Source organism: Macrotis lagotis, chromosome 5 (assembly GCF_037893015.1).
Source record: "Macrotis lagotis isolate mMagLag1 chromosome 5, bilby.v1.9.chrom.fasta, whole genome shotgun sequence".
NCBI classification, from domain to species: Eukaryota; Metazoa; Chordata; class Mammalia; order Peramelemorphia; family Peramelidae; genus Macrotis; species Macrotis lagotis.
This window is the reverse complement of record NC_133662.1, coordinates 229,882,945-230,022,672: the sequence shown is the minus strand read 5'-3', so window position 1 is coordinate 230,022,672 and position 139,728 is coordinate 229,882,945. Positions and strand designations below refer to the sequence as shown.

Sequence of the window (139,728 nt, the reverse complement as noted above, 5' to 3'; positions counted from 1 at the left end):
TGCTCATGATGAAGAGGAAAAATTGCCTACAAAGGAGAAAAATAAATACAGAAAATTGGGTCCTCGAGGAAAAAATTAGGCACCTGGACTTTCACATCATTTTTAAAAAATATTTTATTTAAGTTTTACAATTTTTTCCCCCATTCTTGCTTCCCCCCCCCCCACAGAAGCAGTCTTTACATTGGTTCCATGTTATACATTGATCTAAGTGGAATGTGATGAGAGAGAAAGCCTATTCTTAAGGAAGAAAAATAAAGTATGAGATAGTAAAATTACATACTAAGATAACGATTTTTTTTTTCTAATTTGACGGTCTTTGTTCAAACTCCACAATTCTCTCTCTCTGGATACAGATGGTATTCTCCATTGCAGACAGCCCAAAATTATCCCTGGGTGTTGCACTGAAGGGATGAGCATCCAGGTTGATCATCGCCCCCATGTTGCTGTTAGGGTGTACAATGTTTTACTGGTTCTGCTCATCTCACTGAGCATCAGTTCATGCAAATCCCTCCAGGCTTCCCTGAATTCCCGTCCCTCCTGGTTTCTAATAGAACAATAGTGTTCCCTCACATTCATATGCCACAGTTGGTTAAGCCATTCCCCAACTGAAACACATTGACTTAATTGCCAATTCTTTGCCACCACCAACAGGGCTGCTATGAACATGTTTGTACAAGTGATGTGTTTATCCTTTTTATCATCTCTTCAGGGTATAGACCCAGCAGTTTCACATCATTTTTAGCCAGCAACTATGGGGAGTAGGTTGATTCCTGGTCCACCTGAAGAGTAAGAATTGTCTATAAATGAATTTTTAAAAATCCATGAAATTTGGCTGTCGTGAAAGTTAGGGAAATCAGATTCTCCAGACCTGCAATCATGATCCCATTTGAGCAAAAAATGAGGTCTCTGGACTTTCACATCGTCTCCATCCTACACTCGTATTCCTTCACAGCACTTCTAATTTCAATTTCTACTATGGTTATGGCAACCACCACCTAGGTTTTTCTAGGACATTCTCAATTTCAAGAACAAAAATAGTATTTTAAATTTTAATTTTCATTTGATATTTAATTTTTAATTTAATATTTAATTTTAATTTAATATTTTAATAGTATTTTAAAAGAGATTTGTGGAAAAAGTGATATTCTTTACCAGATCATAGGTCACAAAATAGGATTGCTCTCAAACTAATGCATTCTTTTTTCTTTAATTTTTAAGCATTTTAATTTAGTTTTGTGTTCCAAATTCCCTCCTTCCCTCTCCTCACCCTTCCCTGGAATGGTAGGCAATCATACAGGTTATACATGTGCAATTATATAAAACAGTTCCACTTCAGTACATATTCAATCAATATCAATTTTTTCTCTGGAGGTGGATAGTCCTTTAGGATTATCTTGGATTACTGTATTGCTGAGAATAGCTAAATCATTAACAATTCTTCTTTGAACAATATTGTGAAAAAATATTCTCCTGGTTCTGTTCATTTTACCATGCTTGAGTTCATGTAAGACTTTCCAGGTTTTTCTGTAATCACAGTAATATTCTGGTTTGTTTAGCCATTCCTCAATTAACGAGCATCCCCTTGATTTCCAATTCTTAGCCACCACAAAAAGATCTGCTACAAATATCTTTGTGCAAATAAGTCTTTTTCCCTTTTTCTTGGATGTCTCAGATATAAACCTGGCAGTGGTATTGGTGGATCAAAGGGTATGCATAGGTTTGTAGCCCTTTGGCATAGTTCCAAATTGTGTAACACCATCTTTAAACTCATTCATGACTGATACTGAGTGAAGTGTACAGAACCAGGAGAACATTCTATATATCTTCATTGAGAGCAACATTATGAGATGGTCAACTATAGTGGAAGCAATTTCTCTCAGCAGTTCAGTGATCAAGGACAATACAGAAGGAACTGTTAAGGAAAATGTCATCCACATTCAGAAAAAAAACTACGGATTCTGAATGCAGAGCAAAGCATACTGTGTTCACGTTTTAAAATTTCTTTTATGTTTTTTCTTTTTACTCCTGGTTCCCTCTCCCCCCTTAGTTCTAATTCTTCTTTCATGACATAACTAATATGGAAAAAAATTAAACATGATTGTACATATGTCAAATTGCTGCCATGGGGAGGGGGAAGGAAGGTATAGATAGAAAAATGTGCAACTCAACAGCTTACAAAAGGATGAACGTAGAAAACTATCTTTTCATGTAATTGGAAAAATCAATTTTTTTTAAATGCAGAGGGGAAAACTCATTCAAGTTTGTAGGTTTTATCTTCATAACTACATTGTAAACTCTTTAGTCTGTCAATAAACATTTATTAAGCTTCTACTGTGTGTCAGATTAAATGTAGATTATTTAGAATAAATAGGAAATAATTGGGAGAAAACACTAAAATCAAGAAGGGATTAGGAAAATCTTCCTTCAAGAAGATGATATCTTAGTTGGAATTTACAGGAAAACAAGGAAAGGCTGGAGGTATGGTTAAGAAGGGAGAGTATTACAGGTCTGAGAAACCTCCAGAGAAAATGCCTGGGAGCTAATAATGGACTGTCTTGTGGAACTACTAGAAGACCAGTGTAAAAGATCAAAGAATATGTAGCTGAGAGTAAGGTAAAAGAAAACTGAAAAGGTAGAAGAGGGTTAGGTTATGAAGGGTTTTAAATAGTAATCAGAGGATTTTGAATTTGATCCTGGTGGTGATAGGAAGCCACTAGTGTCTCTTGAGTACTGAGGATGACATGGTCAGACATGTGCTTTCTCTCCTCTATCTCTTCTAAAGTCACTGAAATTCTGAATTCATCATTCAATTGAAATTGCTCTCCAAAGATACCAATAGTCCCTTAATTGTTGAATCTAATATCCTTCTCTCAATCCTTATTGTTTTGGACCTTTCCGCAAACTTTGAAATTGCTACTTATCTGTGCATTCTCTCCCCTTTTTCAGTTTTCAAGCATTGCTTAGTGATAACATTGGCTCTCCTATTTCTCTGACCACACCTACTCAGTCTCCTAGGTTGGTTCCTCCAGTTTATACCCCTAACTATGGGTGTTGCCCAAGGATCTAACCTTCAGTAAATGTCTGCTAATTGGTTAGTTGAAGTGAAAATGGAAGCAGCTTAGAGGATAGCACCCTTGGCTCTGTTTTTCTGTTTGCTCTACTCCTCCTTTCACTTTTCCCCTTTTTTGAACACATGAATATTTAACTTTCAGTTAGCTGAATAAGATCAATTGTTCTTTAGAGATTAGACAACCACTAAAGTCTATCTTGAAGGTTTATGTAGTGAGTATTTTATATATAAGAAAATGTTTGCTACCCCACAAGTAGTAATCCTATGGATGAAATCCCTCACACAACAATCCTTGAGGGATGTAAATGTGATACAGACTGAGTAAAACTTCTCAGGTGCTTTTTGAAGATAAAAATTCCAAAACCCCATCCCTTAGCCTGCTTATTTAATTTGCTATCTTTTAATTCTCCCTTACTGGGTTCAAAGTAAATTCATCAGACTTGAATGGGCCTTACCCCCCCCCAAAAAAATGCAAAATATCTCAGTCACCTTACTTTAAGAATATCAAAGAAGCTTCTTTTTGCATAAGCTTTGTGTCCTTTCTCAGTCTCAAACTCTGGTCTCATGGGCTTAGACAAGCATCAATAGTACTTGTTATGTGATGTATTAATAGTAACAAATAATATTTAGACATAGGTAAATATTTCAACAATGTTTCAGCTGTGAGAAAGGTCAAAACTGAAGTTCATCTTTTTTACTAATGGTGGCAACTTCTGACTTCTCCAAAACCCTGGAATCTTAATCCAACAATTCATTCCCTAAGGATAACAGTTAAAATCTTTCAGGAATTTTTGGGCTATCTTCTCCACAGGATAAGAAGTAAACTCAGTTATCTTAAAAATGTCTCTTCAGACCCCCCTCAAAGTTGACAGTTAACTCTCCAAGTCCCTTAGCTAACTAACTAAGGTCTTTCAGAATGGTTTACCATGTAGTTAATTTGACAATAAAATTGAATATTACAATAAGTGACAAAACTGATTTTTGACAGAACAATTTCATTAATTGGACTTTATCCTAAAAATAAGGGGCAGCTAAGGTGGCGAAGTGAATAAATAGAGCACCAGGCCTGGAATCAGGAGGACCTGAGTTCAAATGTGACCTGAGACACTTAATAATTACCTAGCTCTGTGGCCTTGGGCAAGTCACTTAACCCCACTGCCCTGCCAAAAAAAGAAACCTTAAAAATATAATAGGGGGATAGGGACCAGACCTATTATTCTATTGGCATAGTGAATTCCCTGGTGAAGAAGCTCTATTAATGAAGTCTTGTTATGAAAAAAAGGAGACATTTGCAGCTCATGCAAAAATTAACCAAATATCCATAAAAAGAAAAAAAGATATAGAACAAGGACAGACATTGAAGATACCTCAAGTTGATTTAGCTAAGGGAAAATGCCTTCACTTGAATTACCCATCATCATGCAGCAGCCTAGCATCCAAGAGCTTCTTGAAGGTGTTTTATATGCAATATTAACAGCCTAAGCCTTTAGTCACCTTTTTTAATAAAAAATATTAGCCTAATTTACATGAGGGAAGGAGTTAGAATATTGATCCATTGCAGTATAGTCTGAAAAGAAGATGGGGCAATCAATAAAACAAAAACAGTGGATAACAGGTGAAAGCACAAAGGCTTCAATGGGACCCATAGGTTATTAGAAGACTTAGAGGGAGATGTGCAGCATGTTGTGTGCTTCTTCTAAGGAGGCTTTATGGAAGGATATGGATAAGAAGATGTGGATGGCTTATTAAATGCACTATCGGAGGGAGGATCCACATTAACAAAATCACAGATCCATAGACAAATAATAATGCAATGTAATATTGTGGTGCCGTTGCAATTACTACAAAACATACAAGGAAATATGTAAATAAATCAAACCAATATGAAAGGCAAGATTATTGGAAGCAGAACTGCCCTCACATCAAGTAAAGCTATATTTGGGAAAAAATAAAGACAGTGAAACTTTAACCCAATTTGGAAAGAGATGCAAAGGAAACATTTTTGTTTATGTTCTTTCTTTTTTCTTTTTTAGGTTTTTGCAAAGCAATGGGGTTAAGTGGCTTGCCCAAGGTCACACAGCTAGGTAATTATTAAGTGTCTGAGACTGGATTTGAACCCAGGTACTCCTGACTCCAAGGTCGGTGCTTTATCCACAAAGCCACCTAGCCACTCCTTTGTTTATTTTCTATTAAGATATTTGGTTTTGTTTTATTAAGTACTAAAGATCTTAAGTAAGATTTACTCCTCAATCTATATATTTCCTTGATTAATTATTTGTCTTTGTTAATGACTATTAACTTCATAATAAAAATTATTTGTTTTGTCTACATATACCCTGGATCTGGTATTGGCCTACTCAAGATTCTCCACTATTCTCAGTTAAAACTTTCTTGAAAATTTATCTCAGCTCCCTGCTGTAATCTCTATTAGGAAAGGGATTCTCATCTAAACTTCACATCACCATTAGTTCCTCGCACAAAGATCTGCACATAGTTACTTAATAAATATCTATTTAATTTAAATAAAGATATATAAAGAATAGATACAAATGTATAAGAACAGGAACTATTCACCAAAAGATACATAGTCAAAGGATATAAACAAACAAGTCTTACTAGTTTACCATCAACCTGTCAAAAACGTTTTTTAACACAACAGTCTCTCCTTAGGACCTACAAGAAGGTATTTACATGTCCAAACAGTCATTCTTTCTGCCTAATTTTCAAAGTCTTCCATATAGTCTGATTTATGGCCTACATCTAAATATGATAATTAGGCTAATCCTCTCAGTACAGCATGGCACAATGGAAAGAGCAATGACCTGGATTTGAGAGTCAGTTCTGAAAGTGTTTGGGTAATGTTGGATAAGTCACTTCATCACCCAAGAACTCAGTTGGCTCATCACAAAAGTTGGTTTATCAATAAAATAGGAATATTACTATTTACAATCCTACTCCACAGGGTTGATATGAGTAAAGTGTCTTGTTAATATTAAAGTACTATATAAATGTAAGCCACCATCTTTATTCCTAGGTAGGGAATAGGGACTAGACCTATCATTTCATTGATATGGAGAATTCCCAAGTAAGAAAACTCAGTCTATCAATACAAGTTAACAGCTTCTTTGCAATTTGTAAGTCTATGCTGCCATCTGGAATATTGAGAGATTAATTGATGTGGGGTTGGCTGTTGGTCATATGTTGGTCATCTGCATGATCTGTTATGTTGTATGATGATGGCTATTGCCCTGATCATATGCATCACATCACATGCTCATTGTGTGTAATCAAGCACTGCTGACCTGTAAATCACACAACCATTACTTGTTGATCATATATGTCACAAGAATGGTGTAAGGGCATCATTCATTTTTCTATATTATGTATACATTATAAGTACCTTTGTATATGTCATAGCATCACAGGTCAAAGGAGTAATGTGTGCATATCACCTGTTGACCGAGTGTGTATCTTATGTTGATCAGTGCATGCCATGTGCATCACTCCTAGCTTGGTCTATCTTCTCTCTCTGGGAATGGGAGAGTCTAAAGTTGGGACAGAGCAATCACCTTGAGTCGCCTTGAGGAAGAAAAATGCTGTAAAAAATCAGAAATTGTAGTAATTCAGTCACTACCAATGTTACATAAATCCAAACAGTTCACAGGAGGACAAGAAGTTCTTTCCCATTACACACAAATATATGGATAAGGGTGGTTCCTCGACAAAAATGATCTGCAATGCACTCATCTTGTGATTTGAAACCTCAGTCTTGCAGTACACTTTGGAATTAAAAAGCACTTGGCTTAGTGATCTGGCTCAGAGAATAGCCCTGGCTCAGAAACACACTTAGTTGGATCTGTAAGGCAATCTACTTTGAGATGTACACTACTGTCCCTTGTTTTTGGAAGAACTTAACAAAACTCCTCCCTCTTACCCAATAAAAACTAAAAACATCAAGCACATCTCTTCCCCTAAACCCTGGATCTGGTATTGGGCCTACTCAAGATTCTCCACTATTCTTAGTTAAAATTTGCCGGAAAATTTATCTCAGCTCCCTACTTCTTCCTCCTTCTGCCTCCCTATCTCCTGGATGACCCAAAGAGGACTATCCATTGTGATCATGTGACTCCAGAATTCAGCAAACTTCAGATCCAGACTATAGTGGTGACAGTGCCCACATCAGTGATCTTTTGATTGGCACAGCAGTGATATGCAACAGGGACCAAGTCACTTGGACCAATTACACAATGACTACCATAATGCAGAGGATTTCAGAAATTCGATAGAACCAATGTACATTCATGATTTCACAATGTTTTGGTAGAGAGTTGATAAATAGGAGATGCAGAGAGGTATTTTTTTTTAGGTTTTTGCAATGCAAATGGCGTTAAGTAGCTTGTCTAAGGCCATACAGCTAGGTAATTATTAAGTGTCTGAGACCGGATTTGAACCCAGGTACTCCTGACTTCAGGGCCGGTGCTTTATCCACTGAGCCACCTAGCCACCCCTAGAGGTATTTTTTTTAAAGGTCTGTGAATTAATATGTTTAACTTGATTCTATATAATATATACAAAAGAGGACTTTTATTTAGGGGAGTGTGACTTAATAGTGCTAAAAAGGGTATTTTTTTTAATTGCACAGAAAAAACAAAAGGAAGTACAGAAGGGGCCTCAAACAAATAGAGCAATGTTCACCTAATGAGTTCACAGTTTTTTGTATGATATTCTTTCTTTTTGTATGTTGAAATGCTTGTATTGTTGATTACTGTTCAAACTTTATTTTTATATAACCAGTATAATGAGGGAAAATTTGAACAGTTGACTCTAAATGACAGGTTCTTCCAACCATTTGTTGATACTATATTAACATTAGTAACCACAGCAATAACTCCTTCTCCAAGAATTGCTGAAATCTCCATTGGGTAGGGAGAATAGAGAGGTGGCAGTAAGGATTCAGATCTTACTGCCCCATCTAGTTGCCATTCACCAACTGAGATTCCCTGCTATTTTTGTCATTTTAGTTGCCATGACCAACTGCCACCTTCACTTTTAAAAAGCCCCTCCTACCATTTCCCAACTGACAAATGGTCAAAGGATATGCAAAGGCAATTTATAGATGAGGAAATCAAAGCTATCCATAGTCATATGAAAAATCACTCTAAATCATTACTGATTAGAGAAACACAAATTAAAGCAGCTCTGAGGTACCACCTCATACCTCTTAGATTGGCCAATATAACCAGAAAGGACAATGTTCAATATTGAAAGGAATGTGGAAAATCTGGGATACTAAAACATTGTTGGTGGAGCTGTGAACTCATCCAACCTTTCTGGAGAGCAATTTGGAGTTATACCCAAAGGGCAATAAAAATGTGCATACCCTTTGATCCAACAATACCACTACTGGGTCTATATATACCCTGAAGAGATCATGAAAAAGGGTAAAAACATCTCTTATACAAAAATACTCATAACAGCCCTGTTGGTGGTAGAAAAGAATTGGAAATTGAGTGAATGTCCATCAATTGGGGAATGGCTGAACAAATTGTGATATATGGATATATGTATATATATATATATATATATTATATATTTGTGTGTGTGTGTGTGTTGTTAAAAACAACATTGTTCTGTTAAAAACCAAAAGGGATGGGATTTCAGAGAAGCCTGGAAAGATTTGCATTAACTGTACAGCCTACACCCTAACAACAACATGGGGGTGATGATCAACTTTAATGGACTTGCTCATTCCATCGATGCAATAATCAGGGACAATTTTAGAATACCTGCGATGGAGAATACCATCTGTTATCCAGAGAAATGACTGCGGAGTTTAAAGAAAAAGTGTCTTATGTACTACATAATTTTGCTATCTGTAATATTTTATTTTCTCCTCAAGGATATGATTTCTCTCTCAACACATTCAATTTCAATCAATGTATGGCATGGAAACAATGTAAAGATGATCAAACTGCCTCCTGTGGGGGATAGGGGGAGGGAAGGGAGGGGGAGGGAAAATTGTAAAATTCAAAACCTTACATAAATGATAGGTAGAAACTACTATTGTATATAATTAGAAAACAAATAAAATATATTTTTAAAAGTCCCTTCCAGTTGTGTTTACAACATATCCCCAATTTTTATTTTATCCTAAGAAGAGAAAGGAAAGAGAGAGAAGAAATGAGTACCCAGAAAAGAGCCCTGGGGCACATTCTCACTAATGTGAAGCAAATGGATGCTAATCCAACAAGTTGGAGAAGAAATAAATAAACAGAAAAATCAGAAGAGAACAGTGTCACACAAGGAAAAATTGCAAAAAAAGATCGAGGAGAGGGGCACTCAACAGTATCAAGAACAACAGAAAGATCAAGGAAGATAAGGATTAAGAAAAGCCATTGATTTAGAGATTAAGAGATCTTTTATAACTTGGAAGAGATTAGTTTCAGATCAGTGGTGGGATCAAAAGCTAAACTGCAAGGAGTTGAGGAAAGGAAAGGTAAAGAAGTGGAGGCATCCAATGTAGAAAATCATTTCTATGAGTTTGACAGTGAAAAAGAAAAATATTGGATAATAGATTGGCACTTTAGAAAGGTCAAGTGAAGGATTTTTTTTTTCACAAGGATGTAGCAGATTTGAATATGCTTGTAGGCATCAGGGAAAGAGCCAAAGGGGAGAAATTGAAGATGAAACAGAGAGAAGAAATGATTGATGGCATAAATTCCTGAAGGAGACACAATGAGGGGGAATTGAGTGCACAAGTCAAAATGGTGGTCTTAGCAAGAAGAATGGCTACCTCTTCCAGGAATAAAGGAGGAAAGAGTGAGTAAAAAGGAGCATAGAATGGTTAGTTTTTATTTTCTCAGGCAAGTAGAAGGAATGGGGTTGGGGAGAGAAACAGAGAGAAGGGGAGTATTAGGAGTTTGAGGAAAGAAGAGAAAGTTTGAAATAGTTCCTGAGAATGGAATAGAGAATCTGTTAGGATAGAATAAAAGTTTTTATTATGCAACAGAGAAGATCCCATTAAGATTAAAAACCATGAATTTGTAATGGATCCAGTTAGCCAGACAGGTTAATTTTCCCCTTCAGCAATTCCCTGCTCTTTAAAGGTAGGACTCTAATGGCTAGAGAGGTTAACTTTAGTAAATTCAATTCAATAAACATTTATTAAGCACCTTTTTACAAAGTCAGGTAGTGTACTAAATCAAAGCAAATAAGAACTAAAAAGACTGTGCCTGCCCTCAAGGAATTTACAATTTAATGGAAGGAGATTACATGCAAAAAGGAAGCTGAAGACTAGAGAGAGGACCTGGGTTGAGATGTTTTATGGAGTCAAAACCAAGCAGAGCAGCTGGTAATGAAAACTGGAGAATTGCCAGTAGCAGAGTTAGGATTCAAATCCACATTTTTTAAACTGGTCAAGACTGAAGTAAAGTCAGAGCAGGGATAATAGAGCAGGAGACCAGAGAGGGATGGAGGGTTTAAAAGTCATCTTGAGGACAAAAAAAAAATTTTTTAGGAGACTTAGAGACATGAAATGACCATCAAAAAGGGGGAATTTGAGAGGAGTTCTGAATCGTGGAAGAGGCTCATAGTAATCAGGAAATCTGAGGCAGGACCATTTCTTTGAATGGCTGAAGTAGAAAGAAATATTCCATTTTTTAATTTATTTATAGATTCACATAAAACATCTATTATTTTGCAGATATACACAGAGAGAGAAGTCATATCACAGTTACAGATTACGGAGAATCATATAACAAAATCGCATTTAAGTATCCACTTTGAGGTGATATGCATCATACATTGTAATTTCATATATAGTATGCATTGTGTGTGCTTGACTAGGGTAACTATCTATTAATGTGTATCTATTTGTACAGCCTGGCAGTCAGGTGGCTCAGGGGATAGAGTCCTAGGCCAGAAATCAAGAAGACCTGAGTTCAAATGTCACCTCACTCAAAAAAAAAAATATTACAGCTATCTTCCTTACTTCCACAGAAGGCTGCCTTGTAGCAAAGAAATGCAAGTCTGCCTTTACATATGGGAAAACAAATAGGAATAATGATTATCTGACACCATTTTCCTTTTTCTCACACAGACCACCTCTCATGAAAAGAGAAAGATAATGTATCAGCATCAGTCCTCTATTAAGATTAGGCATTACATTGATCTGAATTCTGGTATCTTTTAATGTTATCTTCATTTTGTTGTTCTTGTGCTGTTCTTTTTGTTATTTTTGGAGGCAATAATTGGAGAATAATTAAATAGTTTAATATAAAAAGATTAACTATGACTTCATAGATACCACTGATACTTCATATAATGTGACAGGAATCAAAGCATTCCTTCTATTGCTATGTTTCTAAATCCTTCAAAGACACTTCACCCTCCCATCACTGACTCTCTACTACTCTTGTTTTCTTGGCAATCAAGAAATCTAATTTCTGCCTCAGAGTCCATCCTATGGCATTTAGCCGGCTCAAGTACTCTCATTATCATAGGCTGAAATTATTACTGCAATTCTTCCTCCTGCACCTCCTTCAATATAATGTCCTCATTCAGCCCTTCCTATTTCCCACAATGCTAAGCAGACATCTCTCAAATAGACCAAGTTGTCTCCAAGTGTCACATGATAATAACAATAATAGCGATCTTCTATATAGCATGTAAAGACTAGCAAATTGTTTTACATAGGAATGAGCCTGAGATAAAGTATCCTTAGATTCCCTTAAGTACCTAAATGTTTTCTATTAGGTCTCAATAAAAGGGGTGTGGGAGGGAGACACAGAAAAGAACCTCCCTAACCTTGGCAGGAGAAAGGAAAAGCACTGGAAAGTCAACCATGACAACCCAGAAAGAAAGAAAGAAAGAAAGAAAGAAAGAAAGAAAGAAAGAAAGAAAGAAAGAAAGAAAGAAAGAAAGGAAGGAAGGAAGGAAGGAAGGAAGGAAGGAAGGAAGGAAGGAAGGAAGGAAGGAAGGAAGGAAGGAAGGAAGGAAGGAAGGAAGGAAGGAAGGAAGGAAGGTTGACTTTGAGGACAATATAGGACTGAGCAACCCAGAAGTCTTGGTGGAGTTTCTATCTTGAGCTAGAGGCAATACATCTAACTCCAGGGGATTGGAGCTGTGGAAATTCCATTCTTGCTGCCTTAGTGAGAGGGGGTAAGGGAGAGTTCTACTACAGGGAAGAAGGATTAATGGCAAGCTTCCAGGAAATCTGCAAATCTCTAGTTCCAGCTGTCAGAGAATGATGGAAACTGGAATGAATTTTCTCATTCAGCCTAAAAGTAATGGAGCAATCAAGGGATCAAGTTCCCTGCTCTAACTGGAGTGAGAGAAACAGCAAGGAGGCTTGGAGTAAATGAAGAGTCTAGGTGACTGGCAGCAGGAGATGCTTCCTGTAGCTATGAGGATGCTTCTCAGAAGACATCACCATCAGGGGGATGAATCCAAACCATGACCTGGTTTGTCAAAAGATATTAACCTAGAGAGAACTGTTCATTCTGGGCAGAGCCAAGGTGAAGGTGAAATGATTGTTCAATGGTTCTATAAAATGTTTCATGTTTTGATGTTTTATATATCAACCTCCTGGGAGACCATAATAGAACTTATGGGTTATTATTCCATGTTATCAATTTGTGTTTATGAGTTCTTAAGTGGGGTGAGGGGGTTGTCCCCCACAAGTAACATCAAGATGTAGGGCTCAAAGGAAGGCAAAATAGACATCTTCAAGGGAGACTTTAATTTCTCCCAAGAAAAGAAACAGGAGGGTAGGGATAAAAGCTTGTCCACTCTGCACTCCTTAGAGAGTGGGGGTCCAGGGCAAGATTTATATCTACATGTTCCCTTTAATATCATTAATCTAGGAATGTAGTTTTCAGATTCAATATACTTATAATTAGTTTCATTAAGGGGGGGGAGCAGCATCCCCAGATCTTGTATCCAAGACTTTACTCCCTTTCTATCCAATACCAGTTCCACAATGAACACATATACACTGGTTATCCAAGAAATTCATTTATCCAAGTCAATAGCAAGACAACAACCATAAAACCAACCCAGAAATCAGAGAAAAGTATCCTTATGATAATATATACCAAGGCAGCTAGGTGGCACAGTGAATAGAGCACCAGCCATGGAGTCAGGAGTACCTGAGTTCAAATCCAACCTCAGACAGTTAATAATTACCTAGCTGTGTGGCCTTGGGCAAGCCACTTAAACCCCATTTGCCTTGCAAAAACCTAAAAAAAAAATAATATATACCAGATAACTGAGAGTAAAGTAGATCGCCCATTAGAGGCATGATAATTTAGCTCAACCAAGAGTGACAGGCCTAGATCTTATCTAAGTGGTAGTTCCCTAAAGTCTCTAGTGTGGCAAGCTGAGGACAGGAACATCATGGAGATCACCAACTCCTTTCAGATAAGCTTTTTCCCAGAGTCTTTTCCTTGAGCAACTTGAATTGAGGCTGGCATTGTCCATCTTCACTCTTGAAGCTGGAAGTCAGAAGCACCTGAAATAATCATAAAACTCAGAGACTGTCAGGACTAAAAGAAATCTGAAGAGCTCTCTTCTTTCTTCAGTTCCAGTCTGACCTTCACACAGGTGCATGTTACTGATCTCCAGGAAGAGAGAGAGAATCCAATAACGATGAGCTTTGAACTTCTAGTCACATAAGCATTTCTTTTGTAGTGGAGAAAACAAATCTACTTTGTACACTGATTATTTTTCTAGAGAGGCTTTTTGGGGAGATGCTAGACTTGAGCCATACCTAATCTTAAAGTGATTTTCCCCTTATTCACCACCCCCCAGGTTCTTGGGTAGGTGCACAAAGAGACAATGACATATGATCTGATCTCTCTCTAGAGATCAAACTCTATCAGGCTTGAACCTGTTTCATAGAAACCTAGCTCTCCAGCCATGAATGAGAGAGGGATCAACAACAGCAAGTCTTTTGGCACTTGGAAGTTTATTTGGAATCTGAAGAACTAATTCCTATCAAATCAAGTGCTTAATCTCTCTCTTTTTAAGGATATCTACATTCTTGGGCTTTAACTGAGTTAGGTATCTGTTTTATTTAAACCTGCTCAATCTCTCTCTCTCTCTCTCTCTCTCTCTCTCTCTCTCTCTCTCTTTAAGGATCTCTACATTATTCTTGGGCTTTATCTGAGTTAGTTTTCTATTTTATCTAAACCTGCTAGTCCCCTATCATCAGGTGTGTTCAAACTTCCATTTTGGGGTTTTTCCTAAAAAGAATTATCAGGATCCCTTCTAGGTAGTTAGTATGATAAAATAGTCAAGTATAGGACAGCTCTTTGTTTAAACATGAAGTCATATGTTCAGAAGAGAGGAAAGCGTGAAAGTTACCTCTCCCTTTTTTTATTATGAATTTGATAGACGTCGATACACAAAAACATTTCCACATACAAAGAAGAAATAAAAGGGATTGTATGTGAAATCATGAATCTCTATTATTTTGGTCTTGTTTTTAAATGCATATTATAATTTAACATTATTAAATTTTGAATGATACTATTAATACTGTCCTGCTTGATTCTCCCTTTAAAGTCTATTGAGAGGGAGATTCTTCCTGCTTAGTGACTAATTTCTTTGACAGGAAGCCCTAGGATATGAAGAACAAGCAAAAATCTATGTGGGGACCAAGCAAAAGCCAAGAGATGTGCAAATCTTTTATCAGTGGGGTCACCAGAAATGGTCAGAGCAAATGCATCATTGGGAGGGGTCTAGCTAGGGACAGCACATTTGACCCTGAAAGTTATCCATCTCTAGATATGCTGCCAAGAGAGGACAGTACCCTAGCCAGAGTAGAGGGGGTAGGGAAAAATAATTGCAATGTTCTCATTACATAAATATCAAAGGAATAAATTCCCACTTTGTGGGAGAGTTGACATTTTTTGGGGGGAAAATATTTCATTTGTGAAGATTCATCCTCCAGACATAAAGAACATTAGCCTTGCAGGGATCAATATGAGGGTGTGTGTGTGTGTGTGTGTGTGTGTGTGTGTGTGTGTGTGTGTGGTTTATAATTTGACAACAGTTTAATTTTTTTCCAATTTTTGGCCCTTTTGCCACTTTAGATACTTAACTCAAGAAAACAGTATAAAATTGTTTAATATACCTTGTTGAACTACCACATTACTACCACAATCACCTCATAATTAAATAACTATGGCTCAGTAATGAGATCAGACCCTCATCAAGAACTCTTAATTTGGAAGGGGGATACTCAGAAAGTTTGATGTCAAAGATACTGAATAGACTTTAAGCCATACTGTTGATTCCTGGCTGGGGAACTGATCAGCTTCCATGGCAACAAGAAGAACAGTAGTGGTGGATATTTATCTAATAGTCATTATTAGATGTTCAAACAGATAACTACTGCCCACTTCTTGTTATTCAAATAAGCATAAGTATTACTCCCAGAAGGAAACTAGAAAGTGTTTCTAAAGATTACAAAATTTTAGGCAAGAAACTGAGGATCATAGAGGAACAGGTTGTGTTTTCCTCTCTGCTGTTGATTGATAGCAGTGGATATAGCAGAGAAAAACTGTTTTGGGAAATTAACAATTATCTCTATAGGGACAACAGATTCCTAGCCAGGGATGGAGTATACCTAAAAAAGAAAAAAAATTATTTTCTTACTATATGAGAAAGGGAGAAAAACTACATAGAGATATAGGTGTCTCTCTCTCTATATATATGCAAATATATGTGTATACATATACATATGAACATTTATATGTATATCCAGAAAGAGAAAAAAAGAGAGATTCTTTTTTTTTACTTGCTTTGTATCATTAAAATTCCACTCTGGTGGGTTTCTTCAAGTTTAGATTTGACTCAAGTGTAAGGTCTCCCCAAATGAGGGAGCAGAAGGGTAAAAGATATACAATGTAAATCAGGTATGGAATGCTAATTATTTCCTCTAAACAAAAGAAATGCTAAAGACAAGATGCTAAAGAAATGTTCTTGAAAGAAGGCCATGAAAAAAATTTAACAAGCAGCAAGCAATAACTATCTTTATAGTCTGGGGAGGTTGAAACTTGAACACTACAGCATGAAACAGATTTCAAGATTATGAATTAAGTATGGCCAGATTTCTCCTTATTTTGCAGTATTCTGGTAAATGTAGGTATCTTCTGGCAAGCCAATCAGAATTAAATTCATCTAATGTCTAGTTATCATCTTCTTCAAGATTAGAAATTTCCTCTGCCTCCAGTTAGCTCTTGTCAAGGGACCCGAAAAAAATCTCCATCCTCTCAATCTCAGAAAGTGGCTTCTGAGACAAGATGTTTTCATCTTGGGATCACTATTTGGCCATCTCTAGCCAAGAAAGGAAAAATACAGTAGAAAAGGTCTTCAGAGCCTGAAGGCCCAAATATAGTCAAATGACTGCTCTGGTCTCTATGTGAGGGCCATTCTGCTAGAAGGAAGAATTGCTCAACATTTATGACACAAGATAAGAAAGGTGATAGTAAAACTTGCCCTTAAAACACATTACAAGATTGCTAAATAGGCACCTGACTCAGATGAATTACATTCTCAGGTACTGAAAGAAATGCCACATGTAATTTGTGAGGTATTGTCAGTGATATTTGAAGAATTATAGGAAATCCAAGAAGTACCACAGGACTGGAGAAGGGAAAATGTCCTAAATTTCCCAAAAGGAAAGAGAACAGAGATTACAAACCAAAGGCCAATGAGCTTGACTGTAATTCCTGGGAAAATTCTACAGTAGGTAATTAAAGAGAAGCTAATGAATGTGTAGGAAAAGATGATCACAAAGAGCCAGTATGTCTTTAAGAAGTATAGAAGAATTTTTTTTTTAGTTTTTTGCAAGGCAATGAGGCTAAGTGGCTTGCCTGAGGCCACACAGCTAGGTAATTATTAAGTGTCTGAGGCTGGATTTGAACTCAGTTTCTCCTGACTCTAGGGCCAGTGCTCTCTATTCATTGTGTCACCTAGCTGCCCCTACATTTTTCATTTCTTGTCTGGGGAAAAAACTGACTTTGGAACGTTAATTCAAAACTGCATTTTAATTTTTTTTTTTTGGTTCAAGATTCCTATAAATGTTACCTAAAATTGTCCTGGGAAAAGAGAGTCATGGAGGTTTATATCAGTATAGAGATTTCAAAAAAGAAATAGCTTGGAAATAGACTAATATTAAATTCAATAAAAATTGTTTCTGGAAGCCTAAAATTCAGAGTAATTAGCATCATTTTTTTCTAATATAGGTCATTCCAGGCTAAACATATTTTGTTTTATTACAAAGCTATTAAAATGGAGATGTTATTTTAAGAAGGGCTCCATTTATTTCCTATGTTTTCCAGTGTTTCAAATTGGAAGGTGTTATATTTTGTGAAAAGGTTTTTCTGCATCTCTTTTTTTTTAAGATTTTATTTATTTTTGAGTTTTACAATTTTTCCTCTAATCTTACTCCCCCCCACCCCTAACAGAGGGCAATTTGTCATCAATTGGAGATGTTATTCAGTCATTTAGTCATGTCTGACTTTTCATGACTTTTCCACAGACCATATATGTCAGTATTGTCCATGGGATTTTCTTGGCAAAGATACTGGAGCAGTTTGCCATTTATTTCTCTAGTAGATTAAGGTAAACAGAAGTAGATTGCCTAGGGTCACACAGCTAGTAAGTGTCTAAGACTGGATTTGAATTCAGATTTTCCTGACTCCAGATCTATGGCTCTATCTATTGAGTCAATTTACTTTCATGCTGTATGAATAATTGCTAAGATATTATCAAAGTAACTGTTACAGAATATTTTACTGTTCTTATGGGGGGAAAATGAAAGCTGTGGACTAGAGGGTAATACAATTACATGTATTTCAAACTGATTGTCCAGGTTCAAAAGGCAGTCACTAATGATTCAATAAAATCTTGTTAGGAGGGTTCCAATAGAGTGTCCCAGGAATCTGTGTTTATCTTGTGCTGTTTAGCATGTTTGCCAATAACTTAGATAAAAATAGAGTAGTAGGCTCATAAAATCTGTAAATGACACAAAGCTAACAGGGTCATAAAGCATAGTCAAGGAATTCAATAAGGATAAATGTAAAATCCATACACGGTCCAAAAAACAATCAACTTTACAAGTTCAGAAGAAGGGAAACATGGTTAGGCAATAATTTGTCTGAAAAAGATGCTGGGAATTTTAGTGGACTACAGTCAAGTTCAATGTTGGTTAAGAGTATAATATGACAGCCAAAAAAATGTTAATGTGATCTCTGACATTAAGAAAGGCATAGCTTATGAGAATGAAGAGTTGATGATCACTCTCTGCTCTGCCCTGGTTAACCAACCTCTGGAGTATTAATTGTGTGCCATTCTGGCCACAAGAGTTTATGAGGAACATTGAGAAGATGAAAATCAGAGGTGGGTCCAGTGGCTTTGTCATATGGGGATAGATGGGTCCAGGGTTGAGACTTTGTCATATGGAATAGATTGAGTGAATTTGGCATGTTTAGCCCAGAGATGAGAAGACTCTAGGGGAACATGATAAGTGACTTCAATTAGAAGGAATTCTGCCACGTGGAAGTTAGATTTGTTCTGTTTGACCAGAGAAAGCAGAATGAGGAGCAATGTATGGAAAATGCAGAGGCAAACCCCTAAAAATAACCATAACAATCAGAGTCATTCAAAAATGGAATGGGTTACCAAGGAAGGTGGTATGGTGTCTTCTCCTTGGAGATATTCAGATGGAAGCTGTCATTATTTATTATTATTATTATTATTATTATTATTATTATTTTGTAAGGCATTCAGGATTAAGTGATTTGCCCAGGGTTACACAACTAGTAAGTGTCATTTGACAGGCTGGATTTGAACTAAGTTCCTCCTGACTGCAAGACAAGAGTTTTATCCATTGCATCACCTAGTTGCTCCACTGGCTGTATTACAATGGAAATTCCTTTGAGATAGAGATTGGACTAGGTGGCTGTTGAAATCTCTTCCACTTCTGAAATTCCCTAATTGTGTAATAGTTGCCTCCAGACATGAGACCACAAAAGAAACTGCATAGTACTCTTCTTTCTTTCTCTGTTTCTGTCTCTCTATCTCTGTCTTTCTCTGTTTCTCTATCAATTTTTCTTAAGCTACAGTTCTTAAAAATAAACAAAGAAATAAAGAGACAAGTAGATAAAGAAAGAAATAAAGAGATAAGTAGATAAATACTGAAATGAATAAATAAAAATTTAGGCATCTTCACAATTTTCCTTTAAAAGGTTTCCATTCTCGTTTCATGTCCTTTTAGCCCACTCACAAGGTTGGTACTTTTTTTGAAGATGAGAAAAGTCTATTCAGAATGCCTTTGACTGAAGCAACTATCTTCATAAATTATTTAGTGAAGAGTTTGCAGAATCCAGAAGTTGATTTTTTTTTTTGCTTAATATTCCAACTTCAGAGTTCCCAAGAAAACTGAGATCACCTACTCAGGGACTGATTCAGGAGCTAGACACAGTGCCTTTCAGCTATTTTAGATCTAGATGCAATGATACTAAGAAAACAAAACAATAGCAGCATCACCTAAGTGCCAGTACTATCTAGTAAGTTACCAAACAGACATATGATGCTCTGGGAGTGAATGGTGAAGTTACATATGCTGGACAATAAAGTGGATGTCCATGGATTGAGGAGCCAGTTATACAAATTATAAGATATGAACGTGGAAAAATATTATTATATCAAAAAGAATAATGATTATGAGGAATTCAGAGTCAAGTTGTAAAGACCTGTATGATTGGACACAGAGCAAAGTAAATAGAATCAAAAGAAAAATTTATGGGACAACACTGGTCCTGGAACTAGGAGGACCTGGGTTCAAATGTGACCTCAGACATTTACTAGCTGTGAGACTCTGGGAAAGTCAGCTAACCCCAACTGCCAAGAAAGAAAGAGAGGAAGGAAGGAAGGAAGGGAGGGAGGAAGGGAGGGAGGGAGGAAGGGAGGGAAAGAAAGAGAATTATGAAAAAAAGAAACTAAGAAAGAATTTTAAAAGGAAGGAAGATAGAAAGGAAAGGAGGAAGAGAGAAAGAGAATTATGAAAGAATTAAGAAAGGAAAGAAAAATTATGAAAAAAATTAATACAAAGTAAAAAAGAAGAAAGGAAGGAAAGCTGAAAGAAAGAAGGAAGGAAACCCATTTTTGATCAATGGTAGGTTTGAAATGGGTATTAAAAAATGATCTGCACATAAGAACACATAGGACAGAAAGTCTGTTCAAATTGTTTGGGGGATTTAGCTTAATCCTGAGGGATTTGCACAATATTAGAAAGCTAGTTTGTAATCTGGGATTCCTGAGTATAGAAAACTCAACCCTTGATTACTTCATCATTATCCACTCCTACTCACATGCTATTGAACCGTATTGTAGAAACCTTGTTAACTAGATCCACTACAAATGTGTGTTCTCTAATCTCAACTAAGCTTTCATACTGCCAGGCAATCCCTTTTCCCTTTTGTCATCAGGTCTCTGTCACATTCCCCACAGTGCCTATTCCAGATCTTTTCTTCTCGTTTCAATCCTCTCTCATCCTTGTAATTATGGCTCTGTGCCTGTTCTTTCATGGCTGTCCCCATAATTGTCATTTTCCAATTTTTTTGTCATCTGCCAATCTTAAGAGTGTGAGATGGAACCTTGTAGTTGTTTTGCTTTGAATTTCTCTTATAATTAGTGATATGGGCCTTTTTTCATATCGTTGTTAGCTTGAATTTCTTCTTTTGAGAACTGCTTTGTATACCCTTTGACTATTTTTCTGTTGGGAATCAAACACCACCTTTAATAGGTCTTTCCTGATTACCCTAGTTGTGGCCCACCCCAAACAGACATTACTTAGCAAATTGCCTGGCACATAGTAGACACTTAAATATATGCTTGTTGCCTTCTCCTTCCCTTCCCCCCAAATCTTTTGTATTTGTTTTGGATGTATCATACATGTAGCTTTATCTGTATACTTGTTTCCTTTAGTACAATGTAAATTCTTTGAGGGCAGAGTCTGTTTTTGTTTCTGTATCCCCAGAGTCCTAGAATGATGATTAAAAAAAAGATATATGGCATACAATAGAAACAACATAATTCTCAACTGTTTGAACAAGTAATTAAAATTTTTCAATGGGAAAGTCAATACTGACTGACCCATAAGTCCATTCTCCCACTATATATAAATCTTTTAAGAGCGCCTATACATGGGGTGGCTGGGTTGCACAATGGATAGAGCACAGACCCTGGAGTCAGGAGTACCTGAGTTCAAATCCAGTCTCAGACACTTAATAACTACCTAGCTGTGTGGCCTTGGGCAAGCCACTTTAACCCCATTGCCTTGCAAAAAAACTAAAAACTAAAAAAACTAAAAAAAGTGTTTATACATATACTAATTGAGTATATCCTTGACTTAAGGGAATAAGTATGCAACAAGCAGGATTTTTGCAAATAACAATGAGTCTCCTCTTTACTATTTCACAGTTAACTGGAAAATGAATGAAACAGAAGATTTCATCATGAATTGATTAAAAAAGACATTTATTCCAATAGAACAAGGCATCATCTTACAGGTGCTTTTAGGGCAAGGTGTCCCCACCTATAAAACAAAATCATTCACAATTCCTAGGAATATATAACAATAGAAATTAAGCCTGCTCAATGACCCTCTTGATAATAAACATCAGCTAAGTCATAAAACAGGGAGTCTTTTATTTGCCAAAGGTATTTATGGCTGAAATGGATGAGATCCAGCACAGGATCTTTTTCAAAGAGGGATGATGCCCTTGGATGGCAAGATCCTCCAGCTGCTCCTATTGGTAAGTGACAGTTTGCTGATGAAAATAAACCCCAGAAAACTAAAGAACTTCCTAGATGAGATTTTTTTTTTAGGTTTTTGCAAGGTAAACAGAGTTAAGTGGCTTGCCCAAGGCCACACAGCTAGGTAGTTATTAAGTGTCTGAGGACGGATTTGAACTCAGGTACTCCTGACTCCAGGGTCGTGCTCTATCCACTGCACCACCCAGCCACCCCTAGATGAGATCTTTAATCATTCAAAGAAGTCTTGCCTAATCCTATCACACATATACACCAAAGGGATGAAGAATGACTACCAACCAGACTTCAACATCCGTTTGAATGAATCGTCTCTAGAGTCTGTCCAGCATATGTATATCTGGGATAGACAGTATCAATGGGCAATGAATTGACACTATATTTGAAAAGGAGAGGGAAACAAGGTTATATTTTCAGGGTACCCAAAAGACTATGCAGTTTTAAGCTCTAATAACTTAAAAAAAGCTATAAACGTAAAAAAACAGCACTGGGGGTGGCTGGGTGGTGCAGTGGATAGAGCACGACCCTGGAGTCAGGAGTACCTGAGTTCAAATCCGGCCTCAGACAGTTAATAATTACCTAGCTGTGTGTCCTTGGGCAAGCCACTTAACCTCATTGCCTTGCAAGAAACCGTAAAAAAAAAACAAAACAAAACACTAGACAGGTTTAATTATTTACATTTTTAAAATATTGATATGTATCCCCCTCATTATTAGTTAATATCAATTAGCCAGAGTTGATTAGTTTTTAGAAATAGGTATTTTCTAAGGTGATATACGAATAATTGATCCAAAACATCCCCCAATCCTATTGTATGGAACATACTTTGCCATAAATAGAGTCAGGGGAAAATTGGACTCAAGCTTAGAAATCACATAAGATAGAGAGTAATTCCATAGCTCTTGGATGGTGGAAGTCCTTTTCTCACCTTCATGGAGTCCTAAGAAAGTTCCCATTAGATATAATGAAGCTTTTTGCTGATCTCCTTGTAGATCCTGAAGCTTCCTTTTTTTCACTGTCTAGTTTGTCCTAATTTGGGTTTCAGACACATATGTCTGCCAAAATCAAATACAAAATCTCGGAATCTTTTGAAGCTCAAATTGAGGAAATAAGGAAATGAGACAGGCAATCTTTACTCAACTCCATTCTCCTTGCTCCTGCCAATGGAAGGCTAGGTTCCAGACTGATTTGTCTCCCAGAAAGAAATTAATCTCAAGCAACAAGGCATTTTGATGGCATAGTAGAGTACTGGGTCTAGAGTCAGGCACATGAGTTCAAGTCTTGCCTGAGTGCCTGAGACACTTACTAGCTATATAACCTTGAGTAAGTCACTTCACCTGTCTGCCTCAGTTTTGTCAACCACAAAATGAGAATCATAATAGCATCAACCTCCCAGAGTTGTAAGAATAAATGAGATATTATTTATATTATTTATATATATTATTTATAAAGTGCCTACGCACATAGTAGGCACTTAATAAATTCTTGTTTTCCTCACTCTCAATCAATTCTGCTATATTTCCTATGTAGCATCATACATTTCATCCAATAATTTTCAATAATTTCATTCAAGATGAGCAGAACCAGAAAAATACTATATACCCTAACAGCAACATGGGTGTGATGTTCAACCTTGAAGGACTCGCTCATTCCATCAGTGCAACAATCAGGGACAATTTGGGGCTGTCTGCAATGGAGAATACCATCTGTATTCAGATAAAGAGTCGTGGGGTTTGAACAAAGTTCAAGGACCATTCCCTTTAATTTAGAAAAGAAAAACATATCTTATTGTCTGATCTTGTTATCTCTTATACTTTTTGTTTCTTCCTTAAGGATATGATTTCTCTCTCATCACACTCAATTTGGATCAATGTACAACATGGAAACAAAGTAAAGACTGACAGATTGCTTTCCGTGGGGGTGGGGTGGGGGGAGGGAAGTAAGATTGGGGTAAAAATTGTAAAACTCAAATAATATCTTTAATAAAAAAAATTCATCCAATAAAATTCAATAATTTTCAATAAGTTCCCTAAATTAAGTACTTTTCATAACCAGTTTGGTTGCCTTTGATTAATTGATTGATGCAGTAGGGGTGTTTTCATTTAATAAAGGTAATGTGTCTCTAACATCTTATTAGTTTCTTGAAATGGAGTAGGGCAGCTAGGTGGCACAGTGGATAGAGTAGTGGATACTTCTGGAGTCTGGAGAATCTAAGTTAAAATCTGACTTCAGATGTTTACTAGCTGTGTGAGACCTTGGGCAAGACATTTATCCCCATTGCCTCCAAACCAAAATAAAAAAATAAAGTGGGGTAGAGGTGATTAATTGAATCAGTCCTTTCCTTTATAATTGTTTGGAGTCGAATTGTTTAAAGTCAAAAGACCTGAATTAAAAACCCTACTCTTTAACTTCCTTGTTCTGTCATCTGTCACTTAGCCTCTCCTAAGCCTCAGTTTCTACATCTGTTCAATGAGAGAACTGAACTCAAAGCTCTCTAAGATCCCTTCTAATTCTAAAATTATGATCCTATGTCAAAATTATGAACTCAATAAAGTACAATATTAGGCTTAGCAACCAAAATGTTGGCCTTTTCCCCACTTCTGTTTGTGGGAGGTATATTTCCTAGCCTCAGCTATCATGTCCTCTATACTATTCCCAAGTGGTCCCAGGGTTGAATATATTTCCTTTTCTCCCTCTAGCCACAGCTGTTTTGAGTAAAGTGGATCCATATGTAGTAGTCATGAATTCTATCCCCAAACATCCTCTGGGAAAATTTCTGCCCCAGATAAACCTTACTATGAAGTGCTAGATCTGGAATTAGATGGATGAATTTCTGCCACTTGCCTTTCATGTGTCATTAGATAGGTCACTTTGGGGTCTCAATTTCCTCTGTAAATGAGGGGAGAAGCTAGATGTCCTCTAAGATTCCAATTGTAATTCTATGATCCTATGGGTTTTTTTGCAAGGCAATGGGGTTAAGTGGCTTGCCCAAGGACACACAGCTAGGTCATTGTTAAGTGTCTGAGGCCGGATTTGAACTCAGGTACTCCTGACTCCAGGGTCAGTGCTCTATCCACTGGACCACCTAGCCACCCAGACCCTATGTTTTTTATGAACTCTTGACTTTTTCTTTTGACAGTGACTGCATCTTCTCCCCCCCCACCTCCCCTTAGCCTTCTCTGGTCTTCTTTACAGATGACCAGGCCATCCATACCCCATGTCCAGAGACTTTTGCATTCCAAGTATGCATTCCAAGAGGAAGATGAAGAAGCAGGGAGAAGAACAAATCCAAGGCATCATGGAAGGCTGGCAGCTCTCACTAAGTTTATTTACTGTCAACACATATGTAGTAATATTTACAGATCTCACAAATGTTTGCAAATGAGGCAAAGCTGTGAGGAGGTCTGAAACAGAAGAAATGGTAGCTCTTAGTGACTACATGAGTCTTTACTTCCTGGGCAGTCAATGACTCAGGAGCCAATAAAGAGAACTTCCAGTTTTTAGATATGAGTTTGAAGTCAAGGCTCACCTATTTTCATCAGTTCTGTTATCTCCAACTTGCTCTACCAAAATCATACTTGGCAGAGGGGTAATTTCGGATCTTAAAGATTTTCAGGGAGAAGATTCTATCACTTCCTCATTCTCTTATTCCATGGTTTAATCTCTCTCAGAAAGCTTTGTATATTTATTCTCAGTTCCTCTTTTTGCAATTGAAACAGATACCAGCCTCAAGGCATCTTCCAAAGCATGAATATGTTCCATGTTATTGTTAGTTGGACATAATTTTCATACTTGTTTACATGTTGCATTGCAAGTATATGGCACTAACCTAGCCAAGATAACAAGACTCTAACCTGGGCTTGATCTTACTGCTTTCTGTTTTGTGAATACAAGTTAAATCCCTATCCCTGTCACAAACTGTGACATCCCTACCCAGTCACAACAGAAGCTATTGGTCACCAGCTTCCCTCAGAGCACAGTTCTGGGGCTCTTTTACAGGTGTTTTTTTCCCAATCTAGTCGGATAATCAACTAGCATTTATGACCCCTTGATGGCTCCAGTTGGGTTTATATCTCAAAATATATTGTATCAGTTTGAATTAGGTTAGGAATGGATTTTCAGTTTTTTGTTAAGGACTTCCAGGGTTCAAGTCTGACTTATTTAGGCCTAGCCTTAATTACCTACTATGTGCTAGGCACTGAGAATATGAAGAAAGGCAAAAGGAATCAGCTCTCAAGGAACTCAGCCTAATGGGGGATGGGGAAACAACATGCAAGCAAGCCTTAGCACAAATTGGGGTCATCTCAGAGGGAAGGCCCTGAGATTGAGTACAGAAAGTGGGATTTTAACTGAGATTTGAAGGAATCCAGGGAAACCAAAAAGTAGAGATAAGGAGGGAGAGAATTCCAAGCATGGGGAAAGCTCAGAGTTGAGATAAGAGAATGATGTGTGAGGAAAAGCAAGATCAGTGTCATTGGATCTCAGTTTACATGGAGGGCAATAATGTGTAAGAAGACTGGATTGGAGGAGGGGAAGAGATCTCAAAGGACTTTAAAAGCTAAAGAGAGATTTTTATATTTGATCTCAGAGATAATAGGGAGCCACTGGAATTTATCTACTAGGGGAATGTTATAGTCAGATCTGTACTTTAGGAATGTCACTCTGATCACTGAAGAGGATGGACTGGAGTGGAGATACTTGGAGCTGGAAGACTCCCCAGCAAGCTACTGTAATAGTCTAAGCATGAAGTGATGAGGGTCTGCACAGAGTGGTACCAGTGTCAGAGGAGAGCAGTAATTTTACACAAAGTTTTTATATGGAATCTATAATGTCACTCAAAATTCTCTTTTCTAGTACAAGTCATTTTCCTTGCAGTGCAAGTTTGTATTTAACCACTTATTCAGAACACTGTAATTTGTAAACATGTTCCTTTTATCATGATAGGTTAATTTTCAGTGGTATGCATTGTCCCAGATCTTAATATTCAAATAATTTAATTGTAACACCCAAATTTGACACAAGAGAGCAGAGATTTTAAAAAGGTAAACTCGACAAGCCTTGACAACAGATTGGTTGTGGGAAATGAGAGAAGAGAGGGAAGCAGAGAAGCACCTCTAAGTTGTGAGCTTGGGCCAGTGGGACAATGGATGCAAAAAAATGAAGCCATCTCTCTCTCCTCAGAGAGCTTACATTCTATTAGGGCAAATAACAGCAATGGGTTTGGAGTCTGAGGAGTTGACTTTGAGTTCCACTTGTTTTTCTTCATACTACCTGTATAACCTTGAGCAAATCATTTAACCTTTTGGGGAACCTCAGTTTCTTCTTCTGTAAAAGGGAATGGTTGAACTCAATTTCTTCTAAGGTCTTTTCCAAGATACATTAATGATCCCAATCTTTCTTAGTAGTGTTACCTCTGAATATGTTAAAATGTCAACTTGAATTAAGATAGGAATCAATTTTTTTGGTTTGTCATAAGATTCAAATTTGATTTATTTTAGACCTAGCCTTTGATTCCTTGTGACCCAAGAATTAATTTGAAAAATTTGATTTACTTTCTTGGTTAACTTCCTTTACCCTGAAGAGCTGAGTTCTGAGGCTTCCTTAAGAGAACACTCCCAGAACCTAGACACTGTCTAGAGGCTTCTGACTAATCCTCCCTCCCCAGCTACATCTCTACCCAAATGCCCAGGTGATGAACACCTGCCGCCCTCTAGTGGATACAATCTTGGGTAGAAAGAGCATCTCAACTACCAGAAAGCATGCTATTAAATAAGAAAAAGAAACTGAAGGGATAAACACAGGCAAAGAGAAATGGAAATTGTCATTATCTATAAATGATGTGATGGTTTGTTTAGAGAAACCTAGAGAGAAAACTAAAAAGTTAATTGATATAATTAGTAACTTCAGCAAAATTTCAGAATATAAAATAAGTCTGCACAAATTTTCAAAATTTCTATATATTACCAAAAAAATCCCTAAGAGAAACTCATAAAAACTCATAAAAAGAGAAACTCTATCTAAAATAACTACAGGATATATAAAATATTGAGAGTCTATCTACCAACACATACATGAGAACTAAGCATTCTATAGAAATAAAATCAGATCTAAAGAATGAAAAAATATGGATTGCTCATAGGTAGGCCAAGTCAATAAAATAAAAATGAATATACTACTTAAATTGATTCATTTATTCAGTGCTATGCCAATGAAACTATGAAGTATTATTTTATATAGGTTTTAAATAATTATTAAATTCATCTGGAAAAGATCAGGGAACTCAAGAGAAATATTGAAAAAAAGGGGGGGGGGGGAGAGGAAGGGAGCCAAAAAGTATCAGATCTCAAATTACATTACAGAGAAGCAATCATGAAAAATATTTAGCACAGGTTAAGAAACAGAAAGATCAATCAGTGGAACTGATTAGGTTCACAACATACAGAAGTAAATGAACACAGTAATTTTTTGTTTGATAAACCAGTGACTACAGTTACTGGGATAAGAATTCACTATTTGATAAAAACTATGGGAAAGCTTGAAAGCAGTCTAGCAGAAATTAGGTATAGACCAATAAACCATATACCAAGCTGATCTCTACATGGATACATGATTTAGACAGCAAGGATAATATCATAAACAAATTAGAGACCCAAGGAAGAAATCATCAGAAATCTATATTTTTACACAAACAAAACTAATGCAACTAAAATTAGAAGGGAAGCAGGTAACTAAAAAAATTCTTCACAATAATTTTCTGTGACAGAGCTATTTCCAAGCTATATAAAGAAGTGGTTCAAATTTATAAGATGAGTCATTCTCTATTTCATAAATGGTCATTGAGTAAGAATAGGTAATTTTTAAAGGAAAAGTACCAAGCTATCAATAACTATATGAAAAAAATGATCCAAATCATTATTAGAAAAGTTCAATTGAAAACTCTTAGGCTCTACCTCAAATTCATAAAATTGGCAAAAATGTTTTAAAAAAAGGAAAATAATGAGACCAGGAAAACAAACACATTTAATATAATTGACAGAGCTATGACTAACTGATGGAACTGAGTACTGGTACATTGCAGAAAACCTGAAAAATCACTAAGTTGTTTATACTCTTTGATTCAATTATATTAACACTAGGTTTGTATCACAAAGACATCAAAGAAAGAGGAAAAGGAAACATACATACAAAAATACAAAAGTTCTGTTTCTAGTCACAAAGAACTAGAAACTAAAGGGGCATATCAAGAGGGGAATTGCTAAACAAATTATGGTATGAGAAAGTAATGGAACATTATTGTGCCATAAGAAATTAAGAAAAACAAATGTTTGTATGGCCTAATACAGAATGAAAGAAGTTGAACCAATAGAATAACTTAAATAGTAATATTATAAACACAAACAACTTTGAAATACTTAGCAACTCTGATCAGCCCAATGATCAACCATGATTCCAGAGAACCTGCAATAAACCATTCTACCCACTTTCCTGACAGAGAGATGATAGACTCAAGGCAGAATGTGACATTTTTTAACTTGATTGGTGCTGGATTTTGTTTCAGTTATTTTTGTCTTTTTGCATATACAAATTTGTTGCAAGGGTTATAGTTTTCTTTTAAATTGGGGGGTTGAGGCAAGAAGGGGAGAAAATGAATGCTTACTAATTGAAAAATAAAATAACCTAAAATAACAAAAATAAAATAAATGCTATTTTAAAGAATATTTTGTAGGTGAATATGTCAGGGAAAACATTTAGAATATCACCTCTCTATTCCTAGAGACTAAACTTTTCTTGATTCAGCTCAAGATCACATTCAGAACTTAAAAAAATATAACCCAATGATTTTACGAACTTTTACTGAATTTTCAGTTCCAAAAAAAACCCACAGGTCTTTTTCAGATGAACTTCTGTCCCATTTAGTCCTTGAGAAGTTGGTTTCTGAAACTCAAGTGTAAAACAATTATTATTATTCCTATTAAATTTCATCTGAATACTGCTAGCTTGTAGTAAATCACCATAATGGTAAGGGAAAGCATGATAGGATGTTAGAAGACCTGGATTCTAGTCCAACCTAACACAAGCTACCAGTGTAGGCTTAAATAAATTATCTTTCTGGACCTCAACTTTCTTATCAGTAAAATGAAGAATTAAAAGAGATGGTCTCTAAGTTCATTTTTGTCCTGAAAGTCTATGAGTTGGATCCTAGGCAGACAAGCATCTGAGGATCAGTTGTATGGCATGAGATAGGTATGCTGGTGTTGATGTGGGTCTTACATGGGTCTTATTTGGCTCTCACAAGAGGTTAGGTTTTCTAAGCAGGCCCCTCATTCAGCCTTAATGCCCAAGAATTGGCCCTTCTAGGCTCCACTGGAATGTGTGTGTGTCAAGGGGTTTTGACAGGAAGAAGATGAAGACACTTTAGAAAAGAAGCAATAATGCTCGAACATTAAGTAGAATTCAGCTATCTTCTCAATCAAATATTTGTTCGACATGTTCTAGAAATTATAATGCTATAAGAAAAATATGCGACTCTCTTCCCATTTTCAAGGAGTTGATTATTTAACAGAAAAGGTGATTAATGGACATGAAACAATTCAATAATAATGCAAGCCACTTTGTAGCTAAAAGGTATAATACTTAATGAATTTAAGAGAGAGATTGGTATAGGCCAGATTAGTATGGAAAAGGCAGGAGCTGGCATATGAATGCTTATTCCCTCCCTCTTAAAGGATTTTCTGGAATTATCTTTGACTTTTTTCTCTCCTATCCTGTTAATCTACTCTAGCTTTCAAGCTCAGATGAATTGCAGAGACCATGTCTTAATTGTCTTTGTAACTCCCTTCAGCCCAGAGCACAGGGTTGAAGACATGATATTTAATAATTGTTTCTTAAATAAATGAGTGACCCTAAACAGTCACCAAGTCCAAGCCTTCTCTCAATTTTTTCTTCTTCAGAGTAAGTATTCCCAATAAATACAACGAAAGCAGTGTTCCTAGTTGGAAACATGTTTATCCACAGTGGGTTAGCATAAAAGAAAGGAGAAAGAACTAAGTGCCTACTATGTGTTAGGTGCCTTAAATTATTATCATCTTTGATCCTTACAATCACCTTTGGAGGAAGGTGCTATAATTATCCTTATTTAATTAAGGCAAATGGCCCAAGGACACACAGCCAGTAATTGGCTGAGGCTGGATTTGAACTCCAGTTTTTCTGACTCCAGACCCAGCATTCTATATATATTTTGCCACTCGGCTACAAGGAGCTAATTATCCTCTTAGCCTTCAGAGTCCTACAACCAGAGGATCTCCATTCTTAAAAGGTCCTAAAGAAGGTTCTCTTTGTGTCTTCAACCTTTTGTGGTAAAGTCTATGGTCCATTTTTAGGAATACTTTGAAATGCATAGAATAAAATACATAGAATTATAAAGGAAATCTATTATATCAAAATAGTTTTCAAATTTTTATAAACCAAGTTCATGGACTCTAAATTAAGAACCCCTGGCCTAAAAGAAAAGTCCTACTACATATATTTAGGAAGATGCAGGAAAGGTCTCATTAAAGAGCCTCCCAGAGGTGTTATAAGGAAATTACTTTGTAAACCTTAAAAGCTGTACAAAAATGAGTTATTGTTTGGGGAACATGCTGAGCTAACAATTTCTCAGGACTTTCTTTTAAGAAGCACTTTCCTGTCTTCTCTCTTGGTATAATGTTATGCCAAGAGATCTTGGAGGAGGGTAGATGAGGGATCTTGAGGGTCTCAAATTGGATTGTTCTAGAAATTGAGTAGAGAAGCCATGATAATTGGAACTAAGTCAGGGAAGGGAGGAAACCACTTCTCCAAGTGAATGCCAAAGTTCTCGATCTGCACATAAAACAAGAGACTAAAAGCCCAAGGCAAACATCTGCTATTGGATCAGTTGTAACAAGCTCAGTCCCAATACTCAGAAATGCTTAGCTCTGAAGATAGAGGAAGGAAGGAAGGAAGGAAGGAAGGAAGGAAGGAAGGAAGGAAGGAAGGAAGGAAGGAAGGAAGGAAGGAAGGAAGGAAGGAAGGAAGGAAGGAAGGAAGGAGAAAGGAAGAGAGGGAGGAAGAGAGGGAGGGAGAGAGGGAAGGAGAGAGGAAGGAAGGGAGGAAAGAAGGAAAAAAGACAGAAAGAGGAGGAGGGAGGAAGGAAGGAAGGAAGGAAGAGGGAAGAAGGGAAGAAGGAAGAAAGGAAGAAAAGAATAACACATTTGGTTAACTGATTAAAAAGACTGAGCTGTTAATTCCAATCCAAAGGAACTCTCCCTGTCTGCTCTTGTTTCCATAATCCATTCCAGAATCAACTTTAAGCAGCTTAATTCTTGGGATGACAGAGTTTTTTCCTAGTTAACTCTTCCAGTAATTTAGTTTAAAAAGGTCCAATTTAAACAGGATTGAAAGAAAATCACTCAATTCTTTTGTTAGCAAGTTTTATTCAATTTCTAACCTCTTTGGTTTTATACACACACACACACACACACACACACACACACACACACACACACACTCAGGTGTCCATGTCCCTGTTAACCCTTTTCATATCTGACATAGCCATGGTAGAGAATGAAGAAAATGAACAAATCATAGAAGGAAAAATGCAAGGTGTGCTGGAAGCAGCTTTGAACTAGCAATAGCTTTGTTAAATAAATTTTCATTGTGAATATTTACAACTTAGAAATTGGCAAACAGATAGAAATCAGGGTATGATTTATTGTTTTGTTATCTAAGCTTAAGAAATTGATAGAAAATGTTAATAATGCAGATTAAAACTCTAAAATGTACCAAAGTCCATTCCTCCCCACCCCCAGGGTTGGTTGTTAAACATTTACTAGTCCCCAGCAAAGAGGTCTCCCCAGTTTGTTTTCCCACGTTGGGGCTGAGCAGTGCAAGCTCCCAGGAGGTTGCTAATGAGCAATGCAAGTCTGGGCAGCTCTGACACCCAGCTTAAAGAAACAGGCTGATCCAGCAAAGGCTCCAGGGAAAAGGGCTTGATCCTCCCTCCACAAGATGTGAGAGCAACAGAGGAGTTGGCTCCAAAAGGACAAAACACAGGAAATAAATAGAGTATTCAGTCCAAGAACAGCTTACCTCACCATGTCCAACGTGGAGAACAGAGGACTCTCTTGATCTCATTTCCTTTTCTCCCTCCTTCCACCTCAAGTTGAAGTTTCCAAGACTCAGATGCCTTTCTACCAACCCTGGTGCCCTTTCCCTATGTCAATTTTTCCACTCTATAAAGAAGGGGCACCACACCTACATGGGGAAATAGAGAGGCTTGAGATTCTTAGCTGAAAGGGAACCCAGAGACTGTCCAGTTCAATCCCTAGATAAAGCATAAATCCCACCTTTTCATTTCTACATTAGGTTTTTCTTATTTCCTTAGTTGCCTTCTCTTGTTATAGTTCTCTCTGTGTGTGTGTGTGTGTGTGTATACACACATATAATATTAAATATTAATTTTATTATATGTGATAATGGTATTATTCAGTCATTTCATTGGTGTCTCACTCTATGATCCCATTTTGGACAAAGAATGAGTTGCCACTTTGTTCATCAGTTCATTTGTCAGATGAGGAAACTGAGGTAAACAGGGTTAAACGATTTGCCCAAGGTCATATGTATAGGGCCATGGATGCATATGGATGCATCCATATATAGTAGGGCAGCTAGGTGCCTGCAGGGGATAGAGTGTTAGAAGACTTCATCTCCCTAATTTTAAAATCTAGCCTCAGACTCCTAATAGTTATATGACCATAAAGCAAGTCACTTAACCCTGTGCTTGCCTGTTTCCACATCTGGAAAATGAACCAGAGAAGTCAATGGCAATCTACTCCAGTATCTTTGCTGAGAAAAGCCCAAGGGGGGGGGGCTCAAGAAGAGTCAGACACAACTGAAATGACTGAACAACCAACATGCATGCGTAACACATATTTATTCCATTCAAATTTTGTACATTCTTATATATAAACACAGGAGTGTTGCTATTTATGTCACCAGTGTAATGTTTGTAGACACACACATATATATATATATGTACATATATATATATATATATATATTCTTTTTCCATAGTCTAGATAAGTTCATTTGTCAGATGAGGAAACTGAGGCAAACAGGGTTAAATGATTTTCCCTAGGTCATATGTATGGGTCAAAGATGCATAGGGATGCTTACATATAGAATAGGGCAGGCTAGGTGGTTGCAGTGGATAGTTTCAGAAGACTTCATCTCCCTAATTTTAAAATCTATCCTCAGATACCTAATAGCTATATGACCATAGGACAAGTCACTTAACCCTGTGTTTGCCTCTGTTTCCTCATCTGAAAATGAGCTGGAGAAGTCAATGGCAAATTACTCCAGTATCTTTACCAAGAAAACCCCAAAGGGGTGTGCATGCATCACAATACATCATATCTATTCCATTCATATCTTGTACATTTTTATATATACATACAAGTGCATGCCTGTTGCTGTTTCTCTGTCACCAATATGTTGACCCTTTATATACATATATATATATGTATGTATATATGTATGCATATATATATATATATATATATTCATTTTCCATAGTCCAGAACAGAGTCAAGGGCTGTATTAGGTCTACAAAAATCATGTGGTATGGTGCCACCACAGACAGGACTCAAAATTCAACAGATCTAGGAGCTTTTTAGGAATGAAGTAGTTAAATGTTTGACCAAATGTAGCAGTCCAATTTTTAACTTGAGAATTTTGTATGGCACGCAAATGTTGTTTTATATCTAAATGGCCCTTGGCAGAGAAAAAAGGTTCCCCAGCCTCGGTCTGGATGGTGCATTTCACATATTTGTATATTTAGTGTTTCTGATTTTGAATTTAGCTGCCCAAAAAGCCACTAGGTGAGGCAGACATCTGCCTCCCTGCAGGGGGTGGGCAGGTGCTACCTCTATTGGGTTCATACAGTGCAAAGACTAATACTTTTATGCCTCCCCAATCATGGATCCCACCCCACATCATGTCACTGATTCCAGTGTGAGGCCTTTTTTTGACAGCAGAGTTCTTCTGGAGTCTCCCCCAACCCCTCATATTTGCTTTGTATGTATTTGCTCATCTGGATACACATTCCCCTCAGCTTCACTGATCTCCTAGTGAGAAAATATTCTTCCTTCTTCCAAACTTGCATATTATTTTCTAGCTCTTCCATTTGTGGTATGTCCTATTTTGTTGTTTAGTCATTTTTCATTTTTCAGTCATGTCTGATGCTTTGTGACCCCTTTTGAGTTTTTATTGGCAAAGATACTGGAGTGGTTTGACATTTTGTTTCCAGCTCATTTTGCAGATGAGGAAATGTTCCTCCCACCAGAAAAGAGTATGATCTGTGAGGACATGGACTTTCATTTTTGTTAAGCACATAGTAGGCTCTTCATAAATCCTTGTCAAATCAAAAGATCCAGTTTAAAATTAAAAAGAAGCCTTTCCTTTTTATAGCAGGATAGTCTTACCTCCACCCCTTTTGTCTCCTTCTAATGGGAAGCCTCCCTGGCACCCTAGTCTGGCTCCACCCTGCTGCTGCCCAGTTAATAATTCTGAGAACAAAAGACAAGAGATACGCAGATCTGCCAGAGGAAGGAGAAACTTGGTGGGTTAGCTCTAGAAGGAGAGAGGTTCCCCAGGGCAGAGGCACTCCTGGGTGGAATCAGATGGAAGAAAAGAGAAAGGAGAAGAAAAACAATGGGAGCTCAGAAGAAGGACCAGGCTGGGGTGGCATTTCAGGTTCCTCTGGTCCAGAAAAAATGAGTGTAGATTCAGCCGTGTCCCATCCAGCCCTGCAGCCACCTGCATCCCCAGCCAGAAAGAAAGAGTAGTTGCTAATTGAGTGATGGCCAGATAACCCAAATACTCTCTGGTAGGAACAGTCAGCAGTTCTAGAGCTTTTCATTTCTGGCAAGGTCTTGGCAGTTAGTTACTCACATACCCTGCGGTGCTAGTTGGTGGCTCTATCTGTAATCACAGCACCTTCATCTCCACCAGTTCCCTTTCCCAAGCCAGGAGACATTCAGGGACTCAGTCAAGGCCTCCACCAGACAAGGTCCCCTGCCAGAATTAGGAACCTCCCCCAAACCACCCTCCTGCCCCTCCTAAACTAGGACACAGGTTGCTAAATCTGAGCCCCCCCCCCTTCCCCCTGATTCTCTGAAAGCACTCAATCAAAGGAACCACAAAGCCTTTGGGGTCGAGGCGATGCAAATCATGCAGAAGAGAAAGGTCTGTCCCTCATAAGGATTCTCCATGTGAAAGCAGGGCCTCCTTCAGAAGACTAGAGAAGGAGGAATTTTTGTTTTTTCAACCAGCAGATAAAAACCAGACCAGAATCTCAGAGACACATTAATATAATTTATTCAATTCACCATATAAAGAGTATAGGCCAAAAACACATTTTAGAGCTAAGAAGGACTCTGGAAAAAGGCTAGTTCAGGCCCTTCACTTTATAGATGAGTTAACTGAAGCATGGAGCAACTTGCCCACAGTGGCGGAGCAGGTTCTGGGCAGGACTGGGCTTAGTACCCAGGCCTCTTCTACACAGACACAGATAAAACATAAGTCTTCTTCTGCCTGAGCCAGGCAGAGCTAAATGACTTAATAAGAGCCTTGCTTTTTGCTAATATTTTTTCTACAGGACTGTACTAGTCCCCCTTGATATTTTATCTCCATCACTCGAGGCTACAAGTCAAGGACTAAGAGGAGACGGGATCATTCAGAGGCAACATTTCGAGAAAGTCCCTGAGTAGAGGGGGAAGCAGGGAGAGGGAGATTCAAAGAACCACCAAATCCTTTCTCAAAGGGTCCTACTCATGAATTGTCTGTACAATCAATATACACTTCCTTTTCTGCCTGTTCCCCCCTCCCCCCACCTGTGGTCTGAATATATAAACACACATATAATTCCTTACCTGTTCTATAAATGAGGTAAGGAGAAAGAGGGGAGGGAAACACAGGGAGAGGAGAAAGATGAAAGACATACAAAAAGCTTTTCCCAGTTTCAAGCATCTCTATAGGTTCCAGAACTTTGGTATTAAAACAACCACAAGACATAACCAAAAACACCAATAACTTAGTAAAATAAATATTGGGGGAGGCACCGCTGCTTCTCTGGGACTGATACAATCTGGTAGAAAAACTTTCCTCCAGGCAGTGGGACCAGGAAGACTGGGGTGTTTCTTGGGCTGAATTTAAATGGGGGAAAAAAATAAAAAGAAAAGAAAAACAAACAAACAAAAACATTCCAAGGGTTTCTGGGAATTGTGGTAGAAAACAAAAGCAGCAAGGGCTAGGGCATAGCTGTCAGTGTCCCTAGGGACTCCTTCCTGCTACCAATCCATTCTTTGAATGTAGATTTTTCTGTCTCATCCTCCTCCCCAGAAAAACAGGGACTTAACCAAAGGTGAGATTCATCCTCATTGAAGTCAGACAGTCCCCAAGCTTGGTAGGTATCCCACCATCTTGGGAGGAGGGCCAAGTGTTTATGGGAGACGGAGAAGTAGGGAAATGGTGTGTTGCTAGGAGCTGAGCAACACTGGAGGAAGGAGGTTCAGTCCCTCGGGATGATAGCCAGTCCAAGTGGATATTTGTTCTCCATGTGTTATGGCTGAGGTGAGCCAGGGCACCCCATCCTGGTCCTGCCATGTAATCCTGGTTTTTTTCAGGGTAGCTCATCACCCACTTTCTGAAGGAAAATCTCCTCTCTAAAGAAGATCAGCAACAATCATGGTATTATGGGGGTCACCACTGGCTCCACCGTTGTCCTGGTCTCAGCAAAGAAGGGTTTCTGTTGTGCAGCTTCCTTCAAAGGGCTCCAGGTCTCCAGAAGAAGGCCCTCTCCCTCCTCTGCCTGCCCAGCATACAGAGGAAAGGAGCCAAGAATTAGGCACACAAACAGGAGGCCCTGGGGGCAGCCAAGGAGCAGTCAAGAAGTAAAAGTCTCTGATACAACAGGGGAGGTGGGTTTTCTCTTTAGGCCAATAAAGGTGGCAAACAGTAGTGTTGGATTTGCAGCTCAGGTTTCTACCACTCTGATGAGAGGTAAGGGCTTTGGGTTTGGAGGTCTGGAGATTCTAACACTGTAAAGAAAAAACAAGATGAGAAGGCTTTAATGTCTTAGTCCTGCTCCTTAGCTACAATGTCCCCTCCTCCATTGGCTGCACCCTCCTCTACTTCTAACTCTGTATCTGGTTTACTCCCTTTATGGGTAACTAGTCCTCTTTCCAAAAAATTCTATGCTGAGTTACGCAAGTTTTTTTTAAAACCCGAATTGCCAATCACCTCTCAGAAGCTTGGTGCCCTTTAGGGAAGTAGTGAGATAGATCTAATGACTTCAAGAGACCCTCTTCAGTCCTAGGAGGCTGAAGCTGTTCTTTATATCCACACTTGTTCGTCTTCTCCCATCATCCCATATAACATCTTCAACCTTGGCCAATAAATGATATTAGGGAAGAGGAAAGGAGAGGGCAATTTAGAAGTAGAAAGGTAGAGAAGGAAGATGGAATTTGCCAGGCTGACAGAAATTAGATCAAAATTGGGTTTAAAATAGGGGATTTTAATCTTCTGTTGTATCAAGGACCCTTCTAGGGAAGCCAATATTTTTTTTTAATTCATGAAATAAATTGCATAAGATTACAAAGGAAGCCAATTAAGTAGAATGATCAAAATATTACCAAAAAAAAATTCACAGGTCCACCTTAGTCTAATGGAAAAAAATTTGTTCTATAATTGAGTCCTCTAAGTGAGATAAAGAAAAGTCTTCCATGGCCAAGACTGTTCTTTCTTCCTTCTTTCCTTTTTCCTGGCACAGACCCCATACACATGTATATATACTCACTTTCCCAAGCTGTCACTCTTGGTTCGGGTTTGGGTGCTGAAATTGCCAGGACTGATCTGCTTTTCTATCAGATGTTCCATTCGGTCATGCATCTCTAAATTCTAGAATAATCATTCCAAGGTGAGAACATACACACACACACACACACACACACACACACACACACACACACACACACACACAGGCTTTTCTTTTTGCAGTGTTCTACCAGTGTTCTACCAATTGATTAATCCTCTGTTGTCCCTTCCCCCCAAGCCCCTTTGCAGATGTTGCCACTCCTTGAGTGCAATGCCTTCTCTCCTTTCCTGTCCACCACTCCTTGTCTACCCCTTCTCCAAGTTCTCTAGTCCCATCCAACAATGAGCATCCCTTTACAATGGCATCCCTTGGCCTCTTTGATATTCTGGTCCCTGTTGGATAAACTTGTCTAGGTGGTCTTATGCATCTGTGTACATATCACATGTACATAGGTACACCTGTCCAGGTTCCCAAACTAGATGGGAAGCAACCCCAGAGCAGAATTCTCTCTGTACCACCCACTCAAGTTTTCTACAGACAGTAGTTGTTCAATAATTATTAGTTACCCAAAAGACTGTAGGGGCCCTGAAGCAAAATTAGAAATTATCCAGTAAACACAACTAAGCTTTGCAGACCAAGGCTACCATTCTCAGTAATGAAACCTGAGGATCGACTAAATGTCCCGAAGCCTCGTTTCTTGAAGCCTTCTCCACCATTAGCCTCTACATCTTCTCAGGTCCCAAGAGCCCAGACTCCCCTCCAAGGCAACTCCCATGAGTCATACCTCAGCTTCCAAATAGGCAACCTTCTCTTTGAGCTCCTGGATGGTGGTGTCCTTTGACTGAATCACGGTTTTAGAATTCTGAAGCTGTGAGGGCAAACAATGGGTGACTTAAAAAAATGAACACAGGTCAAATGACTCACTTCTGGCTGCTAGAGAAGGTATGGAAATGTGAATTTTCACCTCTTTATGAGTTTGCTTTCAGATTGTTTTTTGATACAAAAGGCATTTAAATCAGTATAATAATCTGAGATGGAGCAGAAGGCTAAATAATTCCAAACAATGTATTCTGCTTGACCTTGGAATACATACATTCTATAGTGCAGCAGATGTATCTTCCTAATTATGTTTTGCTTAGGCTCATAGAAAAATAAGTCAGTATTTGCTGAACACACACTAACAGTGTAGCGAGGGAAGGACAGCCCTGAACCACGCCAGGTGAGTGTGTTGGGGAGAATCCAGTTTAAGATTTAAAATTTACTCTAGGTCACTCACAAAGACAAAGCAATGAAAGTTTACTCCTTTCTTTCCCTGGCCTCTAGGGATCACAGAGAAAGGGGGAGACAGTTGTGGCTCATTGTCTTCCCCTCCACCCCACACTCTGTGGAAGAGTCATATGATGGAAAGACCAAGATGGGAGAAAAAAACCAAACCAGGAGAATAAAGGATCCTGGATAATTTTGGATGACCCAAGAGTTAAGGATGACTCAAAAACTTCTGGATATCAAGAAAGTTCTCCTAGTCAACCTAAGGGATTTCCCCCTGGCCAGACTGACAGGTCAAAATAATTCCACAGGTCACTGAAGGCTGGGATGTTTTTAAGAGGTGAGAGTCAGAGGTGGGCAAGGTCTGGTCTTACCTGCTCTATCATCTGCCTGACTTTGCGCTGTTGGCTCTTCAGCATGTCATCTAGGTGATGGATCTTCTCCCGAAGGTTAGACACTTCTTTCTCCAGCTGAGCAGCTCTGGAGACAGAAAGGACCAGAGAATTGAGGGGAGAGAAGCAGAGACAGGGAGAAGGGGGGGGGGGAGAGAGAGATGGAAAGAGGGAGAGAGGGGCAGAGAGGGAGGGGGAGGGAGGGAGAGAGAGAGAGAGAAGAATGAGCGCATGTGTGAGCATCCTATCTGTCCAGTTACAAAACCAGTGCAAGAGAAAAGGCAGAATTTCCAGGACTGTTAAATTCTGTTTCCCTTTGTTCTGAGGGACATTCTATTTAATATTTGTTTTTGATATCATCTCTGGGAGCTACAAAATCATAAACTTCTGGTGCTAGAATTCCAGGTCAACAGGCATCTGTTGTGCCTACTATGTGCCAACCCAGGAGCAACCCAGACAAAACAAATCATCATCTCTACTACACTTATGCAATTAAGGAAATCTAAATCTGGAAAGAAGGCTTTGACCTTCCCTTAAAGGTTTCCATCATTATATTTTTCCATTGGCTACTGTTTGGTTTTGACTTCACATGCATCAAGTTCCCACTCTCCCTCCCCACCCCTGGGGTCCCCTCTGGTAGCATTCTTTTTAGTTTCCTTTTGTGCACCCTCTTCCCCCCCATTAGATTTATAAACTCCTTGAGGGCAAGAGCTGTTTTTTTTTCTTATTTGCATTCTCAGCACATAGAACAGAGCAAGAGTTTAATAAATGTGTATGAGTCACTGCTTATTGATTATATATTAAACCAAAGGGGTTATATTTTATACTAGAGACAGTAGAAGCCAGTTAAAATTGTTGAACAGGAGAGACATGCTCAGACCCCTGCTTCAGAAAGGTAATTTTAGCAGCTTGAACTGGGGAGAACTGAGAAACAGATTCCCGAATTTTATATGGGAAGAGATCTCAGAAGCCATCCATAGCCTAAAAGAATTCTCACTATAATCCACTACCAAGTGCCCATCTAGCCTTTACTAGAACACTTCCTTGCAAGCAGGAGGAATGCACCACCTCCTCCCAAGCAGAACATTTGATCTCTGGAAAGATCCAATTATGGGAAACCCTTTACTGATATCAAACCTAAATTTGCCTTCTTGCAAATTCCCCTAGTGCTGGCCTCTAGGGCCAAGAGAACCTGTGCATCAGAGTCTTCTCTTCCACAGGTTAAAAAATCCTAGTTCCTTCAATCTATCTTCACATGAAATGAACTTCAGGTCCTTCACCATCCCACTTGTCTTCCTCGAGACACTCTTCCAAACTTCTCAATGCTCTTCTTAAAACTATGGTGCCCAGAACTAAACATATTATTCTAGATGTAACAGTCGGGTACAGGACAGAGGAAAAATGGGGAAAATCTAGCTTATTTCTGTTAGCTTTGCCTCTCAATGCACCCCAAGATCTCGTTGGCTTCCCCCTTCCCTCCCCCTCTACATTAATTTTTATTGAGTTTATTGTTTACTAACAACCCCAGATATTTTTCAGATATTTTCAAATTACTTCTGAAATAATTTTTTGAGCCCAAGTATAAGACTTTACATTTATCCCTATTGAATTTCATCTTAGAAGGTCCAGATCAGGGCTCTAGCTTAAGACCATTCTGGATCCTGACTTGCCAAGTACTATTTTCTCTGGTTTTGGATCATCCGCAAATTTTATAAAAATGCTGCCTATGTTTAGAAACTTAAGTTGCTGGACATAAAATTAACCCACATAAATCATCAGAATTTCTATATATTACTAACAAAGCAGTAATTGAGAGGCACTTTTTATAGCTAGTACTTCTGATAATGGACTCATTTTTAAAATATATAGAGAACTATGTCAAATTTATTTCCATTTTATTAATGGTCAAAGGATATGTACAGGCAGTACTTGGATAAAGAAATTAAAGTGATCTCTAAATCATTACCGATTAGAGAAATATAAATTAAAAGTACGCTGAAGTACCACCTCACACCTTTCAGATTAGCCAATATGACAAAAGAAGGAAAATGATCAATGTTGGAAAGTAGGACATTCATGCATTATTGGTAGAGTTGTGTATTGATTCAACCTTTCTAGAGAGCAATTTGCAACTAGTCCAAAGGGCAATAAAATTGTGCATAACCTTTGATCCAGCAATATGACTACTAGATCTGTATTCCAAAGAAATCATAGTAAAGGCTAAAAAACCCCTAGTACGAAAATATTTATAGCAGCTCTTTTTTGTAGTGGCAAAGGAATTGGAAATGGAGGGACACGCATCAATTAGGGAATGACTGAAAAAACTGTGGTATATAAATGTGATGCAGAACTATTTGTATTGTAAGAAATCAGGAGGGATGGGACTTCAGAAAAGCCTGGAAAACTCTACATGAATTGATGCTGAATTAAGTGAGCAGAAGCAGAAGAACATTGTACACATTAAGTGCAACATTAGGTGTTCAACTATGATGGATTTGTTCATGTCAGCAGTACATTAGTCAAAGACAATTCTAAAGGACTTATGATGGAAAATACCATTCAAACCCAGAGAAGAAACTATAGAGTCTGAATGCAGACCAAAGTTTACTCTTTTCAAATTTTAAAATTGTTTATGTTTTATGATTTTCCCCCCTCATGGTTTTTCTCTTTTTTGTTTTGATTTTTTTTACAACATGATTAATATGGAAACATGTTTAACAAGGTTATACATGTAAAACCTAAATCAGATTGCTCTCTGTTAGGGGGAAGGGAAGGCAAAGGAAGGTAGAAACATGTGAAACTCAAAACCTTACCAAAAAAGAAAAGATTCTTGGCATGCTGTTGGAAAAATTATTATTTTTCTAAAAGAAAGAGAAAAAAAAGAATGCTTGTGCCTTTATCCAGATCACTGACAAAAATCTTATACAACACAGGGATAAGTACAAATCCCTTAGGTCCTCCACTGACAGTCTCCTGCCAATGTGACATTGAACCATTAATAACCTTCAACATAGCCATTGAACCTGTAAGGAATCCACTTAATTGCATTCTCCTTTAGTCCACATCTCTCCATCTTTTTCACAAGACCACCATAAGATCTATACTTCATTAAATGCTTCATCTGGTAATTTCCTATTCTGCTAGTTTTATAACCCCATCAAAAAAAAGATGGGTCAATCTGGCAACATCAGCCCTTAGTGGAGTCTCCTACTTTTAGATATCTGCCAACCATCTTTTTCATGAAATTTTCCCAGGAATTTTAGTCACATTCAGTGTCTATCGTTTGCAAATTCTATTTTCTTCTCTTTGTGAGAACTGGGAAATCTTCCCTTCTCCATTTGAGCAATAATTCCAGTCCAAAAGTGGCTCAAAAATCATATCCACCAGTTCTTTGAGTACTGAAGGACAGTTCATTTGGGCCAGATGACTTGAATTAATCAAGGTCACTTGAGTAACAAAGTACTCATTACTTATCTTGGGCATCAACTGCCTATCAGTTATGTTTATTTTTAAAAAAATTTTGATTCATAAAAAATTTTATTAATGCAGCTGTTTTAGATTTTCACAGTGACAAAATCAATCATAATATTTTCCTTTCTTATGTTTATTTTAAAAAAATTTTGATTCATAAAAAATTTTATTAATGCAGCTGTTTTAGATTTTCACAGTGACAAAATCAATCATAATGTTTTCCTTTCTCTTGGAATCTGCTCTAATACCTGAAATTTTTAATTTCTTGATTTTTATGTATGTTAAATCTTTTTCAAAATGTTGTTTTATGGGGCGGTTAGGTGGCACAGTGACAGAGCACCAGCCCTGGAGTCAGGAGTACTTGAGTTCAAATGTGGCCTCAGACACTTAATAATTACCTAGCTGTGTGGCCTTGGGCAAGCCACTTAACCCCACTGTCAAGAAAAAACTAAAAAAAAATGTTATTTTATTTTATTTTTTCAATACATGCAAAGATAAGTTTTCAACATTCATCTTTTTTGTAAGCTTTTGAGTTCCATTTTTTTGTGTATCATCATTTTTTGGTAGAAAATGCAAAAGTAAAAGCTGGGCACATTTATTTTCTATTTTTGCTCAGATATCTATCATCCCATCCACTCCAAGCATCAGTCTTTCTTTTTCTCTGATTCTCTTCCCCAGTAGAGTTTAAAAAAAAACCCTCAAAAACCTACCCCTTTTTAATTGTCCTTGACTTCTCTTACCAAATTCATCACATTCAATAAATATGAAAAGGCATCCTATGTGCCAGATGCAAGGGATACAAACAGGAAAAGCAAGATAGTCCATGTTCTCGAGAGGTTCATACTCTGAGTTTTAACTAAGATTCAGCATTCCTGATACCTGATAATTTTTGCAAGGTCATGAAAATGCTCTTAAAAATCCCTAATCCATTCCCTATCACTTGCATTTGCATTCCATTTTATATATACATAAGGCATAAATATATATATATGTCTATGTAGAAGGGGGGAAGGGGGAAGGGGAAGGGAAAAGGATCTGAATCTTAAAGATTCAGTGTGTGTGGCATTTTCCTATACAATCACATTGGTCTCTTCAAATGACTACATTTTTCCTCCTTTGTGTCTTTAGAATTTCATTCTTGAGGACATCCCATTCTTTTCTTGGCCTGACTTCTGTAGAATATTAGTCCAATCTACTTTTCCAAAATCTGGTGTATGTATATGTATGTGTATATATATATATATATATATATATATATATATATATATATATATATATATATATATATATATATATATATCAAACCATGCCAACTTCTTCTTTTATTTCCCTGTCACAAGTAGTCACACCCCTTCAAAAAAAATTTCCCCCCATTTCTACCCTAGCAACTGGATCCTACAAGTTAGCAAGAATTAAATTCATCCCAGAATTTTCCCTTTCTGATTCCTACACTTTTTAAAGTTTGAAATTATCTTTAAGACAAATAAACCATCAGTTACCCTGCGTTTTGAGACTTTGGCAGTTGTCTGGATTATTGAAATCCCTCACCACCTCTTTATCATTCTCAAATACCATACATGAGCTCTATTTTCCATAGTATATTCTGCTGACAAAGTTACACGAATTACACCCAGCTAAGCCTTGGCCTTAGATCACTCCTACAGATATATTGCTGAATGAAGGTAGAAAAATAAATCACTCAGCTGTTCTGACTGGGTCTACTACAACTTATGTTATATAACCTATAGAACCTCAACTGGGCCCTCACTACTTTCTGGCAATCCTTCTTCTAAACCTTCCCTTATCAACTCACTATCCTGCTCTCCACAGGGAGTCTTCCAAACCTTCTCATGCCTTCTCAACTCCCCTCCACCACAGCATCCCCTCCCCAACTTTCAGATGAGAATCTTGGTTCATATTTTATTTTATTTTATTTTTATTTTTATTTTTTAGGTTTTTGCAAGGCATTGGGGTTAAGTGGCTTGCCCATGGTCATACAGCTAGGTAATTATTAAGCGTCTGAGGCCAAATTTGAACTCAGGTACTCCTGACTCCAGGGTTGGTGCTCTATCTACTGCACCACCTAATTGAGGCCATTTGCTATAAATCCCCCTTTTTTTTAATATGATACCTTCTTCCATTCTCCTCATTCACTCATTTCACATGATGAGGTGTCCTCCCTCACATCCTTTTTACAAAGGTTAACCCCATTGATCAAGTGATCCCATTCTATCCTATCTTGCCTTCAGTCACATTTAACTCTATCACTTCTTTTCAGTCTCTTCCTCTCTACTGGCTCCCTCCCTCTCCCTTACAAATAGCTCTTGTCTACTACATTATGAAAAAACCCTCACTGGACCCACTCTTGTCTTATATCCCTTCTGCTCTTAGTAGCTAAAGTTCTTGAAAAGCCCATCTATACAAAGAATTGGAAAAATAAGGGCATGTCTGCCAGTTGGGGAAAGGCTGAATAAGTTGTGTTATGCGAATGTAATGAAATACTATTGCTCTATTCTTAGATATTCTTAGACTATCACTCTCCTGATTCTCCTACTTCCTATCTGTCCGCTTCTTCTCAATCTCCTTTGTTAGATCCTCTTCCAGATCATGCTCTCCTACCATTTGTGTCCCTCAGGGCTCTGACCTGGGTCCTCTTCTCTTCTCTTCCTATACTATTTCACCTAGTGATCTCATTAATTCCCATAGATTTAAAAGCCATCTCTATGGAGATAATTCTCAAATCTATCTAGCCTGCCCCAAACTCCCAACTCCAATTGCCTTTCAGACATTTCAAAGTGGATATCCAATAGACATCTTAAATTAAACACGTCCAAAACAGAATTCATTATCTTTCCTCCTAAACCTCCCCCATCCTACCTTTTTCATTACAGTAGAGGACAACACCATCTGTCCGGTCCCTCAGGCTCACAATCTATGAGTCATTCTGAATTCCTCACTTTCTCTCACCCTCCATGTTCATTCAATCTCTTGCCAAAACCTGCTGATTTCACCTACATGACTGACAGCTCTTGAATATACCCCCCTTCTCTCTTCTGACTACCCTACTCTACTGCAAATCCTTATCACCTCACTTCTGGACAACTGCAATAGTTTCTAGGTAAGTCTGTCTACCTCAAGTCTCTCTTTACTCCAACCAATCCTCCATTCAGTCACCAAAGTGATTATCCTAAAGCACAGATCTGTGTTGTCATACTACTCAGTAAGCTCTAGTGGTTTTCCATAACCTTCCAAGATCAAATACAAAATGCTCTATATGATTGTCAAATCTCTTCATAACTTGCCCCCTCCTGCCTTTCCAATCTTCTTTCGCCTCACTCTTTGACAAGCACTCTGTGATCCGCTGACGCTGGCCTCCCGGCTGTTCCATTAATAAGATATACATTTTCTCTGGCTATTTCCCATGTCTGGAATGCTTTGCCTCTTCTATTCAAACTACTGACCTCTCTGGATTCCTTTAAGTCTCAACTAAAATCCCATCTCTTACTGGAAGCCTTTCTCAATCTCTGAATTCTAGTGCCTTCTCTCCATTATTTCCTATTATTCTGTCTATAGTTTTGTATTTATAAAAAAGTCAAATTCCATTCTCAGATATCTTCTTAATCAGCCATTCAAAATCCTAAATCAATTAGCCTTCTTCATCCCTTGCCTTCAAGAAGGAGAAAAATACCATTCAGGGGCCCTGTGGTCTTCAGTTTCTTGACCAGGATGCTTCATAATCCTGGCAATATTTTTAGATTCCTTCTGGTAAGGTCATGTGTGACCAAATGAATCACAAGAACTGGTTGTAGTCATATTTTTTTCCTTTATTTATTTCATTGGCTAAAATGAATTTGTTTAAAGAATAAATTTTTATTGGCATCTTTTAAGTCAAGCATTTTCTTAATCTTTGGAAGGTTCTCTGTTATATCTTTTATACATATATACCCTAGAAGACAGCAGATCTATTATTATCATCAGGAAAGTCAACAAATGCCTCAGTACCACTTCTTCCTCTGATCCCTCCTTCTCACCTAATAACTACTGTGGTTCTATTATATTATCACTTGGAAACTCAGTAACGGTTTCTTCCTTGGAGGATTTAGCTCCCTTCCCTTCCTCATTTTTAGATAAGGAAAGTGAGTCCTAATAACAAGTGACTTAGTAAAGATCATAAATCTAATGAATGGTTCAGCCAAGACTGGATCTAAGGCTTCTAAATTCCAGGCCAGCAGTGATTCTACTGACTTATATGATATCTTCAAAGCAGAATCCCCAAAGCTAAAATCTCCAAAAGGTCAAGTCACTTGAGAAGAATGTTTCTTGAGGCTCAAGACTGCTGCTATCTTCCTATGCCTCAAAAGCACAAATGCTAGTGATAACCCCCGCTTTTTTAATAAGGTGGGGGAATCCAATCTTATGGGTAAAACAAACTAGAGGGATACCTAAAACAAGAAATCTAAGATTCCATCTCAAATACAAGATAAAGTCTGAGGTTTAAGTTCCAAGATTTCCTCTTTACCAACCTTAATTCTCTATTCTACTCATTCTCAATTTCTTTTATCTGGGGAAAAACATGCATTTTACATGGCTAATTGTTAAAATGGTTTAATTGCATATTAATATGAATAAAAAAGCATTATTAAACACATGTGCAGAGCATTGGTTTGAAAGATAATCCCTGCCCTTAAGGAGCTTACATTCTCAAAGGGAGACTATACTGGAAGGTATACTAGTCAGGGATGGGGCACCTTGTTCCAAAAGTTACTAAGATGATGAGTAGCCTCCTAAGGGAATAAAATGATATATCCCTGCTAGAGGGTAAAGTGGATTTGATTATGGTTCCTGAACTATACTGTGGGGGGGGGGGGAGTAAAGCAGAAGATGGCTGAGTAAGGAGTGAAGTGTGACTGCAGCCTGCCTGGGATATGCCTATTAAATCTATATGTTATAGATAAGATTTTATAGCAATTACATAGTCTGGTAATATAAATGGTTTTATGTGGGTAGGCAGCTAAATGGAGCAATGGAGGGGACACTAGCTTTAGAGAAGCCTAGCAAGAGGGCCACAGTAGTTGGATTATGAGTAAAGTAAAAGACTTTGAAAGGTTAGGAAGGGCTTGAAATGCCACAGAGAGGATTTTATATTTGATCTTGGAGATAATAGGGAGCCACTGGGACTTATTGATTGGGTAAGACATGAGTAGACTCATGTTGAGTCAAGGATGATTTGGAAAGGAAAAAAAAGGAAGGAAGACCAATTAGAATACTCCTCGGAGTTATGGATAGGGTGGGTATTCTTAACCAAACCAGGGACAGAGGCAATACAAAAGATAAAATAGATAATTTTAACTAAATTATACCAAAAAACTTCTGCACAGACAAAATTAATGCACCTAGGATAAGAAGAGGGGTTGAGAGGGGGGAAAAATCTGTATCAAGTTTTTCTGATAAAGATTTAACATCCAAGATAAATATAAACACACAAACCCCAAATGCCATTCCCCAATATAGATAAGTGGTCAAAGGGCATGAACAAACATTTCTCTAAAAGTATTCTCTGTAAAGGATTCACAACCACAAGAGAGAATGTTCCAAATGCAAATCAAAACAATTCTCAGAAATATGTAAAACACGGTTGTACATGTCTAACTTTTACCAGATTGCTGCTAAGGGGAGTAGGGAGGGAAGGGAGGATGGTAAAAAAATGTGGAACTCGTAAATCTGCAAATGGATGAATGTTGTAAACTACCTTTTCAGGTAATTGGAAAAAGAAAATTAAATTTAAATTTAAAAACAAAAACAATTCTAAGGTTTCACTTCACCTGAAAATTGGCAAAGACAACAACAGATAGTCATGATTGAAACTGTAGGGGTTGTGGAAAGATAGACTTTCTGGTGCACTACCAGTAGAGCTGTGAATCAGGACTACCATTTTGGAATTATGACATTATGTAAATAAAAGGACAAAAATATCCATATTTTTAGATACTGGCACAGAGTGAAGTTAGCAGAGCCAACAAAACAATATGTACAGTAACTACAATAATGTAAATGGAAAGAACTTCCTCTTTTCTCTCTTTCTCTTCCTTTTCCCCTTCCTTTTTTCCTATTTCCCTCTTTCTTCTTTCCCTCTAAAATCCCTTATAACCAAATAATTACATATAGATTTACACAGGCTTTTTTATTTCTTCCTCTTATGCTTCTATTCCTTCAAACTTCTAAAACAGAGGGAAAAGGAAGGGGGGGAACCCAAAATAACAAGTTACTCTTTAAGTTCTGACCTACTCTGGAAACAGACTAGGTCAGGGAAAGCAGATGACAAAGGCAAAGGTCTAAAATAAAATGTTTAGATTTTCCATGGCTGACCTAAATTTAAGATCCAGGGTCATGAGGACCAGGATAGAGGTTTCAATAGAGCTCTATACCCCCTCCTAGACTGTGATTGGAATTCTAATGCACAGGCCTAAAAACATTATCGTTGAGACATCAAACTGGATCAGCGATTCATCAGATTCATCAGTGTATTTCTTTTATTGCTTATAGCGTATAGCAGAAAGAGGTCTAGGGCTCAGAGTGGTCTAATTTGGTACCATTCTGAATACTTCAACTTTTTCTGCTCCTCCCCCCCAGCTCAGACCATAAGGAAAGAAGGTAGTTCATTTATTAGTATGTATTAATTATTAATTAAATTAGAGGTAATTTAAGTATACCTTCTTCCTCATCATTGTTCCCTTCATTTGTGTATCTGCTGGGATAAAAAGGCCTTTTCTAGCTCCTTCCCATAGGAGACCCTTACTAATCCCAACTTTTTGTTCCCTCTCCTTTTTCAAATGACTTTGTACGTGTAGAGACAGAGTCCACCATGCCAACCAGACCCCATGTGCTCAGCCCCCCTCTCCCTCACTTGCTAATGTAAACTCTTCAGGAAGTTTTGGTCTTTGCATTCCCAGATATCAAGTGATTTGCCCAAGATCTCATAGCTATTAAGCTTCTGAGCCAAGATAGCAATAAAGGCTCCCTTTTCTCATTATATCTCACTGCCTTGGTGGCCACCCATCTAATCTCCCTTGGAACCTTTCCAGTGACAGGGAGTTCTGTAAATAAATCTTTCTATTTCCATTCACATTCACCCTCCACATCCCTTTAATCTTTGGCCAAACTTCTTTTCCATTTGCAAAGATCTGGTCTTGCCACTTCATTAATCAAAATCCTTCAATGGATTCAACAAATTAAACTTCAAATCCTGAAGCCTGGTATTTAAGGTCTTGCCTTTGCTCTTGTTCAGTATTTCTCTTTTGTGGGACAGCTAGGTGGTGAAATGGATAGAGTACTGGGCCTGGATTCATCTTTCTGAGTTCAAATTCTGACCTCAGACTGTTCCCTAGCTGTGTGACCCTGGGGAAGTCACTTCTCCTTGTTTGCCTCAATTTCCTCCTCTGTCAAATGAGCTGGAGAAGGAAATGTCAAACCAGTCCAGGATTTTTGCCAAGAAAACCCCAAATGGGATTATGAAGAATCAGCCATGATTGAAAAATGACTTAACAAAATTAACTGCTTTTACACATTTTTCCCAGGATACTCCCTTTAGCTATGATTGGTCTGAACTGGACTTGTATCCCACACATGACTTGCACTTTATCTGCCCTCCAACCTTTTCTTGGTAAAATCTTTTGGTTTCCAAAGGGAGTAGAACCAAGAGAACATTGTATACATTAACAACATTGTGAGTTGTTCAACCTTGATGGATACTGTTCTCAGCAGTTCAGAGAGCTAGGACAACCCTGGGAGATCTGTTGTGGACAATGCTATCCCCATCCAGAGGAAGAAAAACAAAACAAAGCAAAGAGAAACCTACAGAATCTGAATAAACACTACACATTCGCTTTTAAAATTTTCTCTTATGTTTTTCTTTCCTATGTCATGGTTTTCTTTCTTTTCCCTTAGTCCTAATTCCTCATACAGAAAATGAATAATTGGCAAACCTGTGAAACACAAATGTATATGTTCAATGTTCACCAGACTCTTAGCCATTGAGGGGAAGGGGTTGGGAAGAAAGGAAAGGAAAGAAATTATGTAACTTATAAATATGCGTATGCATGTGGATGAATGTTGAAAAACTTGTAATTGGAAAAATAAAATAAAATAAAATGCTTTCATCTTTTAAAGCCAAATGCAAATGTCACTACCTCTAGGAAGCTGCCTTTGATTCTCCCCCTTCCCCCCCAGTCAGTGATGACCTCATTCATCCTATAAACTCTTTGGGGGTGGGTCTATCATATCAAATTGTGTATCTCTTCCAGCACCTGGCAGGATAATGTTGTACTCATTAGATATTTAATATCTGTTTCATTGATGGATTTGTTCCTTCTGCACCTCTCTTCCTATACATGATTCAGGTACCATTTTGTTCTATGACTGCTAGGTCCAAGTCCTAACTAAACTTCCAGGCAGTTAATCAATAACTCAACCTTGGCTCTGAACACCCAAAGCTTTCTTAGGAGATGACTACCAACCACGCTAACCACCTCCCCACAGATGGTTGGGGCTTCCAAGTGCAATGTCTTCTCCCTAGAACGAGGCCCCACCCTGAAGAAGCATGCGGATGAGTCAGGCCAGGAAGGTGTGACATCAGCAGCAGCTCCCACCCCAAATCTGGCCATTGTGAGAGCCACAGCCTCGAAACACCCCCGCCCCAGTGGCACAGTGAGCAAGCAGGCGCCCTTACTTTTCCTGTTCTGCAAGGCAGTCAGCACTCTGGGTCCGAAGCTCTTCCAGGGCCAAGTTCCCTTCCCTGACCTTCTCCAGTAAGTTCTGTTGTTCCTATGTAGGGACAGAGGAAGGCAAAATTGGGAAGAGGGGAAGTGGTCTGCCTCTCCCCATTGGTCTGATGAGAATCCTATGATAGGGCTTTGACCAGTTGCCAAAAAGTAGCAAGCAAGCCAAGTTAGTTTTATGGGGTGCCTTCTGCTGATAGGAAGAACTCTTTCCTCCCATCCTCCTCTAGTAACTGGGCTAGGAAACCTCCCGGCCTCGCCCTTCTGCCCTCTGGGAAAGCCCAGCCCTGATGAATCCAGGAGAGACTCATCTGCCAACTTTGGTTGCCATTCCCCCATCACCAAACACCATGTACAAGATGGAAATAAAGAGGCTTCTTCAGTAACAATGGAGGCTAAAATGAGAAGAGAGAAAGAACTTCCTAACATTCAAACAAGGAAGCATCTACACTAAGGGAGGTTGTAGAATGTCCTTTCTGAAGCCCTTTAAAAAGAAGGTAGTTCTCTCTGAAGGTGTAGGGCACCAAAAGTGCCCTAAGGCAGGGGGTAGACAAGGGTCATATCTTAAGGTGCCTCCTAGCCCTGAGGACCTGAAATCCAAAAAACTCAATAGTCACCTTCTCCATCCCCATCATGCACCTCTGAAGCTCAAGGATTTCCACATCTCTCTGCTCCAACTTGCTCTCCGCTCTTTGAAGGGCAGAACTGTTCATCTCGGCTTCACTCCGGTACTGGTTAAGTGTGTCCTAAAATATGGAATGGTCACTTGGTAACCAGGAAAAATGCACCCTGAAGACCTCTGCAAGGCAGAGCTGTAAAATTCCATTCACATCAAAATATATATTAAGTGCCTACTTTGTCCAAGTCACTGTACTATATACTAGAGGATGAAAAGACAAAAACAAACCTGTGTTGCCTTTTAAGTAGTTGACATTTTATTAGGGAGATATATCATGGATACAGATGAGTAAATATAATCTACTAAAAACTGGTAGGGGAAGGAGGAATCTGTCCATGGAGAGTGTGTGTGTGTGTGTGTGTGTGTGTGTGTGTGTGTGTGTGTAAGTGGGTAAATTAGATATTCTGAGGTGATGAGAAAGAAATGCCCTCTACCCCAAGGTAGGAAATCAAAAGATGGCATCTTAAATTTGGAGAATAGGGAGTGGGTAAGTTGGGCTGGGACAATATAATTGAATGGAATATATTGTAATCTCTATCTGGAAAGGTAGGTGAAAGTCAGATTATAGTCGAGGTTTAATCACCTCACTAGAAAGTTCGTATTTAATCTGAAAGATCAGAGAGAGACACCTAACAAAAGGAGAGTAGCATCTTCAGGCATGTCTTTCTTTCAGGGATGGCATAGAAGGTGAACTGAAAAGAGGAAAGAGATAAGCTCAGTTTTGACCAATTGAGAAACTGTTGAAATAGTCCAGGCAAGAAGCAATGAGGACCTGAACCAGGCTACTTACAGTGAAAGGGGAAAGAAGGAAAAAGATGTGAAAGGGGAGCTAAAACTCAACATAGGGTACCTGGCTAGTTATGGTAGGGCAGAAGAAAGGCTAAGAGGCAAGAATAACTGAAGAGGTGATGGACCTGTATTACTGAGAAAAGAGAGGAAGATTCAACAAAAAGTAAAGTTTTAACAAGGAAACTGCATGGCAATTGAAAGGAGGACAGGACAAAAGGAGGAATAAGACTTCTTTTCTACCCATAACTCCAGTGGGCTAGAGCTAAGCTCAAACAGTCAACAAACATTTGTTACATACCTACTATGGCAGGCACTATTCTAGGTGGTGGGGTTGAATACACAAAACTGAAACAATTCTTGTCATCAGGAGACTTACATTTTATCAGGGTTCCTAAGGCAGACTTCTGGGATTCTCCTCCCCTAGCCATACCCTCTTCCCAATAGCCACCACATTAAGATTAAGTTTAAAGATAAACAGATGGAGATGGGAGTCTGCTAATTAGTCAAGACCTACTCTTAACTACATACACAAACACACAGAGCTCTCAGAAGTCCACAAATGCTCCCACTGGCAGACTTGCCCCCGGGAAACAAAATAAAGTGTTCTCTTTCTGATTCAGAGGAAGATAAGCCAAGCTAGGATCATTCCAGCTTCTCACAGAGAGAAAATCCACACTAGAACATTCAACTTGACTCCCACCAAACACCAATGAGCCTGATCCACTTTTAACAGACCCAGTCATACAGGTCTATCTGGACATGGGTCCATACTCGGCAAAAGGTTCAACTGTACCAATTGAGGCATTTCTTTCAAAATATTTTTTAAGCTTTTTTTTCTACATGGGGGGAGGGAAGAAAAGGGGCAGGGTCTAGTGGACTGAATGATAGACCTGGAATCTGAAAGGTCTGGGTTCAAATTCCACTTCTGGGACTCACTACCTACCTGCACAGCTTCCCACAAGTCCTTTTTCCTCTCTGCCACCCTCTTCTCCTCTATTAACCACCATTCTACTCCATCCATAAATTACACAGTACCTTTCTGATACTTTTTCAATGTCCAAACAGCACAGGGAAAGGCCAAAATTATAAACCAGCTACACTAAGAATTTCAAAGTATTGATTGGGTAGGTGGGAAAATCATGTAGAAAGGGCTATTTCTTTCTTTCCTTTTTCTATCCTTTCTAAAGTAAAAGAGAAAACCAATGTTTTAGACTGGATTAAACTGGAAAGGTCATTTGTTCTCTCCTTTTGAAGATTTAAAGAAAGCTGACCCCCCCCCCCCAAAGACATGAAGTGGGTCATGACCTTAAGTATGACCACATATAGGTAGAATCAAGCTTTGAAACTAGATGTCCTGTCTCCTAGCTCAGGGTTCTTTACAATTCATCATAATTCTGATATAAAAGATCCAGGCTCTGGAACTGGGTATAGGGAGGGAGCCAGATGGCCTCTGAAGGACTTGGCCAGGAATGGAGAATGCAGAATAACAGGTGGGTCCAGCTTCTCCCCAAGTCAGTTTAAGAGAGGAGAAAGTAAGGCTTAACATTCAGGTGGTTTTCTTTTGCCAAGTTATCTCTCCTGTTTGTGGCTATCAAGAAAAGTGAATAAAGAGATCTCCAACAGCAAACCCCACCTGGTAACAGTGAATGAATGCTTTTGGATTTTCAGTGACCCTGTACCCCGATCTCACACACACACACACACACTCTCATTCTCTAAACCACAAATATAAACTAAGAAAGTGTCTTTGTTTAAAAAGCTCAGGAAGATCACTCAAAAGCACATTAGGTGAGACATCTTGACAATGACCTTTATATCCAAACAAGTTTCTCTTGTCTTCTTACTGACCTGGTTTTCTTAATCATTGAAACCCTCCCTTACCAACTTTACTTTCCATTACTACCCTCCCATGGACTCTCTATCCCAGCCAAACCAACCTCTGTGCTAGCCACTGGAGGGGTCCCTCCAACTCCTGCCTTTGGGCTCTGGACAGAATTATCCCTCCTGCCTGGAATATTCTGTCCTCACCTCTGGCTGCCGGAGTCCTTGGGCTCTTTAAAGTCTCAGCTCAGGTGTTATCTCCTAAGACAAGGTCTTTTTCTGCTACCTCTTCTATTACTACTTCTATGAACTCTACTATACTATCATCACTATTACTACTAACAATGCTACTACTGGTACTATCACTACCCCCTACGAAAGTATCTACCACTACCACCCCATTACTACAGCTATCAGCCACTACTACCACCAGGGAGATTGATATTATTTCCATTTTATAGATGGGGTCACTGAGGCTGAAAAGAGAGCTTAGACTTGTCCATGGTCAAATGGTTATTAATTGTTTTGCTTTTTTTTTTGTAGCCTTAGCACTTAGCATAGTGAATAATATGTTTATTGACTGAATACAGCAGCATTCAAACTCAGGTCATCTTGACTCAAAGCCCTGAACTCTGCAAACTATGTTGCATCACCTAAACTGATTCTAACCAGGTGCTGGCATTCTCCTTGTATCCCCAACAATTTTCCCCCATATTCATATACTTCCTGAACCCCTCTAAAAGACCACAAACATTTTGAAGACAAGAAATTCTTTTGTTTTTGTCTGCACCCTCACCACACAATATCTAGCAGATAGTAGTGGCTTAATAAATGATGCTGTCAAGATTAAGATTACAGATCTAATCCCAGGCCTGGCTGTTTCCCCACACAAAGAAATTGCTCTATTCCAAGGTTTCACTTCCCTCTCAATCCCAGTAACTGTCAATAGTCACAAAGGAGGGGGCAGCTAGGTGGACCAGTGGATAGAGCAGCATCCCTGTAGTCAGTAGGACCTGAGTTCAAGTCTAACCTCAGACACTTAATAATTGCCTAGCTGTGTGACCTCGGACAAGTCACTTAATTCCATTGCCTTAAATAAAATTAAAAAAATAATCACAAAGGAGACTCACAAATCCATCCCCATCACTGAAAATATGCCACTGAAAGAGCACATTCTATTGTTGGTGTATAAATAGAACTCTGTGTCTGAATTATTCTGTCAACACCGAGCCTGTAAAAGAAAAAAGCCAATGCTGATCAATAGGAGCTGAGCATTTTCATTCAAGTTGCTTTTATGTGGCCCAAGGAAGGTGGTCTACCCAGAGATATATTGCTATAGGGGAGGCCTCCCCCATTTTACAGGGCCCAAACTGATGAAACTCTCTCTTTTTTTTCCTTTCTTTTTTTTTGGGGGGGGTATTGCAAGGCAATGGGGTTAAGTTAAGTGACTTGCCCAAGGCCACACAGCTAGGTAATTATTAAGTGTCTGAGGCTGGATTTGAACTCAGGTTCTTCCTGACTCCAGGGCTGGTGCTCTAATGAAATTCTCTTCTAGTAATTTACAACTATCCCTGGCCAGTAGTGGCCGGCAAAGTTTAAAAACTCCTCCCAGGGAAAGATGTCCATCCAGCATCAACCCCCTCTTCTTCCTGGTGTTATGCTTAGAGGAGATAATTAATAGCCATCTTGATACATAATCAACTCTTGGTTATCCAACTCAGAATTATAGGCAGCAAATTTTTAGCCCCAGGCTCCATTCCTTCTCCAGCCTTAAAATAGAAGAGAGTGTTAGAGATAAAAGGGACCCTGGAGATTATCTAGCTCTACCTTACTAGGTTTGCCTTTTCCATTTTAAGCAAACCTGATTGGTGCCTCCTAAATGAGCTGGCACCATTTTAAAAAAATCTCTATATTTAGAATGAAGTCACAAATAAAATTTATATTCATTCCTGATTGTTCCAGAAAAAAATCATTTTAAAGACAGGGAAACTGAGGCAGAAAGACAAATCCTTAATAGTTACATTACTCTTCATTAAACTGGAACTTCCATCAAAGCAGAATCCAATAAGCATGAGGTTTACTATGGAGGTCAATGTCAACTCCAAGAGAAGGAATGGGCAGTACCTACTCTATTTCCCACTTTCCAGTCATCTTCTCAACAGTCTTGATATATTCTTCCCTTTCTCCTACCTTCAGTGCTATAGCCTTGATCAAATCATCTACGCCACTGTTTCTGGGTGGAGTGTGTCTACCTTCTCTTCTATGGCACCCCTCCCAATCTTTGTAATATCCGGACCAAAGTGTTATCTCCCAAACTAAGTATTCATTAGAATAAGATGGCAGGGACTGTCTTTACTTAAACATTAATATGTCCCAAGGATCAGCACTGTGTATGGCTAATATTTCTAGAGTGTTTTAAAGTCTGCAAAGCATTTTACATGATCTTATTTGGTCTTTCACTGCAACACTGGAAGGAGTAGCAAACTGAAGCTGAGAGAGTATGAGGCAGGATTTGAATTCAGGTCTTTCTGACTCCAAGTCCAGCAAGTGTCATTTAAATATGTATTCATTCATTCCATGAGAACTCCCTAGGTTCAGTATTTAGATCTTGGCCAATACTGGTATATCTGTCCAGGAGAGAATGGAGCCTAGGGGTCAGGACACCCAGAAGACAGTCTTACTGACTGGCATTAGAAAAGAGTTTCTTTGGAAGTCTGCTAAGAGATCCTAAGGTTCTCCTGGCAGGAGCCTGCCTCTTGGTCTGCTGCTAGACTTACTTCCTGGTCCTCAGATCTGGGAAAGTGGAACCTGGCAACCTTTTCAAGAGCTCAGGCCCATTCCCAAGCTAGTTTCTACACAGTAACAGCAAACTCCTTTTGGTAGTAGTCTATGCATTTGGGGGGAAAAAATTTGCTAAAAATCATAACCTGTGTCAAATAGAAATGACTTTTGAATTATTCATTGTTTGGAACAAGTCATCATCACAGTTTCCTCCCTTTCAAAGACCACAGACTCAATTATTGACTTCCAACAAAATGGCACTAAGGTCCTAGAAAGAAACAGTGACCATATCTGACTAATAGAGGAAACATTAGGATAGGGCAGAGACACCTCATATTAATCCCCTAATTTTCAAAATGGTGGCACCAAGTCTTAAAAAAAGTTGTTTTTCATGATATGAAATTGGGGGAAAATAAAATACTATTTTAAAAATTTAAGGGGCAGTTAGTGATGCAGTGGATAGAGCACTGGTCCTGGAATGGGGGGGGTGGGCTGAGTTCAAATCTGACCTCAGACACTTAATGATTATCTAGCTATGTGACCTTGGACAAGTCACATAACCCCATTGCCTTGCAAAAAACAAAAAAAAAATTAAATATTGTTAGTGATCCTTGAGGACCACAGCTGTGAGATAACAAGGACAAAGGTCTCCAAGACCCTCTTGCCCCTCTATTGTTTTGCAATACTGCTGGCTCAGTATCTCGGGACATCTTCATTCTCCTACTTTTGTGTTTGCCCAAGAAGCAGCACATCCTGAGAGAACAGGATATATACCAAAACTGTAAAGATAAGGAAGTATGACAAGAATTTGGGCAAACAACTTTATGATCTTTTTGTATGGTTGGCTCCCACTGATTAACTCATGAGATATGTTTGTGCTGTCCATTGGTAAGATATATAGAGGTTAAGGATACTGAATAAAGTGGTCTCTTGTTCCTACAAAAAGAGGCTCGTGTCTCTTCCTTTCACTGTAGCTGAGAACAAGTTTTTTGCTGGTCAAAGAATGCAAGGTAGTTGGCGTACCGTTTCATTTCAAAATATGGTGGCAGCAGCCAAGAAAAGGGTGTGACAAATACTGCAGAAGCCCCAGGAATCTATACCAAGTAATCCATCACTCTCACTTCCTCAGATCCTAAAGTAGAGCCCTCAAACCCTATTTGTCTTGCTTGCTTAATTCTGTATCTTCAATACTTAGTATGGTCTGTCTGGAGGTAGCTAGGTGGCTCAGTGAAGAGAGCTGAGCCTGAAGTTAGAAGACTTGAGTTCAAATCCGACCTCAGACACTCAATAGCTGTGCAGCCCTGGATGCATCCCTGGAGAAGGAAATGGCAAATCATTCCATTACCTTTGCCAAGAAAATCCCATGAGGGGTCACAAAGAGTCAGAAACTACTGAACAACGACATCTACCTACCTCAATATTTACCCAAGATACTTTGCTAGGCTGGGAATCAGTCCCTGCCCTCAAGAAGTTCACATTCTGTTAGGGTGAGGGAACAAACACAATATTTACACAGCTAGTAAGACGATTCCATCTTCAAGAGAATATGAACATAACTGGAGGGGAATGAAAATCAGAAGTTATGAACCTGTAGCTACAATCAGTCAATGATACTGAACTCATTGAGAAATGAAGCGAGAAAGGGATGTGTTCCAGATATGAGCAGGACCATCAGAGAGGTGAGGAATGGGTAGGAACAAGGAGCTGGCCAGCATGACCAGAAGGGGAGTGAGGAGAAAGGGATGTCATGGGAAATAAGGCTGGGAAGATGGGACGGCAGGTGGGCTATGGAATCCTCACCTCAAAAAGTGCTCTTTCTGATTGTAGCTTAGCTAGCAGATCCTGGATGGTTTCCTTCAAGATCCTGGGGTCTTCATTTGGATAATCTTGCTCCTGTAACCAAGCATTGAAGTTAAGGGAAGGGAGGCACAAAAGTTAACCCAACTGTCCTTGAGCCTGGGAGAAAGAGAATCACCCTAGCCAGTCTACCCCCTCCAAGGGAAATCCACCCTGATAAAAGAACGACCAAATGTACCAAAGCAAGCTCACCTCAAATCACAATGAGACTAATTCACCTCCAGGATGCCCCTTCGCCCCAGTTATCCTGAGTCTTTAGGAGAATTTTCAATATAGCATGAAACTATCCCTACCAAAGGGTTTCTTATGAAACTTGCTTATGCCTTTTTTTTTTTTTGGTGAGGAAGGTAGCCCAGCAGAGGGTCTAAAGAGCTGAACCAGAGAGAGGGGATGGAGGGATGGGGTGGTCAGGAAGATCTGGGTTCAAATCTTGCCTCGGACACTTAACAGTTGTAGGATTATGGGCAACTTCTTAAACCTCAGTTTCACATAAAATGAAGATAATGCCTGTTGGTAACAAAACCTTCTCTCCCCTCTTAGGTCCATGTGAAGGTCAAATGAAATGAAGTCTATAAAGTGTTTTACAATCTTGAAAATGTCCTATGTCAATTATTATTTTCTTAGATAAAATGGAAATATGGCGTGTATGATATATTGAGAATCAAATTGCTTGCCCTCCTTAAGTGAGTGAGGGAGGGAGGGGAAGGCTGAATGGAGGGAGGGAAAGAATTTCACATTCAGTATTTAAAAAAATGAATGCAAAAATATTTTAACAATATTTTTTCCAATTATATGTAAAACTAATTTTTATAACTTTTTTTATTTTGAATATCTTCCTATTTTCCCTCCTACCTAAGATAGCAAGCGAAAAAAAAATTTTAATTAAAATATGTGGCTTTTTCAAAATAAAAGTTACTATTATGTTCATGTATGGATCTTGTCCCAAAACTCTACTGCCCCCCCAATCCCCTAATCACACTGTTCTTTCCTGAGAGCAGGCACCAAAGGACTCCCTCATCAAGGTTGGGATACTTTCTCTTGGTGGTACTAGAAGCTCCCTTAGGGGAGGAACCACAATTCTCCTAATTACTTTAGAGAACACCCAGAGCATTGTTTTTTAAGTCTTTTTTATCCCCACCAACAAGTCCTTTGAAGAGTACTGGTGACTGGATGTGAAGGAGGAACCTTCCCCCTCCTCCCAGCTCCCCTATATCAAGGGTTAATGTTTAGCTTGGGCTTGACCACACCCAGCCGTGGGCTGGTGGTTAGGAGCTGAGCTGGCAGGTAAGATCATGAGCCCAAACTCTGCTGTCCCCCTGCCAGGGTCTTTAAGCCCTGGCCCCTGAGGAACTTGGAGGTCCTAGGAGATCAGCTCTCCCTTTTAAACTGTGGATGAAGATGGATGAAGAAAAAGCCATACTCTAATCCTTGATCCCCTCCCAGTCAAGGAGCAGGTCCCTTAAACCTCTGAGCCTCAGTTTCTCCAGCTACAAAATGAAGAGAAGGAAGACCAGCCCCTCCCTGCCTCACAGAGCTGTCACAAAGATAAATGATACCATCTGGCAGAGCTTTGAGCTCGTGAGAAGAAAGGGGCTAGATAAATGATAAAAGGTATCATTATAACTGGTTAGCCCAACAAATGCAGAGATGAAGGAGAAGTGGGGGAGGAGGAGATGAGGAGAGAGGTTCAAAAAAGCCCTTTCGGGCAGCTGGTGTCGGAAAGACCTAAATTCAAATCCAGCCTCAGAACACTTACTAGCTTTGGGATGCTGAGCAAGTCACCTAACCTCGGCCTGCTTCATTTTCTCCTCCTTTCTTGACCTTCTATTTAAAGGGGTGTCCTCAAACTGGGCATGGCTCATGCCCCAGCCTCTACAAAAGGCTCCTTCCTGGAATGATCCAGCAGAAGAGAATGTTTTTACCACTCTACAAAGGAAGGTTCACCCAAGGAACCCACAGCACCAACCAGGGAAGAAGCAGGGTCTGGGCCCCCTGAGCTTCTCTTTGTTGTTACCTACCAGGGCCTCAGAGGGAGTCTTGTAAGAAGAGTGTCTGAAGCCGTTTGGCTCTTCTGATAACACCTGTCCAAAGGGGGGGAAAAAGGAAATTAGGTGACTGGCACAGAGGAGGCTGGCACAGACCCGGCAGCCACAGAGCAGCCTTCTCTGAGACTTCAGAAGTGAGGGGTGGGGGTGGGTGTTGTTGAAGACAGAGCAGGATGACCTAATTGCTTACTAGTATGTTCAGAAAAATGAGAAGCACAAACCTTTCCAGCTCAGAAACTATGAATTGGCCCTGATCCCTGAAGCTCACAAATACAAGCATCAGCTTGTAGCCAACACTCAGACTTTCCTCTGCCCCCGGAATTTCGAGAAAGTCTGGCACACAATGAGAGAAGACAGGGCTGAAAAGCAGCCTTCCTGGCCTTCGAACCCACTGCTGGGTGTCTCCTCTATACAGATTGGAACAAGGCAGTGGTGCTGGCTTACAAGGCAAAAGCTTGGAAAGGGATCGTTTGGGTGAATGCTCTGCAGCCAAGTCTTCCCATCTGCCCCCCAACATCAGAATGACTCCCTGCTGCCCCTTAGTAGCCTGGCCTGTACTCTACACAAGACGTTATTCTATACTGGAATACCTCCAGCCACATACATGCCCCCATCCATCCATTCATCCATATATTCTTATTTGGACTGGAGGTGCCTTATGTACTTAATTCAACAACAAACATGTAGCAAGCATGTTAGAAAAACTGACACAATCCCTGCCTTCAGAAGTTAACATTCTACAATCTGAATCATTCAACACCCCACACACACACACAGAGACACAAACATCTGCAAATATTCTTCAATCTGTAGGATAAAGACTATATATTACATTTATATTTGCAACCTATATTTTACAGTCTATCATATAAATATATACATTCTATATAATATTCTACAAGCTGTATGATACAGATTGTTTATTACATGTGCATTTGCAACTAAATCTAAAGTCTGTCATATAAATACTCTACACATATGTGTATGTTTCCTACAATCTATATTATATAAACACATATATTTGCATATATTCTACAATCTATCAGACACAAGTGTTTCGGTAGGTATTTTAGAATCTCTACATAAAACATGTTTGCACACACATACATACACACACATATAATATTCACACTAAACAGGGATTATTTTGGAATTATCTGCTTTTCTGGGATGATTTTGACAATCTGCTCCTTCTCTCCCATCATCAGCAAAGATGAGATTTATCTGAAACGCCAGGCTGAGTGTGGGGAGCTGGCTGGCTGAAGAACCTCAGCCAAGTTGTCCTCCTTCCCTAGGCTTCAGTTTTCTCCTCTATGAACAAGGTGGATTGGATGAGAGAGATCTCAAGCTCTGTAATTTTTTAATGATTTTAATGGTGCAGCTTTCCTGTTAAATAGACCACCTAGCTAGAGGTGGCTACCAAAGGGGGCTAAATGGATACAAGACCCAAGATGTTACAATAACTGAGAGAGAGGTATGGTGGATTGAGGTGTCTCAGACACTGACTAGCTGTGTGACCTTGGGCAAGTCACTTAAATTCTATTTACCTCAGTTTCCTCATCTGTCAATTGGGGATAATAATGGCATCTACCTTCCCATATGGTTGTGAGGCTCTAATGAAATAATAATTTAAAATGCTCAATACAATGCCTGGTTACTTACATGTTTATTATTATCATGGGAAACATTAACTTGAACTCCATTTCTGTTATTTCTGAGTTAGGTATCCAATGGGCAAGTCACACTTACTAGAATGGGAATAATAGCAACACCTGATTGCATCTATCCCTTCCAGTGTGATATATAAAGATCAGTTATTGTTATGGAAATCAGATTCTGATTAGAATAGAGAATAAGACAGTGGAAGGAGGACTTCTCCCTGGAGACAGTTCTCTTTACCAATTCATTAAAATGAATAAAATATAGCTGTTAACTATACCAGTGTTTTTACATTTTATATATATATATATATATATATATATTTATATATATATAATATTTTATACATGTCTATATTTATTCACTATGTGAAAATCTGAATTTGAAAAGGATTAAGGAGGGATTCTTCCACTATATGAAAAAAATTCATCACTTTACAGGAATTATAGGATTTCTTTTGAATAGCTAGCTTCCCTAGTAAATTTGAAAATTATACAATGTACAAAAATTAAACTTTTATATAATGTTTTAGGAACTAGGATATGGCATAATGAGTTACATCTTGCACCTTGTATCTACCTGAATGCAGAATGGGACTTGTGCCTGCACGAACATAATTTGTCTTGACTCCCCAACTAGACTGTAAGCTCCCCAAGGGCAGGATTGTCTACATTCTTGTCTCCCCCTCACCAAATGATTCACAGGAGATGATCCACAAATACTAACTGATATACAACCCCATTTTTCTTGGAGAACCTAGCTACCAGGACAAAGCAAGGAAACATTTCCTATTAGTTACCTGCATCTGCTGTCGCTGAGGAAAGTCCCTTGAGTCTCTCTCAAGCTTGCTGCTTATATCTTCCCGAAGCTTCTGCAAACAGTTCCTAGCCTGGTAGGGAGGGCAAGGGATTTTTAGGTAGGGGAAGTGGAAAGATTGTGGAGAGGGAGGGAATGGATTTGTCTATTTATAGGGTCCCCATTCATTCAAAGTGCCAGTCATATATAGAGATTATCAGGAAGGACAACTATTTTGATTAGGTAAGCTTGGAGTACAGAGAATATACAAGTTCCCAATTATCTCCACCAACTCACAAAAAGTTACTCTGATGAGTTGGTAAAGTTGTGCTATAAAGAATCCCAAAGAGTGGTGAAAAAATCTCCCTGGATTTGCCTGGACAATGAGCTGTCATTAAAATAGATTTGCATTCCCTGGAAATTTACTCATAAAAGAGCAGGGATTGAAAAAACATTTCAGGGTTATAAGGAAATCAACATTCCACTACGTAAAATGCACAAAAGCAAGTTAATCAAATCAAGAAGAATTTATCAAGTACCTTCTCTGTATTAAGCACTGTGGTAGGTGTGGGGACAGAAGGGGAAAATGAGGCAGTTCTTGCCCTGAGAACACACATTCTATTCATACAGTTTTGTTTTTCATCATACTTGACTCTTCTTAGCCCCATTTGGGGGTTTCTTGGCAAAGATACTAGAGTGGTTTGTCATTTCCTTCTCCCAACTCATTTGACAAATAAGAAAACTGAGATAAACAGGGTGAAGTGACTTGCCCAGGGTCATCCAGCTAGTAAGTGTCTGAGGTGGATTTGAATTCAGGAAGATGAATCTTCTTGAATCTGGGTCTGAAGCACTATCTACTTTGCCCCCCTATCCACACATGGATAATATGAAATGACATATTCTAAATTAGATTCTCAAGTTCCAGTGCTCACCTAAACTCATCCCAGTTCTTCTCAGATCCCTTGGTATGCTCAGAAAACAGCCCATGGTGTTTTAAAGTATAATAATTGGAAAGAAGAAAAAGGTAGTTCAAACTAATAGCCTGATAATATGCCTGGAATTATCCTGATCACAGAATTAATACTCAATTAATACATGCTGATCAATTTGACTTCTGCAAGGTCAGTGCTGACAGAAATGGTTTTTACCTGATTGGGAAGAATATGAACTAAACAAATTTGGGGTAATCAGGAGTGGAAGGGAGGGAAAAAAATTTATCTATACCCAAGTAACTAAGAATTAAAACACTCAGCTCCACAAAGAGGTAACTCAATGGGCTCATGGAAGTTTGAAAGACTTGGGTTGAGAAGAAAGAGACTAAAAACATACAAGGTGATTGAGGCACAGACAGAGGGAGGTTGAGTTTGGTTCACTCACATGCCAAATCTGGTTCATTCATCCATTCCATAAAGAAAAGCATAAAGATGCAGAAGACAGGTTTTTTTCTCTCAAAGAGTTGTCAATTGAGTAGACCTTTAATGGAACACAGTTCCCTCCACAATGAAGAAAAAAAGGCTGCCTACCTCTTGGATGTACTGAACCTCACTTTTCAGCTGATTGATATTCTTCTCATGGATGACTTTGTCACCAGTTTTCCCCTTCAAGTAAACCTGCATTTGGGGAATGAAACCATTCTGATTACAAAGAATCAGTCAAATCAGTCCACCAACCCCATCATCAAGTCTGCCATCTCCTCAGCCCTCAGCAACTACTATTTTTTCTTTCTTTCTTTCTTTCTTTGAGGCAATCAGGGTTAAAGACTTGACCAAGTAACATGACTAATACATTGTTTTGATCTAGATGACATCTGGGAAGGTCATCTACTACACTTAGATACCACAGCACCTAGACCATTCCAGGCAGATCACCATTGGCCCTTGTCCTGGAGCTCTCTAATGGAGGTGGCTGTTTGTTCTACCATCTCTACTCCTGGAAGCTCTCCCCACTTTCTAACCACAAGATTGCTTTTTGCAACATCATCCCCCCCTTTGCCATTTTTCCTGACCTTCAGTGAAAAAATGGGGAGAAAAGGGAGAGGGATAAGGAAGGGGGACAGTATTTACCTTGATGATTTCCTCGTGCCCATCATTGGACTCTACCAGCTCCGATGCCAGGGAATGACTAACTGGTCTGCTAGACACCATTGTGTAGGATTTGGTAACTGCCTAAAGGGAAAGAAGGGGAGAGGCTCAAATGAAACAACTTAACAAATAAAGCAAGTTGACTAGCCCAGGATGGATGGTTTTCAATGCGACACTGATATAGAAAGCCTGCTGTTCCTCAAAGATGTCTAAAATATTTTTCTGACTTTCCCCACTAGGAAACTTTGCCAATTTTAGAATCACAGCAAATGTCAAAGTTATTTCACTAAAGGAACTCAAGTCCAACATCTTTCCCACTAGAAGATCTGTAAAGCCAAGAATCACCAAAGAAAGGGGTTATGAAGGGTGAGACATGACTGAAACTGTTGGGAAAAATGAATAGAAACCCACAAATTCAGATTTACCTTTGGTAGGTTTCCCCTCCTCCCTTTCCAAAAACATGGTTTTTTTCCTGAGATTTGGTCAGAAGTGTTTGAAGGGAAAACTTACCCTGAGTTCACAAATAGCAAATATGATTCCATGCAGCCATAGAAGGACAGAGGGAAAGGAAGGAAACTGTGCCAAGATAAGGGAGAAATACAGCTGCCAGAATCCCAAATATCCTCTGCCTTCAAGATATGTGTCTTGAAAATATACATCTACAAGATCACCTGCTGAATCATTCTGAAGAGTGAATCTGAGAATGTTTACTTTGTCTTAATGGAAGAGATTAGGTACCTCGTGACTTCAATATAGCCCTGGCTCAGACCAGTCTCCAGAAATCTCATTTCTGGCAGAAGGCCTCTGAGAGGTCACTATGGTTATCTCTATAACCTGACAGATATGCAGGGGAAAGGAAATGTTCTCTGGTCCTCTCTCTTGCTCATTCTGGATTGAATCACCTATATCTGATAGAGGTTCTTGAGCATAAACATTAAAAATATTTCTAGGGGCAGTTAGGTGGTGCAATGGATAGAGCACCCCCTGGAATCAGGACTACCTGAGTTCAAATCTGACCTCAGACACTTGATAATTACCTAGATGTGTGGCCTTGGGCAAGTCACTTAACCCCATTGCCTTGCCAAAAAAAATTCCTAAATAAAAATAGTGGACACTTGACTGTGATACCTATATCCATCATTTGCCATGCAGAAATTGTCCTATGAAAAAGAAAGTCTTAAAGAAAGCTGAGAAGAGTAGTATAAACCAATAAAGAGTGAAATAAGTAAAACTGGGAGAATAATTTGTATGGTGATAACGTCATTGTAAAGATAACTTTGGATGATGTAAAAACTCTGATCAGCTGAGTCACCAACCATGACTACAGAAGACCAGTGATAAAGTATGCCACCCAATTCCAGACAGATGGATGTTATTGATTCAAGATACAGAATAAAACAGACATTTTTGGACATGATAAATGTATGGATTTGTTTGCTACAAGTTTTTTTTTCCCATTATTTATTGGAGGGAGAGGGGAAAGGGGTTTAGTGGAAAGAAAAAATCTAGCAAATAGTGCTATGAATGAAAAGAAGACCATTAAAACCTGTTTTTAAAGAAAAGAAAATATGGATAAGCAGGAAAGTTTGGAAATTGTAACATGCTGAATTTATTACATATACTTTGAAAACTAAGTTGTACATTCTAGAGATTCACAGTTTTATATAAAAATCTTATTTTTCTATTCTATTTTGTATATAGAAATAAGTCTCTTTTGGGAGCAAGGGCATACATTAAATTCAGAAAAAGAATTAATTCTAACGATAATGAGCCTAGTAAAAAATCAAGTGATTTCTTTAGTAATCAACGTATCTCCAAACAAGTATTTTTATGCATATGTGGAAGAGTTTAAAAAAGCCATTTCAGCAAATTCTTGAGTTAGAAAATAACTTAAGAATAGAATGATTAGTAGGATAATGCTTGAGAGACTAAAGGTTAGTAGTGTGGTGACAGAAGAGAACAACATATGTTAATAATAGCAAGTTACTGACCATTAAAAGCCCAAGGTTCTTTCTTATTCTCATTAAACTAAACCTTGGTCAAATCCCTAAATGTCTCTGAAATGCAGTTGATAGGCTCCCCCTTCATGAAGCATAGGGTAGGTTTCCCCAAAAGGCCAAAGGACAATCACCAGAGAGGTTAAGAGAGAAGCTTCTTGATCAGGTCCCTATGGGACTCTAAGGTTCTGCTCAACTCTGGTATTATTCTATGATCCTACAGACTACATCTAATGCTCAACTACAACTTCCAGTTCATAAACTAGTTATGAAAAGATGACAAGGAAATAATTTCAAAGTAGCAAACTTGCTGCCAACTCTTCCTCCCCCACAGACACAAACATGTTCTCAGATCCAAGTTCAAATCTTCTTCCCTGCAGGTAGCTAGGGAAGCTGGGGCATCCCCAATCAGCAGGAAAAAAACAATTCATCACTATGGCCAAGTCCAATTTTTTGTTCAAACCTGCCCCTTCTGGATTAGAAAAGCAGGGAAAACTTGTGGTACTAGGGGCTCACCCCATCCATTCTATTAGTTTTGGTTAGGATATACCTCCAACCACCTAGAAGAATGAGAGCCACTTGGGTTTCCAAATATTTCCCGACTTCTTCCCACCAACTTTTTGTATTTTGTTGCTATCTCATTTAAATTGGGGGAAGTTTCTCTTTCAATATCACCAACTGCTTATTTGACCCTAAAATCCAGTCTAATTTCCCCTGCCCTCTCCCCATTACTCAAGACATTTCAACATAAGTCTCAAATTATACCCTAAACTCTACCACCCCCCTCCTCAATCATTATCCTTAATCTAGAAGTCTCAACAAGGTTCTCTATTCTCTCTTTGCCTTGGTTAATCTTTCATGGCTGGTACATAAACCCACTTTGCTGGTGTCACCAAAGGTGTTGCTAAGCGAGATAGAGAAAGGCATTGAGGGACAACCCACAAGACTTTCCACACACTGTGCCAAATCCCACCAGCAAGTACAATGGGGATTGGACAAAAGCCAGTGACACCCCAGCCAGATGCAGTGTAAAATGCAAGCTACTCTGAGGACCAGACTAGGGAGAATTCAAGAGTCTTTGGTCTCTCTTTGGTTTCCTCCTTATTCCTCAGCTTCTCTACTAGGGGTTGAAAAAGACTCAATCTCTTCAGTTTGTTTTATAGGATCAATAGGATTTGCAGCTAAAAGAGACCTTGGAAACAACTTAATCCAATCCCTTCATTTTGCTGATGAGGGAACTGCTGATGTCTATAGGGGTTGAGGCTGGAGGGAGGTCACTGACTCATTCAAGGTTCTAGGACTTCAGGTCTTCTGAATTCAAATTTAGTTCTTTTTCCATCACATCGTGATGCTATCTTCCAAGCACATTCAAGGAGAATTAAGAGGGACACAGGCACTGAAGGGATGCAATGGATAGAATAATGGACCAGTTTCGAAGACCCAAGTTCAAATTCGACCTCAGGTACTAATTAGTTGTGTGATCATGGGAAAGTCATTTAATACTGTTGAGCTGTTTCCTCCTCTGTCAAATGAGATGGAGAAGGAAATGGCAAATGACACCAATATGTTTGTCAAGAAAACCCCAAAAGGGGTCATGAAGAGACTGAAAATGTCTGAACTGCCACAGACATTAAAGTAAATGACTAGAAAGAGACTGTCAACCCTCAGGATCAGAGATAATCCAGAGAGGATTATATTCTAACAATCAGGACATCCAAACTCTCTTCATTAAACCCTCCACCCCAACCAATTCCCTCATACACAAAAGTTACCCAATGTTGCAATAATCCCTGTAATATCATACATGAAAATTCTCAAGCAGATGCTCAAGATTCTAATACAGAGAACATCCCAACCTGGAGTTTTAGGGAAAATGCTCATTAACTAAATGAGCCAATGATCCCATACCTCCATGGTGAGTATCTTTTTTTGAGGGGAAAATCCACAGGGGCTAATCAAGAGGCAGGTAGCCCTGTAAACATTCTTGGGGAGAAGCATAGTCACCCTCAAATTACAGACAGCCTCTTGCCTCTGTTCAAACAAATCTCTAACCTATGACTCAATCCCCAAAGATGGAGATGAGGGGAGGGGGAAAACACATAACTAAGAGGTTAGGGATTCTAACGCTAGGGAAAGAAGAAATAAACAGGGAGGCCCCTAGGGGGTTCTCACAACCAAAAAATCTAATTTGTACAGGCAGAGGGACATTAGGCTGGAACTAATAATTCCTGGGTTCCTTTTCTCCAAGCCAGAAAGCTAACAAGCTTTCAGAAATATGTGGGAACAAAGAGACTTGTAGGATAAAATAAGGAAAAACTCAAGGGTAGGGATGTCGATGTCTCTAAGATGGAAGACAGCACTTGCGGGATTCAGTTGTCCCAGCAGATCCCTCCAACCTCACTAGATGCTTCTGTGGCCAACTCAGTTTTTCCCACTCTAAGAAATGGGATAATCAGCCACTTGTCTAGTTCTTGTTCTCAGGGTTATAGCATAATGACAGCTCCATAAAGTTAAGGAAGAGAGGCAGAAGGGATTATTAGGGGACCGGAAACCCTTGGGGCCCAGGCTCTCTCACTCCTACTCACCTACTAAAGACTGCCCACCTTTGTCCGGGGTCAGGGCTCACTGGAGCAGAAGTTGCTCTTTGTTTAGTCTCATCACACAAAGAACTTTTATCCTGAATATTTCATGATTTACACAACCCAGAAAATCAGTGACACCAACACTGGTTTGGTTTGGTTTTTTATCTATCACAACGCTTGCATCTGATCTTTTTTCTCTACCCACATAGTGACCACCCCTGGGTTGGGACCCTCATTACTTTCTTTTTTAGTTTTTCCTTTTTTTTTTCAATTTTATTTTTCTCCCCCTGTTACAAAAACAAGTTTCAACATTCACACCCTCATTACTTCTTATTAGAATGGATTCTGAATCAGTATCCCTATATCAGACCTTCCCCTGTTTTAGTCTATCCTCCAAAAAGAAGTCCTAAGTGCAAGTCATTTCTCTACTCCATAAACTCCAGTGGCTCCCTCTTACATTTAGGATAAAACAGAAACCACCTCCTCTGTTCAACTTTTAAAGGCCTTTTATCACTGGGCACTAATATAGCTTTCCTGTCCCCCTCTCCCCACTGAATATCTCTCCCCTTCCCACACCCTGAAAACTAGTCTCTCTATTCTTCACCCATGAAAGGTCATCTCTTATATCTGTGGTTCTGTACCAACTGTCCTCTCCCATTCCTGAAATGCATGCCCCCTTCCTTTGACCCCCCACAGCATTCCTCTCTTCCGTTAACACTCAGCTCAAATACCACTTCTGTCCAAAGTTAATTAACACAGTGCTAGGCCCTTAAGAGACACTTAATAAATGTTTATTGATTGCTTTTCCCTTCGCTATATCCAGATCTCCTTACAGGCAAATATAGAACTGGATGATCTGGGCACACTCATCCAAAGTAATGACAAAATGGAAAAGGAAGATGGTAAAGAACACAGGTGAGCTCTTCTAATTCTCTAGAGACATCTGTGCAGGAGATAGCTGGGATCATTAGAAAAAGGGAGAGAAAAGTCCCAACAATTTAAGGTTGATGCACAATTTTTAAGTTTGTGAGCATGTCCTGAAGGAGATTACTTGTGTCCTACATTCTAAGCCAAAAGGAGCCCATCATATTGCATTCAATATTCCTCTGCCAAAATGCTTTTTTCCATTGACAGCTGGGAGAAGGTCTAAGAGATGTTTCATGTCATTCTAATTAAGAGGTTTCCTGTCATTCTAAGTGAGAGTGGGAAATTAGTTATTCTCCTCTGTTCTTCCCCCACCATATCAAGAATAACATTGCCTTCTTCTCTTCTTTCTTCAAAGAACCCAGAGATCTTGGAAGACTACTCTTATTCATTTCTCCATGATCCCATATCTATTTTCTTCTCCTCTCCCCACCAACCCTTACCAAACCAATCAGGATCAAATCTCAGCTATGGGCTCCTACACCCTATCCCCCACCCCAGGAAATTATGCTATTTCATAAAGAATTCTAGTGGATGACCCAAAGAAGCATGCACTACAATTACAAGCACTACATGTATCTGGAAACTGAAACTATTGGGGTGTACACCCCACCTCCACCCTGAGGAAATACCTAGGGATTATGTAACCCTCCCTTCTCTGAGCTTCCTCATTACTATCATTATTATTCTTACTAATAATAATCAATCACAAAGAATCTAATTTTATCCATCTGTGCAACAATCTTCTGAACATTAATTATGAAAGAACAATACAACCTGTCCTCAGACTGGTTCCATCAACTCCACATAATACAAGGGACCTGAGACCAATAATAACATCAGCAGCTGACATAAAGTGCTTGGATGTTTAGAAAGTTTGTCACAGGCATTATTTCATTTTATCTTCAGACTACTTTTTACAGACAAGGAAAATGAGGCTCAGATGTTTAAGTGATTTTGCTCGGGGTCACAAAGCTAGCAAATATCTGAGGTAGGATTTGAACCCAGGTCTACCTAATTCAGAAGTTCCAAATTCTGACAAACTTAGCAAGGCTGATTATGGTATTGCTGAAACTGGTAACATGGTGTCATATATCTCAGTTCTGTCACTCTCAGATCCTTCATCTTCAAAATTAGAGGGTTAGACTATATAGTCTCTAAATTAAATCTCCTTCCAGTTGTAGTAATCTATGCATTCTACCATTCTACCAATCTAGCAATCTACCAAAATGGGAGGAAGGGTCAGATTCTGAGGAGAAGTGGGTAGAGCCTGAGGCAGAAAGACAGTCATTTAGCTGGGAAGCAATGAACTCATCTCCCAAATATTTCATCCATTTACCTATCATGAATTCCTGAAATTCTACCAATATAGGACATCCATGCCTTTGAGTTAAGCATCATCTTACATCTAATTCCTTTAAATACGAGTATGTATTTCAGAAAGATAAGTCATCAATGCTGTGGTATATCAGATTTCTTTTATCATTGAGCATAAGAGCAATTTGAGATCAATCTCTTCATTTTTACAGGTGAGAAAACAGACACAGAGAATCAATTTGCCAAAGACCACATAGATAGATCTGAGCCCTATTTTGAATCCAAGTCCTGGATTCCTTCATGCTTGAGGCATTGGTTGAAGAGAAGGTGCTGAAAAGAAAGAGAGAAGCAGAGAAATTTTTACCAAAAATTGGCCTCTGTATTGCCTAGTGGGACTGAGATGTCATAAGAGCAGAAATTCCTGGGTTGAGTTTTTTTTGTTTGTTTGTTTTGGGTTTGGTTTTTTTTTTGGTGAAGCAATGAGGTTAAGTGACTTACTCAAGGTCACACAGCTAGTATCTAGTGTCTGAGGCAATATCCAGGGCTGTTGCTCTATCAACTGTATACCTAGCTGCCCTGATATTTTTTCATTTTGTTTTTTTTAAACCACACTTATGCACCCATTCTTAGTCCCTCTCAAACCTCTATTTTTCCCCATCAACTTAAAGGAGGACATCTGAATCAACAGAAAAACAGAAGGAATGATGAGAAAGCAGTAAAGAATGTAATCAGAGCAATATGAAGATTCCAAACATTTCATTTATAAGCCATCTCAATTATCTATGATAGCTGATGTCAATTCTTCCCCATATAGGCTGTTTGCAAGGAGCTCTTAACCTGAGTCCATAAACTTAATTTTTTCCTTTTCCTTTTTAAAATTTTAATAACTGTTTTGGAATCTGATGTATTTTATGCATTTAAAAATATTATATGGAAAGGAGCCCACTGGCTTCACCAGACTTGCCACTAAGGTCCCCCAGAAAAGGTTATGAAAAGGTTAAGCAAATAACAAGATTTTTAAATCTTGGAGAAGGGGAGGGGAAAAGCTTGGTAAAATCAGGGAAATCCATGCCAAAGATAAATAGCCTGGCACAAAAATAAGCATTTAACAATTTTTTTTAAATTTAAATAAGAGGTATTTAAGTTATCTATTGTTTTGGTTCATCCCTACTGTGTCCTCCTCCAATAGAGAAAAAGGGAAGTCAGAATATATTTTCAGGCTCACATAAATCATGTCTGCATGTGTTCCTAAACATACAGATATAGGAAAGCATTAAAAGAGACATATTCGCCCTTGTTGCCCCTCCTGAATTCTAGGTTTTGTTTCAGCCAACTCCACTGTCTACCCACAATGGAATCCGTCAATAAATATGAATGAATTTTTGGAGACCAGTCAGAAAGTCCTTAGTGTTTGACCAGGATTGGATCAGAAGAGAAAAATCCAGGACACCATTTGGGGGGGGGGGACACTTTCTCTGGTAGCCTGCCTTTCATCCCCCACCCCCAGGAAGAACTAGTAACTGGCCAGTTCATTCCTCCCTAATCTCAGTACAAGATAAATGTTTGCTCTGACCCCTAATAAAAGCCGGAGGGATTTCTATCTACCCTGTGTTTAAAGGGATCTGGTTTCACATTCTCAGAAAGAAGGTGGTCTGAATTCCATTCTCCCCATTCCCCTATCCATTTTTCTGCTCCACCAGACCAGAAAAAAATATATATCAAAGAGACTTGAAGGAACAGGAATTCACTCTCAGTAAAGTCATGCTTTAGTCTATTGACTTCAGGAGTAGCCCTGCCATCTCTGAGACTCAGTTTCTTCATCTGTACAATAGAGAACTTTGAATATTGCTCTCCTTTGTCCATGTTCTTCTCCCCTCTCCCTTGTCCTTGTTCTTCTCCCCTCTCCCTCACATCACCTCAACTTGCTATGCTGGGGCTGAGAATTTAAGAGAATAAATGTCCTCCTATTTAGGATCTAGAAACTGGCATTAAGATGAAAGCAACCATTGCCTGTAGGGAGACATGGTCTGGGGGGAGCAAGGACCAAGATGGGGCTTAAAAGGGGGGGGGGGACAGAGACAGGAGACAAAGGGAATTATGAGTGAATTTCAATGCCAATTACATGATATCACCACTGCACAAATATACTTTAACTGGATTAACATGTGAGTTGGATAAGGGCTATCTCAAGGACAATGCATCAGACAGTCACAGAAAAGAATACAATCCAGGGAGAAGGGCGACACACCTCCTTACAAACATCACCTCTCCTGTTTCACTAAACCATAGCAGCAAGAAAAATCTATGAAACCAGACACACCCATGCTGGGTAAAGTTCCCTAGAGGAGCCAGAAAACAGAACCACACACAACAACCTCCACTTCCTCTCCCCAGGAAACTCTAGGAACAGCTGGGTAGTGGGGTGAGAGAGGACAAAGAGGTATGTGTGGGGGAGATCCACAGGCATTGGAGTGGGGAGTTCTCTGGATCACTGGATCAAAGGATCACTGCCCATTTTTTGTTCCAATTTTTCTTCCTCCTCCCCAGCTTCCCTCAGACTCAGATCAAAGACAAAATTAAAACCAAAAGACAGCTCCAGGCCACACCAGAAGTGGGTTGAGGTCAGAGCAAGAATAGTGCCATTAGATGATCTCCTGGGAAGTGGGTCTCATCAGAACAGAAAAGCCCCTCTTTTCAAAGAAAGACACACCTCTCTGGGTGGTTTTCATTTGACTCTTGCTCCACAGGAAGGAAACCCTCAGGAACCTGAAGGAGGATGGGAAAGGGCTGACCCAGACTTTTGCTGTTGCTATTTGTCCAGAAAGTACCCTTGTCAATCTTTTAAGAGGCCAGGTGCATCTCTGATACTACAGGATACATAGAGAACTTTTGGATTCTTTGGAAACAATCAGAAATAGAATAAATAAAAAGCAGGATCTCCCTGCATTCCCAACCCAGTCACATAAATTGGTCATCACCATCCATGACACTTTCATGGCATTAGATCAAGTGCTTGCCTCACAATGAACCTGTGAGGTGGGGAAAGAAAACAGTATTATAATTCCCATTTTTACAGATTAGAACTGAAGGGACAGAAGAGTTTTTTTTACAGGTTCACATAGCAATTAAGATCTTAACTCCGACTTCCTATGCACTTGGCCGTTTCTCCTATTATCTTCTGGCTCCTCGAGAGCATCCAAGCATCTCCAGCTTCCTTGGAGGACACCAGCTAAGGTGACCACCCTCTGTGGCCAATTCTGTCTCTCTTCTCCCAGTAGTCTCAGTCCTCCGTGGCTGTTTCTGCCTTTCCTCACACTACCTATGGTCTAAGTCCTCAGTGGCTACTTCTGCCTGTCTTCTCATCTTACCAACTCACCTGCACGTCATGACATCACCTCTCTGATGGCATGATCTTCTGCGAGAAGGAAGGACAAAACCAAACAACCCCACAAACAAATAACCTGTAGTCTAAATCCTCAGTGGCCCTTTCCATCTCTCTTTCCACACTTACCCGTAGTCCACATCCTCGGAGGCTTTTCTATTTTCTCCCCCTACGTGTGGACTCAGTCCTCGGTGGTCCTTTCTGCCTCTTCTCAGTCCTGGGTGGCCCTTTCCCCCTCTTCTCCCCCTCCCCGTGGTCCCAGGCCCGGGTGGCCAGGCGTGTCCCCTCGGCAGAACGAGGTTCCAGGCGGACAGGAGCTCTCCCCCTTTATCCCCCCGGCCCAAGGACTTTGTGGATAAGGTGAACCGAAGCACGCCCCCCAACCCGAGGCGCCCCGAGGCTCAGGGGGCCCAGCCCTGTCCGGCCGGGGAGCGGGCCCTGTCCGGGCCGGGCCGGCAGAGGGAGAAACGCCTAAGACGACCCGCCAAACCGGGGCTGGGGGGCGCCGCTTACCGCGCTCTCGGCCTCGGGGTGCAGGTCCAGCAGGGTGCCGTAGGCGCGGCTCCCGTTCATCGTCTTCCGGCCCCGGACCGCCCCGGAGCGGGTCCGCAGAGGCCAGAAGCCGGCTCCGCAGCAGTCCAGATCCGATCGGCAGGGCGGGCGGCCGGGGCCCGCCCCCTATATATGGGCGCGAAGGTCATGGGCGGCCGGGCAAGCCACGCCTCCTGTCCGGCTCCGCTCAGCCAACAGGAAACTGGCGCCGAAGGGGCGTGCCCGCGCACAAGGAACCTGGCCACGCCCCCTGGCTGCGGTGATTTGCATAAAGGGCGGGGTCACGGCGCCCCCCGGCCGCGCAGGGCTGGTTCAGTTCAGCCCCCTCGCCCGAGAGCCCGGCTCTGAGGCCGGGCCAGCCTGGTGGATCGGAGGGGGAAACTGAGACCCCGGAGGGGCAGCGGCCCGGCTAAAGTCAGCCAGGTGGTAAACAGAGGAGACGCAGACCTGGGTCATCGACTTGGCTTTCCCTTTCCCTCTCCAGGTGCCCTTCCCCCACCCCCAACACAGAATCAGTTCCCGGCGGTTCTGGATGGATGGACCCTTGAGTGGGTGAGGGTGGTCTTAGAGCCCCACAGAGGGGCCAGCTTAGGTGGTGCAGCGGCCCTGGCGTCTGGAGGACTCGCGTTCTCAGACACTCACCTAGCTGGTGACCTTGGGCAAGTCACTTAACCCCATTGCCTTAAATAAATCAAATTTTAAAAACTCCATGGGGCGGCTAGGTGGCGCAGTGGATAGCACCGGCCCTGGAGTCAGGAGTTCCAGGGTTCAAATCCGGTCTCAGACACTTAATAATGACCTAGCTGTGTGGCCTTGGACAAGCCACTTAACCCCGTTTGCCTTGCAAAAACCTAAAAAACTCCACACAGGAATCCAGGCTGGCTGTAGAAAGCGAAGGCGCTGCCACTTGGACAAGCCTGTTTCCCCATCTGTATAAAGTTTTGTTTTTACAGTTCTAAAATCTAGGATATTTGAGCCTAAGAGCTTTGAGGGGCTGCAAGGCCCCTTTCCCTTCTCTCTGTAGTCATACACGTCAGCAAGTCCGCCTCACTCAAGTTGTTTAGGCCTGCTTGTCAGGTGCCCTGATTTGGCAAGAACCTGTGGGTAGATGCCAGCTGGTTCTGATTTTGCCGGGGCGGGGCTTAGAATCAACTGCAACTGCCCTCTAAAGGAGAGAGAGGTGGACTGAACTGCCCAAAGAGCAGTCCGTACCTCGTCATTCCGGCCATTTGATCCCAGGGACCCATCCTGCATGCTTTCCCCAAATCAAAGAATCCCACAAGTTATCCAGTCCAAACTGGACTAGATGTGTCAACTAAAACTCTCAACCAAGGGTCAGCGCCCCACTGGAGTTTCAGTGACGGAGATCACTGACCATCTCAGGGGCCAATTTATTTCACTTAAGGAAAACAACTTGCTTTTCCCTATCTGCCTTTGCAATGTGTGTGCGCGGCTGGCTTCTGCCCTCTGAGCCAAGCAAAATAAATCAACGCCCCCCACCTTTTATACGACAGTCCTTTCAAAATTCAAAGATAAGCAATATCATTCCAAGGCAGTTGAGTGACTTAGATGATGGCGCTGGATTTGAAGTCAAGAAAATCTAAGTTTGGATCCAATCTCAGATAAACTAAGCTGTGTGCAAATCTTTTCATCTCTCTCAGCCTGTTAAATGAGGATAATGACACCTACCTCAACAGGGCTGTTGGGGATCAAATGAGATAATATATGTAAAACACTTTGCAAACCGGAAAGCACTAAATAAGTGTTAAGCTGTTATTATTGGCTATTTTCAGGGTCCTCCCTAAGTCTTATTTTCTAGGTAAAACAGCCCCAGTTCCTTGAAAATATCTTCACCTGAATGGCTTCCCTGTGCCCTCATCCAGAGGGTTGCACTCTTCAGAATGGATTCTAACTTACCAATGTCCTTCTATGAAGTTTCTTAACATGTAAACAAGTAATAGCAATGGAAGAAGGTTGTAAGCATATCACAATTTTTATATTGATAGCAATTTTAAAACAAAGGCTCAGGAAGCAGGAACAGGTAAGAAATTGTAAAGACAGGTAAACCCCCCACCACCACCTTTTCTTATTTAAAACACTCCCAAAGGAAGAGAAGTCAAGAAAGTGAAGTTGTGGCATGAGACCCAGAGGTTCCAGTTCCCAGTCCAGGCATTCTACTATTCTAGGCAGGTGACTACCACACTGGGTCACAGGTATTGACATTCATCAGAATGAATTATGATGACCCACATTGGTAGGACTGCTAGTGATCCCAGGTACATATTTGGCAAGTTTTCTGTGCTAAAACTCAAAGCCACCAGGTATCCTCTAAGACAGCAGAGATGAATGGATCCTAGAGATAACCCAATGCTAGAAGACAGGCTAGGCTTTGGGACTGCTTCCCTTTCAAAGCGGAAAATTGAACAGGATTGGCAGAAACTCCCCCCATTCCTCTCCCAGGCAGAGTTTGGGCCCTATGCCAAGTAAGAATGGGTGGAGACCCTGGCACCTGAGAGATGGGGGGGGGGGAGTGGAATTCCCTTTCCTTTTGTCCTAATAGCTCCAGGGAATAAGAACCGGTTCTATTTAGGTCTATATCTGCCCAATCATTCGTCCCACCCCTTCGATGCCCCTCTGCCCCCTCTCAAATGCCACAACCTCCTTGCCTTTTGTACTTCCTTTGAATTTAGTGGAGATGGGGTAGGTTGAATAGCTAGAACTCCTAGATTTCTCAGTTCCCAGCTGATCAGCACCCTCCCCTGCCCCATTGTGCAGTTTCCAACTCCTAGATGTTAAGCACTCCCAAAGATAAACGGGTCTTATTTATAGGAAAACAGCCACAGAAGGAAGATGAGGAGGTAAAACAAGGTTCACAATATAAAGATATATATATATATATATATATATTTAATTTTAAATATAATCAAGGAAAAAAAAATTGGAGGGAAAGAGATGATTAATTTGCCCAAGGAACAGAGGTACAAAAATCACAAAGTTACAAGCCATTGGTGAGTTTAAGTCATGCTTCCCTCCCCCAAGCTCCTGGGGATGATGATTCATTCAGGCTGGGTTGGTCCTAAAAAGCCAAAGGCAGGATAGGATGGAGGTCTTCATTTCCTCCTCCTGTTCCATTTTGGATTCAGAATTTCCAGTCTGAGGCAGAGGAGCTAACATTTAAGGACCAGGCTCCTGAGAAAACAGGGATACTTGGATTGCCTGTTCAGGCCAGGAGTAGATCTGTGGGAAGGCTGCAATAGAACCATTAGACCTGAAGAGAGGTCCTTTGATCTGTGAATCTTTAAATGTATTTAGACAGCTGGCAGGGTTCCCTGTCTCCAATCAAATCATAACCACATAGCCGCCAAAGGAAGCCCTGGGAACACCTGGGAACACAAGAAGTCCTTTTCACAACATGCTAATCTAGCAAAGGTCCTTTTCAGTTCAACTTTGACCAGGAACCAAAACAGAGTCTTATCCATTATTTTGGCCCCAAGAGCATTTGCCTTGTTCTTTATCAGCTACCTAGGGAGTAAGGTTCAACACCAGAACTAAGTAGGGAATATATTTTTATGTTTGGAAAAGAACCACCTCATCTCCTCACCCTAGTTAAGGCACTGAGAGGCAGATTAAGGAGCATGACTCTTGGGAAAAGGAGAAATGGTCCCTTGGAGCTGCTGGCTCAAAGCAGGTAAAGGTAAAATAGAAGGTCTAGGGGCATGCGGGTAGCCCAGTGGCCCCCAGGATTGTGCAAAGAAAAGCAAGCAGGACCACGCCAGCGTGTCCATAGCCCATGGTATCTTCATTCTTCCCTGCTCAAACAGGAAAAGGATGGGTAAAGAGATCTCATGGGGAATGTCCCTGAGCCTTAGGATGAAGAGGCTGAAAAAAACACAAACTCTATAGGTTTAAATCTCTTAATTTCTTTTCCCCCATCACCTACCTACTCCTACCAGAACTGTGTTCAAAAGGAGAGAAGGGAAGGGAAAGTCCATTCCACAGCTCTGTTCTGTCCCTTACTCAGGAATTCCCCTTACCACCATCCACACTACCAGTGAGTGGACCAGGGTGGAGAAGAAACTTGGGACTAGAGGAGGGAAGGACCTTCTACAACTTGGCCACTAATCTCCCTGCTGACCACTGTCTAGCAAGAACTGGTCTGGAGATTGCTCTCAGTGAGCAGTGATGCAATGGATGAGGGGTCATAGATACTGTCAAATTCCTCATCTGAGCTCAGCCCATCATGCTTGAGGGATGCTTCGGCTGCTGATCGGGTAGCCTTGCGCCTAAAGAGAAGGAAGAGAGAAAGAGCGACTGTCAATTAGGAGAATGGATGCAGATTTGATTGAATCAAAACCAATTCTTTTGCTTAAGCCAACTAACAACTAGAATGTGATCTCCTTGGGGGGGGGAGAAGAACCATCTTTCCAATTTTTCTTTTTGTATTCCTAGTACCCAGCACAAAATCTTGTACATACTTGGTACTTAATAAATGCTGGTTAAATTAGAATCTTCTCTCATCTCAGGTAAAATCATAAGATAACCCCCTAACATATATAGCACACTCCTCATATGATGCTTTCAACAATGCTGAGGTAGGTTTTATTATTATCCCCATTTTACAGTTGTGAAAATTGAGGCAGACAGAAGTTAAGGAACTTGTTCAAGGACACAAAGGTGGTGCTGACCTCAGTTTTCCTGAGCCCAGGTCCAGATACTCTTATCCAGTTCACCATCTGGATACTAGAGATAATCCTATTGCTAGGACACCCAATAAAGAAGCCATGGGTAGTGAAGACCTGGTTTGGGCATACAGTCCTCCAAGGTCTAAGTTCTCCAACAAAGCAGCTAAGGATGACTAAACCCTCCTTTTGAGGCCAGCAAGGACCCTGTTGCTGCCCAGAACCTGTTTGTCTGTATCCTCACCTTCTCCTCCATTTCAACTTCCCCAACCCCATGGAACCTACCAGGAATCCTTTTCCAGGGCCTTAACCCGGGCCTGCAGCTGCTCATTGACCTCATGCTGCTCTTCCAGTTCACGTTGGGCCTTCTTCCTCAAACCATCCAACCGTTCGATTTCCTCTTCTGCCTCATCAACCTGTCGCTTCAGGGCCTTCACCCTCAGGCTCAGCTAGGGAGAACTCATGGGTCAGAAGAATATCTGCCACCCTGAAGTGGACCCTTCCTCCTCCTCCTCCTCTTCCTCTTCCAACATTTCCTGACTGAGGTCAGTATGCAAAACTGCCACTGCTCATACCCCATGTGCAGCTGGTAGTTTAGCTCATACTCTATTGGCCATACATGTGTGTGCACCCAGATATATACAGAATAAGACAGAGCTGGAAAAACTGGAAAAATATGCTGTTAGAAGGGACACCAACCACTTCTGAAGACTCCCTTTGCCTAGAAAGAGGATTTGCATGAATGTATTTTATACACACATTTCAACCTGTCTATACCGCATGTCCATACCTGATCCTTCTGGTCATTTACATGCTGTCTTTCATCATCAATCTGGATGGAAAGTTCTTTAACCCTCCTCTCCAGTTTTCGGTTCGTGGTCTGCAGAAGCGCCTTTTCCCTAAAGGATGGATGGGGATTGCTCACAGCTATAGCTACCACCAGGAAGAGAATTATATGGCACCCTACCACCAGCACCCAGACACACCCATTCCCTCTTCTTCTAATAACTGCTCGGGGCAGCTAGGTGGCACAGTGGATAGAGCACTGGCCTTGGAGTCAGGAGTACCTGAGTTCAAATCCGACCTCAGACACTTAATAATGACCTAGCTTTGTGGCCCTGGGTAAGCCACTTAACCCCACTGCCTTGCCAAAAACAAAAAACAAAAAAACTTCCCTTGGTCCTGGGAGTTAACACCAGATAGTTATGGTTAAGCATAGCCATGGGATCTAGAAGGGTATAAGATGGCAGAAGTCTATATCCCTCTTGACTAAGGGATATTAGATATCAGCTTTAAAGATGGATGGGGCCTCAGAGATCACTGAAATCAATCTCCTCTCTCCACAGATGAAGAAACTGAGGTTCAGAGAATTATGTACAATTTCCCAGAGTCATAACCCTAATCTAGTAAGTGTTCAAGGTTATCTTCAAACTCAGATTTTCCTGACTCCAGGACCAGTGATTTATCTATTGGTTCACTACTTTTTGGCTGATAGTCTACAACAGATTGCAGAGACAATTTAGGAATAGCTGACCTCTCTTCAGTCTGAAGTCGTTCCTGCAGCTCCTGATTGTGGGACTCCAGCTGAGAGAGGCTGGCATTGGGCTTCTGGAAACCCTCTGAGCTGGCCAGTCGGTTTTTCAGATCCTTATTCTGAGGAAGAGACCGAACCTTCTATCAGGACATCTTTCCTCCTGCCAATGAACCCACTGGTTCTTCCAATGAACTATTTATAATCACAGGGCTCTCCAGAAGGACAACACTATGAAAACTCTTAAAAGTGCTTCAGAGAAGTGGGAAGCTATGTTGCTTCTGATTGTCTCCAGTGTCTGCTACCCAGCACATACTGTTGGGACCTAACTCTCTCACCTGTCTCTCCAGAGAGATCTTATCACATTCCAGATCTTGTCGACTGGATCTCTCCTGCAGCAGTTCCCCTCTCAGCTGGTCGATCTGGATTTGGGTTTAGAGAGATTCATGATGTGATGGGATAGGGAATAAGGATGCCCAAGGATGGGAACTCCATTGGTAATAGAGGACTTTCTCACAGTCATGGTACCACCCTCAGGACCCTGTGTTTCTGCTGGGACCCTGGGGTGATGAGGGGCAAGATTAGAAAAAGGTGAGATGTTAGGCAAGGCAATTCATTTAATTAACCTGCCAAAAGGAATCTAAAATTCTATATTGAAAAACTACCTTCTTCTAAGAAGGGCAGAGTCATAAGTCTAGGCTGAACCCCAGCCAGACATACTCCCTCTCTTCCCACCCCACCCCATCTGCCTCTTCTCCCAAAGGGGAACAACACCCCCTCTTGGAGAGTGAATAGAACTGAGGCAATTGGACAAGTTGGGCCCTGAAAATATCCCTGACCATCTTTCCCCTTGGAGGGTAAGAAAGGGGCTTTGCTATCTATCTAGCTGGCCCAAATAGTTTAGGACCAGAGATGGGGGAAAAAAATGGAAGAGAGCCGGCAGCATATCACCTGGTCCCGCCCACGGTTCACGCGATCTGTCAGCAGCTCCACCGTGTTTCTTTCTTCATCTAGCTCTGCCTCCAAGTGTGAGACCTTTTCCTAATAGGGAGATGGTAGGTTAACTCCCTGTCTGAGTGGGACACTGTTGAGGCCCTCCCCAATCTTCCCCAAGGCTCTTTCTGTAGCCCAGGAGCTCCTTCACCCAGTACACCAAAGCCACCTCTTCAGACACTCAACTTGTGGTTGCCAGCAGGTATCATGGGGACAGTGCCCTCTGCTGGCCAGGTGAGTGGTCACACAAAAAAGGAAGAGTTCATTCCTCTGGGGTAAAAAAGGAAGACAAGCTCCCTAGGGTCAAGACAATAGGTAAGCTGGTTAAGCTAAGGCAAATCAGGTTTCATACTTGAAAGTAGAATAAAAAATAGAATAAGCAACAGGTGAGCTGCAAGTAGAATGAAAAATAGAAACTGAGTCACAAGGATGACAGAGAGGGATCCATGGAAGAGGCCCCAAATATCTTGGATAGAGAATGGCAAAATGAGTCAGAAGACCACTGAACTTACCAGTAGGAAGGCTCAATTGGAAACCTGACTCAATCACTTGGTATCTATGTAACTGTGAATGAGCATGGAAACTTCTCTGAATCTCCGTTCCCTCATCAACCTTTTGTTTTGTATTGTTTTGTTCTGGACCTGGGATTTCATTGGTATAGGGAACAACCTCATAAAGGCAGTCTCTCTTCCAAAGTAGATCAGGAACTATTTTGTCACTTAGAGTCTGAAAACAGTTGTCTTAAACAGATTAGAAGGAGGACTTGCACCCAGGTCCTACTGACTTCAAGGCCAGCTCTCTTAAAAACTAAGCCACACTGGCTCACCCTAAAATAGAAATATTTGCACTTCCTACTTCACAGAGCTCCTTGAGGGAAGGGCCCGTCTCACCCTTTTCTTTGTTTCCTCAACGTCTGATTAGTAGGCATCTAATAAAAATTTTCTAACTCTGACTTTTGTGAATTAAACACTTTATAACATAACACTATATAAATTTATTTTTATAACTATAACAAAGCAGCCCTGGGACTTGAGGTTGTTTCCTTGAGGACTCCCTCATGATGGCTCACCTCAAGTATCTTGAGTTGCCGGGCCTTGTCATCCTGGAAACGTTTTTTGCTTTCAGTCTCCTTCTCTAGCCCCTGTAGTCTCTGTGCTAGCAGGTCCTTATCCAGCAGGGCTGTATCTCGCTCAGCCTGTACTGTTTGCAGAGTCTGGCGCAGGCGCTGGGCCTACAGAAGAGAGGGAGGAGGCTTTCAGAAGCTGTCTCCAAACCCCTTTCAGACACTGGATGACCATGTTCATCACAGTTAGAGGAGAAGGGAAGGATAAACCCTGCATCCCTGGAAGTTAACTCGACCCTTCCAATTAAGAGGCAAATTCAGACTCTTCACTGTCCTCTACCCTCCCAACTCTACCTCATCCTGCAGCTGGCCCAGCCCTCCAGCTGCCTTCTCTGCCTCACTGGCCCATTCCTTGGCCTGGCGTTGGGCACCAGCCACATCTCGACGTGCCTTCTCCTTGTATTCTTCCAGTTGGGCTTGGAGATGACCCAGGGCTCGCTGTGACTCTTCTCCAATTTTCTCCAACTGAAAAATGGAAAAAGAACACAAATTGGGATGCTACCTTCCTTAAGAAAAGCCTTCATGCACTCTTTAGGGACATGGTTTCTAAGACTCCTGAGATGCCTCTCCATCACCATGGATCCAAGAGTTTATATTGGAATCCAGAACTATGTCTTAAAGCCCCATCAGGCCAGGTCTTCACTCTCATTTACCAGAATGGTCAAAAGGGGCCTAATAAAAAGAATACTTTTAATTTGAAGGATAATCAAGAAAGCTATCCTCCATACATACACACACACACACACACACACACAAGTTCCCTAACAGCCTGCAAATTTGTCCACAGAGATTAATTTCTTTGAATGCTAAATATTTTTCATAATAAATACCTCTGCCTGGGATAACACATTAAGACTTATCAGCTCTTATTAACTAACACCTTTTATCAAAGCCCTGAGGGAAAAGGAGACAAGATGCCTCAAGAGGAAGGGTAAAAAAGCCCTACTTTATGATTTTGCTCAGGACATTTCCAGACCAAACCATGGGAAGTAAGGGTAGAATGGTGTCACCCAAAGGGACAGATGGAAGCCAGAGGACTCAAATCAACCCTGAATGTCTATGGCTAGGACACCAGTCATTTGGATGAGCCTTGAGCCTTCACCTCCTTGTTCAGTTTCTCTACAGTCTTATCCAACAACCGCTTTTGCTCTTCCAGTTCAGCCTTGTTCCGCCGAAGGACTTCCCGCTGCTTCCCTTCCTCCTCAAGGGCTTGGTTTAACGTTTGTTGCTCCTGCCCCAAACGTGTAAGAGTTCGCTGTGCCTCCTCCAGTCTCCCCTCCAGCATCCTCTTTACCCCAGCCAGTGTTTCTTCCTCTTCCTGAGATGCATTCAGGGCCTTCTCAAGCCGCTGTCTCTCCACCTGCAGAGTGTGAGGATGGGTTAGAGTGGGTATGTAAGTAGGCTTGGTGGGCCAGGAGCAAAGCTTGTCTGGAGGTGAGATCTTTAGGGCCTTGAAGGACCAGCAGGGAAGATAAGGAACAGAATAAGCCAAGACAGAAAAAGAAGTAAACTGAAGTAAAGAGCAATGGTTTAGATGCTGGAACATAGAAATTAAAAAACAGATAACAAAATCAAGAGAGAAATAGATGTTTTTGTGGGCAAGGCCATAAAGCAAATTATCCAAAATGTGAGGAGAGTTGAGGCTCAAAGAGCAACAGAAGGGGCAGGGAGAAAAGCTGGTGGTTGATTAGCACAAACTGACCTCCAGCCGTTGCACTTTGTCCCGAAGCCTTGCCTCAACAGCTTCCCCACCTTCAGCCAAGCTCCGAGCCTCCTTCAGCTGCTGTTCCAAGCCCAAGATCCGCCTTCGGAACTCATCATTCTCCTCCTGGGTTTCACGGAGTGTTGACTCCACTGCTGCCCGCCGTTGCCCCATCATGGTTGCCTCTGTTTCTGCTGCTGCCTTGGCCTGGAGAGGGGGGGCATAGTGATGGTTCAGACTCTGTCCAGTCCCCTGAGCCCTGAACCTTCCAACTAACCCTGACTTGTTAAAAATCATGTTTCCCAAGAACCCCAGGGTCTCAGAAATATATGCCTATAGGAATGTGACTCTTCTCCTGACTCCCATAGCCTCCCTCCCACTCCCCTTGCCTTAGCCATCTCTTCAAAGTCTTGTCGAAGCTGCTGAAGGGTCTTATGCAGTTGTAGCTGCTGTTGTTCTGCCCCTTTTCCCCTCTCAGCCTCTTTTCTGAGGGCTGCCAACTCCTGTTCCAGTTCCTTCTCCCGGTTTCTCCCAGCAGTTTCCTGGCTTTGATGATCTCGCAGTTCCTTCAGGTCTTCCTTTGCTCGCTGCAGTTCCTGGGTGGGGGACAAAGGTATGAGATATTGAGGAGCAGGGGGCCAAGAGTCTCAAGGATGTCCCACTGAGCTAAAGGAGGAGTTTTGTAATCCACCTAGGAAATGGGTAGACATTAAAAAAAGCCAGAGAAACGCGAAGCATAGATGCCTAAGATCCAAAGAAACACAGCGCCTGGTTAGTACAGCAATACCAAAATCCCTGTTACTGCGAATTATCCAACAAGTATTTATTTGGTAGCTATGTCTACACTGATTCTAGGCTCCTAAATGACAGGGAATATTTCAGTTTGGTCATTGCCTCCAGAGATTCCAGTATAGTTACCAGTCCTTGACAAATATTTGTTGATTGGTTGATGTGAACAGCCCTGTGCTAGATGAGGGGACACAAGAAAAATAAGGCACAGTTTCCTGTTCTCTAGCAATTTAGTAAAATTGCTACAGATAATCATATGCTGAGTAAAATAATATTGTCTCTAAGTTCCATTTCAGAAATGATACTCCTGGGGAAGGCTTTCAGGCTGGATCTTGGAAGAGGCAAACAGAAGAATTTGGATAGGATACATAAAAGAGAGAAGGTTTTGTGCAGTGGCTAGAGATAGTTTAAGAGTCAGGTAGCCTCTGTCAGATCCTGCCACTGTCACATGCTGGATATCTGCCTCTGGAGAAGTCACTTAAAATTTTAATGTCTTGGGCACAGCTAGGTGGTAGTGTATAGAGCACTGGCCCTGGAGTCAGGAGGACCTGAGTTCAAATCCAACCTCAGACACTTAATAAATGCCTAGCTGTGTGACCTTGGGCAAGCCACTTAAACCCCATTGCCTTAAATAAAAAAAAATTAATTTTAGTGTCTTGGACAATTCTGTGAGTTGCAGATCTAAATTTCTACTCTGTTCATGAATGAAATCACCAAGTTGGATCAAAAAAACTGACTAAAAAGACTAGTTTAGTTGGACCCAAGCATTCATGCAGGAGTACTTTGAAAAAGAGAAGACTGAACAGATTAGATAAGGACAGATGGAGAAGAAGCTTCCCTCTAGGCAGTAGTGAAAACTTGAGGTCAGTTAGTTGCTGGAGCAAGTAGATGCCCTAAGAACATATCACCCTGTGACATATTTCTGCTTGCTTGTGCTCCCATTTCTGTCTTTTTTTTACCTTCTTGAGACTCTCAACCTGACGATTATCCTGAGCACTGGCTCGAGCCTGCTCTAGGTCCTTTTGCAGAGCTCCAATTTGTTCCCTGAGTTCTTCCTCCAGATCCTCCTTCTCCAGCCGAAGCTGTAACAACCTATATTCCAGATGGGAGAAATAGAATGGAAATGGCAGTGCCTTGGCTCTCCTACCTGGGAGAGACAAAGGTTTCCTCTCCCTTCTATTAGCATCCCAAAAGCCTTCCCACAGAGTCTGGAGCCGCCAAGTCCCCTGGGTGGAAAAGCCATTGGTGATTTGTGAGAGGGGGGTTATGGGCAAAAATAACAAACAGGAAAGTTTAAGTCAGGGGTGTAACTCACTCTTGTTTGGTCCCTCGAAGCTCTTCTTTGTTTTTCTGGAACATGGTTTGCCAGTGCCCATTCTCCTCAGCACTGTCTTTGAGTTCTCTCTCTAGTCCCCGGATTAGGGCTGATACTTTCTGCCTTTCTGCCTCCAGAGTGACCTGATCCTGGCAGAAGATTAAAAAAGATAAGATTAAAAAGATATAGTCTGGATCCCAAGGAAGCTACTCTGTGGGAGAGTGGAAGGAAAAATGGTTCTCAAATCCTTTCTATAGTGGCACTTTCTGCTGTAACACCAGGCTTTCAAAAGAACATCCTTCTCCATCAAATCATATCCCATTTTTTCCCAAATGCTGTTTAAAACTTAGCTTCTCCAGAAAACTTCCCCTATTTAATATTCCCTTTTTCTTGTTTTTGCAAGCCAATGGGGTTAAGGGACTTGCCCAAGATCACAACAGTTGGGTAATCTTTAAGAGGTAAAATTTGAACTCAGGTCCTCCTGACTCCAGGACAGGTGCGCTATCCACTGCACCACCTAGCTGCCCCCCTATTTAACTTTCCTTCATAAGAGTGGTTGTCACAAATTCCAGAGTACCCTACATTTACTGACTATCTATTTCTTGACCAGTTTGATCTTTGTGTCCCTGTCCTGCGAGGCCAGTTCCAAAAAACTGTGAAGTTGGTCAAAGAGCTGTGCCCAGGCTCCTTGTCCCTTGGTGAGGGACTGTTTTTCAATTTTCTATTTTTTTATTCAGGAGATGACTCAGAAAGCAGTTTAACTCCTCACTCCACCTTGTACATTTAAATAGGAACTTTAGGCAACCCTAGTAAGCAAAAAAAGGTTATCTGAGGATAGTGGGACCTTCCCAATATGCACCTGAAGGTACCTGCTGAAAACAGGCAATCACCAACATGGAAGGTTGGCCATCGTGAACTATGTCCCTTATTGGGAGGTGAGGGAAAGCAAGGGCCGTATTTACCTTCTTCCTCTGGATCAACCCCCATAAATGTTTGGCATGAATACCCTATCAATGGTGTTGATTTTTTTAAATCAAATTAACCAATAGTCTAGTTATTTTATTGGATTTTTCATAAAACCAATCCCTAGTTTCAGCTGTTATTTTAATAGTTTTCCTATTTCAATTTTTCTATTTATTTCCCTTTTGATTTTCAGAATTGGAAAGTGTTTAATTAGGAATTTTTAATTTTTTCTTTTTTCTAGTTTTTAGTTGTGTGCTCAACTCATTGATATGCTCTTTATTTTATGAGGGAAGCAATTAGAAATATAAACACCCTAAGTACTGCTTTGGCTGAATCCCATAAATTTTTATATACTGTCTCATTGTTGTCATTCCCTTTAATAAAATTATTGACTGATTCTATAATTTGTTCTTTGATCCACTCTTTCTTTCGGATTATATTATTTAGTTTTGTTGAATTATTAATTAGTGACAAAGCCATGGATTCAAGTGACACCAGGATTTCTATCTTGGCTGCCTTCTCTTTCAAAGTTCTCCCTATGGGATACCAACATTCAGAAACTCCTTTCTTCCTTCAACCAACCAAAGCCACCTCACATACTTGAGAGGCATCCTTCATGCTCCGGCGCAGCTGCTCCATCTCCTGTTGGCACTGCTGCCGAACACGGTCCACCTCCTGGTCCCGAGAGGACACCTCCTCCTTCAGCACCCCCTTCAGAGCTGTCAGTTCCCGATCCCGCTGCCGGAGTTGTTCCTCCTGCCGCTGTTTGCCCTCCAGGACTTCCTCTAGTAACTCCCTGGTCTCTAGCAGGTCCTGAAGAGTCAGACAAGGGGCTATTCTTAGGAGCCAGGAACTAAAAAATCTCACCATTTCTGCATTACTTTTTAGTTAGTGTAAGAAGAAATAGAGATGAAGTACCATTCCTTAAATCCTTTCCCTCTAAGACTTTCAGAGGAAAAGTGGCACCAACCTCTTTTAAGAAGCTCTTCAATTGATCTCTGGCTGAAGCCCTAGGTGCTCTCTGCACCCCAACCCCTCTTCCCAAGTATCAGAGAAAAACAAGAGTTGGGTGAACCCTGTTTGGAGCAGCCCTGGAGATAGGTTCTAGACAGTCATCTCTCATCCCCTCTACCTTCAACAAGGCCTCCTTTGCAGCCTCGGGCTTCTGTCCCTGCTTTAGCCTGTCTTGCATGTCTTTCAGCTGATCCTCAAATCCTTGTCGAAGTCTCTCACCCTGATCCAGTAGGAGCTTCAAGTCCTGGATCCTGGCAGCAAAGGCAGGTAGAGAAGGTAGCACTAAGCTTCAGTTCGTTTTCAAGAAGATTCCCTGCGCCTTCCAGTCTCTGACGGAGCCAGTCTTCATAGATTAGCTCCCTGGACTCAAGGGGAGAAGAGCTCCTGTCCCCTGACTTGCAGCCCCAGCCACCCTCACCTTCCCCCAGTCTTACTCACTCCTGGTTACTACGCTGCATCTCTGATCTCTTCCTTTCCAGTGTTTCCTGCAGGCGTAGACACTCCTCCACCTTCTCCTCCAGTTTTCGTTCCAGGCCAATCCGGGATGGCTCTCGAGAGTGCTCTAGTTTCTGCCGTTTCTGGAAGAGGAAGACAGGTCAAGGGCTGAAGGGGAACCTTTCGGGGGATGGGGTGGAGACAGGATCAGCTGCCGCGATTCCTCCCTCATTTTTAGGCTCATGGCATTGCGAAGGACTAGAGACTTGCTGGGATTTAAACCCTTTCTTCTCCTCTGCTGACCCTCTGCATGATCTCCTGTATGCTGTTCAGAGATCACCTTCTAAGCCTCAATCATTTCTTATTTTTCTTTCCTTCTCCTCTTCCAGCTATTTCTCTCTAGCAGATCTAGATGGCACCATTGAGCACAAAACACTGGTAACATGGGAATCAGGGAAATCCAGGTTTAAAACCTGCATCAGACATTTACTGACTAGTGGTGGGACCCTGGATAAGTCACCTTCCCTCTCTGCCTCAGGTTCCTCAGCTGTAAAATGGGGGTCACTACAGCACCGCTCTCCCAGAAAACATCCTCTCTTGCAGAGGGGTTAACAATAGTACATTACTTTGTTATGAAGATCCAATGAAAGAGGGCACATGGCAAAGGACTTTGCAAACCTTCAGGGGCTGGATAACGGTGAGTGTCCTGGTTACTCACCTTCATCTCTTCATCCAGTTTTTGCTGCAGCTCATCTACCTTCTGAACTAGCCCACGATGTACGGCCATGGCTTGAGAGACATTCAGAGGGGTTCCCTGCTAAGGGCAGAGAGGACAGATAGACCTAAGTGTGGCTCCCCAGCTGGCTTCAAACCCCATGACTCTTCTTCCCATTTTTACCTCAAGGTGGTACCCACTTACTGCTAAGGTCTGCATCTGTTCCAACACCAGGCTGACCTTCCTCTTCACAAATGTTTCACTTTCAGTACTCCTGTGGGAGAGGGAGGTACAAAGTAAAAAGCTGAAAGGAAGGAGTAGTAAAGAACAAAAATACATGGAAACCAAGAGTAGGGGGAGATTGATGGGGGGGGAGAAAGAGACAAGAGGTGGGAAAGTGAAAAAGAGAGGAAAGGAAGAAGAAAGAAAGTGTAGGAAGGGGGGAATGAAAAGAGAAAGGGAAGGAGGAAGAGAGGAGGGTGGAAAGAGAGGGGAGGGAGGGAGAGGAGAAAGAGAGGGAGAGAGAGGAAAAGGAGAAGGAAGGGAGAAGAGAAAAAGAGTGAGGGAGAGAAAGAGAGAAGAAAAGAGGAGAGTGGGAGAGGGAGAAAGGGAGAGAGAGAATGAGAGAGGGAGAGCAAGAGAAAGAGAAAGTCCCCATCCTGCCCCAGGACTCTTATCAGTTTTGAATTTACCCTTCCCGTAGGATGTTATAGATGGTAGCTTTAGCATGATCAGCACTGCCAGGGGTTGTGGTCTCCTGCTGATCCCTCAAAAGGTCTGGGGTTGACTTGAACTGTTAAGGACCAAAATAGAACAAGACAAGGGAGTTATGGAAGAAAAGATACAAATTAGACTTGGGGAGACCCAAGGGAGCAGAGACAGAGATGGAGGCGTGGGGGGTGGTAGGCCTTACCAAACAGGGCTAGAAAGCAGCTTAGCTAGCTTAGGATAATGAAGGATTGCTACTGGGAACTTGAGGAAATAGCTTAAACAGGAATATCTGGACAAACTATGCTTGCTTGCTATGTTATTTCCCAACCCAAACTAAACTATTTATTGAAAGGTAAAATATCTAAATTCTTTTTGTGGTCACACTACTACTCTGCCTTCTAAAAGACTCAGTAAGAATGCTCTTGTAGGAGCAGGGACAGGAGGTCAGGAAGGAGTCAGGAATGTAGACGGAGTAGAAGGGAAAATGGAGACCAAATAATCAGAATGTTTTAAATGTTTCCATAAGGACCTTTGATAATAAAAGTTTGAATGACCAGAAACAGAGAAACATTGTTCCTAACAATTTTAGATAAAAGGTTACCCAGGAGCATTCTGGTTTAATGAGAAGAACCTGTGGGTTGCATGGTGATAGTCTGGGGAACCTCACCTGCATTAGGGTAGGATCCTGTGTCTTCATTCTTGGTTCTTCAAAGCTCTGCAACACCCATTCTTGGGTCTGTCGAGATCGGCTGATGACATTTGATGGGGCCTGGGCCTGATTTAGACTGCTCACCAAAGAGGACTGCTTCAAGCTAGGGGAGGAATTTCTGAAGTCCTGATTCTGTTCCCTATCTCCTTCTCGTTCATGGTCTCGTTCCCGCTCCTCTGCTGTATCTCGAGGTGGGCGGCTGTCTAAGCTCTGACTTCGCTTTCGACGTTCTGAGGACAATCGAACACGGTAGCCTGTTCGGCCCCTCTTTTGGGACCCTTGGTTGTCAAACTTGCTAATGAGTGAATCCACCGAGGAGAGGGGTGCTGTGTCAATGGCATTCCCAGGGGAACCATCTGGAGGGTTTAATTCTAACAGGCTGCCAGTCAGGACACTCGAGTTCACAGTACTGTTCTCCAGTAGGGAGGCATGGGAACGGGAACGCTGAAGCTTGTTCTTTTGCCCAACCCCAGTCTCCTCATCAGAGATACTGCCCTGAGAATAGGTACCAAGAAATCTTCTAGGTGAGCCATAGGGATTCTCAGGAAGCTCAGAGTCTGAGCTCAGTGAATCAGGGGCTCCTCTGGTACCATTGCCCTTGATCTGTACCCCAAAGGAGTCACCACCCTTCTCCCCACTGTTGAGCACCACAAAGGGCTGCCCAGCAATGCCCTGAACTCGTACTGCTACTCCATAAGAACTAGCTCGAGAGTCCTTGGCTGGGCGACGACCACCCCGGAGGAAGGGGGGTGGCTGTGTATTATCAGCTGACTCTGTGATAAATCGGATTTGCACGCCATGGTCCACTGGTGCCCGGGGCTCAGTTATGGCTGTTGCCCGCTCCATGTACATGAAGAGATCCTGTGGAGAAGAAAAAGTCAAACAAATAAAAAATAAAAATAATTAAATCATCCAGTTCCTATTTCTCAGATTTGGCCTGAGCCAGTAGAATTGAAACTGGAACCCAGAGACCTTCATCTTTTCATTCCCAACCAATATGACTTACTTTAGCTCTAAAGTATCATTTTCTTCAATATCACAGTTATGGGGAACAGCATGGTGTAAGGAATAGAAAAAGAAAGACTCAGGTTGAAGTCCTACATGTCGGATCACATTTTGACTATGCAAAGTCATTTAGATTTCAAGCAATTCTCTAAAACTGTATGTTACAGAATTTCCATTCACCAGTGAAATCACTGGTTCAGTCCCTATTCCTTTTCCTAGGGGAAGCATGCCATAGCTATCTGCTTTTGATATGAAGACGCTCGTCCTTTGTTCTCAAAGAAGACCATGACTTCAAGGAGGTGATGCCATGGCAAGCACATGAACTGGATTTAGTGGGGGGAGGGGGGACCAGTGTGCTAAGTCACCAGCCTCACTTTCTCCTCCAGATCCATCTGGGTCCAATGGCCAGAAATAAATCAGGACAAATGGAGATGCACTGGAGGATCTGGAATAGCTACTGAATCAGAGAAGGAAAAGTAGCACCAACTTGAGAGTCACTTGGTATGTCTTAAAGATCTTTATGGATTCCCTTTTCCCCAAAGTATTCTGATCTTAGATGAAGGCCCTGTCCTCCCACGGCTGGTTCAACCCCATGTTTGGCATCTCTGGAAATCCATCTCCTAAAACTAGTTTCATTTACAGAGGAAGTCATTCAATCCATCAACATCTGCTTATTGAAAATATAACATACAAGGAACTCTGCTAGGACCATTTTTAGAGTGTTTTAACGTTTTACAAAGTATTTTATACATACTTGTAACAACCCTAGGAGGGAGATAGTAAAGGAATTATCAACTCCCTTTGACAAATGAAGGCTTAGAAAGTCAGTGACCAATCTGTGGTTACCCTAACAAGTAAGTGTCAGAGGCAGGAGGAGAACGAGGTCCTCTGATACTAGCTATGTAGCCACAAGTCACTGTGACTTTCTAAGACTGTGATACACCAATGCTACCTCCCAAGCAGGTCCTTTCAAGAGCCAAAAGAAGAGTTACAATCTATACAAACATGCCATACGAGATACAATAACCTCAGTGTAAGAAAGACTGTAATGCTGGAACCCATAGCAGGCAAACAAATCCTATCTTCTTTCCACTCCCTGGGACTTAAAGACAAGAATGTCTTTAAGGCAGTAAGAGGAACATTCCTGGTATGTGTTGGCCCAGAGAGCCTGGGGGAGGGAGGAGAAGGAAGGGAGGTTCTCTTGTAGGTATACAAAGAAATCCAGCTCTTCCAGCTCCTATATTAATCTCCACCATGGACCAGGACCAAGCTGGGGGAGAGGCAGTAATAGGCCAGATCCAAATAAAAAAAATAAACATTCCTAGCTTGAAACCCAGCTCTGGGGAGACTTGGCATTACCCCCTACCATACTCATGTCAAGAGCCTTCAGAACAGGCTGGGGTCAAAGTTCGGTCAGAGAAAGTGAGGGGGGAGTTCAGGGTTAAGAACTACTTCAATCCTGAAAATAACAAAACGGGAGTCTCCTCACATTTCTGCTTCTCTAACAAGCTTAGGTTTGATGATGGTGTTTTGTCCTTCGATCTCGATGCAGACCAACCAAAGATCATTGTCTCTGACTGTGTGTGTGTGTGTGTGTGTGTGTGTGTGTGTATGATGATTAGGGAAATTGAATTAAAGAGTGAGGGTCTTCTTTTCTCAATGTCTATGTAGGAAATAGATATATATGGCATTGCTTTTATTCTCTCCTATGCTGGGAATGAACAGCAGGATAAGAAAAAAGGCTGAGAGAAGATGAAGAAGTAAAATTGGATAGGTGATCAAACTGAATATCCCAATAAAAATTCATTTCTCCAAACTAGAACGCCATCACTGGGCCAAAAATCTCATCTTGACCACACACCTACAATGGGAGAAGGGGTAGAGAAGAGAATATAGTCTTCCTCCTGGAGACCCAAGGCTGGTGAATGAAGGAAGTTGGCAAGAGAAACTCTGTGGGACTACTCACAGTAACTTTCAAGTCAAATCAAGAAGCCTTTATTAAATGCTTACTATGTATGCTACTTGCTGGGAATACACAGAAAGACAAAAACACAGTCCTTGCCATAAAGGAGTTTCTTACCCTAATAGAGGAGACAGTGTGCAAACAACTATGTGCATAAATAAGGACAGCTAGGTGACACAGTAGATAGAGTACCTGGCCTGTAATCTAGAAGACCTGAGTTCAAAATCAGCCTCAGATACAAGATGTGGGACCCTGGGTAATTCAATTAACCCAGCTCGCCTCAATGTTTCCCCATCTATAAAATGAGCTGGAGAAGCATAAGGTAAACTGCTTTAGTATGTTTACCAAGAAAACCCCCACTGGGGTCACAAAAAGTGAGACATAACTGAAAAGACTCAAACAACAATAAATGTATAAAAGATATGGAAAGCATAAATTGGAAATAATCTCAGAGGGAAGGCATTAGCCATGAGAGGAATGGGAAAGATGTTTTTAAGAAGGTAGGATTTGAGCCATGGCTTGAAGGAAGTCTGGAGGCTTAGATGAGAGCATTCTAAGCATGGGATGAAAGTCAGTGAAAAGGTAGTCAGGAATGAAGAGTCATATTCACAGAACATCCAATGTTGCCAGATCAGAGAGTAAGTGGAAGGGAGACCAGAAAGATAGGGTGGCACCTAGTTGTAAAGGACTTTGAAAACCAACAAGACTTTGAATTTGATTGTGAAGGTAACAGAGAGCCACTGGAGCTTACTGAACATGGGGATAGGGGGACACGATTAGATCTGTATTTTAGGAAGATCACTTTGGCAGTTGAGTAAAGGGCATTCTAGAGTGAACTTGAGACAGAGAGAGCAATCAGAAGGCTAAAGGAATTTATTCTGTACATGTATCAAGTGATGAGGGCTTGCATCCGGGCAGAGGCAGTGTCAGAGAGAAGGGGGGTGTCTACAAAGAGATGTCCCAAAGGCAGAACAGAAAGGACTTGGCAATAGATTGGTACAATGGACAGAGCACCAGCACTGAGTCAGGAGGATCCAAGTTCAAATATGGCCTGATATTTACTAGCTGTGAAACCTTGGGCAAGTCACTTAACCCTGATCACCTCAAATCCAAGGCCGACTCCAGTCTTCCTGAGTTATATCTAGCACTAGACCCAGATGACTCTGGAGGAGAAAGTGAGGCTGGTGACTTAGCACAGTCCCTCACTCAAATCCAAATAATCTATTGTCATGGTATCACCTCCCTGATGTCATTGACTTCTTCGAGAATAACAAGAGCTGAAGCTAACTATGCCTATACTAATAAGCCTCAGGAATCACTTAACTTATTAATAAAGCTGCTTTGCATTTCCGAGAGAGCTAACGATTGTCCAGATTCAGGTCAGTAACCATTCTTGGGCTGAGCAAGAAAAGATGGTCAGTACCTTACCCAAGAGCCCCATAACCTGTTGGGAAGTAACAAGCTTATCCCCTCTATTTCAAAAATCCCATCTCATGGCCTGTAGTTGTCTGAGAGTCCGTAAGGGGACAGGAGAGTTGGAAGGATGGTTCAGAGCAGGTCAGAAAGAAGGGCTTTAAATGATTCAAGGTGGAAAACCCGAAACCTACACGCCTACTGTTACACAGACATGAGGGCGGAGTCACTAGAGACCAGGGCAGACTCTGGGGCCTTGTGCAATCCCCTGGAGTCAGGTAAACAGTGACCCAGGACATAGAGTCCAAATGCTTCCCTATCTCAGATCCCACCCTTAAGTTCTTCCCTTGCCCAGGTCTCTCCCCACCAATTACCTATTCTCCAGAGGCAAGTCTGAAAGTCAATCTCACCTCTGTCATTCCTGTCAGACTTGCGAGGAAGGAAAATAAAGGAAGCTGCTTTAGACGACCTCTTCCATAGTTACTCATTAGCTCGCCCTGCCCCAATTCCTTCACCCCAGCCCAATGGCAGGAATCCAACACCCAGGGAGTGACAGTGTCCCTGGACTCTTGGCAGGAAGGCCTGGTTTACAGGGGAATTAGAGGGGAAGCTGGGCCCACAGGAAGCAGGTCTTGGATCCTTATGAACGGAGAGATGTAGATGTCAAAGACTGATAGCTGTGTGACTCTGACCTTTTGGCTCACCCTCAGGACACAAGAAGTCAGGAGGACATGAAGATTCCCCACATTTAGGCTAGGCGCCAAAACCTCATAAGATGTAAGTGGCCTGTGACAGTCTGATGAGAAAATGATGAAATTGGAGAACCAGGTTAGAATTGCTTGGCCACTAGGTAAGAGAAAAAAAAACTACCACAATGAGGAACTGGGCCCCTGCAAACTTGATGGACTGGTTTGGAAAACAAGATAAAGGGGGAGGGACCCAGGGAATACATGGGTAGTTGGGGAAGTAAAACAGAGAAAGTCCATACAGTGGACAGAGGAAGGGGGCAAGGATCCTGGGCAAGAACTCTGATAAGCTGACAGATAAGACAGGAAGTAAAGAGAGAATAAAGCTGAAAAGGGGCAAGACCAGAGAATTGAGTATGACAATTGAGAAAGACAAGATAATACCTTCCTACTGCCCATCCCTCAATAAGGCCCTTCCTACTTCACCAGTGATCTGGACAATATTTCTTCTAGCAGAAGCAATCACAGAATCATTGAGTTTTCAGCTGAAAGAGCCCTATAGAGATCTTCTAATCCAATCATTACTTTACAGATGAGGAAACCAAAGCCTAGGGACACAAAATAATATGCCCAAGATCATACAGATATTGAGTAGCAAAGATGAGATTCCAACTCACAATCCTGACTCACAATCTGGGTTGGCCTGAGTCGGATTGCTTTTTCCTTCAGATCATGATGCCTCCATAAAGTCAAGGATATTAGAAGGGAGCTGGGGCCAGAAAAGGCAGAGAAGACAGAAATCAAATCTACCCGACCTTGGGTTAATGACCTTTATCTGCCAGGTAATTTTCTGGACCACAAACATCACCAATATCCATGGTGAAATAGAGGAGGCAGCAGTCTTGGCAACTTGACTTCAAAATAGCGGTTACTAATTACTTTCAAATTAAAGCAACTTTCCTGAGGCAAAGCATCAAAGGGACTAAGCTGAGAATGAATTTGAGTTTTCTTGCTAATTAGTCCGTTAAGCTAACCTTGGGATGCTTCAGTCTTTAAGGGAAGATACTTCAGGCTTCAAAAACCTGATTGCTCTCATCCTCAGTTTATGATTATAAAACCCCTGAATGTTTTTCAGTGTAATCTAGCCAGCCAGAAGCAGTTTGATAAATACAGATAGCTGGAGCCAGGGATCTCAAGAAAATGGAGTAATCTATCTACTGCTTACAAATCAAAGTAGGCAATTGGTCCCCTAATATCAAGGCTTTACCCCATAGTTGAATGCAGAAACAAAGGAGACAGTAAGGAAGGGGGTAAAAAAATCTAGAGACCTTGGAGACTATACAATAGATATTCACCCTGACATCTGTCCCCAGGGAAAAACTTCCAAAGGGAAAAGCCCTGAATCTAGAATCAGAAGAGCTGAATTCTGGTTCTGTCACACTCCCAAAGTGACTGAGAATGTCAAATTACCTCCATAGGTCTCAGTTTCATTATCTGTAAAAAAGAAAGGGTTGCAGTCGATCAGGAAGTTTTTAACCTTTTTTGGGGGTCATCGCTGGTTTTTTAAGCAATCAAGTGAAACCTATGGATGGTTTTTCAATGGTTTTTAAAGCATAGAAAAAGATATAGGATTACAAAAGAAAGAAATTAATATTAAAATACAGTTTTAGCTGAAACAGCCCTTTAGAGATCTTCAAGTCCAATCATTACTTTACAAATGAGGAAACCAAGGCCTAGGGACACAAAATGATTTGCCCAAGATTATATAGATATTGAGTAGACCCTGTGTTAAGAATTTCTGGATCAGATGAGCTCCATTGTCTCTTCTAGAACTAACTCTATGGTCTATAATTTAGAATCTTCTACTGAACTACCTGCCAAAGATGGAAGGAAAAACTCCACTTGGCTAGGAAACAAAGTGGAGGGGGAGCTGGGTGAACACTGGCTTTGGAGTCAGGAGGACCTGCATTCAAATCTGACCTCAGACACTTAGTAGTTACCTAGCTGGGTGATCTTGGGCAAGTGACTTAACCCCATTGCCTTGTAAAAAGAAAAAAAAAGAAAAGAAAACAAAGTTGAGGCGTCCACCAACTATGAATAAGACAAAGTAAGACTGAAAAAGGGCAAGACCTGGGCCAGAGCATCTCCAATGTCCCTTCTAGAACTAATTCTACCCTTTATGATTTCGGATCTTCTCCTGGTCTACCTCTCAGCCCCTTGGCTGAAAAACAAAGCTGAGGCACCCACAGCCTAAGAATAAGACTGAAAAGGGCAAGACCTGGGTCAGGGGATCTCCAACGGCCTTTCTAGATCTTATCCTATGCTCTATGACTTAGGGTCTTGTCCCGGTCCAGCTCCCAGAGATGGGAGGAAAAGCTCCGCTTGGCTGGCCAACCAAGCTAAGACAATCCGGAGACTACAAATAGGAGAGAATAAGGCTGAAAAGCGGCAAGACCGGAGTCTCTGGCATGGCAGTGGATGACAGGACATCGCTCCACGCCCGGGCCCCCTCCCCGATCCCTTAATCAGAACCCTAAGTTGCCTTCTATCGCACCAGTGACCTTGCCGACAGCCCTTCTAGCGGCAGGAATCTCAGAATCGCTGGCTTCTCGCCTGGAATAGCTCTGCAGAGAGCCTTAGTTTACAGATGAGGAAACTTGGGCAGAAACTCCGGATCCTAAACGGTCTCCCCCCGCCCCCCCCCCAGACAGGGACCGGAGACTAAAGAGGCTAGCGTTGCCCAGTGGGAGGTCTCAGGGTCCCCTCGTTGCGGCCGTGAGGATGGCATGTATCTGAGTGGCCGGGAGAGGGGGAAATGCTCCGCAAAGAGGGCAGGAGCCGCGGCCGCGTCCAGGGGCAAGGCCAGGGCCCGGCGAGCCCGAAGGGCGGTGCAGGGCTGCGGAGAAGCGGGCGCTCTCCAGCTCGCCTCCGCGCCTGCCTCCCAGTCCCCGGAGCCTCTCCACCTGCTCCCGGTAGACTCCTCCTGGCCCGAGGCGAAGCCTTCCCCGGGGCGCCTCACCTGGCACGCGCGGGGGCCCCTGGCTCGGGAAGGCGCTCCCGGAGCCGCGGGCCGGGCAGGGGCGCCCGCGGTCTCCCCCTCCTCCCGGCCCGGGACTCCGCGCTGGACCCCGGCCCGGCCCTCCTCGGCCCGCCTGCTCCCCCTTACCTGGGCGTCCCCTGCGAGGACGGGACCCGCCTCTCGGAGCTGCCCGCCTCCTGGCCTCCAGCTCAGGCCCCTCACCCCGGCCCGGCCCGGCCCGGCTGGCTGGGCGCTCCCGCTCCGGCTGGGCTGGATGGCAGGGTGGCACGCGCGGCTCCGCCGGTCTCCCTCCTTCCTGCGCTCCCTCCCCTACCTCTCCAACCTGTTACTCGCCCCCAGCTCCGCCCCTTCCCCGCCTCCATCGGCCCGCCCCGCGCTGCCGAGGATTGGCCCGTCAGCCCCTGGCTAGGCGGACCTGCTGCAGACCTGGAAGGGTAGCCGGGGTCTGCTACGGGGGTCGGGGAGGAGGGGAGGGGGAGAGAGTCACGTGGTGCGAGACGCTTGGAAGGGGGGGTGCGGCTAGTTATAGGAGGCCATTTTGGGGGAGTAGCTGAAAGCTTACAGTGTACCCCCAACACCTCCGCCCCCCTTCCCTTAGCCAGATGAGCCTGCAGGTTAGAGCATCCTCCAACCCCATGGGGAAAAAAGGCTTCACCTGGAGCCCCAGCTCCTTGTTTATCCCAGCCAGAAAATTCGGCCTGGATCCCTAATAGAATGTCTCCCTCCTCTGACTTCGAGTCACCTTAGCTAAAAAAAACAGAACTCCCCCCAAATCCCTAGTCTTTTCCAAGATATTCCTTCCTCGTCATCTCGTGCAGAAACTATCAGCTCTTCCTTATCTTCACCCCAAACCACGCAGCCAAGCCTACCTGGGAGGAGAAATGAAGCAGGGGACGAGAGAAAGCTCGTTACCCAGATCCTGGCCCCAGCTGAGCTCGTTTCCTTATTTAACCTGCTTTGCACTCTCCTTCCATTGAGAAGAAAAGGAAAAGGGCAAAAACGAATTTACGTGGAGCACCCACAAGAGAAAGACTAACTATTGGGGGGAGGGTAGGAAAGGGGAGCCATGTCCCGACTTATTTCAAAATCGTCCTTTTTTCCTTTTCTTTTCCCTCGAGTCCAAGAAATACTCTGAAAGATCCCAACCAAAATCATAGCCAGCAATCCTTTCTAAAGCTCTTCAAATGCAAAGCACCTTAAATATGTTAATTCTTTGGCTGGATGGCCCTAGGAGGGAGGAGGCGATCCCTCTAGGGACTGTTTTTAGAGATCAACCTATGACAAAGAGCATGATTCCCTCAAAATCTAAAAAATGCTGAGCAAGAAATTCAATCCATAAGCCACAAGCATTTATTAAGCACCTGCTGTTTGCCAGGGGTAGGATTCGGCACTGTGGGAAGAAAGGCAAAAGTAAAACAAACAGCTCCTGTCAAGGCAGCAAGGTCCAAGGGTCAAAATGTCCATCTGGGCTCTAGGAAGCCGGAAAAGGAATCGAGGAAGCGCCAGCTCAGAAACCAAGAATACCCTGAAACCATCTGATTCCTTCCCATCCCCCAGTTTTCCTCTCAGGTGAGTAAGGTGTGGCCAAGTCACTAGAAGAATAAAGTCCTTCCCTAGTCGAGTCTGGGACAAAAACAAAGCCTTTGCATTCCAGGGGAGGTTTTAGGCAACAATTAGAGCCATCAGCACTGGGCTTTACCCCATGTGGTGACAGGAGAAAAACTTTGCATCTGCTTCTAAGGTGAGGTCTAGTCCTGAGGCACCAGGAAGATAAGACCACTGGTTAGAGAGATTCAAAGCATTTGGCTTTGTTGTTTTTTTTTTCCCAAAGCTTGTGACACTGTAGAATTAACTCTGACTAGAAAAGGGGAAACTCCTAGATTAGTGGCCAATTATAAATATAAACATATAGATATAATTGAAAATATAATATCCTCAACATCCTCACTATAACGATATATAATTTATGTGACACTTTTATTACTTCTAGTCCTTTGGTATTGGGAGAGGACCACACCACTTTAATTAACACTTAACGCATATGAAAGACAAAGTCAGAAGAAACCCCACCCTTTACCCTTTGGCCAGAGACTCTAGGGGAAAATTGAGCTAAAACTGAGTCATTATCAGCTGTTCCTCTAGTATGCACAGTTTATAAGGAGATTGAAGTCATCCAACTGAGGCTACATTAACCTTTACCACTTTTTCTGAAGAAGGGGACTAGTCCCTTGAAGGGGTCAGAATCTGAGGAAATTGGGAAAATGGATAAATACAAACTGCAAATTCCTTGGAGGGAGGAGAGGTAGAGACTGAGTCTGGGCTTTTCCATCAATCTATACCTATGTGTGCAGTAGGCTGGGGACATAAAGAAGAGGCAATAGAGTCTCTAGTCTCTGCTCTGCAGGAGCTTAAAATCTAAAGAGGGAAACAAACAAACAAACTAATATATATATATATATATATATATATATATATATACACACACATACAAAGCAAGCATTATGGACATAAATAGGATATATTCAACTGAGTGAAGGCAATGAACTTAAGAGGTGTTAGGAAAGCCTTTCTTAGTTTAGAAGATGGGATTTTAGTTGGTACTTGAAAAGAAGACAGTAAAATGAGTTGAGGAGGGAGAGCTTTTTATGGGTGACAATCAGAGAAAATTCACAAAGCCAAGAAAGGAAGTGCTGTTACATAAATAAAATAAAAGAAGAAAAAAGCAAAGAATCAGAAAAAAAATATCTTCCAACATTAATTAAAAATTAAGTCTGAACATAGTATAGTGTAAATACCAATCAGCTTTGGAATCAGAGAATATAGTATAAATCCTAACCTTGGCACTACCTGTGTGATTTTTGGCAGGTAATTTAAATCTTCCTGGACAGCCTTTTCCTCATTTGTAAAATGAGGGACTTGGGCTGCAAGGCCTTTGAGGTCCTTTCTAGTTCATCCTTCTTCTAAAAGAGAACTGCCATCTGCCAGGTAACTCAACTTTCACTTATTCATTTAACAAATATTTAATTGTTTTTATTAATTTGGAAAAATATTATTAAAATATATATTTATTAAGCATATCTGTGCAAGGCTTCATTCGGAGCATAAAACTGTATGAAATAGTTTCTGCCCTCAAAGAGCCTAAAATCTAATAGACAAGATAAGACTCATATGCCAAAAATGGTCATACATTTGGACAAACTGATTCAACAAATCCAATAAACATTAAATAACTACTTACTATATGCAAGACTGTAAGGTGCAGTGCATTTTGGACTAGATCTGGAGCCAAGACTACCAAGTTTTAGTTCCTCTGACATTCTGGCTGTGGACCCTTGGGCAAGTCACTTAGTTCAAACATTCTAAATAGCATAACAGAAGTTATTCTGCATGAATTTTCCCTTTGGAACTTCCTTTTACTTTGGACCCATGAAATGTGTAATACACTGGGTGTATAGGTGTCTAAGGTGGGGGCATGAGGCTATAAAGATAAAAACCAAAACAGCTCATGCCTTTAATCAGGAAGAGGGAGGGAGGAAAGATGTCATGTAAGTCAGTGGCAGGTAATTTGAAGAGAAAAAGCCTAGGAGAGAATGGGTGCTGGGGGGTGGAGGTGGAGCAATAGTCAAGTTTGTATAAAACCTAAGAACTTTAGCATAGATGAAACAATACATTAAGAGGATCCAGAGATAGATATAGAATGCAAATTTATTTGGCAAGAATTAAGTGATGAAGTGAAAGGCATTATTTTCAGCTGGGAAAGGCAACTTAGAGAATTTTATGAAAAATAGAGATGTAGAGGATAGGGGTGGTGAGCCCTGCTAAACAGAGACAAGAAAATGTAGTTTGCATTGTAGAATGACAAATAAATGAGCCTGGTTTTGTTGTTAGTCACATCTAACTTTTTATTTACCATACTGTGAGTTTTCATGGCAAAGATACTAAAGGGATTTGCTATTTCATTATCCAGTGATTTCATAATCTAGGCGAAGTGACTTGCCCAGGGTCATACAGCTAGTAAGTGTCTGAGATCAGATTTGAACTGAGGTCTTCCTGACTGCCCAGCATTCTATTCACTTAACTGCTGGTTTACATTAGGGAGCCCTAGCCAAAGATAAGGGAGAAGGGGTCAGATCTTAACCGACTCCATAGGTCTTGCTAAGAAGTTTGGAAGGGGTGGTACAGTGGATAGAGCACTGGTCCTACCCCATTGCCTTGCAAAAAGAAAAAAAGAAAGGAAGAAATTTGAAATGGAAAGGCATTTCAATACAGAGAAATAATGTAATCATTACAGTTCTTTTATGAGAATTAATCCAAAGCTTGGTACAGTCAGATTAAAGGAAAGAATTTAGAGGGAATTTGTGAGGCGTTTTCAGTTTTATGGACATATTGTATTGTGTTAAGAGCTTAAAATAGGATGATAAAAATGATTAAAAAAAAAAAGAATTAGTTGGAGGGGTAGGACAATTTACCCTGACCTCTTCTTAACATATAATTTATGATTTCTCTCTTGATTTGTTGTATACAAACATATTATTCTTTAATAACAATAATGACCTGTCATTAGACAAAAGCCTTAGGGTTTGTCTGCCAGAGTAAAATTTTCTATGCTGGATATAACCTGAGGAAATAATGGTGGAAGGTTACTTGATTTCCATTCTCTAGTTTTTCATCCTAAAACTCTTAGTAAATTTTCAAGTCAACTAGTCTTCCTGATCTACCCATCCCTCAGTCTCCCATTCCCTCTTTGGTTTGATTTTTTTTAAAATGGCCATTGCTATTTTATAGATAAATAGAGTTACAGCATTGCTCAGGGGTTAAGGGATCCAAGCGCTTAGTCAAAGCTGTCCAAAATTAGTTAATCCTCAGTAAATGATTGAAATGTTCTGTGACTCAGTTTCCCAATGAAAAGAGAAATCATAAAAACAATCTCCAATTCTTCTTGCCTAACTTTAATGATTTGTTGCCACTATTATTGAGGCTTTTGTTTTTTGTCTGAACTTCATTCCTCTTTAAGGGAAATCTTAATATTATTTCCAAGCTTTTACCCTTTTTTCAATTATCAGCTGTCAGTATGAACAACTGTAACAATATGAGGCACAAACTGTGGGGGCTATCTAGAACAAAGAATTCTCAGTAGCTTTTCCCAGCATTCCCAGGGTCACTCCCTCAGCAAGGGACAAAGACTACCTCAAAGTTCACTGAGTTCCTTCCCCACCCCCATAGACTCTACTCCTTGGGATGTAGGCCCATCCCCCATGTTCAAAGTTTAGAGAAGATGGCTCAATTGGAAATAATACTGTGAAAGAAAGAAAAGGAAACAAGGACCATTAATGGCCCATTTACTATGGAATTATAGAACAGATTTTCACCAGATTTTTCCCTATATGATATTTCCTTCCAAACTGTCCAAACAGTGCTGAAGAGCAGCTATTGGGGTGATACCACCCCTTCCCAGGGAGAAAGAAGATGGAACCTCAGTGACCTGAACCTTAATAAGGAAGACAGGTCTCCTAAAAGCCCTTAGTTCATCCCTTTCTAAAGAATTGTGCCTAATGTTGTTCCCCCATTGAATATACATATACATGTGTATGTTTTGTGACTTCAAAGCCCAAATATAGACCTACCTTTTTTTTTTTACATTTTATTTTATTTAAGACAATAGGGTTAAATGATTTGCCCAAGGTCACACAGCTAGGCAATTACCAAGTATCTGAGGCTGAATTTGAACTCAGTTCCTCTTGATTCCTGGGCTAGTGGGCTATCCACTGTACCACCTAGCTGCCCTTCCTACCTTTCACTAAACCTTCAGAGGGTCCTTCAGGGAATTAACTATTGGAGTAGGGGAACAGACTGTGCTTCCAGGTCCTTTGTCAGATTCTTCTAGCCACTAGGTAAATATGGGCTCTATACAGGGAGTGGGAGAGGTTGCCCTCTGACCTTTCTGGATTTTGAGTCAAAGGAGAAGCAACCTATCTTTTAAGCTTTATTATCTACAGTGTCCAGCTCTACTCAGTGCCTAATCAATCAGTCAACTATCATTTATTACCATTCTGTTCTAACCCCAACACTTAGGACAGTGCTTAGCAGATAGGTCATAAATATGTGCTAAGTTCAGCATCACTGATCTAGGTTTGATGCCATCTGATTCTCCTCTCTGCCTTTTCTTTTTTTGCTTTTCTGGAATTGGCCTTTCTTGTTTATTTAAAAAAATATTTTTTCCTTTTCAATTTCTCTTAAAAGTCTACATGCTGACTGTCATTAGAGTTTGTTTTTCTTAGGGTTAATCCCTCCCTGGAGTTAGTTAGCTCTGTTCCCTCTGCCCCTCATACTTCCCTGTTGAATGAAATGTATTTCTGTACCCAATTTTATGTGTTTGAAATCTTCCCTCCTTTGACCAGTGAGATTTGAACTTCACTCAGATGAGAGTGTCACCCACTCCCACCAATCCTTCCTCCTTATTTGTATGATTTTCTAACTTGTACAACCACATTATGAAAACTAATTGCCCTATCCTCCCTTTACATTTTCACTCTTAAGGTATTCCCCCTTTCCTTTTTTTTCTTTTAAGATCAACAAAATATGAAAACCATTCCCACACCTTTATTAGACTCCCTTTTTATGACCTTTGATAATTATAGGATTTTCTGTGGGGACAAATACATCGCCAACCTATATTCGAGCATACTCTCTTTATTCTTCTTTAGATCCTTATGATTATTTATAGTTAACTTTTTAATGTTTCTCTTGTCTGCTGTATTTGTATTTCAAACTTCCTACTAAAGTCTAGTTTTTCTATCAGGAATGCTTGGAAGTCCTCTATTTTATTAAAGATTCATAGTTCTCCTGTAGGATTATTGTTTTTCTGGATATTTTGGGATGATTATACTGTTTTGGGATAAATGTGTTTAGGAGGACTAGCACCTCTGGTGTAAGGGCTTGGCAAGCTCTTTCAGGGCTGTTCATTCAACTTTGGAGTCCATCTAATTCATCCAGTTTTCACCTGTGCTGTAGCATGCTCAGCTACCACATTCTGGTAAACCTTTCCAGCAGAAGGACTAAAACCACCTTGAGGAAAACACAAAGCTATTGATGAGTTAGAGATGTCTACCTCAAGCAATGAAGACTTTCTCTGGAGGAACTGATGGATGAGAGCTATTTTTCACAACATCTATGACATCAAAGATGCCAAGATCATCCACTGCATCTTAGGCCATTGCCAAGAATATTGACCTTTGTCTAGTCACTGGATTTTGATGACTCTGGAAGAGAGAATGAGGCTGACAACTTTGTACAATTCTGTTTTACCAGCAAGTCTAGACATCACCTGTGATCTCATTGATATTTGAAAACAAAGGACAAAAACCAACTGTTTTGCTGGATAAGCTATTCTTGGTTTTTGTTTGTCCTTTGTTCTTGAAGAGGGCATCAGGAAGGTGATGCCATGACTTGTAAGTGAATTGGATTTAAGTGAGGGAGTGCTGTCCAAAGTCACCAGCCTCACTTCCTCCTCCAGAGCCAGGTATCTGGAGGCTCCAATGGCAAGATATAGATCAGGATGACTGGAGTTAGACCCTATTCTTTTTTTTTTAATTTAAAGCAATGGGGTTAAATGACTTGCCCAAGGTCATACAGCTAGGCAATTATTAAGTGTTTGAAGTCACATTTGAACTCTGGTCCTCCTGACTCTAGAGCCAGTGATCTATCCACTGTGCCACCTAGTTGCCCTAGATAGCCCCCGTTCTTAGTTATGTGCCTTTATCTTTTGCCTTATAGAATATCCTGGTCAAAGATCACCATTCTTTTATAATAATAGCTACAAAATCTTCTGTGATTCTTACTGTGGTTCCTTGGTACTTGAATTCTTTCCTTCTCAGGGCTTATAGTACTTTTTCTTTTACCTAAGAACTTTGTATTTTGGTTATGATGATCCTGGGATATTTCATTTTGATGTTTCTTTCAGGAGAAAGATTAAAGAAAATAGATCCTTTCTATTTTCATCTTGCCCTCAGATTTTTAAGATATCTAAGTAGTTTTCTTTTATGATTTCAAGAAATACGATCTCTCTAGGCTCTTTTTTTTGGTCATGGCTTTCAGGTAATCTAATGATTCTTAAATTATTTCTCCCCGATCTATTCTCTAGGTCAATTGGTTTTGCTAAAAGATACTTTAGATTTCTTTTCTATTTTTAAAAATCTTTAAATTTTGTTTTAATATTTCTTCTTCTCTCATACAGCTGTTAACTACAATTTGGTTAATGGCTAACCAAATTCTAATTTGCAAGGACTCTGTTACTAAATAAGTTTCTTTACAATATTATATTATTTTATCTTTTTCAATTACATGCAAAGATAGTTTTTCAACATTCATCTTGTAAGTTTTTGAGTTCCACATTTTTCTAAAATTCTCCCTTCCTTCCCCTCTTTCCATGGGAGCAAATAATCTGATGTAGGTTATAAATGTACAATCATGTTTAACACATTTCCATATTAGTCCTGTTGTGAAAGAAGAATTAGAACTAAAGAGGGAAAAATCATGAGAAAGAGAGAAAAACATAAAAAAAAAAGTTTCAAAAAGTGAACATAGGATTCTCTTAGTTGATCATTTCACAGTGTTTTACTGGTTCAGCTCACTTCACTCAGCATCAGTTCATGTAATTCTTTCCATGTTTCTCTAAAGTCCTACCACTCATTATTTCTTATAGATCACTAGTAACTCCATAAATTCATACACCATAACATGTTCAGCTATTCCCCAATTGATGAGCATCACCTCAATCTCCAGTTCTTTGTCTCTACAAAAAAAAAAGTTGCTATAAATATTTTTCTTCGTGTGGGTCTTTCCCCCACCTTTTAATGATTTTTTTGGGATATAGATCTAGTAGTGATATTATTGGATCAAAAAGGATGCACAGCTTTATTGCCCATTGGGCATAGTTCCAAATTGCTTCCCAGGATGATTGGATTAGTTCACAACTCCACCAATAATGAATTAATGTCCCAGTTTTTCCACATCCTCTCCAACGTTGATCATTTTCCTTTCTTCTCATTTTAGCTAATCCGATAGGTGTGAGGTAGTACCTCAAAGTTGTCTTAATGTACATTGTTTTAATCAATAATGATTGAGTCATATATCTCTATTAGAATCATATGCCTATAGATCACTTTAATTTCTTCCTCTGAAAACTGCCTGTTCAATCCTTTGACAATTTGTCAATTAGAAAATGACTTGTGTTCTTATAAATTTGAGTCAGTTCTCTATATATTTTGGAAATGAGTCCTCTACCAGAAATTCTAGCTGTGAAAATTGTTTGTCATTTTTTTTTGGTGTTCTTAGTTGCATTGGTTTTATTTGGGCAAAAACCTTTTATTTTCATGTAATCAAAATTATCCATTACTTCGTAAGTTTTTGACCCTCTTTTGCCAAATTGTTAATTCTCTCTGCAATTCTTTCTTCCAAAGCTCTCAATTGCTGTACAGTCCCCCTCTAGCATTCTCATTTCATTTATAAAATATTTTTTTGGCTTTTTTAAAACTATGACTTCATTTCTTCCAAAAACCCTAGTAGAACTTTTGTCCAAATTGTGTTTTCTCTTTTAGGCTTTGTTTGTAGATGCTTTGGAGTTATTTTTATTCTGGAGTTTGTGCCCAGTCACCCTAATAACTCTTAATGGTGTGATTCTTTTTTGCTTTTTTGTTCATTCTTTGAGCTTTACTTTTTTGATTTTGTTTTATTTATTTATTGGTTTTTGTAAGACAATGAGGTTAAGTGACTTGCCCAAGGTTACATAGCTAGGTAATTGTTAAATGTCTGAGGTTTCATTTGAACTCAGCTTCTCCTGACTCCAGGGCTGCTGCTTTATCCACTGTGCCACTTAGCTGCCCCTACATTTTGATTTTGAACTATATATTAGAACTAGAGTTGGGATCAAAGGCAGGTAGCTACTGCTTTTCTGCTATCAGTCAGCTAACAAGAATATATTACATGCATTGGGGAAACAAAGAAGAGCAAAAATCAGCCCCTGTTCTCAAGTTCACTAGTGTATGAAGGAAGATAACATGTCATAAACACACACACACACACACACGCGCGCGCGTGCACGCGCATTATATAGTATAGTATAGCGTATAGAAAAGACATTAAAATGAGGGACCTTCTTTCAGAAGGTGGGATTTTAGCTAGACTGGAAGGAATTTGTGAAAAGACAGAATTGGGTGATTAAGTATCTTGTGCAAGGTACAATTAGAGAACCAGTGTTACCAAACTGCAGAGTACATGGAATAAGGTGTAAAAAACTAGAAAATAGAAGAAAGACAAGTTATGAAGGACTTTGAATGCCAAACAGGAAATTATTAAAGATCCTGAAGAGCCGCTGGAGTTTATTAAATTAGGGAGTTACATGGTCACACTTAAGCTTTAGGAAGTTCAGTTTGGTCTAGAGTGAGGAGGGAGAAGGACATTGTAATAAATCAAACATGAGATGAGGAGGCTCTACACCAGGGTAATGGCAGGAGCAGAAGACGGAAGGAAGCATATGATGGTTGAACTGATAGACTTGGCTACAGATTGGATAAGGGAGTGAGAGTATGGAACTGAAGATGACACAGAAGTTTCAAAGCTGGGTGACTGGGAGGATGGTGATATCCTCCACAGGAAATTAGAAAGATGGGAGGGTTTGGGAACAATGATAATAAGTTCAATTTTGAAAATTTCAACTTTAAGCTCACTACATAATTTCCAGTTTGAGACATGCAGTTGGATATGTGGGTAAGGGTTAGGAGAGAGAGTATAGAGTTTTTTTGGTTTTGTAGCAAAACAAAATCAAATTTAATGGTCTTAAATGCAAGAGTAAAAACAAACCTCAAGAAATAAAAGCAATCCATAGTCATATGAAAAATTGCTCTAAATCACTACTTATTAGAGAAATGCAAATTAAAGCATCTCTGAGGTACCACCTCACACTTCTCAGACTGGCCAATATGACCAGAAAGGACAATGATCAATGTTGGAAGGGATATGGGAAATCTGGGACACTAATACATTGTTGGTGAAGCTGTGAACTTATCCATCCTTAAATGTGCATACCCTTTGATACAGCAATACCATTACTGGGTCTGTATCCTGAAGAGATTATGAAAAAGGGTAAAAACATCACTTGCACAAAAATATTCATAGCATTCCTGTTTGTGGTGGTAAAGAATTGGAAATTAAGTGAATGTCTTTCAATTGGTGAATGGCTTAACAAACTGTGGTATATGTATGTCATGGAACATTATTGTTCTATTAGAAACCAGGAGGGATGGGAATTCAGGAAAGCATGGAAGGATTTGTATGAATTGATGCTGAGCAAGGTGAACAGAACCAGAAAAACATTGTACACCCTAAAAGCAACATGGGGGTGATGATCAACCTTGATGGACTTACTCACTCCATCAGTGCAACAATCAAGGACAATTTTGGGTTATCTGCGATGGAGAATACTATCTGTATCCAGTGAAAGAATTGTGGAGTTTAAACAAAGACCAAAGACAATTACCTTCAATTTAGGGGAAAAAAATTTATTTTATTATGTAATTTTGCTATCTCTTATACTTTATTTTTCTTCCTTAAGGATCTGATTATAAGAGATCCTTAAGGATCTCTTATCACATTCAACTTAGATCAATGCATACCATGGAAACAATGTAAAGACTATCAGACTGCCTTCTTTGGGTACTGGGGGGGAGGGAAGCAAGAATAGGGGAAAACATTGTAAAACTCAAAATACATAAAATCTTTCTTTAAAACAAACTTCAAAAAATCAACAAAAAACAGTAGTTTTCTTGAGTAGTTTCAGTCATGTCTGACTCTTCATAACCCTATTTGAGGTCTTTTGGTAAAGACTGGAGTGGTTTGCCATTTCCTTCTCCAGCTCATAGTATAGGTGAGGGAACTGAGGCACACAGGGCTAAATGACTTGCCCGGGGTCTCTCAGCTAGTAAGTGTTTTAGGTCAGATTTTAATTCAGGAAGATGAGGCTTCTTGAATCCAGGCCTGGAGCTTTATCCACTCTGTGCAACCTAACTAGTTCTCTATAGGCACCCTTTTTTTAAGACTTAGCCCTAAGATGACAAAAGATGAGAATAGTCAATGTTGGATAGAAATATAGATAGATCAATGCATTGTTAATGGAGCTGTAAATCAGTAAAACCTTTGTGGAAAACAATTTGGAATTATGCAAATAAACTAAAATGCCCATGCCTTTTGACCCAGAGTCTAGTCCTAGATATTCCATAAGAAGAAAATTAATAAGAAGAAAGTTCCCATATACACTAAAATATTTCTAGCAACACCTTTTTGATAACAAAGAATTGGAAACAAAGGTGTCAATTGATTGGGGACTGACTAAATGAATTGTAGTACATTAATTTAATGGAATATTACTTTGCCATTAAAAAATGATGACTATTATGAATGCAGAGAAGAATGGAAAGATTTACACAATCTGATGCAGAATGAAATAAGAAGAAGCAAGATAATAGAAAAAGAATAACCACAAAATAATCAAAAGTAAATGTTGCAAAATTATAAAGAACAACAAAAAAGCAAAGCAAAATTTGATAGAAACAGAAACAGAACAATTCAAAAATGGTTAAAGTGGCATGAAGAAAACTTCTTTAAAACTACCAATTAATGGAAAAGTATATTAAGTGGGCAAAAAATATATTAAATGCCTGTATGATTGGAATGTATCAAAGACAAGGATACCTGATGGGTAGACTGAATATGGTACTCCAAATATTAAAAATTCCAGAGGAAAAAAATTACAAATTAAAATTTTCTTATTAATAGATAATTAGCAAGAAATCAGTACTTTTTTTTGCTGAGAGTTCACAGGAAAGCAAATTTTCAAAACTATTAAGATAGAAGAAAATCTAGCCCCCACAAGAATGGATGCAAGAAATATAATGCTCAAATGTTTATGTGTAATTACAAAATAGAGCTATCCTTATGAATTTAAACTTTATTGAAAAATCTTTGAAATTGCAAAGTCCTTTCAAAAGATATTGTGCCAGGATATAGTGTACAAGATATGCCATTTAGTCAAAAGATTTTGGATGTCAATGGAGTAACACTTGTTCACAATTTTGGAGATTAAATTTGACTCTGGATTCCTCTTGGAGTTTCAGTTTGAGTCATTTCTACTTCCAAAAACTCTTTGTACTTCAATTTTGATAGCTTGGCCATGGCTAATCATGCAACTTACCTTCCCCATGATATTAAAAGTGAAGCAGGCATCCTATTTCTTACAAGACCACTTTAAAAAAAAAAAACACAAAACCCTGAAGATTAAGTCAACAGAAAAGTGGCAATAAAAACAGCTTCAAAAAGCAATTTACTGCTAGCTAAGGTGTCAATCATTTTAAATGCTTAAACTATTGAGAAAAGCACACTCAGCGTCAGTCTATCATCTTTGGTTTAACAACGAAGAAAAAGAATTTTTTTTTCCAGTTTGTGAAAACACTAAATGCTAGACAGTCTTAAAGCATGTTTCTATTTTACCACCATGTAGAGACTAGTTAGTTATTGCAGTCTACTAAGATATCAGTTTCATATATATTTTAAGAAATTTAAATTGGTCTAACAAACTACTCAAAAACAATGACAATGACAACAACAGAGAGCTTGGCCTTGCAAGGAAAAGTATCACTTCATCAGAAACTGGTATGAATGAGTCTGCATCAGGGGATGATGTCAGAGGGTTTTGAGATGAAGAGGAAGACCAGAGCAAATGAAATCAGAGGCTAAGGCTTCAACTGAAAGGGAAGAAGTAAAGGGTTCTATGGGAGTCTTAAGGAGATAAAGAGAAAATTTGTAACAGCTACTGTGGTGAATGGAATAGGAAATTAATTGGAGAGGAGTAGAAAGATGACTTTGTTCCAGTTAGGGTTCAATTGAGCTTAAATGACATAAATTTGTACTGGACTAATCCCCACTACAAATGTTTATATGAGTGAAGAAGGCAATTTGAAGGAGTAAGCCAAGATTAAAATTTGAAAGGTTACAATTGAAGAGAGAATAAATAAATCTAGGGATTTGAGAGTAGAGGAAGTATTAAGGATAGTCAATGAGAAAGGAAGAGTGTTGAGCCAGAACAGAGTTGATATGCTGGTCAAGTAAAGAGGGATGGAGAAATCAAAGGGCACGATTAGGATAAAAAAGATATTTAGGAGTAAAGGACAAAGAGAAACAGAATAAGAAAACATTTCGATTAGATAAAGGAATTTGGGTATTCTTGAACATGAAGTGTAACAGTTACGAGTGTTTTGAACTAAATGTTCCATAGACATCTTAAACGCAATATGTCCAAAATTGGACATATTATCTTCCCCCTCAAAATCTCCCTCCTTAACCTTTTCTATTACTGTCAAAGGTATCTCTGTCTTCCCAGTCATCCACCCCCAGCTAATCTGTTGCTAAGACCTGTTGGTTTTACCATTGTAATATTTCTTTGTAGATGCCTCCAGCTCTATCATTTGACACTGCCACCAGCCTCATCACCTCATGCTTAAGCCATTGCAACAATCTTCCAATTGGCTTCTTTGCCTCGTCTCACCCTTCTTCAGTGCAGAAATTGTTTTTTTGATCACCAGTGTGATCTTTCTAAAGTACTGCTCTGACCATATTACCTCCTATCCTTCTTGACTTTTGAGATCTCTGTGATCAAGTATAAAGTCTTCTGTTTGACTTTCAAAGCCCTTCCTAAAACTGTGATCAATCTATGATTTCAACATGGACACTTCCTTTAATGGAGACCACAATCTATTCAGACTTCTCCCTCATGTGTCACCCTTTCTTCCTCTTTTATAAATTCTCTAATATGCCCATCCTTCCTCTACATATTTTGACATTGTGTGAATCTTAAAAGAATTCATGAACTCTCTCCCTGTTATCTTTACAATAGTGCCTGACAAATGGTTGATGCTTAATAAATGTTTACTGATTTGACTTTACTGTATCTGCATGAATGTCTTCTCTGTAAGGATATACTGGAACTAGTTCAAACTGTCTTTTGAAAGCCAGTTGTTAAAATTTCTATTCTAGCATTTACATCTCAGAAATTGACAAGTACTGGAAAAAAAAAAGAAGCCTTTCATAACTTAATTCTGTCCTACCTTTCTTGTCTCCATATACCTTACTCCCTACCACATCTCTGTCATCCAGTGATAACGGACTCCTTGCTTTTCTTTGATGCTCAGTCTTTCCATTCTGTGCCTTTTCACTAACTGTCCCTGATACCTAGAATTCTCTTTTTCCTGATGTCTTTTAGGTCTTAGCTAAAATCTAAAATCCCACTTTCTTCCATTTTATCTTAATGCTAGAGTCTTGCCTCTGATATTACATTCAATTCATCATACCTATATGTGTGTAATCTGGAAAATCCAAGCAAAATTGTATCATCTGTTGACTTTCATGTTCTTTTTTACAAACTTTAACTTTTTACTTATTACCCTTAAAAAAGAAATTTTTATATTTATGATATCAAAAGAAAAAATATATTGATATTATACAATACAGTACAATCATATATTTTATGCATTTTCAAGTTTCTAAACTTTTTCGTATTGTCTGAAGCTTCCACAAAACTCCCATTTAATTTCTTATATTGATCCAAAATGTATCAAAACTACAGAAGAGATTATTCTACTATGTATGGTTTCTTTATGCTAATTGTTTGCATGTTGCCTCCACCTTAGATTGGGAACTCCTTAAGATAAACATGCATTTTTGCATGTTTACAGTGCCTATTACATAGTAAATCTTCAATAAATGCTTTCTGACTTGGCAATTGTCCAAGTGATGTGGTAGAGGGAAAGACTAGAAGTGACAATTGGGAGCAAAGAGTATTCCCACCTGGCCAGTGATTTGGGGAAGATGAATGAAGGTTTAAACGATACTAGAAAAGATAGTAAGGAATCAAGTGCTATTTTGGGAGTTCCAGATTTCAATGAGTCCCAGAAGATGGAAGGAATAAGAAAGGATCTAAATTAAAGGAAGTATGTTCATTATAAACTGGGAATTTCTAAGAGCATTGTAGAAAGTGTAGGCAAGGCTATTGTAGGACATTTTGGACATAGATGAAAATGAAAAATTGGACAGTTTATCTGTATCCAGAGAAAGAACTGTGGAGTTTGAACAAAGTCCAAGGACTATTTCCTTTAATTTAGGAAAAAACTAATATCTTATTGTCTGATCTTGTTATCTCTTATACTTTATGTTTTTTTCCTGAAGGATATGATTTCTCTCTCATCACACTCAATTTGGATCAATGTATACCATGGAAACAATGTAAAGACTGACAAACTGCTTTCTGGGGGGGGGCAGGGGGAAGGAAGTAAGATTAGGGGAAAAATTGTAAAACTCAGAATAAATAAAATCTTTAATAAAAAAAAGAATTGGACAGTTAGGAATGGGGGAAATGTTTGTTCTTTAGAGTTCAGTATTGTTGGATAAACAGTAAGAGATGATAGGAGTATGTCAGTTCATTGGGAAATGAATCCAAGCAGAATTCTGAAGTGTATTGATTATAAGGTTCAAGATCTCCTCTCAAGCCCAAGCCCTCAAGAATCCAACCTCCTAGAAATCCTCCTAAGCCCAAGAGCCACAGGGTAGCTTAAAGAATAGTAGGACTTTGTTTCCATAGCATGAGAACAATTTTAATCCTCAGCTATTTAAATCCAATTCCCTTGAAAACTATTTCCAAAATATTATCACAAAGTGGGACTAGTTCCAATGATAAGGGCTCTCAGTTTTAGTTCCTAAGCATGATGTCAGCCTCATAGTCTAAAGAATATCTCAAAAAAGATTGAGGAGTGAAGTCTAAGTATAAAACGTGAAGACTTGATTCCTTAGCACTGCTATACTTGCTATAATATTGGAGGTAGAAGGCAGGAAAAAAGGGGCTGCTAGGTGACTTTGGGAGTTTATAAAAGTAACTGGTTCTTCATTCCTTCTGTATAACAATCCTCTTCCAACTCGCTTCTCCCCACTCAGAATTTCACAAATAGAAGAGTAGTTTCATTTTGGCAGCTTCATTTGTTGATTCACTCAACTGTTCAGCAAACATTTTTTAAAGCATCTATCATGTGTTAGATAATGGGAGAGATACAAAGCTTAGAAAAAAACATGCCCTTGTGGAGTTTACAATTTAATATGGGACAAGGCATAAATACAGACAACTATAATATATAACAAAACACATTAATCATTTCTAAGACAAAGTGATAGGTTAAGTAAGAGAAGGAAAATCCTTACTAATGGGAGGTTAGGGAAGGCTTTATGGAGGATATCACATTTCGATTGGACTTTAAAGGATGGTTAGGAATTCAGTAAGAGAACAAAATGAGAGGATATTTCAAGTAAAGGGCAATGAGGAGAGTACAGGGTACATTCTAGTCTGGCTAGTTAGATTTATCCTAACTCCAGGTCCAACATCAAATAAAAGTGCAAAAGTAGGGTAGTGTCAAACTGCCTAGAATAGCAGGTAAAGGAATCTGAATTTGACTCTGTAGGAAGAAGGGAGCCATTGAGGCTTTTTGAACAGAGGAGTACTACAATATATATTATACATAGATCTATATGTATATATCTGTATTTATATATCTATATATAAATAGAGATAGAAATATATATGTAAGGAACATTAATCTGCCAATAGTATGAAGTATAGATTGAAGTAGGAAGAGGAAAAAATGTGGAAAAACTTGTTAGGAAGATATTTCCATTGTTCTGGCAGACGCTAATGACCACCAAGACTATAGCCAAAGGAATAAATAGAAGGGGACAAATGCCAAAGATGTTGCAGAGGCAAAATCAACAGTTGCTGGTAATTGATGGGTCATGAAAATTGAAGAGCATGAGAAGAGGGAGATGAGTCAAGACAACATCAAAGTGTTGGACTTTGGAAATAAAGCCATTCATTGTCAGAATTAATGAAGTTAGAAGAATTTTGCATGGAAAAGGTAGTAAATCTAAGTTTGAACTTACCAAATTTTTGGACACTAAGTGAAGATTTCCTTAGGTGGTGAGAGATTCAAGTTTGCAGTCCAGAATAAAGGTAAATACTAGAAAAACAGATTTAGGAATTATCTGCCTGGAGATATTTGTTGAAGCTGTAAGAAGGAATGTTTTATGATGGAGATCTGGGATTCATCAATGTAGAGAGCTCCCAAGGTGAGCAAGTTCCCCATACCATTGCAAAGTTGTGTTGGATAATCTTAATGGGTTACCTGACATGCATTCAGGGTTAGTACTGGAAGTTTAAGTAACTTGTACTACTTTATACTTTCATGTGAAAGGGAAGAGGATTGTTCAGTTCTTTTCCACATGCCTCAGTTTCCCCCTCTGAAAGTAGGAGATGGTAGAATAGCTGATATCCTGGAAGAAAAGATCTCTTATCTCTCTGAGTTGAGAAATAGTATAAATCACTTTTACTTGGAAAAGTTTTTAGGTTTGAAAGGTGATTTTGAAATCTTATGGTGCAGGCAGCACAGGTATCATTTCCCCATTTCATAAATCAGGAAGCTGGGATTCTGAGAGAAGCATCTTGCCAGGATTCACACAGTAAATGGCTGAAGAAGGATTTGAGACCAGGTCCACTGACTTTGTTTCACATTCTTTCTACTGTCATGCTAGGGCAAGAACAGAATGGCCTCTGGAAGTGCTCCATCCAGGATTCCAAAGAAAATACCAGAAACTTAGCCGCATAACTTTGTCCTTTTGTAATCCTCCCACCTTATGGCCTAAGCTAAAACCCCCAAGAAGAGGGAGTGATTGGGAAATACTGGGCATACGTGTTGGACAACATTCAAGCAAGCATTGAACCACAGATATAAAGTAATACATTCATACAGAGTTACTTAATTTGTATCTTACTTTGTTTGGCTTTAGTTTCTTGATATCAGCTCAGGAATTTGAACTCTGATTAGTTTGTTGTTTTGATTTTTTTTAAAATTAAAGAAAAGGTGGGGGGAAGCTTTCCAAACTGTTAAAAAGGGGGAGGAAGAAAACAATTAAGTTTATCATCAGTTAGCCAGAGTGGGGGGAACCTCAGTTTCTTAGTGTGTTTGGAGGGTATTCTACTCATTAACCCAATTATGTCATGACATTGTCATTTCTCTTTCTCCCTGTGAATATTGCCCAACTGGAATACAATGGGGACAGAAGAATTCCTAGTCTGGGTCCCATGTGAAGAATCAGTCCCTTTACAGAAGTGGGAATTTCTAGGATCAACCTTCCGACAAACTTAAACCATATTCTTACTTCACTACACTCAACACCTCCCAGATTTTAGCCTACTATTTTAGTCAGGAATTCCTATTTATAAGGCTAATTTCAATGAGTCAATAAATACATATAAAAATCTGTTTAACATAATTCTAAAATGAATAAATAAAAATACAATGACATACTAATAAGAAAATGTCAGATGGTTTGGGAGAAGTTCTAGAAGTACTGGAAAGGCATAGCTATGAAGGGCCTTCCCTGGAATGATGGACTGACTGCAGGTGCAAATGCATGGGGGAGGTAACAGAAGAACAAAGGCTAGATAGTAGAGTGTGGGAGTCTGGGATTAGATTGGAAAGAACTTTCAAAGGTAAATAAACATTTATGTTAAACAAATTTTTTATATATTTATTGACTCACTCATTGAAATTAGCCCTATAAATATGAATTATTTCATTATTTATACCTATATGCCCAATGTCTTGCATCCACAAGGGCTAGTCATAGAAAGTGCTTAATAGGAGGCAGATGGATGACTCACTTTATATAACTCCAGGCTTGGAGCCAGGAAGACCTCAATGGCTTTAAAATCCAACCTAGACTCTTACTTACCCCGGGCAAGTTACTTATCTACTGGATAAGGAAATGGCCAACCATTCCAGTACCCTTGACAAGCATACCTCATGGACATGTGATCTACAGGATCACAAAGAGTTGAACACAATAGAACAGGTGCTTAATATGTACTTGTTAACTCTTAATTAAATAATACTTTCCTCATTACAACTCTCAAAATTCTTAACTCCCTCACTTCTGACCATGCTCAGCCTGCTAATGCCCACCTAACTCATCGCCATTTCTGCTTTTATTCTTGGACTTCTCATCTGGCCTGGAGACTGGTCTGTCTATTCCAGATTCAAACTCTTTAACTTTACCTATACTCTTATTCCTTTTTGGCAATTCCCTTACTCAATTCTCATGTACTTCTTACAGAAGTTATCCCTGAAATCTTTTATCCACTTCTCCTATTCCCTCATTCTCAACAATGACATCCCACCTCACATACTCATAATTCTGCTATTTCACAAAGAAGTGTTATACCATTATGACACTGTCTACCCTGGCACCTTAAAGTAAATAATTCTTTAAAAAAACTAATCTGTTGGTTAAATGGAACTAAAACACAGAGGATTTCCTTGCAGTTGGGGAAATTCCAACATTGGGGAATGGAGCCATTTATAGGGAACCTAGATACCTCTAATCCCCTTAAGGGTACCAGAAAACCCTGGAGAAGTCTATTTAAGCTTGACATTTAGAGTTGGAAGTTTGCAAAGAACTACAAAGGTCCATTCACATATGAGCAGGAACTACCCAACAATATTCTCACCAAATGGTTATCTATCTTTTGCTTAAATATCACTGGTCATGGATAATTTATCACTTCCATCAATAGCCATTCCACTTTTGGACAATTCTAATTGTTTAGAAATTTTTCCTTACATAAAAGCAAAATAGGATGTATTGTATATATTCCAACCAGCACTTTAATTTCTGCCCTCTGAAACCAAGCAGAACAAATATAATCTTTCTTCCAAAGGACTATCCTTCAAATACTTGAAAGCAGTTATAATGTCCCCTTAAGTCTCTTCCTCCCCCTGGTAAATCTATCTAGTTCTATCAACTGAATCTTTAGACATGGTCCCTAGTCCTCTTCCTATCCTGATTGTTCAGTTTACCCAGATATGTTCCAATCAGTTAGCATCTTCCTGAAGATGTAGTGCCCAAAACAAACAGAATCAAGAAAAAATACAGTGGCACTAACAAGTTACAATATGTTTTATTCCCCATGCCTATTTTCTAAAGATAGATTTCTGTTGATATCATTTTAAAAACTATTACCTACATTTCTTAATTTATGATTCCAAATTGCCCTCCAGTATGATTGTACCAATTCACAGACCCAATAGCATATTATTGTGCCTCTCCTTTGACATTGCCATCCATTGGTAGAAAAGACAATATCAAAATGAGAAGTGATAATAACAAGCTTGGTTCTGTAAAAAAACTGAAAAAAAAAACCCTTTTTTGTTATAAGGTAGGAGAAGATGAATATGAAACCTTATATAAATTGTCAGACATAGTCTATAGATTGATTAGTTTTGCTGAGCTTTTTCCTCTTTTAAAAAATTCTTTGTAATAAAAGATAGCTTTCTGAGTGGAGAATAGAAAAGGAAACATTTAGAAATCAATGTGTTATAAAATAAAAGGAATTTTAAAAATGATATAACTAAAAAAAGATTATGCAAAAAGAAACTTAAGTTCTGTTTTTTCTTAGTTTTTTTCCCCCTATCATTGTCCCATCTCACCTTAGATCTTCACCCAACATAATTAATAATGGTCCTTTTGTTATCATAAATTTTTATCCCTGGGCTCAGTTCATTCTTTTAGAGTTATTGATATGATGATGATGATGATAATGTCCTTCCTCCTCCTCCTCCTCCTCCTCCTCCTCCTCCTTCTTCTTTTAGTTTTACAAGCCAGTAGGGTTAAGTGACTTGCCCATGGTCATACAGCTAGGTAATTATTATGTGTCTGATAGCAGATTTGAACTCAGGTCCTCCTGACTCCAGGGCCGGTGCTCTATCCACTGCGCCACCTAGCTGTTCCCCACTGTCCCTCATTCTTGAAGAAGACCTGACATCAGGGAGGTGAGCCATGACAAGAACATGAATTAGATTTGAATGAGGGGCTGCTGTGCTAAATCTCCAGCCTTACTTTCTCCTCTGGAATCATTTGGATTCAGTGGCCAGATATGAATCATGGACTACTGAAGATGATCCTGGATATGAGGTGATCAGAGTTAAATGACTTGCCCAAGATCACACAAACTAGTATGTATCAAATGTCTGAGGTTAGATTTAAACTCAGGTCTTCCTGATTGCAGGGCTAGTGCTCTCTCCACTGTGTCACCTAGTTACTAATCTTAACCAACTTTGTTTCTATCCATCCCATGAGTTAATAGTTGTGTTCCCTATATATATATATATATATATATATATATATATATATATACATATATATATATATATATATCCATATCTATCTCTGTAGATAGTTTCCCCATTTCTTCTTTGTCAGAATTGTATAAGCAGAAATTAATTCTTGAGAGTATCCCATTTCTTAAATGTTTTCAAAATCTACCCATTAAATCTAGGATGCCTATCTAGGGATAAGGTAGAGTTGCTGGTCTCCTCCAAAACTCCTATCATGTCTACTTCAGCAACAAGTTTTTTCCTTGGTGCACAGAATCCAGTCTAGAATGGTGGTTCATCTTATTGCTCCTTCCACATATTGGGGAACAGACAGTGTGCCAGCACTGTGCTTATCAGATAAATATTATCTCATTTGATCCTTAAAACTACAATGTGAAACAGGTCTTATTCTGAACCTCATTTTACAGTTGAGGAAACTGAGACAAATAAAGAATTAGTAACTTTTGCATGTCACACAGGTAATAAATATCTGATAGCAGATTTAAACTCAAGTCTTCCTGACTCCAGACCCAAAATTTTATCCATTGTACCACCTAGCTACCTCTTCTGAGGAATGAAATGATCATTGAGACATATCAATAATTTATTTGATGATCTGCTTTTAGCAGATGCCTAAATAAGTACAGCTCCTCATCACTATCATATTATACCTCCTTGCTGTGTCCTTCTTCTGCTTCTTCCTTTTGGCTAATAGATTCCAGTATAACTCCACCTCAGAATCTCTTCATTGCCTCCCTCCATTAATCCTCACACTAATATTCTTTACCATGTTTTGCTATTTTAGTTCATGAACTTTTATCCCAAGGGTATATATTTTAATTTATAATCTTATCCCATAGTTCTTTAACCTAATATGTTACTTTTGAAATAAAGTATATCCTTCCAATTGCCATATTATAGCCATGAGTCAAATTCCATCAGTTTTTATTGTTTCCCCATAAGGTTGAATTTGCTTTCTTGCTTGAACATCTCCTGTCTATTAGGAACAGATCCTAAGGGTCTCCTATATGGGTGATGCCATTTTAGGTTGTTTGGGAATGTGCCAAACCCTGTTTACCTATACACTAGGAGTGATCACAGCTAAGTAACTAGCAACTTACAATACAGAAATCAAATCAAGGTTGGGTCAGGGACAAGAAATAAGATTAAGTCAATAAATTCTTCTTGAATGATTACTTCTTCTAACTCACCTCTGGGAAGGGACTTAAATTGGGATAGAAAAGACAATATCTAGTTGAGGCTTCTTTCTTTTGTTCCCTTTTCCTATTTCCTTTGTTCTCTGACCCTGTTCAATTTTCTAATTAAGAGACATAATGAAACTTGAATGATGTCAGAACTCCCTGGTTTCTTTGTTGACTCACTCAAGTTGACAGGAGTATACAATAGTCTATGTCTGTAAGAGGCTGAGATAAAAAAAAACCAGGTTCTTCTTATACTAGAGACTAATTTACAGAAATCATCCAAACAGTGTTAAAGCTAGCAGAGTTCATCTTTCTTTTCCTCTGCCACCTTGGAGGACTGATCATTTTTCTTCCAGGCTCCAGAGAGAGAGGTTGCACAAATTTCTTTCTACAGTTTAGTGACTTTTCAGGCAGAACTATCCAAATTGCTTTCTAGAATGATTGCTTCACTCATGGGGATCAATTTCATTTATCAGTTTCTTTTCCCTTGCATTACAGAGTTTATTTAATCTCATACTGGTTAAGACCAGGATGGTTTAACATGAGAAAAACTATTAACATAATTGATCGTGTCAGTTCTAAAAGTAACAATAATCATGAGAATAGCAATAGATGCAGAAAAAGCGTTTGATAAATTACAATACTCATTTCTATTAAAAACACTTGAAAGTGTAGTTATAAATAGACTTTTAAAAAATTGACAAAAAAACATTTGCCTAAAACTTTTAGCAAGTATTATTTGTTATGGGGATAAGCTATAATCTTTTCCAGTCAGATCAGTTATGAAATAAGGATGTGTGTTGTCACCAATATTATTCAGTTTTTTAATGTAAATTCTAGCAATAGCAATAAGAGAAGAAAAAGAAATAGAAGAAATTAGAATAAGAAGTGAGGTAATAAAACTCTCTTTTTGCAGAATATATGATGATATACTTGGAAAATCCTAAAGACTCAACTAAACAAATAATTGAAATCATTAATAATTTCAGCAAAGTACCAGAATATAAAGTAAGCTCACTTAAATCATTAGCTTTCCTATATATTTCAATAGGTTCCTGCTGGAAGAAATAGCTAGAGATACCCCATTTAAAATAATTCTAGATGTCATGAAATACCTGTGAATACACCTATCAAAACAAATCCAGGGGTGGCTAAGTTACACAGTAGATGGAGCACTGGCCCTGGAGTCAGAAGTACCTGAGTTCAAATCTGGCCTCAGACACTTAATAATTACCTAGCTGTGTGGCCTTCGGCAAGCCACTTAACCCCATTGCCTTGCAAAAAAAAAAAAAAACCTTAAAAAAAAAACAAATCCAGAATTTATTTGAACAAAACCACAAAAGCTTTGTGCATAATGAAATCAGATTTAAATAAATGGAGAAATATTATTTGTTTATGGATAGGCTGGGCCAATATTATAAAAATGACAATTTAATCAAATTTATATTATAATCTATATTATTCAATGCCATCTCAATTAAATTACAAAACAATATTTTACAGTCAGAAAAAATAATAACAAAATTCATGTGGAAGGACAAAAGGTCAAGAATATCAAAGGAACTAATGGAAAAAAAATATAAAGGAAAGAAGTTTAGCAGTACCAGATCTTAAACTATATTGCAAGCAGTAATTCTCAAAACTATCTGGTATTGACTAAGAAACAGAAAGGTAGATCAGTGGAACAGAACAAACCTATGATCTATAGCAGCAAATGAATATAGCTACCCAGTGTTTGACAAGTGTAAAGACTTAAGTTTTGGGGTTAAAAGTTCATTATTTGGGGAAAAAATTGTTGAGGAAGCTGCAAACCAGTCTGGTAGAAATTGAGCATATACTACCATTTATGAAGTTAAGATCAAAATGGATACTTGACCTAGATATAAAGAGAGATATTACAAGAAAATCAGAACATGGAACCTACAGCCCATCAGACTTACGGATAGGTGAACAATTTATGAACAAACAAGAAACAGAAAGTGTAAAATGTAAAACTGATGATTTTGACTAAATCAAACTAAAAAGGGTTTGTACAAATAAAATAAATATAGCCAAGATCAGAAGGAAAGTAGAAAACTGAAGGGAAATTTTTATAGATAGTTCCTCAGAGAAAAGTTTCATATCTCAAATATATAAAGAACTTTGTCAAATCTATAAGAATGAAAGTCATTCCCTAATTGATAAATGGTGAAAGGATATTTACGGGCATTTCTGTGATGAAGAAATCAAAGCAATGTATAATCATATGAAAAATGCTCTAAATCATTGTTGATTAGAGAAATACACATTAAAATAACTTTGAGATATCATATCATACCTGTCAACTTGGCTAAAACGATAGAAGGGGAAAATGACAAATGTTGGAGGAGATATGGAAAAACTGAAACCATAACTCATTGTTAGTGGATCTGTGAGCTGATCCAACCATTTTGGAAAGAGATTTGGAATTATGCCCAGAGAATTATTAAATTATCTATATTCTATATCCTTTGATCCAGCCATACCACTATTAGGTCTATTTCCCAAGAGGATTAGGGAAAAGAGCTCACATGTCCTAAAATATTTATAGCAGCTTTCTTTGTGGTGACAAAGAACTGGAAATTGCAGGGATGACTGTCAATTGGGTAATAGCTAAATAAATCATATATGTTCATGATGGAATGTTACTCTACTATAAGGAATGATGAACTCAATGATTTTAAAAAAAACATGGAGAGACCTCCACATAATAATACAAGAGAAAAGTAACAGCAGTATTGTTTTTTTTATTGTTTTAAAAACAACTTTGAACAGCCAAATCATTCTGATTATTAGAAATACCCAAATTAATGTCAAAGATCCCATGAAGGAAGATGCTGTTTGAATTCAGAAAGGAATATTGCTGTGGTATAGGAAACAATGAACTGGTCCATTTAGAAAAACATGGAAAGACTTGGATTTATGAAGAAAGATGCTAGTCTCCTTCAGAGAAAAGATGATATGAGGAAATAATCATAGTACATACAGTCTAACATATATATGTATGAGTTATATGTATGTATATGTTTATAGATATCTATGTATATATAGATGGATATATTTAATATCCATGCCTAATTATAACCTTCTTTAGAAAGGCTGGCAAGAGGGAGGGAAAAAATAAAGTAAAAAGTGCATACCAAAGAATAAAAGAAAGCCAATAAGGAAGCAAAGAGAAGCTGGGCAGCTAGGAAAACATTGTGTAGTATTTACTGTATAGGTCTTCTTGAAATGAAAATTTTTAAAAATTAATTTATTTAATATTTGTGTTTTCTCCATTTACATGTAAAAACAATTTTTAATGTTCACTTTTAAAACTTTGAGTTCTAAATTCTGTCTTCCTCCCTCCCCATGCCCCTCATTAAGAAGACAAGCAATTTTATTTTTATTTATTTTTTGATTAAAGATTTTATTTATTTTGAGTTTTACAATTTTCCCCCCAATCTTACTTCCTTCCCCCCACCCCCCACAGAAAGCAATTTGTCAGTCTTTACTTTGTTTCCATGTTGTACATTGATCCAAATTGAGTGTGATGAGAGAGACATCATATCCTTAAGGAAGAAACATAAAGTATAAGAGATAACAAGATCAGACAATAAGATAACTGGTTTTTTTCCCCTAAATTAAAGGGAATAGTCCTTGAATTTTGTTCAAACTCCACAATTCTTTCTCTGGATACAGATAGTATTCTCCATTGCAGACAGCCCAAAATTGTTCCCGATTGTTGCACTGATGAAATAAACATGTCCATCAACGTTGAACATCACCCCCATGTTGCTGATAGGGTGTACAGTGTTTTTCTGGTTCTGCCCATGTCACTCAGCATCAGTTTATGCAGATCCCTCCGGGCTTCCCTCAATTCCCATCCCACCTGGTTTCTAGTAAAACAATAGTGTTCCATGAAATACATATATCACAGTTTGCTAAACCATTCCCCAATTGAAGGACATTTACTTGATTTCCATTTCTTTGCCACCACAAAGAGGGCTGCTATGAATATTTTTGTATAAGTGATGTTTTTACCCTTTTCCATCATCTCTTCAAGGTATAGACCCAGTAGTGGTATTGCTGGATCAAAGGGTATGTTCATTTTTGTTGCCCTTTGGGCATAGTTCCAAATTTCTCTCCAGAAACGTTGGATGAGTTCACAGCTCCACCAACAATGTAATAGTGTCCCAGATTTCCCACAACCCTTCCAACAAATGAACATTTCCTTTCTGGTCTTATTGAAGGCAAGCAATTTTATATAGGTATAAATGTGTAGTCATTCAAAACATTTCCAGAATAATCCTGTTGTGAAAGAAAACATAGACCCTACCTCACCCCCAAAAAGAAAAAAACTGAAAAAAAAATTTTAAAGCATTCAATCTGTATTCTGAAAACTAGCAGCTCTTTCTCAGGGGATATATAGCATTCTTGGTCATCGTATTGCTGAGAAAAGCTAAGTCATTCACAGTCGATCATGCTATTACTGTCACTTTGTACACTGTATATTTTACTTTGTATCAGTTCATGTAAATCTAGGTTTTCTGAGTTGAAATAGAAATTTTATATTGATTCTCTCTTGTGATCTGCTGTGTATATGGCAATTTTTTTCTTTTCTTATTTTGTATTTAAGTATAAAATAAAAACAATTGCAAAAAAAGTTAAAGAGTTTATTTAATCTGTACCTGAAAGAGTAATTCTTTTGGATTACTCAGAATTGTGAAAGAGATAAAAATAATGGAATGGGTGTGAACAAAAGCCAATAAATGATTAATTATTGTTTGGAATCTAAGTTAGACAAGCAACTCAGTCTAAAGCAATTAAAAAAAAGTCTGAGAGACACAGGATTCAGGCATTCTGTCTAGGTATATGCAAAAGGAAGTGAAAAGAAACAGAGGACTTAGAACATCTAGGTCTTGTTTATACATGCTTAATTCCTCCTCCACTCTAAGATTGTCTTTCATTTTTACTGTTTAGATTTTGTAGCAGGGTATTTAAGGGAAACCAGAACCTCTGGTGAACCTTTTTAGGGATGCTTACCCACTTTTGATGTTCCCTTGCCAGCCAACTCTCACCAATAGCTCCAAAATAGCTATAATATATGCAGCTGCCACATCTGCAAAGAGGCTAAACCAGGTTGAGGTTAACTTGACAGGCTTCAAACCCATCAGTTAGAGAGCAGTCGACCTCAGAGTATGTGAATACTTTCCCTGATGGAATGGCAGATGACAACAGCTTATTCCAATGGCCAAGAATGCAAACTGAGCCCTTAGAGCTTAATCACTGTGAAGACACTGCATCCTGAGCCACTGCCAGACATCTTGACTTTTTTTCAACTACTGGACTTCAATGATTATGAAAGAAAGAGTGAGACTGATGATTCTGTGCAACTCCACTGCACTTAAATCCAATTCCAAGCCGAGACATCAGCTATGTCATTGATCCTCTCCTGAAAGGACAAATGGACCATATATACTTTGTGTGTACATAGTTGTTAACAGGTTATCCCTTCTATTATATGGTAAATTCCTTGAGGGACTCTGTGTGTTTGTGTGGGTGTGGCCACAGTTTAGAACCATAAATGCACATAGTATGAACTTTAAAAAATGCTTGTGGGCTGAATAATTATAGCTTAGGGGCTTGGACCGCCCTCTTGTGGGCAATCTAGATATAGCTCCCCTAGTATTCCCTCCCTAATATTAAAAGATTGAAAGCCCCAAGTCCTATCAGTCTGTCAACATTCATTCAATTAAAGGGAAGCTACATTATTTCATTTACATTATTTTAATAATTGTGTGTGTGTGCCTATACATACATTTATACCTACATGTATATGTATTTTACCTTATTTATTACTGATACATTGTAAGCTTAATAAATGCTTTATCATTTAGCTGATCTGCTTTCTTTACCTCAGTTCCCTCATCTTTCCAAATTTTAAGAATTACTCATATATTTAATTTCTTATTGTCCAATAATATTTTATTAGGATTATATACAATAATTATTTCACCCATTCCCCTATCCATCGGTACTCACTTTCTTGCTAGGTGTTTTGCTCACTTGAAAGTGCTACTGTGGCTATTTTGATAGATATAATATCTTTATTTCTGTCAGTGATCTCTTTGGAGATATGTGCTTAGTAATAAGATTGCTAAATCAAAGAGTATGAACAAGTTTAATACGTTTTCTCATATAATTCCAAATTATTTTCTAGAACAGTAGAATATTCAACTGTTGTTGAACAGTGGAAAGAGACCTTGCCCTGAAGTAAAGAATATCTCAGTTCAAATCTCATCTCTGAGCCTTTATTAACTATGTGATCTTGGGCAAGTTGCATTGTGGGCTGTGATCTCTTCATCTGTAAAATAAAGATCTTAGACAGAGGGCCTTGGAAGGAAGGAGCTTCATAGGTCAACTTTTGTTAATTGGATTCAACAAATATTTATTAAACACCTACTATAATTTTTTTCCTATCCTTTCTGTAGATCTTAAAAATTAATCCTACAATGCTTTCCAAAATTAATTGCCTCCATAGTGTATACTTGGTCAGTTCCAATTTCTCTTTTGTCCTCTGCAGTGTCATTTTCTTTCTTTCTTTCTTTTTTTTTTAGTATTATATATTTTTTTAATTTTATTTTTTAATTCTCATTTTGTACAAATTTTTTTTACATTAATAAAATATTCTGGTTTAAGAGTAAACAAAATACCCCTCCCCCATGAATATAGACTTGTTTGGGAGATAAAGTAAAGGGGAGAGAAAAAAATTAAAATTAAAAAAAGAATGATAGTAATAATTGCAGGTATGGCCAGGTGGCGCAATGGACGAAGCACCAGCCCTGCAGCCACCAGCATCCGAGCCCACATCCAGCCCCATAGACCCAACAATCACCCAGCCGTGTGACATGCAAGCCACCCGATCCCCACTGCCCTGCAAAAACCTAAAAGAAGAAAAAATAAGACCCAAAATAAAATAAAATAGTAATAATAGTAGGGGTGGCTGGGTGGCAGACAGAGCATTGGCCCTTGAGTCAGGAGCACCCGGGTCCAAATCCGGCCTCAGACACCCAAAGATCACCCTGCTATGTGGCCCCAGGCAGGCCACCCAGCCCCATTTGCCCTGCACCCTCCCCCAAATAATAATAATAAAAACTGTGCTTCAGTCTTTGTTCCAACACCAACAACTCTGTCATGGGGGGATCACATTCTCTATGGTAAGTCCATCACAAAAGTTACCTCCATATTTTTCCAATGTTGCCATTGCTGATCGCAACTCCCTCCTTTCTTATTTCTCCACTACCATGTACTATATTTTCTCTCTCCTTTCACTCTGACTCTGCTGTAGTGTCGCTGAGTGGCGCAGCAGACAGATCCCTGGTCCTGGGGCCAAGAAGCCCTGAGCCCCCATACCACCCCTTAGACCCAGAATCCACCTGGCCCTATGGTCCTGGACAGGCCTTCCAATCCCAACCCCTTGCAAGAAGTAAAAAAGAAAATGTGTTATATCTGACCACTCTCCCCCCATGGTCCATCCTCTCCTCCTTTATTCACATCCCCACCCCTTCCCCCTGCTCCCCCCCCTTCTTACTCCAGATGTCTATACCCCATTGAGTATATATGCTGTTTCCTCTCCTAGCCACCTCTGACGAGAGCAAAGGTTCCTTCATTCCCCCTTGCCTCCCCCCCCTTCCATATCATTGCAATAGCTCATTGTAATAATAAAAAAATCTTATTATATGAAATATCTTGGCCTATTCCCCCCTCTCCTTTTTCCTTCTCCCATTACATTTCCCTTTTTTTCTATTGACTCCATTTTTACACCATATTTTATCTTCGAATTCAGCTTTCTCCTGTGCTTCACCTATAAAAGCTCCTTCTACCTGCTCTATTAACTGAGGAGGCTCATATGAGTATTATCAGTGTCATTTTTCTATGCAGGAATACATGCAGTTCATTATCATTAAGTCCCTCATATCCCCCCCCCCCCCCCCCTCCAATCTCCGTGCTTCACCTGAGTCCTGTATCTGAAGATCAAACCTTCTGCTCAGCTCTGGCCATTCCAAAAGGAACATTTGAAATTCCCCTGGTTCATTGAGAGTCCATCTTTTTCCCTAGAAGAGGACATTCAGCCTTGCTGGGTAGTTCATTCTTGGCTGCATTCTAAACTCTTTTGTCTTCCAGTATATTGTATTCCAAGCCCTATGAGCTTCCAATGTAGTTGCTGCTAAGTCCTGTGTGATCCTGACTACAGCTCCACGATATTTGAACTGTGTTCTTCTGGCTGCTTGTAATATTTTCTCTTTGACTTGGGAGTTCTGGAACTTGGCTATAATATTCCTAGGGATTGGTTTTTTGGGATCTCTTTCTTGGGGGGATCGGTGGATTCTCTCCATTTCTATTTTGCCCTCTGCTTCTAGAATATCAGAGCAATTTTCCTGTAGTAATTCTTTGAAAATGATGTCAAGGCTCTTTTCCTGATCATGACTTTCAGGTATTCCAATAATTTTTTAATTATCTTTCCTAAGTCTGTTTTCCATATCAGTTGTTTTTTTCAATGAGATATTTCACATTTTCTTCTAATTTTTCATTGTTTTGGTTTTGAAGTATTGATTCCTGATTTCTGGTAAATTCATCAATCTCCCTGAATTCTCTTCTTTGTCTGAAGGATTTGTTCTCCTCAGAGAGTTTTCTTATCTCTTTTTCCATCTGGCCAATTTTGCTTTTTAAGGCATTCTTCTCCTCAATAACTTTTTGAACTGTTTTATCCATTTGACCTAAGCTGGTTTTTAGCATGCTATTTTCTTCAGCATTTTTTTGGATTTCCTTGACTAAACTGCTGACTTCATTTTCATGTTTTTCCTGCATCTCTCTTCTTTCTTTTCCCAGTTTTTCTTCCAACTCCCTCATTTGATTTTCAAAGTCTTTTTTGAGCTCTGTCATAGCCTGAACCCAAATTCTATTTTGCTTGGAGTCTTTAGATGCAGGAGCTTGTACCTCCTCATCTTCAGACTGAGTATTTTGATCCTTCTTGGGCTCATGAGCAAAATATTTCTCAATGGTCTTCCTCTTATTTCTCTGCTTGCTCATTTTCCCAGCCTGAGCCTGGTTTTGGGGGGTGCTTCCTGAGCTTTTGGGACACTCCCACAAGGGTCTCAGTGTGTGAGGCTCTGTCCTCCCTCCTGGTCTGTGCATGACCATAAGTGCGCCCCCTCTGCTACGGGGCTGATGTGGAGGAGGTCCCTGCTGCTCTATGGGGGGGGGCCTAGACTGTGATTAGCATCTGCATGTGTTCAGTGCCCCAGATTCCTGTTCCAGGAGCAGAGGACAGAGCTCGGCAGTCTCTCTTCACTCCCCTCCCTCAGCTCAATGGGCTCATGCCCTGGAGGCTCCTGCTAACCGGCTCTGCCTGCTTCTGTTTCCTGGATCAGGGTTGGGGAAAGACCAAGCTGCTGGCTGTGTGCCCTGAGGGCTGGGTTTTCACCTGCCTGCTCTGGCAGAGGTCCCCGCTGTTCCCCCACTTTGTGCTCGGTGCTCCCCAGGGTGCAACTCAGGAGACTCCCCGGCTGCTGTGAGCTGCGGCTCCCAGTGCCCTGGGGCTGCCTCCGGGAGGCTGAAGTTTGGCTCTGGCGGTCGCCACCCCTCCGACCCCGGGGAGCAGAGCCTTTCTGCTCTTTTTCCAGGTTACCTTGAGTAGGAGAACTGCCTCAATGGGTCCCTTTGTAGGTTCGAAAGTTTAGTTAGAGTCCTTAGTTTCACATTTTATCAGAGAGGCCTAAGACTTGATCCCTTCTTATCGCCATCTTGGCTCTGCCCCTCTTTCTTTCTTTCCTTTTCTTTCTTTCTTTCTTTCTTTCTTTCTTTCTTTCTTTCTTTCTTTCTTTCTTTCTTTCTTCCTTCCTTCCTTCCTTCCTTCCTTCCTTCCTTCCTTCCTTCCTTCCTTCCTTCCTTCCTTCCTTCCTTTCTTTCTTTCTTTTTTCTTTCTTTCTTTCTAACATTCACATGTTAAAATTTTTGACTTCCAAATTCTTTCTCTCCCCCCTCTCCCATTGAGAAAGTCAGTTATTTGATATAGATTATACATGTGTACATGTAAAACATTTCATTTTTTTTCATGAAAGAAAACACAAAAAATCCAAGAAAAATAAAGAGAAAATATACTTTGATCTGTATTCAAACTCCCTTGGTTCTTTTTCTGGAAATGCTTAACATTTATTATTATCATAAGTCCTTCAGAATTGTCTTGTATCATTCTATTGCAGGGAATAGCTAACTCATTCACAGTTGATCATCATACAATATTGCTGTTACTATATATAATGTTCTCCGGGTTCTGCTCACTTCCCTTTGCATCCATTCATGTAAGTCTTTCTAGGTTTTTCTGAGAGTGTTATGCTCATCATTTCTTATTTTTTTTTTAGATTTTTCAAGGCAATGGGGTTAAGTGGCTTGCCCAAGGCCATACAGCTAGGTAATTATTAAGTGTCTGAGGTCGGATTTGAATTCAGGTACTCTGACTCCAAGGCTGGTGCTCTATCCACTGAGCCACCTAGCCACCCTCATCATTTATTATAACACAATAGTATTCCATTACAATCATATACCACAACTTGTTTAGTCTTTCCCAATTGATGAACACCCCTTCAATTTCCAATTCTTTGCCCTCCTTAAAAGAATTGCTATAAATATTTTTTTGTATAAATAGAACCTTTTCTCTTAAAAAAAAAAACCCAAATCTTTGGGATATAGATTTGAGTAGTGGTATCGCTTGGTCAAATGGCATACATGGTTTTATAGCTCTTTGAACATAGTTCTCAAAGTCTATCAGTGTTCTAGTTTTCTTACATCCCTTCCAACATTTGTTATTTTCCTTTTCTGTCACATTAGTCAATTAGTCAATTGCTCAAAGTTGTTTTTAAGTGCATTTCTCTCATCAATAGTGATTGAGAATATTTTCTCATATGACTGTGGATATCTATCGAGAGATATTTCATGTGAAAACTGTTCCTATCTTTTGACCATTTAGCACTTTAGAAATGGTTCCTATTGTTCTCCATTGTAGACATTAACAGCAACATTGTGTGCTGCTCAACTATGATAGGCTATGAAAGAACTATGAACAAAGTCTGAATGCTGACCAAAAGTTTACAATTTTCACTTTTTAAAATTGTTTTATGTTTTTTCTATCCCTTTGCTCTGATTCTTCTTTTACAACATGAATAATATGGAAATATATTTTACATAATTGTATATGTATAACCTGTCAAGGGGAGGGGCAAGGGAAAGGAAAGAAGGAGAAAATTTGTGAAATTCAAAATCTTACAAAAAATGAATGTTGCAGGGCAGCTAGGTGGATAGAGCACGGGGAGTCAGGAGGACCCGAGTTCAAATCCATCTTCAGTCACTTAATAATTACCTAGCTGTGTGGCCTTGGGCAAGTCACTTAACCCTATTGTCTTACAAAAAACCCCAAAAACCTAAAAAAATGCATTTCCCTCTATTCTATTTCCCCCCTGTTTATCCTTCTCCTTCTCTTTCTCTCTCTCCCTCGCTCTCGCTCTCGTTCTTGCTCTTGTTCTCGCTCTCTCGCTCTCTCTCTAGCTCTCTCTCTCTCTCCTTTCACCCTTTCCATTCTCAAAAGTGTTTTGTTTTTGACTTTTATCTCCTTAAATCTGCCATCCCTTCTATCTCCTCCCTATCTTCTCTTAACCCTTTCCTTTTCTACTTTCCTGTAGGGCAAGATAGATTGCTATATCCAATTGATTGTGTATGTTATTCCTTCTTTGAGACAATTCTTTTTTTTGTTGGTTTTTGCAAGGCAGTGGGATTAAGTGACTTGTCCAAGGTCACACAGCTAGGTAATTATTAAGTGTCTGAGGCCAGATTTGAATTCAGGTTCTCCCTGACTCCAGGGCTGTTGCTCTATCCACTGCCCAAACTAGCTGCCCCTGAGTCAATTTTTTTAAAAAAGATTTTATTTATTTTGAGTTTTACAATTTTTCCCCTAATCTTGCTTCTCTCCCTCTAACCCCAACAGAAAGCTGTCTGTTAGTCTTTTTTTTAAATTTTTTCAAGGCAATGGGGTTAAGTGGCTTGCCCAAGGCCAAACAGCTAGGTAATTATCAAGTGTCTGAGGTCGTATTTGAACCCAGGTACTCCTGACTTCAAGGCCGGCACTCTATTCACTGTGCCACCTAGCTGCCCCTAGTCTGTTAGTCTTTACATTGTTTCCACAGTATACACTGATCTCAGTTGAATGTGATGACAGAGAAATCATATCCTTAAGGAAGAAAAATAAAGTATAAGAGATAGCAAAATCACATAATAAGATAGCAGGTTGTTTTTTTTACCTAAATTAAAGGTAACAGTCTTTGGTCTTTGTTCAAACTCCACAAATCTTTTTCTGGCTACAGACTGCAGATAGCCCAAAATTGTCCCTGATTGTTGTACTGATGGGCTGTTAGGGTGTACAGTGTTTTTCTGGTTCTGCTCATCTCACTCAGCATCAGTTCATGCAGATCACTCCAGGCTTCCCTAAATTCCCATCTCTCCTGGTTTCTAATAGAAAAATAGTGTTCTATGACACACATATACCACAGTTTGTTAAGCCATTCCCCAATTGAAGGACATTCACTTAATTTCCAATTTTTTTTGCCACCACAAACAGGGCTGCTATGAATATTTTTGTACAAGTGATGTTTTTACCCTTTTCCATCATCTCTTCAGGGTATAGACCCAGTAGTGATATTGCTGGATCAAAGGGTATGCATATTTTTGTTGTCCTTTGAGCATAATTCCAAATTGCTCTCTAGAAAGGATGGATGAGTTCACAGCTCCACCAATAATGTATTTGTGTCCCAGATTTCCCATATCCTTTCCAGCATTGATCAATGATCCTTTTTGGTCATATTGGCCAGTCTGAGAGGTGTGAGGTTGTACCTCAGAGATGCTTTAATTTGCATTTCTCTAATAAATAACGATTTAGAGCAATTTTTCACATGTCTATGGATCACTTTGATTTCCTCATCTGTAAATTGCCTTTGCATGTCCTTTGACCATTTGTCAACTGGGACCTGGCCCTAAGCCAATTCTAATGGCAGTAAAGTTTACATACTCACCCTACTTTCTCTATCTCTCCCTCTACTGTAAAAGCTCTCTCATGACTCTTTTTTTGTCAGATAATTTACCCCATTCTACCTCTCCCTTTCCATTCTCCCAGTACATTCATCTTTCTCACTCCTTGATTTAGATGATCATCCCATAATCTTCAACTCATACTGTCTATGTATACTTCTTCTAACAGCCCTAATTATGAGAAAGTTTTTAGGAGTTATAAGTCTCATTTCCCATAAAGGAATATAAATAGTTTAACCTTGTTAAATCCTTTATAATTTCTCTTCCTCATTTGTCTTTTTATGCTTCTCTTGAATCTTGTATTTGAAAACCAAATTTTCTATTCAGTTCTGGTCTTTTCATC

General features: G+C 39.8%; 2 protein-coding genes across 6 annotated transcripts; both read right to left on the bottom strand.

Annotated features, from left to right (window-relative positions):
• Window positions 1-36,284: 36,284 nt before the first annotated feature.
• Window positions 36,285-78,158, bottom strand: TUFT1 (tuftelin 1). Of its 4 annotated transcripts, XR_012468735.1 has the most exons (13): window positions 77,930-78,158; window positions 67,197-67,298; window positions 66,657-66,743; window positions 65,138-65,227; window positions 62,653-62,715; window positions 60,578-60,670; window positions 53,325-53,453; window positions 52,659-52,753; window positions 40,445-40,550; window positions 39,589-39,672; window positions 38,787-38,887; window positions 38,231-38,375; window positions 37,942-38,028 (listed from the first exon to the last, which is right to left on the bottom strand). XR_012468735.1 is itself a non-coding variant. In XM_074188844.1 (12 exons), exons 1-12 carry the CDS (start codon window positions 77,987-77,989, stop codon window positions 37,965-37,967), a joined length of 1,074 nt encoding a protein of 357 aa, XP_074044945.1. In that variant the 5' UTR covers window positions 77,990-78,153; the 3' UTR covers window positions 36,285-37,964. The 4 variants fall into 4 exon arrangements, 3 of the variants coding, with proteins under 3 accessions (XP_074044945.1, XP_074044946.1, XP_074044947.1); XM_074188844.1 differs by lacking the exon at window positions 38,231-38,375 and having other exon boundaries at window positions 36,285-38,028; window positions 77,930-78,153; XM_074188845.1 differs by lacking the exons at window positions 38,231-38,375; window positions 65,138-65,227 and having other exon boundaries at window positions 36,285-38,028; window positions 77,930-78,153.
• A 1,785-nt stretch (window positions 78,159-79,943) lies between these two features.
• Window positions 79,944-103,070, bottom strand: CGN (cingulin). 2 transcript variants are annotated; one of them, XM_074188843.1, is made up of 21 exons: window positions 102,881-103,070; window positions 94,606-95,508; window positions 93,920-94,020; window positions 93,432-93,501; window positions 93,231-93,329; window positions 92,516-92,655; window positions 92,196-92,328; window positions 91,664-91,876; window positions 90,101-90,249; window positions 89,745-89,877; window positions 88,386-88,592; window positions 87,997-88,203; window positions 87,397-87,654; window positions 86,589-86,759; window positions 86,241-86,402; window positions 85,130-85,219; window positions 84,517-84,600; window positions 84,182-84,300; window positions 83,438-83,546; window positions 82,933-83,096; window positions 79,945-82,251 (listed from the first exon to the last, which is right to left on the bottom strand). In XM_074188843.1, exons 2-21 carry the CDS (start codon window positions 95,497-95,499, stop codon window positions 82,110-82,112), a joined length of 3,645 nt encoding a protein of 1,214 aa, XP_074044944.1. In that variant the 5' UTR covers window positions 95,500-95,508; window positions 102,881-103,070; the 3' UTR covers window positions 79,945-82,109. The 2 variants fall into 2 exon arrangements, with proteins under 2 accessions (XP_074044943.1, XP_074044944.1); XM_074188842.1 differs by lacking the exon at window positions 102,881-103,070 and having other exon boundaries at window positions 79,944-82,251; window positions 93,231-93,326.
• Window positions 103,071-139,728: the final 36,658 nt, after the last annotated feature.

Excerpts from the sequence above, each read along its gene's own strand:
- TUFT1 (XM_074188844.1), bottom strand. The coding sequence starts at position 77,989 with ATGAACGGGAGCCGCGCCTACGGCACCCTGCTGGACCTGCACCCCGAG. Across the intron at positions 62,716-65,137 it reads CTCAGCGACAGCAGATGCAG|GTGTTATCAGAAGAGCCAAA; the intron begins GTAACTAATAGG and ends CCCTTTGGACAG. Across the intron at positions 53,454-60,577 it reads CAGAAAGAGCACTTTTTGAG|GACACACTTAACCAGTACCG; the intron begins GTGAGGATTCCA and ends TCCATATTTTAG.
- CGN (XM_074188843.1), bottom strand. The coding sequence starts at position 95,499 with ATGTACATGGAGCGGGCAACAGCCATAACTGAGCCCCGGGCACCAGTG. Across the intron at positions 88,593-89,744 it reads AGGTTGAGAGTCTCAAGAAG|GAACTGCAGCGAGCAAAGGA; the intron begins GTAAAAAAAAGA and ends TCCCCCACCCAG. Across the intron at positions 88,204-88,385 it reads ACTTTGAAGAGATGGCTAAG|GCCAAGGCAGCAGCAGAAAC; the intron begins GCAAGGGGAGTG and ends CCCCCTCTCCAG.